The sequence below is a fragment of the Crassostrea angulata genome, chromosome 9 (assembly GCF_025612915.1).
Source record: "Crassostrea angulata isolate pt1a10 chromosome 9, ASM2561291v2, whole genome shotgun sequence".
Lineage (NCBI taxonomy): Eukaryota > Metazoa > Mollusca > Bivalvia > Ostreida > Ostreidae > Magallana > Magallana angulata.
In genome coordinates, this window is record NC_069119.1 from 33,171,562 (window position 1) to 33,297,259 (window position 125,698).

A 125,698-nucleotide genomic window follows, 5' to 3' on the forward strand; every position below is an offset into this window, starting at 1 on the left:
TAAATCCCTTCAAAGTATTTACCACGGTTTGACATACATAATTTCCATCACTTAATCCATTTCTGAAATGCGTCAAGTTACGTTAGACCCCAAAGGCACTGTCTGATGGCTGGGCCAAGGGCTTATCGGGATTTATAACGACGGCCAGATAACTATTTAAATTTTTGAAAAAGGAAAGTCGCATGGAACTAGCTAGGTGTTGAGGGCATGGTGGGTGTGCCAAGACGGTAACCTTCTTCGACTTCAAAAATTGCTTCACATCCTCGAATGTATGTGATGGAGCATTGACATGCAGTAGACGAACATTCTATGCCTAAATCCTGAAACATGGCCATATTGATCATACGTCTTAGCTATTTTAATTGAACTTCTCGGTATTACAACCTATAACATTTTCGACCTTCGGCACCGAAATGTGTACGGCTATACCATCACGTGATAAGAATATGCAATAAAGAACTTTCTTTTTGCTTATTATTCTTTGGGCAACTACATGCTTGCTGTGTTTAGTTGGCCATATTTAATTACCTTTTTTTCTTACTGCTTTGATTTAGTTTGGGAATTAATTTTAGCAGTTGCATAGAGGCTACTACTAGTGTCCGTTTTTGGTCATCTATCAATGAATGCGGTATCCATCTGGCAAAAATCTTTTGTACTTTCAAAATATGCTTCAAAATGAAATGCAATAGCAATATGCAAACAGGTTTTGTAACATCACAAATCGTGTATCTGACATCAGTTTCAATTATTTCTCTGACATCAGTTTCAATTATTTCTCTCACTTTGGAGTCATTTGCATTGCCTGTTACCGTCGCAGGCAGTCATATTTTGCTGCATCTTTGATGGTAAAAATCCTCATTACCCAATGCCGAATTTTTACACTCCTGAGAATGTTATTTTCATTTGAATCTAGATCACGTGGTTTCTTTGACTCTATCAGAATCGCATAAAAAATCGCAAGAAAATTTGCCTCGTGGTTATAGTGATTTGCATAGAATTGAGTATATGTACTTGTAGTCGGATATAAATTAAGACTGTTATTGATTTTAATTAAATCTAATTTACATTTTCCAATGTCTTTGTCTTCGAACATTATGAGGTGATCAAATACTGTCGGTCATGAACAAATCTATCCTAAACCGTTTGAACTTCGGGCTTTACTGTATCGAACTCCCCGACCATATTTTATCACCTCATATTACTCAAAGAATGATTTCTTATTCCTTAATTCAACATTATCTATTTTAAATTGGTAAAAAATGACTACAGGAATGATTGTGACAATAGAAAATGTTTTTTTTCTGCTTCCGCAACAACATGCTTAAAAGCGACCCCCTCTTAACCGCGCATAACGCATTTTATTTGATTTTCATTTATTACTGGTATTTCGCTGCAAAATATTGAAACCCAACGTCCTTTAAAGATATTTAACCCGGGGTTCAAAATACTATGGTGCAAAATATTGAATTCGAACCTCCCTCTGACTTTCGGTGCCATTTGAGAGGGGGTTAGAACTATGACAGCAAAATAATGACCCCACCTAGCGTGATTTTCAATTCCCATTGTTAAAGGGGTTTAAAATATTAAAGGTTATATTGGAATGAAAAGCAATATAACATTTTTTAAAATGAAATTTCAATTAAGCGTTTGATTTTTCGGAGATGCCTATATATAACTTAGTATATAAATAAGCAAAACTAACTAGTCTTCGTAACGAAAAACACAGAGCGCATAGAATATTTTTTTTTTGCGAAGAAAACAGCAACGCTTAAACAGTTTTACACATTTAATCATTAACGTTACTTGATAAAAAAAAATAAACAAATTTAAAATTATAATTTAAAGAAAAATTATATCTATAAATAACTTTATTAATAGTGATGACACACTGTTCAAAGTTAAAAGCAAAGTCAAATTAAATCATCGGTACCATGTCCCAGCATTCCAAATCAATAAGATGGTGTAATAACAATTTCTAAATTTTTCAAAGCAAATTCTTAAACCTTGATGAAAAAAAATAAATAAATGTTAAATGTTTTTACACAAAGAGCATAACATTAAAAATAGACAATACACAGAAACTTAAAACAACTTACCTTTTGCATTATTTATGCGTCCATACCTTTGTTTTTTGGTCAATTTGGTGATGGTCAACCAAACATTTCTCTGGTGTTCTTCATTAAGAACTTTATTGTCAATATTTTGATTATGACGTGAAATATCATTTAAAGAGTCATATTTCCCAATGAAAGGGAAACTACTTTTATGAATACATGTAATAACATTGACTCTCTTTTCTCAAAATAGCAATGTATAAATACAGAAGGCTACACGAAGCATATAAAGTAAGTGGCCGATTTTAAAAGACAAACACTGAAACAGTATTTGACATCAAATATTTATCATGATGCTTCTTAAAGATAAAAAGCATTAAATGCATTATTACCAAGACATTTAGAAACAATATTAATCATATTGTTTTACCTCATCACTTGATTTTGTTTGTTTGATACAATATTTAGCTTAGTGCTTCTGTTTATGATATGCTTTTTTCCAATAAAAATATTATGTATGTATCATTCTTAAAACCAATCGTTACATTAAGTGATAATCTTTTAAATTAATCCCATGTATTGATAAAATAAGCATTGTAGCAGATTCACGTAACACCGTTCATATTTTGATATTAGTATACGTGTTTATTATCATTCATTTTTAAGCAACATGCAGCTGATCTTGAAATGGCAGAATTTCATTTTTGCGTATATTGAATCAGTTTACCCACCTGTATTGCATAATTCACCTTGATAACCAGCATCACAACCAGTCAAACACGTCCCGTTGATATTAAAACACTGGTTTACGTCACGACAGTGTCCACATGTTTCATTCTGTCATCACCATACGTACCTTTGCTACACTCTATCGAGCAATATGATTGAAAACGGATATTTGTAAGGTTTTGCAAATTTTTTAGAGTACTTTAATAAATAACCTTTTTTTCATGTATGCTTTGTGTGTCAGACTGAAAATTACAATAATTGTTAAAAAACTGTTTTTCAAACAAACTAGATATATTTGACTGTTTCACACACAAAGATTTTTCCTCAACAAATATTACTAGATAAACGGACTAGCTGGATATGCAATATCACCTGTTTTACACAAATAACCCCGATAACCGACAGCACAACCAGCCAAACATGTCCCGTTGATAAAAGAACACTGCTTTACGTCACGACAGTGTCCACATGCTTCATTGCAGCCATCATCATACGTACCTTTGTCACACTCTATTGATTAGAATGATTCAAATCAGACATTTGTAGGATTGTTAGGATAACTTTTGAAACGAAATTAAAACGCAAAAAACTGATTATCAATATTCTGTTGTCGTAAACTGTTTTACGTTTAAGAAAAACATATCAATTTAACATTAAAAATGGTATTGTTTACTCTTAAAACATAAAACCAGGGAAACGAGGTCTTGTTTTAAGACATTAATTGAACTCACTGGTACAAAATTCTCCCTGATAACCAGCATCACATCCAGTTAAACATGTTCCGTTGATCGGAGAACATCGGTCTTCATTACAGTGTCCACATGTTTCGTTGCATTCATGACCATACATACCTTTGTCACAATCTAAAAATTAAACGAAAATGTTTTATACCTTTGACGCAAAACAAAAAATATGTGAAATAAATTGAAATTAACGCAAGGGTCAAAACAAAAGAACGTCTGCAAACCAATTGCGAATGTTCATTTAGAACAAATTGGTTTCATTTGACCAAATTTTATTTTTGTTATATTAAATCAGTTAATCCACCTGTATTGCACATTTCCCCTTGAAAACCAGCACTGCATCCAGTTAAGCATGTACCATCGATATTGGAACACTGGTGTACGTCAAGACAGTGTCCACATGTTTCATCGCAGTCGTCACCATACGTACCTTTGTCACACTCTATCGATAAGAATATATGTTCTGTATGACAGACTGATAATTACCAAATTGTTTAAAAATTGCTTTCAAGTAAAGCAGTTTTATTTGACTGTTCCACACACAGCGATTTATCAATATTAGTAGATATTAGTACAAAACCGGACAAGCTGGATATGCAATCTTACCTTTTTTGCACAAGTATCCCCGATAACCAACAGCACAACCAGCCAAACATGTCCCGTTGATATTAGAACACTGCTTTACGTCACGACAGTGTCCACATGTCTCATTGCAGTCATCACCATACGTACCTTTGTCACACTCTATTGATTAGAATGATTCAAATCAGACATTTGTAGGATTGTTAGGATAACTTTTAAACGAAATCAAAAAGCAATTATCTAATTATCAATAATCTGTTGTCGTAAACTGTTTTACGTTTAAGAAAAACATATCAATTTAACATTCAAAATGGTATTGTTTTCTCTTAAAACATAAAACCAGGGAAACGAGGTCTTGTTTTAAGACATTAATTGAACTCACTGGTACAAAATTCTCCCTGATAACCAGCATCACATCCAGTTAAACATGTTCCGTTGATCGGAGAACATCGGTCTTCATTACAGTGTCCACATGTTTCGTTGCATTCATGACCATACATACCTTTGTCACAATCTAAAAATTAAACGAAAATGTTTTATACCTTTGACGCAAAACAAAAAATATGTGAAATAAATTGAAATTAACGCAAGGGTCAAATCAAAAGAACGTCTGCAAACCAATTGCGAATGTTCATTTAGAACAAATAGGTTCCATTTGACCAAATCTTATTTTTGTTATATTAAATCAGGTAATCCACCTGCATTACACATTTCCCCTTGAAAACCAGCACTGCATCCAGTTAAGCATGTACCATCGATATTGGAACACTGGTGTACGTCAAGACAGTGTCCACATGTTTCATCGCAGTCGTCACCATACGTACCTTTGCCACACTCTATCGATAAGAATATATGTTCTGTATGACAGACTGATAATTACCAAATTGTTTAAAAATTGCTTTCAAGTAAAGCAGTTTTATTTGACTGTTCCACACACAACGATTTATCAATATCAGTAGATTTATTACATAAACGGACAAGCTGGATATGCAATCTCACCTGTTTTACACAAGTATCCCCGATAACCAACAGCACATCCAGTTAAACATGTCCCGTTAATATTGGAACACTGGTTAACGTCACGACAGTGTCCACATGCTTCATTGCAGCCATCACCATACGTACCTTTGTCACATGCTATACATGAAAACGTTTTTCAATTGTCTCTCTGAGAAATAACTTGAATGCAGACAATCCATTAAACTTTTTTAATGAAGAAACAAAGAGTTTATGTTAAAAAACCATCATGTATTTGTTGAAGTTTAATTATTTTTCATCGGATGACATTCACATAAACTTTCAATTATACAAATCAGGCTGAATCGAAATTTGAGATTGGACCATGTATAGCTTTATCTAATTTTTCTAATTCTAATTTCGAATATTCGAGAGAGGAATTGATTCAACTTTGTTTTGGTTGACGTAACAACTAACCAAAACTGTTTAATTGAAAACAATAGGAAAACTCGTAATCTGGATTAGGGCGGAGTGGATCGAGATGAGAGACTATCTTTTCCTGTACTTGAGTCAGTACTATTGACGTCAAATACATCACACAGATAGACTCTAAGCTGTTGCTCTTGAATAATTTGTCCAATGCATATTAATTATCATATGCAATTAGTTCGGGTAATTATAAAACTAAAACAGCTTGACCTATACATAACTTATATTTGCATTATATTACCTTGCTCACACCGTAGACCTCGATATCCAGGTTGACATCCTAAACAGGTCCCCGTGTTTAGGTTACAGCGCTGACATTCTTCAGATGGACAGCATTCAGATCCGTTGTAATTTCCGCTTGTTGGGCATCCTTCAAACGCATTATTACTATTACATTTATTAATTTCATTGTTAATATTATATGAATTGTGTACATTTTTTGATATTAATATTCAATATTAACATTTTCCAGTATAAGTCTGTGATAACACTACAAATCGAATCGGTATTGTCCAATACACTTCATCGATGATTTTTTGAATATTGAATCGTACAATCGCCGAAAATTATACAAATATAAGTAATAAGGAAACATTATTCAAATTTTATGAGGTGATCACATACGGTCGGGCGTGATCAAATCTTTCATCAAGACATTCGGGCTTCCTACGATTTGATTACCCCGACCATATTTGATCAGCTTGGAATACTCAGAGAATTATTTCTTAGATCTTAGATATATTTACTGTAGTTTAGAACATAACTCATTTTTTAAATCCAAATCAACAATTGCTATATATTTTACAAACTGATGCCCGTATGGTGCTCTTAATCGTTAAAAATTCATACAAGTTCAAAAGTTCATACAACTGTCGTCAAATAATTTGACTGACAGCTTCGGGAACCGTGAACAAGAGAAACAATATGTGAATGGCGTAGCGGGTTTTGATCAGCCAATGAAAATAGAGTAAGATTCTAAGTAGATTAGATCAGATTAAGTTAAAATTAAGCGATTTAGACTGTGTACGGTCACTTTGCTACCTCTACCCCATCTTGTTCGCTAAATTTTACATAATTTGATTTCAGTTTAACTTGAAATTTGAATTTTAAAGTCATGACACGTCATATCAAAAAGCTTATGCTTGCATCAGACATCATTATCAAGTATGGTTGTGGCATATCACATACAAAGTGCAAATTATGTATGCAGCAATTTGAAACTATTAATCTAAACATTTTTAAAGCTTCAACTGACGTTGTAGTAAACCTTTTTTTAAATAATTGCAATAAGAAAACAAATGAAAAAATAAAACATTACCATACACCAAAACGTTACAAAAAGGAATTACACATGGTGTTTTACATTTATCCCATTGACGTTTTTCGCTGTGTAATATTAGGTATTGCCCATGTCCATGACAAGGCAAACTGATGTTAACAGCCATGTTGCCAAATGTAAAATTGTTGTTCTTGTAACTAAATGTTCCATCTAATCTGTTTGTGGTATTTGAAACGTATACAGATGGTCCTCGAAAAGATGGTGAGTTATAATTATCAGGACCTGTATTAAATAATAAAATTCATATTACAGTCGGTTCAAGCATATCTTTTACAACATACACCATAGCATAGCATAGCATTGAAATCTCATAGCATAGCATTGGAATCTTACACCATAGCATACAATCTCATAGAATCGCATTCGTCATATCATGCCATAGCATACCAGAGCAAAGCATACAACATTCTTTTAACTCGGTTTTAAATGTTTTTATTTGAAAAAATAAATGTTTACATAATAGATTTGTGGTAAACTTTGGCTTCTTATTATTTTACTTCGAAATGTGTGGAACTCTTCTGTGTATGGGGTGTTTTTGTTAAAATCTCGTAGCATACCATAGCATAGGATAGTATACTATATCATTAAGCCCTTCATTTCAATTTTTTCATAACATAGCATACAACTCTCATAGCTTAGCATACAAATCTCATAGAATATCATTAAAATCGCATACCACAACATAGCATAAATTTGTAAAAGATATGCATGAAATGACTGTAATGAGGGAGAAAAATAATGGGCAAACAAGAAGAGTTCTGCCTGGCAGGATGCTTTTCGAACACAAAGTTTTGCAAAAAGGAAACATAATCGACAATCAGTCATTTAATCCCTTCATTATTATCAAAAGTATCTGCGAAAAAATCACTCTCCTGTACAAGGAAAGTAATCGAGATAAAATAGATTAAAACTAACAATCAAAATAAAAAACAAAATAAGCTATAAATGTTAGAAATTTCTAAGGCCAAATGCTAGAAATCTATTACTAGTATCCTTATTTTCTTGTATCAAATTAAAATTCTTGTCATAAAATACATATTCATGCCATTTAACAACTAATAAGGAAATTTGAATTGCATTTGAAATATCTACAAGAACATTTAGTTGGTCGACCCTTGATCATCTTGGGCCAATTTGCAAAAAACACTTAGTGATATATTGTTTGGAACAAAATTCGAGCATCTGTTGATAAATACTGCTTTTATAAAATGATTGAGTTTTTTGTATTTAAAAAATAAATAAGTCCAAAAATGTGCTCACCGGCCACTTAAAACAACTGATTATGTAAAATGAAAAAAACCCATGTTTTCTCGTGTTGCTGATTATAAAAACAATAAAGTAAAGTCTTACAAGATATCGGATCATTTTAGATCTATATCTGAAAATGTTAAGCCCCTTGGTCTCTTACTTGAAGGATCATCTCCTTTTTTTCTTAATACCATAAGAAATCTTCTGTAATTTTGATCCATTCAATTTTCTCAAGACGCATTCAGAAGTTCAAAAAATTGGACTGTGTCGCTAACATTCAAAATTGTAAAGTGTAAAGCAAAAGTGTATAGCGAAAAATATATTAAACATCTACTGTCCTGTAATGGTTGTTGGGTTTTATTGCTTTTGAAATATAAAAGTTTAAAGATTTGTCTCTTGACCACTTCAAATGTTTTAATATGTAATATACAGGGAAACATTTGTCATTAATAGTTGCTAAAATTGAATTAAACATTTTGCCTTTTAGTGTATTACAAAAGACCGATCAAAGCAAGATTAGAAAAAGTTAACAGTCCTTACGGCCGTTTGTTTGAAGGATCATCTGGGTTTGTTTTTTTGAAATCAAACGAAAGCCCCTGCAAATTTGCATTAAATTTTGAGATAAAAGATAAAATCTACTTTGCGACCACCTGAGATATACACTCAAGATAAAGCGCGACTGTATCAAGTGAAAGTTATTAAGAGATCATTTTTTAATTTGTTACACTATTCCAGGGTTTACAAACTTTCCTGATATAATATCAGCAATGAATAGAATTTGATATGAATGAAAATTTATTGTTTTAATTTTTAGGTCTAGAATTGTTAATATAGATTTTTTCAATGCTTTGACAATACTTGAAATTTTTTGTTTTTTAAACAAAGCTCGAGTCCTGTTAATGTTTACATATTTGTTGTATTGGTATAAGTTAATTCAATCTAATGTTGCTGTTTGATGTGATGAAATTATTTATTAACCCACTGAATCAGTCTATCTTGTTTCCACAAGTTATTTTGATAAAGAAATGGCAATTTCTTTTCTTTACAATATTTGTAAACAAATATAAGACTCGAGTTTTGTTTTAATAACAATGCCTTCTTTCATCTGTATCTCGCTTCTAACATGACTTCTAACATTCAAATGTTGGTGAATCATTCAAATACAAAGGTGAACTTATATAGAAATCAAAAACAAAATCGAGTCCATGTCCCTTTAATGATTTTAAAATGTTTTCCTAAAAAATACATTGACAACTTGTGATTTTTAATCCCAATTTATTCAGACTACGTCTAAAATTCCATATTTAATAATGAAAATAATGACAACATGATGTTTATTTAAGTTTGATGCTGTTCGGCTGAATTTTGAAAGTGTCAAGTGCATTGTGATTGCGCAATGTAAAATGTTAATTGCAATGTTTATAGATCCAACTCAATCACACTGAAATATTAATAATAAAATTACTGATTTAAAAAGAAATAATTAAAGTGATTGAATCAATTCAATGTTTTATGTGATGGTTTACCTGCAAAAAAGAAAATAGATTTACATGCTGTTGAACTACAACACCGCACATGCAAACAGCCATTGTCTGTCTTTTGCCTTTGGTAGGGGCTTAAAAAAGAAATTGTGAGTTAAGTCAAAATACGATACCAGTAACAGAAATGTTTGGCAGGGTTTTTGTTTTTGTTTTTTGTTTTGTGTTTTGGCTTTTATTTTTTTACGGGGGGGGGGGGGGGTGGGTGGGATGGATTAGGGTCATTTTATAGGTCAAAACAGATGCGATTTAGCATCATCGTTAAAACTGCAATATGTATGTAGTATGTGTAAATATGTCAGTAAACAATGAATTTTAGGCGTGTTGGTTAGTGATTATAAAGTGTACGTATCACACAATTATGTTTAGGGCACGAAAAAGTAAACAATGAATTTTAGGCTTGTTGGTTAGTGATTATAAGGTGTACGTATCACAAAATTATGTTTAGGGCACGAAAAATAAAAGGTAATTATGTCACAAAATAACTGTAATTTAAACTTTTGTATATAAATAATTGTAGTTTGATGGAGATACAATGAATGTTACCAAATACTTCATCCAAACGTGTCCTGTCATGCCATAAGTTGAACGTAATAAAATGGATACTATAGATGCTGTTCAGATAAACAGTCCAGGTGGTTTCATATAAGGAACATGATACATCACAAGGACCTTCATACAATTTTTGACCCAGTTGGCTGTTGTATACAACTTTATTGGCGTCACCTGGTAAAAAAAGAGCGAATTGATAATGTGCACGACACCAAAAAAAAAATTTAGTTTCAAACAAGTTGTTTCCTTATTTATGTTTCCTCTTATTTATTACAAGTCAAAAAATTTAAGCAGTTTTGTGAACTAATACAGTATTTATTAAAAAACATTGCGCATTGTATTTTTCAATTCATATCAAAATATAAAAAGCGCCGCCAAGCGAAGAGAGCTCTACGAATCAGTGCAAGCGGGAAAAAAGGAGCTAAACCTACAAATTTATAATATATATATATATATGTGTGTGGTAGAGCGAAATTTCATGAATTAAATATGTTTATTATATTATATGTATTATTGCATAATTTTGGTGATTATGTTCAAATCTTTTTCTAACATGAAAATATTTGAATATTGGTACAGTGTATTATTTTTATATTATTATTATTTAGTCAATGCAATATTCAACAAAAATATTTAATACAGTTATCTAACCTTAATGTAAGAGTCCTATCATTTGTTATTTTTAACTCTGGCAATGCAAAATCTCTATTTAGAAGGAATACCCTTTTTCCTGTATTCCTGTATTTCTATTGGATAAAATTGGTCAGCTGTTACTTTATTGGTCATGTGACAATTTTAGTGGGAAATTTCTTTGTTAAACCGGTTCCTATTTGGAAGTCTACTTGTGTCTACTTGAAATTTACATTCTTTATCAGGTCAGTTAATTTGCAATTTTTTTTATACTACCTTATATTTAAATACAGTTTTATTGTGAGATTATTTATAAAGATATCTAAGATATTATATAATTGGCTTAGAAATGAAATGACTAAATATCAGAAAGTTCGTTTAATAGTAAAATTCAGTCTGACCAGTGAGTACAAAGTATTGTAAGTGTATTTTCTTTTCTTAAATTTAGATTATCAACTACAGTGTTATTTGTACATCCTGAATATTGTTCCTAATCAACCTTTACACCTCATGTGAGGTAAGCATTGTTTAAACATGGTTTAAGCTTAGTTCATGTATAGTTATATATAAATATTTATCATAGTATTAGTAGTATTATGAAACTGATTAATATTTCTACAATTTAATTATAAACTCATGTGAAATAAGTTTGACATGATTACGTACAGTTCTATTTATACAGATGTGATTATCATTGTTTATTTATTTAATAAGCAGATAATTTAAATATAGACACAAATATTTTTGAGTCTAGTTTGTAAAGAGGAATATTTTCATATTTTGTCAAAACTACATGCTTGTAAGAGTTATCTTTCCTAACTCGCATTTATTTTATTGCAGGGTTTACTTATACCTATTTTGTAATTGATTACATCAAATAAAGGAGTAAACTGAATTCATCTCAACTTTATATCCACAACGGACTTAAGACCGACCCAAATACCCCGGGTTTCAATGGCGCCCAACGTGTTTTGTGGATCCTCGACAGACTGTGAGTGAATTTTCCGGAACCAACCAGCCGTCAAAGGGTTTGGACTTTAGATTTACAGACACTTTGTTTATTTCTTGTAGTGACAGCACCTGCTCAACGAACATTATTATTCTGACTTTCTAAAGTAATTCTTTAATTAAGGTTTAATTCAATTAGAAATTTAGCTTTAGACACTTATTTTTGAGTGCCATATTCAACATTTACTCTGCATAGTGAACATTTTGTTGAATTATCATTTACATTGGTCTGTTGGTATTTAGAATAGTATTATCATTCTGAGTATTGATAGTGAATTTTAGTGATAATATGTGAAAGGAAATAATAATTTCAAGTGATTTCTCTGGGAATTCTGGAATTCTGAGAGGAAATTCTAGTGCTTGTGTTTTGTGAAATATATCAATATAAGTGAAACAAATTGTGAAATCAGTGTGAATGAAGTAAGTGAATTCCAAGTGCAAATTTATCGTGATTCTGAACTTAATTATCATTTATCATGAGCGACGAGGAAGATAATGTCATCAAAACTCAGCCGACTAGTCCTTTTGAGTCCGAACCAGTTGACAAAGCGGTCTATGAGAGGATGCTGCACACATTTCAATCAATGGGACTAAATCCAAAGGGAAATAACCCAGCAGAACTTGGACAATGGATGAAAGACTATATAGCCCAAACAAAAGATATTCCACCAGGTGCTAGTAAAGTGGAACAAACAGGGGTAAGACAAGATGTAAAACCAAAGATACCTCCACTCAGTTTACCATTCTAGGGATCCAGCATATCAAGGACACGATCTGTGACAACTTTGTCTCCGTATCCCCCGAAAATAAGAACATTCTCCGGTGGAGATAACAAAGGAGATACAACCTATGACATCTGGAGATATGAAGTGAAGATGGTGTTTAAAGACTCAGGCTACACAAGAGAACAAAAAGATTTCGCCATCAGAAGGTCGCTTACAGGATCAGCAGCCAGAGTAGTCATGTACCAAGGCCCGGATAAACCATTAAGCGATATTTTAGAAACATTAGATAGCGTGTACGGCAGTGTAGAAAATAAACAACAGTTATTATCAGAATTTTACGGAGCAAGACAGAGAGGAGATGAAGACATCACAGCATGGAGTGGGAGACTGGAGGAAGTCATCGGAAAGGGATTAGAGAAAGGAATAGTTAGACAAAATGAAGTGAATTCCATGTTACATTCAATGCTTTGGACTGGACTGAGACAGGGACTTAAAGATATAAGTGGATATAAATACGACAATATACAAGACTTTAACAAGTTAAGAATAGCCCTGAGACAAATCGAAAAAGATCATCAGCAAGATCAACAGAAAACATCCAAATCAAATACAGCTACCAGTCTATGCAAATCAACAAACAGTACAGCAAAAAACAGTGACATGGAAGAATTAAAGGGAATGGTGCAACAACTGGTGTCCTCCGTTCAACAGCAAAACGCTCCTCAGCAATACAGAGGAAATCAACATTACAGAGGAACACAATACAGAGGAACATACAATGGACAACAACAGAGAAACTCAAACACGTATCAAACATCAGCTGACAACAACCAGTTCCAACAACAGCAAAGAGGACCAACTGCAGACAGAAACAGAGGAGAGATCATCTGTCGTCGATGCGGACAAGCTGGACACATAGCCATAGGATGTCGTGTGAGACTAGACCATTCACGTCGCAATTTAAACTCCAGGAAGCCTATACAGAGGGGCCGGTATTAGGCTGGAATAACAGGATATCTCGTGGTCCCATTACTACAAACAATTTTGTGAAAACACCAATACCACCAGGGATATTTGGACCTCCTACAGAAACGGAAATTATTATCAACGGAAAAAAGACACCAGCTCTCATAGATACAGGGTCCACTGTATCAACTATAAGTGAATCCTTTTATAACAAAGAACTATCTCAAAGTGTTGACATGAAAACTTTAGACAACATTCTACAGATTGAATGTGCAGGAGGAACTCAATTACCTTACAAAGGTAACATAGTAGTTAACTTGGAAATACCTAAAAACATTTCTCATACATCAGAACATGTAATGTTAGTGGTACCTGACAGTAAATACAGTCAACAAATACCTGCTTTAATTGGAACTAACGTTTTGGAATCCATGATGCAACTACTCAAAGAAGAACATGGAGTTCAATATTTACAGAATTTATCTCTGACTACACCATGGTACTTCAGCTTCAGATGTTTGAAAATACGTGAAAACCTACTCAGAAAAAGGAACTATAGACTTGCAGTTGTAAGAACAGTGAATAGAATTACACTCCCGCCAAACAGTGTTGTTGATGTAGACGGATATTATGACAAAGAAATTCCGTATCATAAAACTTCATCAGTTTTACAGTCGTCTACTTTAACACCGGACTTCAAAGATATTGATATCACGAACACTCTGAGACCGTATAGTTATAAGAAGAACGGAATAATTTCTGTAAAATTGTCTAACGTTACTACAAGAACTATAACGGTACCGCCTAAACAAATCATATGTGAAGTACAGCCTGTTATTGTCGAGAATCTACAACCGTGGAAATCTGAGACAACAGAATTGTTAGATGAAGTCGATATAACAGAAAGTGATTTAACCACAGAACAGTTACAAAGCGGAAAAGATCTCCTATTGACTTATTCAGATATATTTAGTAAGGGAGATAATGATGTCGGCCATACAGACATGGTAAAACACAGGATAGACCTTACAGACGACACTCCTTTCAAACAAAGATACCGAAGGATTCCGTCATCCATGTACGACGAAGTGAGATCACACCTACGACAACTATTAGACACTGGTATCATCAGACCATCACATTCACCATATGCGTCTAATGTAGTGTTAGTGAGAAAGAAAAACGGTACTCTTAGGATGTGTGTCGATTACCGTCAATTAAACAAACTGACAAGAAAAGACAGCTATGCTCTTCCAAGGATTGAGGAATTACTTGACTGTTTATCTGGTAACACATTCTTTTCGCACATCGACATGAAGTCTGGATATCATCAGGTAGAAATATATGAAGATCACAAAGAACGCACCGCATTTTCCGTTGGACCACTTGGATTCTTTGAATATAATCGTATGCCTTTCGGTTTGACCAATTCTCCAGCAACCTACCAAAGACTTATGGAAAATCTACTAACAGATTACAACTTAAACATATGCTGTGTTTTCATAGATGACATTATAATTTTTGGCAAAACATTCGAGGAACATCTTCAAAACATCAAATTAGTATTCAACCGCATCAGAGAAGCTCATCTTAAAATATCTCCAGGAAAATGTGAATTCTTTAAGAGAAAAGTGAAGTTCATTGGACATGTCGTGTCTGAAGAAGGTGTGGAAATGGATCCAGATAAAACAGAAAGAGTTATTAATTGGCCGAAACCGAAAACTCCTGAGGAAGTACGAAAATTTCTCGGATTTGTCGGCTACTATAGGCGATTCATTGAAAACTTCAGTCGAATTAGCAGACCATTGACAGATCTCATGCCAACGCCAATGAAAAAGACAAAGAGGAAGACAAAGACCAAAGAGTGGAAATGGGGAGAAGCACAAGCTTTCGAGACGCTCAAGAAACATCTGACGTCATCACCTATTCTAGGATACGCCAACAGTTCACTTCCCTATGAACTTCATACGGACGCTTCAGGTGATGCACTAGGAGCTGTACTTTATCAACAACAAAACGGACATAAACGTGTAATCACCTATGCCAGCAGAGGATTAAACAAAGCAGAAAAGAATTATCCACCACATAAAAGAGAATTTTTAGCACTTAAATGGGACATCTGTGATAAATTTAAAGACTTTCTTTATGGACAGCAATTTACCGTTTTTACAGACAATAACCCAGTTACCTATGTGTTAACAACAGCGAAACTTGATGCGACGGGTCATCGATGGTTAGCAGCACTGGCAGCATTTAATTTCGATATCAAGTACAGACCAGGAAGAAGTAATGCTGACGCAGATGCTCTTAGTCGTCTTCCTATGAGTATCGAGACAGTCCGAGCTATCTGCAATTCTGCTACTTCATCGTACGTAGAATCATTGACTCTTTCATCCGATGTCATACTTAATGATATAGACCCGAGAGGAATGAGCACTGGAAACATCATAGACTGGGAAAAAGCACAACCCTTAGATCCAGACATCCACCATGTCATAGAGTATGTGAGAAATGAACAGAAACCGTCCAAGAATGAAATAGGATCAAATCCTCTACTCAGACAGTTCAACCACCTGAAACAGATAGACGGAGTACTTCATCGTGTTACACATATAGATGAAGAAACCATACATCAACTTGTGCTACCTATCGAACATGCGTCAACAGTACTTGAAGCGTTACATGACGACATGGGTCACCCTGGCAAGGATAGAACTTTATCTTTGATACGTGACAGATTTTACTGGCCAGGAATGCACAAAGACATAGAAACCTGGATTGAAGAATGTGGACGATGCACAAGAAGAAAGACTCCTACCAATCAACGAGCACCTTTAGTGAACATTACAACCACCTCTCCATTAGAATTGGTTTGCATGGATTTTCTGACCTTAGAACCATGTAAAGGAGGCTATAAACATATACTGGTAATTACTGATCATTTCACCAGATTCGCCATGGCCATTCCAACAAGAAACCAATTAGCTAAGACGACAGCAGAGATGTTCTATAACAACTTCATTGTACATTATGGCATCCCAGAAAGAATACACTCGGACCAAGGAGCCAACTTTGAAAGCAGAGTGATTCAAGAACTTTGTAAAATCATGGGTATGGAAAATCTAGAACTACCAGCTACCACGCCATGGGAAATGGAATGTGTGAACGCTTTAATCGCACACTGTTAAATATGTTAGGTTCACTAGATTCCAGCAAGAAGACCAATTGGAAAGCATACGTCAAACCATTTGTACATGCTTATAACTGCACTTGACATGAAAGCACAGGACAAACTCCATATCTTCTGATGTTCGGAAATAACCCAAGATTACCAGTCGATGCAGCATTTGGTCTTCGAGTGAGCGAAAAAGAACCATCTACTCAATACATCAAGGATCTACGAGAACGAATAATCCAAGCCCATAAACTAGCAACAGCTGCAGCAGAGAAAGCCAGAAACAAGCAGAAAGAGTGTTACAATTCCAAAATCAGAGGAGGTACAGTGAAAATTGGAGACAGAGTTTTAGTGAAGATCGTTGCATTTGAAGGAAAGCATAAACTGGCAGATAGGTGGGAACCAGATCCTTATATAGTTATTGGACAACCTAATGAGAATATACCTGTTTTTGTGGTCAAGAAGGAAAACGGAGAAGGTCGGAGAAGAACATTACACCGCAACCTTCTATTACCCATAGGAATACTAAAGGACACACCTACCCCACAACTCCAAAAACCTATTCCTGTCAAGAGAAAATCGAAAATACTGAAAAAGGAGCCTACAATTAATCCTACAGAACCTTCCAAAACTGATGATTTTCTTGAACATTCTTCAGAAGATGAGTCAGAATGGAGGTACGCTGTGATCAGTCAAGAAGAACAAAGTGACAATAATTCAAATATTATTGGTGAATCTCAAGTTCAGACTGAAGCAGACCAAGATCCAGCAGAGACACAAGGGGACGCCCACTCTTCGAGGGACACAGTGAGTGTTGAAGAAGATATCTCTGTGAGGGACAGTACAGACAGTAGTGCTACACAGAGTGAGACGAATCAGGGAGAAGCACCTGATAACCAAGATGCATCTCATACTGAATCCGAAGACGAGGAAACGCAACCAATGGTTCCACTTCGCAGATCCACACGGGAGAGACGATTACCTCTTCGTTATAGGACTGGCGATTTTCAGATTTCGAAGTCGATGAGAACAGCAACACCAGACTGGAAGGAACGAATCCATTGCCTGACATCATTAGCAGCTAGTTCTCCGTTATTAGAACATTTACGACCAGAGGCAGGAAAGGCGATTCTTGATATTTTGACGTCTAATTCAGTGAAGTGAATTATGTGAATGTCGGGACGACATATTTCAAACAGGGGGGAGAATGTGGTAGAGCGAAATTTCATGAATTAAATATGTTTATTATATTATATGTATTATTGCATAATTTTGGTGATTATGTTCAAATCTTTTTCTAACATGAAAATATTTGAATATTGGTACAGTGTATTATTTTTATATTATTATTATTTAGTCAATGCAATATTCAACAAAAATATTTAATTCAGTTATCTAGCCTTAATGTAAGAGTCCTATCATTTGTTATTTTTAACTCTGGCAATGCAAAATCTCTATTTAGAAGGAATACCCTTTTTCCTGTATTCCTGTATTTCTATTGGATAAAATTGGTCAGCTGTTACTTTATTGGTCATGTGACAATTTTAGTGGGAAATTTCTTTGTTAAACCGGTTCCTATTTGGAAGTCTACTTGTGTCTACTTGAAATTTACATTCTTTATCAGGTCAGTTAATTTACAATTTTTTTTATACTACCTTATATTTAAATACAGTTTTATTGTGAGATTATTTATAAAGATATCTAAGATATTATATAATTGGCTTAGAAATGAAATGACTAAATATCAGAAAGTTTGTTTAATAGTAAAATTCAGTCTGATCAGTGAGTACAAAGTATTGTAAGTGTATTTTCTTTTCTTGAATTTAGATTATCAACTACAGTGTTATTTGTACAACCTGAATATTGTTCCTAATCAACCTTTACAACTCATGTGAGGTAAGCATTGTTTAAACATGGTTTAAGCTTAGTTCATGTATAGTTATATATAAATATATATCATAGTATTAGTAGTATTATGAAACTGATTAATATTTCTACAATTTAATTATAAACTCATGTGAAATAAGTTTGACATGGTTACGTACAGTTCTATTTATACAGATGTGATTATTATTGTTTATTTATTTAATAAGCAGATAATTTAAATATAGACACAAATATTTTTGAGTCTAGTTTGTAAAGAGAAATATTTTCATATTTTGTCAAAACTACATGCTTGTAAGAGTTATCTTTCCTAACTCGCATTTATTTTATTGCAGGGTTTATTTATACCTATTTTGTAATTGATTACATCAAATAAAGGAGTAAACTGAATTCATCTCAACTTTATATCCACAACGGACTTAAGACCGACCCAAATACCCCGGGTTACATATATATATATATATATATATATATATATATATATATATATATATATATATATATATATATATATATATATATATATATATATATATATATATATATATATACACTGTGGAATCCTTATATTTCGTGGGGGCCAATTTTCGTGGATGGCTTAAATGTTACACGTTTCGTGTATTCTTTTATATCTACAAATCCACGACTTTATTACCCTTGTTTATCAATTCGTTGAGGATGTTATTTCGTGGATGAGAGGTACCCACGAATTCCACGACAATTGAGCCACCACGAAATCTAATGATTCCACAGTATGTTTTGACGTTGGTGCATTGTGACGTGCAAACCAGGTTATACAAAGAACAAGTGCACTTAAGCTATAGAGAATGGGCTCTTTTTCAGTGCCATTTTAATGTAGAAAATATCAGCAAATTGCTTTTTTCTCGTAATAGCTCAGGACTGATGGATAAAACTGATTTATAATCACGCTTAAGTTTACCAAATTATCATACATTTTTGAAAATTAAAGATTTTTAAATGCCTATAAATAATCTTAATCCGGACAAATCGAACCGAACCTACTTGAATTGTGTCTATTTAAATCAGAGGAAGGACACATTTAAATCAACATTGTTCTGTTGGTGGATCGATTGGCGCGTTTGCTGATTTATACTTTTTGCATTATTTTACGTCTGAAAAAAATCGAATAAAGCTTTGAAGTTGCATATTACCATAGTGATCAAACAAACATTCCTGACCATGCAAATTTAATGGAAAGCTATTTAAAATGTGTCAATGTTTTACAGTAAGCACATTTGACGAACGTCTACCTGGATAGAACCCACGTGATTGTTTGAAATAATTTATTCAATGCGTGGGTTCAAACATGGGTCACGCAGGTAATAGCTTTTGCTTGATTTTGGAAAAATCTTAAAATTTCCATACTTTTTTCATTTTTTAGGTACCAGCCTAATGTAGTACAAACTTCTTATTTTCACGGGAATTTTCTAAATGTATAATGCGTATTTTGTCTTTTCCACAAGTTTGTACTCGGTTAGGCTGACAGTAAACCAAGGCTTTGAAATGAATGCCCCTCCTCGATTTACTATACAAAATCACAAAATGTCGGCTGACTCCTACTATGTTGTAAAGCTTCGTGCTTTTTATTTAAAATAAATTCAGCGCTAAAACTTGTTATTCTTATGTAATTTTATGTAATAGATATCAATAGGTGATGTTATGGAAAACATGCTTAATTTATATTTTCATTTTTCACTTATTACCGGGGCCCATAAGTGCACCCGTCCTTTAACAAAAAACGTCTATCCAATCAAATGCCGCGTTAAAACTAAAATTAGATTATAAAGGGTAAGGAGAAAGAATTCACAGTTAAAAACCTATTCAGATTTTGCATATTGTCAAACTGTTAAATTGAAAAATGGGGAATTACATACCTACACACAGGGACCGGGGGCACAGATACAATATGATATAATATAACAGATGGAATTAGAATGCAAAAATAATTTTTCTTTTAAAATCTGAACCAGGGGAAAAATATAAGTCAGATAACAACAAGGTACAAAAGAAAAATAACATTGTATTTATCGTTTACACTTTTAACCAAATTAAACACAAATTACATTTTACAGACTAATAAATTTTCTCCAAGAAATGTATAATTCTAAGAAAATTTTAAACTTAAAAATATCATATAACTTAATTTTTCTCTCTCCCTGTCTCTCTCTCCTTTTTAATGTCTGTCTGTCAGTCTCTTCTATCCCCTATAAAATCACTACACAAGAAATGCCAAGATTTACAAAAAAGCTTCTATAGATATATAGTAAAGATTCTAAATTTGAAAAATCGTGAACCCCAGACCAAAACTCGGGCCCCATGGACCTCTTGTTTTTGTTTTTGTTTTTGTTGGGGGGTTGTAGGTAATCAAACATAATAAATAAACATCATATATTTTACAGGTTTTGTTCTGCAAAAGATCAATTATTTTTAGAACTTAATTGTGTTTTTCATTTAGACTTTGTTCTATATCCTCTGTAGATAGTAGATCAAAATTTTAAAATAAACGTTAACCTGATTATACTTGCATTGACTAAGTACATGTATATGTCCCACTATTTCTTACGGAAATTAATAGTTATTCATACATGTATACTAGGCAATCCAAAGCATGACCTGATTCTTCTAACCTGAAACACTATAATTATAAATGCATTTATATATATTTACGATTTAAAATGCCAATTGTAATTTATAAAGCTATAATTCTTTATTTTTTTTTCGTTACATTCGTTACATCTTTATACTTTACTGCTGATTTTGCGTGGATTATTTCTTGATCGATCAAAACTTAAGCTACATTGAGAGCACGGATTATTCAGATTTGCACGGACTGAAGTCAGACTTACCAATGCAACCTTTTAAAATTTGATAATTCGATCAAAATTAATTATAAAATTGACGATTTTCTTATCTTTTTTCGAATGGTAAATATAGAGTGACACGTTGAACAAGGAATGTTTTTGTCATTAATTAGTCTTCGATACATACATCTCTGATGATTTTTTTTGGTTTGTTCAAGCAATGGTTAAAAAAAAGAAACCAAGCTTTTTTTTAAAATCAAACTTTGTGATGTCATATTTAAAACTTGTGGGCATTTAGATCAAAATGAAAACTATGAAAATAAAACTTTACATGTATATCTGTACAAAGAAAAAAAAAGCAAGAATGAAACTAAAATGATGATGTTCATTTTTAGGGGCCTAATCATAAATAGACCAACGCAGTTTTTGTATTATTCTGCAATGTTAGCTACCTTCATACCCGAATGAATAACATTTTATTATAAAAAAATTAATGTCAAATTGTTTAAAAGGGAATATAAATTGTTATTATAGTATTCCAGCATTTGAAAAGTTATCAAATTTAATAGTGACACTTATTGCTCATTTTTGAGCCTAGGTGTCCCTTATATAAAAATTAAATCAAGATTGTTACCACTATTAGTTTGTTAACTCACCATAGGTGATCATCGACAGTCCATAGCATAAAAACAATAAATGCATTATTATATATTTATAACATTTTTCGCATACAGTAGAAAAACAAAATCAATGTTCGATGTTGAAGCATCACACATTTTATAGATTGAAACAAGGAAGTTAAAATATAGTTTCCAGAACGGAGCAAAATATTACGAAATGAAAAAAGAGCTTTGAAAAAGACCCATGCAACCCCCAAAATATAAAATTTACAAAAAATCATTGACCAGACTCCAACACATCATCAGTTTCACGCAATCATAACAATATGTATTGATGTTTCAATATAAAACAGGCCATGCCTGCTGTCCGATCTTTTTGAAAATCGAAATTTTGAAATAAAATATTTTTAAAACTAAACTGATTTTTCAATAAATTTAAATGTTTTTTTATAATGCAGAGAAAGAGCAACAAAAATTTGTTGTCTTAGTGGTACGTAAACTATACGTAGATCAATCAATGTAGTTGAAAAGCTGGCGAACCATAGATTTCCGTATAAGTTCTGGCCCCGAGGTTATAAAACTTTTTCCACACTCGTACTCCAACTCGTACTCCGTACTCCGAGTATGTGTTCCACTGAGTACGGCTCTAAAAACCAAGGTTATCAAAGTTTTGGAGTACGTTCTCCGCTGAGTACTATTTGGAGTATGCTCCAAAAGCCGATCGATGAAATTTTACGTCTCTGGAAAAAGACAGAGAACGGTAATTCATGTAAATAGTCCTGGCATGTAGGCAAACTGTACATGTATTCAGATTAATTATTTATCAACAAAATGTAACACATTATTTACATGTACATATTACCTTCTTCATCTGCAAGTATGGAGGTGTGTCTGCATTTATAACTTATGAATTTTTGAGTAACAAAGACGATAAATCCAGTGTAATTGGTAGAAATATCAACTAATTGTGTTTGTGTCAAATCTCTCTCTAATAAAAATCAAATACTGGTAGATGGTTCGGAATGGATATCCTACCTTCCCGCAGTAAAATTAAGAAGAAGTTGCGGCCTATATTAGACAAAGAACACATCTAGATCTCTGCAGCTGCATGTAGTATGTATGGTCACCTAGGAAGCAAAATATGTACGTCATAATTTTAAAAATATTGCCAATACAAAACTTGAAAATTCGAAATCTTATCTTTATGTTTACATCTAATGCCCTTTAGCCTGCATTTTAATTACTTACTGCTGATTCTTGATTACTTTCTACATTTCCAAGTAAGATTGCTTTTTGTTAACTTTCAAAATAGGTTTTTATTATCTTTCATGGTCTTGATATCTCGAGATGAAAGATAAAAAAACCTTGTTCAAAATTACTCTAAAAACTTTTTGACACTACAGAGTAAAGGCGATTTATAATATTTATAATATTTTCCACATGCAGACAGTAGCTGTTCTATGAAAATTTAACAAAAAACAAAACAATCGTATAGATAAACCATAGGAAGTAGGATTCAACCCTCCGCCCCCCCCCCCTACTCTCACACACACACCAACACCAACTCCTCTTATAAATATTTAGTTCCAGGGGTAGATCCATAATTCGAAGTAAGAGGGGGCGTCAGTATAAGATAGGGAGTCTGGAGGCCGCTTTGAGGCCTCCAGATGGTCCAGGGCAAAGTCCTGTTGGTGACCCAGGGGGCAAAGCCGGTCCCGGAGGTTCCAGGATTCTAGAGATTTTGTAGGGTAAAAAGGAAGTCTTCAAATAGACGTTTGAGATATTTCTTTTCGTCATTACCGGTATACTTAAAGTAATAAAATTATTTACAATTCTTAAAGGTTTGTAGATTTAAGACCTACAGTCATCAAATCCCTCTGTCTTGTAGAAATCCAAGAAACATATCCTTTTAATTTTTTTTCTTTCGAATGACTGTAAATTAATCAGTTTAAAGTCAAGTTCAATTGGACAATGTAAATTAATGAAGTTTTAATAAAAGATAACTATATATACCAGCTTATATTATAATAACATTGGAAGAGTCGTTAAAACACTAGTTAGTATAACCAATTACTTAAAGTGGATATATGGGTGACTGTTCATATTTGAACACAAGGACAGCGAAACCAAAATGTTTTTTCTGGGGGTTTTTAGTTACACCATTGAACACATGCGTTTTCTTCATATTGCACCATTGAAATCAGTCTAATTTAGAAAAATCCCATTAAAATCCTTATTAACCATAGATGTACCTCTGTCCATCATAAGAAAACCGCAGTAGTAAACTGGAATGTTTTAAAAGAGTAATTAATTACATGTTTACCAAAACAAATTGATTTTGTGGAATTACAAATTAATAAATAAACAAAAAACCTATGATTTGTCCCTTAAGTATTCTGCAATGCACATACATATACGTTACTCTGTTCAAGGAATACTTTTGCATAAAAAGAATCTCTCTTCCCTGTCGCATATGTTGATGATGCAACTCGTATATCTTATGAAAGTAAAGAAATATTTTGCAAACAGTATAACTTCACGTTGCTTTTTATTTATACAAACACAAAACGGGAAGAGTGATAAAGTATTTGGGAAAAATAAGATAATGCATTAAAGCTGACACAGATTCATTAAAGTATTTAGCCGCCATATTATTTTTGATCGATCAACACTTGCTACTGGGATGATTATATCGGTCAGGAAAGTTACAGTTGGTTGCTTTTAGATTGCATAAACTGCATGAACTTTATTTTGTTCTAGTATGAAAAAAAATAATAGGAAGAACTGTCAGTGCAAAATTTATGGCATTTTGTCAATGTATTCGATTTATCTTAGATCGTGCTCTGCTGTCTTACTTTGTGCGGACATCAAACACGTGTGTTGTTTATAAAAAGTGCAGTAGTTCTGCATCATGTAGTAGTGACCGACATTATATTCAACATACTAAATACGCGATAATAAAAGAAAGTAATAAAGTTTACATGTACATGTTGTAGTTGTGTTTAGTTTGTAAAAATAAGCATTCTGTTTTCTGAAGTCAATGCATCCTCGATACGGTCAACTACAGTGTCTGGTTTGCGCATGTGCGATTATTTAATATTACAATATGCATACATGCATAAAACGTTTGAGTCTGTTTTGTTTAGTCCTTCTTTGGATATTCCTTACCAGTGCAGTGGCTATAAATGCATTTATACAAATCTTTGCTCTCATCGTAACGTGTTCACATGAATGAAAAAAATGAGCCTTAATGCAGTGAAACATGAATAGTACTCCCGTCCTAATATAGGGTGTCTGAAGCAATAAGCGTAACGATAGAAATCAAAAACTAGTATGGCAGTAGTTGGAGGTTAAAGGCAAATAATGCTTCTTTTAAAGTTGGTTGTACATGTAGTTTTATCATTGTCATTTGTTGTTGCTATGTGCATTTTGTCCTCATGGCAAAGTTTGATGCACTAATATACATCATGCAAAGGTGGTACTAAAGTGGTACATTTTACATGATAAAATTTGATATTATAATTGAAAATTCTACGTTTTTACTTTCAAAATACTGTAAGATAAGGAAATTTGTTATTAATAGACGGAAGGTTCTGAAATTGTTCTTTAGGTAAATGTATGTTAAGACTCTTTTAATAGAACACACCAAGACAGTTGATATGGCTAGATCAGCATACAAGCAGTATCTTTAAATAGAAACAAAAGCATTGGGAAGCATCTTGATATAATTACAAAACTAAAAGTTCGTATTTACAAAATTCAAAGTTGTTTTGATAGGTACGTTTTATTACATTTTCTTAAATCTCCATAGGAAAATAAGGACGCCCAATTTTTACAAAACTAGTGCGTGTTTGTCTATTGTTTTCCATTTAATGGTAGTTGTATATTTTAACATAACCTTATGGTAAAATGAGATCGAATAACAAACAAGCACTCATGGTTTAAAACAGAAAAAAACCTTTTTTTGTGTTTGCCTTTTTCTCTAAATTCATGACAAAGAATAGATAAGATTAGTATAATCAATTTTTTGCTCTCAGATAAAAGTGCAAATAAGCATGCTAACCAGCAGCACATGTCCACTAATAATTCACAAGGGAATGTAAAGACAATTACAGTAAAGTCTGGCGTCCAAATAAAGAGATGTAAGAAGATATTTATATGTGGAATAATTTGTTATGGACAAATAACTTAATCATTGGCTTGTTTGTATAATCATTTTAAAGTAAAATAAAACTCTGTTCAATATACTACATTAGTTAATTTGATATGCAAATTTGAAATTAATTTTAAAAGTTAACGTTTATGCCCTGTTTTGATTTATAACGATTTGCACCCTCTTCAAGGAAACAAAAAAAATTCTTTGGTAGAATCTGATTCTTCAACTTAAATACAAGAGAAATTTCTCTCTTTGTTTGACTTAATACCGGTAATTCATCCGCTATAAATTTCAGGTGTGCATAAAAATAAATATAATTAATTCTAACTAGACAACTCTCAGTCTGCAGAATATTTTTCTGTTTAAATTCTATATCCTTTTTATTGTATTGATTTTTTAAAGATATATTTTCTATCATGACAGAAAATTGCGTGAGTAAAGCAAAAGCAGATTATGAATAATATTTCCTAGCAATGAAGGACAGAAGAATTCTGTGGGTGTCAATGACCTTCACACTATTGAAAATTTATTGTGTCTTAAACTTATATTTCAATAGTATATTATGAAATAAATGTATTATAATTGAAAAAAAAAACCCAGTTTGTTCGATTGTCACTATATATAACAGCGTACGATACTTCATGTACAAAAACTACCAATACAAAATATATTTGTATCACATCGATAAATGAACATTGATGGAAAAAAATTATTGACCATTTCTTTTTATCCTTAACTGGAATCTAATTACAATTACGGATTATATTTTGACCATTGTTGATAAGTATACGATATTTAAAAAAAAATATGTTAATCATAATCGTAAATATAAACCAACATATCCATATATCAAATCATATACAGCTACCCCGATTTTTCTTAACTGTAGCTATTCAAGAAAAAACACCAGTATTTACAAAACTTGACTTGTTATGTTTAAAACTCGTTAAAAGAACATTTTAAAAAACTCATGCATCTTAAAGGGAAATTTATGAAAGTTATAATTTCTTTTTATAAATTTTTTTTATTTATCAATTAAATCTAAAGTCTATGTTCAGTAACATGTATTCTTAAAAAATATCAATAACACATTAGACTAATATCAAATACTGAAAAATCATTTAATTGAGTACTTAACATTGATAATTTAGGCAGGAAAGGACTTAAGTAAGTGTTTTATTTCAATGTCAAAATGTTAACCTTAAACTGGAAAAAAATATTCCCCTTTTCTGCAGCGAAATTTAATTGACACTTAACATAATGAAGTACAGTTTGAACGGAATGTCCGTCGTTTTGATACTTTGTAACAATATATTTCTTTATTAAACTGTTTTATTGTTATTGAAATCCTTACAACGAATTTTTAACGATACAATTATGAATATTTAATCAAACCAATATTAATTAGATAAAACTCTCGCTTGATTAATATGTAGTTGGACGATATATAAATATAGTCTAAAAAGGTACATGTAAGTTGAATATATAAAATAAATACATCTCTGCCTAATTAAGGGTATATTTTTTATTATAAGAAATATACATAACGTCACATGTCTGTGTAAATTAGTTTGACAGTTTTTGTGTAAAAAAGATTGTCCAAGCTTAAAAGGTAGATAAACAGACTTTTTAATGATATATTATATCAATTTGGTCTGAGGTTACTTAAACGTACAAGTAGCCGTATTTGTTGCAGAATTTCCTACGAATCTTATAACTGGGTTTTGTTTCCAATGTTAAAAAACTCATTTGGTCAATAATTTTGACACGAGAATAAATCTTTTAACTATAATAATGTATTTTATTCCTAAGAGATTTAAGGAGACTGGATGGTCAAAAAATCTACACAAAATGACACATCATCCAATTGAGTACTTAACATAATTTATAAGACTGAGAAGGACTTTGGTAAAGTATTTTTATGTGAAACGGGAAATCCAAACCTCAAACCGGAAAGAGCACGCCTCAGTCTCTTTTTTTCAGCGAAATTTATTCGGTACTTATCATATTGATAAAAATTTACACTGAACTGAATTTAATACTTTGTTTGTTAACTATTAATGTAACCCGAAAATGGCAACATTAAAGAAAGATCTAGACTTCAAATCAATATAAATTCTGAAAAAGTATAAGACCTACTCTAAAAAGACTTTCTATGAAAGCTTGGAATGCATACACATTTTGAAGAAAAAAATATAAACACAATTTGTACTTTTAATAACATGTATAGAGCAAAAAAGGTTACAATTTTTTTGCTATGTAAACAAAGTTTGTGTTATTATTTTAAATGGTGATGTAAAAATTCAAGTTTTGATCTAAAATGAATGTGTTAAACGTTGGGAACTGTTTATTTATGCTTAAATTGAATAAGAAGATAAATAAATCAGCTTAAAACGATTTTTACTAGTATTTTGAACCTTTGTAAATAAAAACATGGCACGAGCCTTGTTTACATGACAAAGAATTGTGAGCCCTGTATATTGCTTCTAACTCTACAACTGACTCTCAAATTCCAATTGATCGATCGCTAGAAATGCATTTCTAAAGCATTGTAAATAATAAAAACAGAAATATAGGATTTTACCATAATCGTGACCATGCCCTTTTAAAACCAAAGTCAAACCTTTTTAATAAAAAAAATAAGATGCTGCCATTTTACTTCAAGCAGGTTTTAAAATCACCATTGACCTTTGTTTTGATTGCAAAGTTAAAACTTGCTGGACTTCATGCACGGGTGCTCCGAGACAATAGACAATAGCTAAGAGGTTATATGAACATCAGCCCTATTCAATGTGTGATTTTACAACTAATAACTGGTACAACTAAATTAACTATTTTCCATTGGTAATAAACGGTATTTTGTTAAAAGTTGACTGGTGACGTCAAATTCCGCAAAAAACGAGTTATTGATTAGTAGGGGTATAACAATACAGTAATTGACTGTGTCTTGAGCAACAATTGATCTGCCCAAGGCTGAAGGCCGCGGACAACAGTTTGCAAGCCTGTCCAACAGAAAACTGTTCCCCGAGACACAGTCAACAACTGTGTATTGTTTCCCTGTATATGCCATATGGATCTTAATTCATTGAGGCATCATAAGGGTTATCCATAAATAGTTTTTTCTTGTTCTTTTTTCAACTGTTAAAGCAAAATTAAAAATAACGAGAATTTCCCCAGTTTTCCAACTTTTTAAACTCTCCTATGAGATTGCAGAGGCAGTGTTTATAGTTGATTGCTATGCAAATTCTTATGCAAAAGGATTTTTAAAACAAACAGTCTAAATGCATAAAAATTTCCATGATTAAAAAGGATTTTTTCATATAAAACCCTATGAAAAACATGAGATATTTATTCAATGATTTACCCAAATTGCATATGATTACGAAAGATGAATAACAGACATAAAGTGATTTCTTTTATTTTGAATTTTTTTTTCATAAAATTGTCAGGAGAGATCATGAATATTTAGATAATGATAAAAAAACATTTTATACTACATAATGAGGTGAATAAGTCAGAATATGTTTGATAGTTTCTGTATAAATACTCATTCCAAGCTTAAAACGTCAGTACAAACACTTTGGAGTATATAGGAAAACATTAAAAAAAATACAACAATGAAATATATATAGAAGCATAACAATTCTTTAGAGCCTCTGTGTACTTGACATTCCAGACTAGGCAGGAAGAGTAAATTCTCCAAATTTGACAATCTTGATTTCAATGACGTCACTCTTAGGCTAGCAAAATATAATACATCATTAAATTAGAACAATGGAACAATGGAACTTGCGCTACAAAAAGTACTGGATGTATTCTAATGTGAATAAAAATACATCTCATTTATTATTCACATTGGTATATACATTATTGTATTTTTTTCACATTTTCAAAAATGTTTGAAAAAAAAAATTGATACAGTGAGGAATTGCGCATGAATTTTTCAGTCAATATACTCTATACACTATACAAACCTGTCGCAGGGGAGCGGATATAAAAGTATAATTTTAATTAGATCGTTTTGTTTAGTAAAACATCAATGAAGATGTGTTTCTCAGCACGTTCTGATTATTATATATATGTATATCAACGTACCGTGATAACAGTCTTGTTGACGTCTATTTGACGACAATCCGGGATTTCAACATCATAGCCGTACAACCCCCCATTCAGTGGCAGCCGCACCCTCACGCATCTGAAATTCATTGCCGAAACAAAAATATACTCTTACAGACATTTTATATTGTGGAATCACAAATTAATACATATAGAAGAAACCTGTCCAAGTACATCAATCATACATGATGATATTTTTGGCATAAGTCGTGGAACGAAACCCAAACCTGACATAAACCGTGTGATGTTTGAGTATAAAGATATCAGATAGATATGAGATATCACATGCTTTGTCGCATATGTAGAACATTTAAACGTGTAATGCGTCTGATATATATTTTAAAGGTATCATGTGTAACGATTTCTACAAGTAAGAGGATCTAATAAATACTTTGATAGTTTCCTTTCCGGAAAAAATCAACCCCCTAACTATTATGTGATTCGTGCACTCTGAGTCGGTAGACCATTCATAACATCATACGCCGCGCGGATGAATAACGTGACAACGAAGTGCGTTGTTCACGTCCTTACTCACGTAGACGTGTTCGTGGAGTTCGCTTTGATGGTGCTACTGTGATTTGAAAATTTTTCTCCCTTCAAAGGTCCATCCTGCTGCGATGTCACTTTTGTCTCTCCTCTTCCATCCCTAAAATTTGTATGTTAAGATTTATCAATAAACCTGAAGGTTCCTTTCATTTACTAGATCTGGACTTTAGATACTGTTACCTTTCAGTTCCTTTGATAACTTTGAACGACTTCCATAGTTAAGCGTTAATCCTCGTTAAACTCGTGTATGTTTGGTTTTTATGGGGCCATTACAGTTTTTTGGGGACAAGAGAGGGAGTATTAAGGTTTTACAAAAATATCTCATATCTTTTGTGGTTGTAGTTTTTCTTTCTGGGTTTTGTTTTGGTTTGTTTTGTTTTTTGTTTTTTTGCAAAAAATATATAACCGTATATGTAAAAAAAAACAACTTTGAATAACTTTGGTGTAAAAAAAATATTTATGGGAATGGATAAAGTGTCTCGTGGGCTTCATAAAAAGAAATTGAAGTGAAAACTACAAAAATCTTAAAACATCTGCATTACTAAATATAATTGTATTTAAAGGTGCTAAAAATTAGTATTACATAATTTTTTTTTTTGATTTTTCTTAGATTCTTTTTTACCAATGATAAAGATTGAACACAACATTTGATCTTGAGACATGTTGCTTGAACAAAACAATAGGTATTCAAAATAATTTATTGACCAAAGATTTGTGAAATACTTTTTTATTGTTATTTGAAAATGTTAAGTGCCTATCTAGATTTCAATTCTACGTATACATCTATTTGCAAAATCTAAAAGAATGTACCAAACAATTTTAAATGGTGGTGTATTCAGTCATATGAAGTAAGCATTGTACGATTGTATATTAATCTACACATTATTAGACTGATACAAACAAAGATAAATTTCTGTTAGTTTCAAACTGTTGACAAAATTAAATTTGCAAAATTAATGCTTATTGGATAATTTGAGAAGTATTTCACAATAATTAAATGGTGTTTTATCTCCCAAGTTAATCCGCTTATATTGATAAATAGACTTCGGGGTGTCAAGATATTAAGAAAAAATCAACCAACAATGATGATAACGATGATATCGATATATTGGTCATTCATTGGGTCGAAACACATGCACAAAACCCTGTGTTCTATGGAAGAACTAATACACAATTAAATTGTTAAACTAACTTAAATTTTTGACTTATCAATCAACGTACCGTTCAATTCGCTCATCGCAGCCATTTCATTTACTTCAAAAACAAGACATGCCTGTCTGGCTGACAGGATGATAGTTTGCTATTACCAATCACAGAATTTTCAGTTAATTTAAAATTACCTATTAATTAACGATACTACATGTTATCTTGTACATTCTATAATTTCACTTGTTTGGTTTTGGGAAAAGGTTCATATACTAAGCTTCTCAATCAAATATGCTTTTAAAATTTCACTTTAATTTAATGGCCCTTTATTTCAAAATCATTACTTGCAACACAGATGCAGTATCCTCTGTAAATATATCATCGTCCATTGCTGCCTTATATAGCCGTTGCTGACTAGGTCATCTTTGAAGAATAACACACAGGGGTTTCTTATCTCATTAAAGATCGGCACAACTCGGAGATCACCTGCAGCTGGGATTTTCAACACACTTAATTGAGCTGTGCGCTCTTATCTGAAGCTAGTCAAATGTGAAAATTGTTGTAAACTGATTTATTTGTATCAAATAAAAATGTTTTTCGAAAAAATATGATTTCGTGTCACCTCTCCTTTCACAAAATTACGTTAAATTATTAATTTCAACGTTCACACAAAAACCTTAAACGTTTTGTGAGCAGTAACTTATTTTTATATTAAAATCCACATTTAAAAATTAAAATCTGCATAGTGATTACTTTTTGTAACAAGGAATTACTTACTGATATAGAGAAACTTGCGTTGCAACTATCCAATAGCATCCGAAATCTACATTTGCGGAGTTTTTATAGAAAATGAGGTAAGACCTCCCTCAGGTCAAATGTTAGTATGTGAACTAACCAATCAAAATAAAGATTGCCAAGTATGGTTCAAAGCTCAAAGAAACAACATTGTTTTAATCACAATATTATATATATACAATGTATATATATATATATATATATATATATATATATATATATATATATATATATATATATATATATATATATATATATATATATATATATATATATATAATTTAAAAATGATATATATCCAGAATAAAATCACAAATTGATCCTATTAACCGCAAACTTTGAGGTAAAATCCAGTAACTTTTATGGATTGCCCAAAATTCACAAATCTAAGGAAATCCAAGACGCGGTAAAAAATTGTGCTGATATATATATTAAAATACCTCAACCAACCGATTTGAAAATTCGTCCTATTGTCGCTGGACCAGCATCAAGCACTCAAAGACTAAGTAACTTACTGGACATTATACTGAAACCTCTTTGTGAATTATTACCTAGTTACGTCAGAGATGATATGGATTTTCTGAACTATATTCCTAAAAGTGTTGATCCTAAAACAATTCTCGTCAGCTTCGATGTTATAAGTCTTTATACTAACATCCCACATACATTAGGACTAGAGGCCATAAATTACTGGATAGACAGACATCCAAACACTCTAAATACTCGGTTCTCAAAAGAGTTCATACTTGAAGGACTAAAATTAGTTCTGGAGAATAACCACTTTCACTTTGACGAGGAATTCTTTTTACAAACAAAAGGTACCGCTATGGGGACTAAAGTTGCGCCCACATATGCTACGTTAGTAATGGGGTATTTAGAAAATACACTTTTTGAAAGAACATCAGAAGTGTTTGATGCCGAACTTAGTACCTATATAGGATCCAATTGGAAACGCTATCTTGACGACTGTTTCATTTTCTGGACTAAAGGGGAAGACGACTTAGAGAAATTTCATTCTTTACTAAATACTTTAAATGAATCAATACAATTTACGATGGAGAAGAGTGACAAGGAACTTCTATTTTTAGATCTACGTATTATAAAAAATGGGTCATGTATAACAACGGATTTATACTGTAAGCCCACGGACACACACCAATATCTGCATTTTAGATCATGCCACCCTTCCCACACAAAACGCAATATTCCGTTTAACTTAGCACGGAGAATCTGTACAATTATCACAGACAAAACCTTACGATCTAAACGTCTGGAAGAATTAAAAATATTTCTGCAACGTCAGAGATACCCGAAAAATTTAATCAACGCTGGAGTAAAAAGAGCGACACAAATTCCATTACATGTTCTACGTAATCCTCGCCGGTCTTCTAATAATCGCAACAACGACGGGAAACTTGCTTTTGTTGTGACCCACAATCCAAGGAACAGAAATATTCTAACAGACGCAAAACGACTTTACCCTATATTAGAACAGTCAAAAAATATGAAGAAATTATTACCATCCGAGGACATAATCAGTAGCCAACGACAAGCACCAAATCTTAAACACATATTGACCAAGGCCCGATTTACAATGCAGGAGGAAATTCCATCTGTGAAAAAATGCGGCGACCCGAGATGTGGTACATGTGCCTACATAGAAGAAGGAAATACAATTCTACTAAAATCTGGGATGGAAATTCGCGCCAATTCGTCGATGAACTGTAAATCGGAAAATGTTATTTATTGTGCTATTTGCCCAACATGCAAAGAATTTTATATTGGACAGACGGGGAAACTAAACGCGCGTGTTCGTGTCCACAAGCAACAGATTAAAGACCCGAGTGTTCGTAATACTCCATGCTGTGAACATTTTGCTGAATGCGGCCAGGGAAAATTTACCCTATTCCCATTTTATAAACTTCCAAATGAAAATGAAATACTGCGCTTAGCCAAGGAAGACCACTTTATTAAATTATTTAAACCAAAACTGAATCGCACCCAGTGAAAAATTTATTATATGCATGTGATATAATTGAATCATTTGTTATATTTGCGATTATTATTTTTTTAGCGCCTTTTTGCTCTGTGACTCTAACTTTCCGCTACTTTAACGTTATTATGACGTCACAATGAACTTTTGCTTATTGACGTTACTACGTTACATATTAGTCATTTGTACATAACTGCCTGAAGAGCCAGGAATGGCGAAAACGTTTGCGGTTAATAGGATCAATTTGTGATTTTATTCTGGATATTTATCATTTTTAAATTATTTAAAACTGTGCCGATTTATTTTTTGTTGTATTGGGAAATTATATATATATATATATATATATATATATATATATATATATATATATATATATATATATATATATATATTTATATATATATATATATATATATATAAATGTTTAAAAAATCCAGTAAAATATGTCTTTTCTACATGCATATATACAAAGAAATTAGAAACGCTAGCACATTACAAATCATAAAACAATGCAAGTCTTAGCATGTAAATGCGGTTCGAAATTTGTTTACTTTTCAAATTTTGAGCATAAATCAGATTGATTAATAATAAATAGAAGATTGATTTGTAAATCAAACCCGCCGGTGACATTATATGCACCAAGCAAAAGTCAATTTTGTGTAACAAAAGTATTGCATAGATAGCATTTTACTTAAAGGCTGGATCTGACCTAGTTGAATAATCACACGATAAATAAAAAATCCTGCATAGCACAAACACGTGTTAAAATAAAAGACAGCAGCACATGGTTTCACTATTTATTTTCCCGCTTTGTAAATACTTGTTTTATATAGCGCATCCATATATTATTTCTATAATTAAATGTTTTCTTTCTATAGTTCCTTTTGTCCTTTAAACGTCTAGGGGCTTCCGGGTCAGCCTTGAATAATATTGAAGTACGTCTCTATTCACATTTTCATTCCAATACCAAGTTCCAAGGAAAGTACGCTCTCTATACTGTTCATTTCCAAATGCTAACCTTTTGTCTTGATAGACATTCAAAGTATTATGATGTTTCCGTTCTCTTACATATTTATTAATGGCCATGTTCCTGTCGTGGGTATGCACATTCACAGAAATATTAATGTCCCTGTTGTCAAAAATTTATTGTGATCCAACTGTCTCATGCCTTTGAGAAACAGGTTCCTCTGCCTTAATTACATGAGCACAATTAAGAACTTTATGTCTTACTAGTGTCTTGTGCATATTTTCGCCTTCCATGCCGTGCATCTGTAATTATGTCTATTCCATCCAAGTTTTCATATAATCCAACTTCTTCAAGAATGGCAGTGTTGCACGAATCTTCTAATTTTTCTTGTACAATCGGTTTATACATTTTAAAAAATGCGCCCCTTTTTCCAACGAAGAGAACACCATGTCCTGCAGCATTACAGAATCTTGAATAATGAGAAGTTAACATTCCTCTGCATAGATTTGCATGGTTGATTCTTTCATTAACAAGATACATCCAATTTGGTAGGTATGGAGATGATGCCCAGATGTAGGAATGTTTTCCTCTATTGCTTCGGGTACAAACTAGTTTCAAGGAGCTCAAATTACTTTTTTCTGACTTTTTTTTTAACTTCAAGAGTTCATTAACAGTACTTTCCGTGGGATGCTGAAACATCGATCAATTTTCTTACAACTTGCAATGATGTCACACAAAAATCCTGCTTCACTTGACTCTTATTTACTTTGTTGTAAGTTGCAGGTGATTTAAAATCATCATCATTTGTTTTAAGAAATTGTCTTCAGGTATCCAGCAATGATTTCATGTTGTCCGTGTTATTAACTGCCCTCCCTAACTTGCCTACCAAAACATCCCTCACATTTTGAAGATTTTGCATAATTTCCTGATTTTTCTCCTCGGTAATCCGCATCTCAAACTTGAAATTACCTGGCCGATTTTTCTTGGTTTCCGACATTTTCTTGAAGTCTTGTAATATCTTTACAATGTTTACTTGCTATGTTGTGAAATATAATATTGCTTGCACTTTTATGTTTCATAATACAGACTGGACCATTTTTTTTCATGTGATGTACCAGGATACTTATTTTTATTACCATGAGTATATATATATATATATATATATATATATATATATATATATATATATATATATATATATATATATATATATATGAGTCCAATATGATTCAAAGTTTACTCTTAATGATCAAGTTATTTCATTCACAGGATGAGGCTCTGCCATTTATTCAACTGAATGGGAACTGAATGGTCTGTAAAAGTGGCTGAATGGCATAGCTATTATGGCATAGGTATTAGTTACCTTTCAGTCACATTTCAGTTGACTGAATGGCAAGCATTCATCCTGTGATTATTACTGAGCTAAGTGAAGACCTTAGGGTTTTAATAAATTTGTTGAACAAAACAATCATCAACAATCTCAATTTACCCCTTTGTAGAAATCAAATGGAATAGACCAGTTACAATGAATCGTGTGAAGTTAAAATATTTTCACAGTGGGGAAGTCACTCCCTGCATCCTGCCAAATATCAATAAATCTATTAATCAGCCCATTTCTCGAGGTGAGCCCTCAGTGGGGATCAAAATGTTTGTGGATGCCGGGAAAATCTGAAGATAGTTTTGTGGTAATTGATTTTTGTACTTATATTTAGTAACAACTTTGCTGAACAGAAAATAAGAATCTAATGCTCATTAAAATGACCATATACATGGTGCCATGATAGTGAAATTTCCTTGCCCCATGTACCCCAGTACCCCATGCCTTTAAACTTTCCCTCTTATTCAGGCCATCATTCTTGCAATAAAGTGGAGGAAAGTGAGAACTCAACATTCCTTATAATTTCTTTGAGGGTGAATCATAATCAAAGGGAATCAATCATTCATTATGTATTTTTGAGATGGTTGACAGTTTGTTATTGTCATCTTTTTTCATACACTGGCTAGAACCATGCATTTAAAGTTGCGGCTATGCATGACATCAGGTGGTGACATCAAATCGAAGAAAATATAACCGGACAATTAAATCTGATAATTGTCTTATGTATCTACACGTTTGTTCAAAGCACTATATTTTACGAAATGAATAAACATTCTATGTAAAATGTTTTTTGGTATCCATTTTTTTACATTAACTAAATCTAAGCTTCAGACCCGATACGACGCTCAGAGTGGCGATTTTTGCACGTTTTGGATGCTTTGTTTATGAAATTAAAATCATTTTTTTATGTTGCAGTTTTTTCTTTTGGGAGGGGGGGGGGGGGGGGGCAAAGGACACATAACGTAACTTTAGAACTATATGAAAATTATGAACGTTTTTGCTATAATACAAGTAATTAATAAGAGAACTAATTTAACTGTGTTATATATGATTAACATATTGTACAAAGTTCAACTTTTGGTTACGGAACTTATTCATTTTTTTATAAGTTAATCAATTAATAGCAAAAATATATTCTCAAAATCTTTAAGTTTGAATAAGAATAAATGTTAACTTTGCAATCGTTTAGACGTGATCTTCTGTTTTAAATACACTCAGGAAAAGAGTATGTCGATTTTTTTCTTTTCACTATATATTTAATTGAAAAACAAAATTGTTCAAAAAATTGTTAAACGTAACCCGTTGACTGATTTTAAAAGACTTTGATAACCTGAGAATTTCTACAGATTTTTTGGGCATCATACTGTGGTTTCATCAATATTCGTTGAATACCAATTTTCGTGGATGTTGTTGTTAAGTTGATCCACGAAATTAAATGTTCATTAAAATGCAATTTCTATTAAGATTTTGCATTGAGAGGATCATTGGCCTCGAATTTACGTATCCTTGAAACTGTGATTTTCCATTTATCCACGAAAGTTGATACCCTTTATCATTAATGAAACCACAGTATTTGGATATTTTTTAATTGTTTTGTTTCTGAGATCATATTTAAAAATATCTTAGTGTTGTGTTTGAAATACCAAATTTTACAAATGAATTGTCAAAAAACTATTTCAATGTATGTCAAAAAGGTTGAATTGAATTGAATCTACTGTAATCAATAAAAAGTGCTTCAAAATCTGACAAAAAATAACACCAGAAAACGCTTTAAATTAAGCCCTCTATTCAATGAAATATAGAGAGAAAAAAGAAGAAAAAATTCACATACTTTTGGCACTTGAGTATATTTTGAAAAACGAAGAGAATCCGCAATTTAGGGTGTACAAGGAGTGTGGAAGATTTTTTCAAAGGATCTTGTTTTTAATCAACGTATAAAGAATAGGAAGCTTAAAGATTTTTATAGAACACATAAAGAATAACAAAATATTACGAGGACAGCGCACCAGCAGTGTTTTATTTTAAAGAATATACACTTTAAACATAAAATCCATCTACATATCGCATTGTATTTTTTTGTCTAAACGTTTGCAGCAGCGTACATTGTACATTGTATAGACAAAAATATGGATAGAGTGTTTGAGGGGGGAGGGGAGGGGCCTTGAAGAGTATTCAAAGAAATGAAATAACTTTTGACCTATTGTAGGAAAACATATTTAAGTTGGGAAAAATGTAAATTTTGAATAATAGCGGTTAAAAAGGAGAAAATATTCTGCATTCACACAAAATTTCACCATTTATACAATATGAAAAGAAGATCTGGGGGATGAAGAACATCCAGATAAAAGAGGGGACAAATTCTTTACTAATTTCCGTCTATTTTTTCGAATTGAAACATCTTTTGGAGAGGAAGAGTAATAAAAAAATTAATTGTTTGGGTCGCATGCTGACTGACGTTTTTCATACTAAATGTTAGACCATAGTTAATCACCTAATTATGTACGAACTTTTCCGATTTATTTTTCCCGATTACGAGAAAGAGCACACGGCGGGTGTGACCGGTCAGCAGACGACGCTCACTCCTCCAGGGCACCTGATCCTATCTCTATCTATTTGGAGGTCCGTGTTGCTCTGCTTTGAATTTGTATTTCGTTTGATGGATTTTTGAGATGGTTCACGGTTTGTTATTGTCATTTTTTCATTCAGAAGTATTTTATTTGATTTGATTATTCTATGCGTGTACAGGTTAAAGTATTTATTAAATATTCATTAAGGTGAAAAATTATTAAATAATACGTGAAAAGAGGAAACAGATGGCTTCATTTAGTACATTTTCATAGTATATGTACTAGTGTCATCCTTAGCTATATAGCCCCGTGAATGGTTCTGCCTGTGTCATATTGACACTTTCAAAATGCTGTTTTCACACAGATTGATTACTCATCAAATTAAATCTTATTTAATATCCTCACGGAACTTAGCATAACGGAACCCCTTTTATCCCCCAGATTTCTGATTAAACAATAAGTAATAATTATTGCTCATCACAGTCTCTTGACTCATATATGTCACAGCAAGCTATCTAGTTACATAAACCAGCATAAATATGGGTTATTTTTACTAACAGTAAGCACATACTTATTATAGTGATCATGTTTAACATGCTTCGCACTTTCGAAATGTCAATTGTTTATAATTGTTTTATAATTTCTCACGATCATACCAGAAGTGTTTCCTTTATGTACTTAAATGTATGAAAAGCCACTTTGACAAAGGCTTGAGAGAGAGACAGAGAGAGATAAGAGATTCTTAACTTTAAGCTTAGGCCTCTGTTGTAAAAACTATACGAACAAGCCACAACCAACTGTTTTGGAAACAAAAGTAGGGATAGAAAATATGCTTATATAACAAGGCAATAAATTTTGATTCTAATTCTCTTGATAATTTAATAATTTGCTTAATTTTGTTTAGAACCAAACAGTAGGATCTGAATAAAGTAGTGTGCATTTCAATAATATACTTTATATCTATTTTTAATGCCAATTTCCTTATCATTCATGTCTAAAATTTAACGAAAATACTAGTTCTCTTTTTAAAGTATGCCATAAACACAAACCAAAACAGCATCAACCGCGCATTATCCTAAATAGTTATTAATGACATGGGTCATTTAACCTACCAAATATAGACCAAGAGAAAACTGTACACAAATATTTATTTTCAAATCATGTGGCCACCCGTTGAGACACAGACACCGCCACACCAGGCATTGTATCGGGTTTGAAGATTAGATTACTAAATTAATGATGCTGACCTACTACTTAAAACCAAGTTTTATTCGGGAGCGAGATATTTTTGTGAGGTTCGTGGAAGCCTCGTTGCAATGTGAACAAGGCAAAGTGAAGCAAAAGAAGTAACAACATGTAACAAAGTAAGTACATGTATTACAAAACCATGTATTACAATCATTTAATTTTACGTAAAGAAACATTGTAACAAGAATTCTAGATCAATCAGTTTTTTAAATTTTACATATTTGATAAAACTTTTTTTTTTCAATTTAATAAAGCAACATGTTCAACTTTATGCACATTCAACGAAAACAGAAGACTTTTTTAACAGATATAGAACAAAGCTTGAGTTATAAAGTATGAAACCTCTCCAAAGAGTTAACATTAGAGGAAGGTTGTCCCAGAATATTTTCAACGTTCCGTGATGATTGCCTCGTTTTGAATAACACTCTTTTTCTTTATAACTACTGCAAATAAAGTTTTTTGGCATATAGGAATCAACTTTTCCGTCTGTCCATCTGTCTCTGCAATCGGTCCGGCTCATATCTTTCTTATGGAGAAACAATTTTGACCCATGGTCATTGGGGCCAGTTCAAGGTCATTGAAAGAAGAGGCGCATAATTCGTGGCTGGTCTATATCTTTTTTATGGAGAAACATTTGAAGTTTTTATTTCACACAAACATTGCTTGATCTGAGGACGTGTCATAATTTAATACAAAATAATTTGGGTAAGTTCAAGGACACCGGAAGGAAATGTAAATGATTTGTGTCCGGTCAAAGTCTTCCTTATGGAGAAATATTGGAACTCCCAAAATCACACAAAGATTGTGTTTCATTATTTTGATCCAACGTATTTTGTGCGTAGTTCATGGTCATTGTTAAAAATGCATAATTCCTGTCTATGCCATATTATCTTATGAAATATGATTAGAAGTTAAGACTTGGCGCAGAGATTGCCTGTGACTTGAAAATATGGCCTGAATATAAGCTTTGGTCATTTATTCAAATTTAAGGACACTAAAAGGAAATGTAGGTAATTTGTGAATAGTCTATATCTTTGTTACGGAGTAACATTAAACGTTTTTACTTCACACAAACATTGCTTATGACCTAAAGGTGTGTCATGATTTTGAATCAAGGACATTTTGGCAAGTCCAAGGTCAGCAGAAGGAAGGGGCATAATTTGTAACCGATGGAAGGAATATTGGTCGACGTGAAAATGAAAGTAAAATGTTTGTCAAAATAGTTTTTTATTTCATTATATTTTATTCAATTGATTTATTTTTTATTCAAAAGGTAATTCTCTGTACAACAAAAATTAAATAGGTGTGATGTAATGTTTTAACCATATCCAATCAACAGAGAATCAGCAAAACCGAAAATAAGAATAAGCAATATACGAGTTCCTCTCTAAATGGTTCTCACTCAATGACAAAAGCAAGTTTAATTTTCTAATGACATTTGATAAAAAAAACTATACTTTTTGGTAAATTCAAAAACAGATATATGTATAGACTTCAAAACTTATTGTTTTTTACAGTAAAACAATTTATTTTTGCCAGTAAATATAAGAATGTCCCAAATCTCTCGACGCTCATGTTAAAACGAACTGTCACTGATAGAATACATATTGAGAAACTACTGTTGCATAAGAATTGTTAATTTGCTGAGTTTGAAAAGTATTGGCGAACTATTTGTGATTCGTTATAAAATGTGGTTATAATAGCTGCAAGAAATTGTAAGCAAATTATGGCAAAAGAAAATATAAGTCTACTATTATGTATCCTCTTGCACATGTATGACTTTTTGATAGATAGTGTTCCCCTCTCTTTCTCCACCCTCTTTCACCCCCCCCCCCACCTCTTAACTAAAAATACTCAAACTTCCATGGTTGATAAAAGAAAGTATTCGAGATTGTGTGTGCATATATATGTCTGTTTGTCGATGTATACACTTGTCTGTACATGTGCATGTTTATCTACGGTATGTGACTATGTTTATACTTTTATCTTAAATGAAGTGAATATGTGATGTGTATGCACTGTAAACTAAGTATATGAGAAGATGTGAATAATTTGTACATGAAAGTTTGAATAAAAAAAAGATATGGTTGTATTATCTTTCTTTCCAGTAAGTAAGATGTACATGAAAAAAATCAATGAATAATTTTTTTTTAATCCATTGAGATTATCTTTTACTGATATCAAAGAAGTTGTCTAAAATGATTTATTTTCTTAGGGACTGTATAGGACAAAGAAGGATGTGTGAAATCTCATCACTTTGCTACGTCTAGAACTAACATGATAACTTTATTGATAGTGTTTTGTATCCTCATTTCAACCACAAATTTTCTTGTTTATTGGCCAGTACTGGCTTAAGGCGTGTCCAATACATACTCGCCGTATGAATAGCAGAAATGACGCTGTGGAATTGTCCATTTTAACTTAGATTTTTATTAATATGCTATTGGATTTTTAAAAAAAATATCTCTTCCTCCAAAACATGCAACGGCTCTGTTATTTTATTCATCTGTGACAAATAAAAATATACATAAATAAACAATCATGTACAATAAAATTAACCCAAGCAGAATTCTCAATTATCGACTGTGACAAATTCTCAGCTTAGTAGGAGAGAATATATAGAATTATATTAAAACATTAAACATACAGGTACACGTTACAACTGTTAAACAAGAAAAGTAATTCTGGTACGCGATCTAACTGGTAGATCTAACTTGTAACCTATACGTACAAGTACGCGTACCCGTTGGTCTGCTAAGCCTCTCTAAAAATATTAAAAGAACCTTGCAACCTGCTAAAGTCTTAAAATAAAAAAAAGATTGCATTATTTAACCGACTCGAAACTACGGAAGCGTATAAACTATTATGTCGTTTTAATCATAAAATATTTTGCATTGTATCGAGGTGAGTTAACATAATTTAAATCACTTTTTTGTAATTGATCAGTTTTCTTGCTATCTGCTATATCGATGTAACAAAATACAGATTTGAAAAAAATAATTTAAGAGAGAGTTTTAGTTACATCGAGAAAGAAATGTTGACATAGAACAATGTACATGTATATACATTATAAGTATATTGACATAAATATTTTTTCCCTTTCTTGGAAACATATGGCAAACATTTTTGTTATGGAATAAATTTCACGGGGGGGGGGGGGGGGGTTCCTAATGGTGCGTCATCTCAGTCTGAATCTAGCTGTAGGATACACATGTACACTGGCTTTTGTGGAATCATTGGCATTCGTGTATGCTCAACTTTCATAGATGCGTTAATGCTTATTATTGTCATCTATGAATTAAAATCACAACGATTTATGAGTATTTGTATTAATATATCTTTTATTTAAAATACATGTAATTCCACGAAATGTTAGAATTAACCTATATTTAAAAAAAATAGCAATCCACAAATAATGGCTCCATGAAATTCAATCCACAATAAAGGAATTAAAACTCTAAAATTCAGATATTTCTTTTATTGTTAAATATCCCAATATCTGCATTTGTAATCGTAGTTAGGGGAGGTAGACATTAGCAGTACCCCCCATATTATGATAATGATTCAATAATCACGTCTCCTATCTATGAGGCTAAAATGTTTCACCCATCTGTCTTCGTCTTCAAATTGATATCACACGATGTCGAAGCAATTTTCTTTGATGATCACCCACCCTCTCAACTACAATGTAATCTACATGTTATTACGATACCAAATACTATCATGCATGGACTAAATGCATGAGCGTTGTATTTTCTCATTACCATGATTTGATGTTAGTGTTTTCTTTATTGGCGTGGTAAACAAACTCGCAGCAAATCATGTCAAATGAGAAAAGGCAACATGCATGCTATCAGTTCATGCATAATATTATTTAAAAGCAAATACAATTATTGTATATTTGGTTTCGACGCTTTAGTAAATTTTTTTTGGTGGTGGTGGTGTTGGGTGGGGGGGGGGCGTAATATGAAACGTGTAAGTAAAGGGGTCCATGTAGTTTTAATGTTCAATTACGTATATCTGTCTCAAAACTCATATCCCGTGTTTATTGGAGAGTAACACACACATAGAAAATCATAAAGAACTGCTAAACGAGGCCGGGTCTAATTTGTTCAGCCCTAGATTTTTCAATGAAATTTCTTATATGAATTTCTACTGAAATAATTATTATTTTAAACAAAAAAATCGGACATTTACAACATCGTTTGCTTAGGGGGTAATCTCAAAGTTTGTTAAGTTTTAACATAGGACTCTATTGGATTTTGATTAAAATGTATCAGTTTTGCACATTTTTTATTCAAACTTCTGCCCTAGGGATTTTTTTCATGTTCTACATATCAAGGTTATTGCTATAAGACTTCAAATGATCAAATAAAAAAAACCTTTTACCTCCTGGTATGTTCCAGGGGTCTCATCGAAACTTTATTTGTATGCCAAATTTCTCATTAGTATTTTTATGTGATATAGGCGAAAATTGTGACCTTTATAGTGTTATTTAAACATTCTAAACATATTTCAGTAATAAATAAATAAATATATATATATATATATATATATATATATATATATATATATATATATATATATATATATATATATATGTTTTCACATATGTAGGGTCATAACTATAAATTAAATGGTTACTGTCTTGAAATACATGTATTAAGCTACATTTAGTCGGAAGAAAATGTGACAGAGGGCAAGGCTTGCTGAATCCTCTTCATGTTTTCGACCCAAGCCCAAATATAGCTTATACCTTAAGACATTTATGTTTATTCTACAATATAATATAAATTTTACGCCTCAAACGAGCTATTTTAAACAAATTTCGCTGAATATCTGCAGTTGATATTATCGCGCCATGGCGTCAACCAAGCAAAAAAATATAGACCATACAGCAATCCTCTAACAGCGATAATAAATACTTAAACGGATTGCAATTATTATAAAGTAATTACTGTTCTTTGTTTTTGATTTATTTCAAACTGTCAATGTCAGTCTACATGTGCCGTCTACAGCTATATTCAGAATTCAGTGACGTCACTTTCATCACTCTTGCGCCCGCAAAGTTCATTCGATAGTATTTTCGCAATATGTTCCTTAAAAATGAAATCATATTGATATCGACATGGCTGTAAAGCGTTTATTTCATTGTACTTTGTCTAATTTTCTCTCTCAATATAATAAGTTCATAAATCATCATTGCAAATTTCATATTTTTTTAAAATCGAAAACGCAGATAGCAATAAAACTAGTAAAATTCAACAAAGTGATTTTAATTATGTAGAAATAACAAGATACAATTCAATTTATCTGCATAAATAAAGAGTCACAATACTTTATGTGTTGATAATACAATAAAAAGAAGGACAGTTAATAAGTTGAAACACAACCAGTGTAGGCCCCGACACGCTTCCGTACTATGGAAGCGTATCGGCGCCTACACTTGTTGAGTTTCAACTTATAAGCTGTCCTTCTTTTTTATTGAATTTTGAACATATAAAGTAATGTGACCTCTTATTTATGCAACTGTATTGAATTGTATCTTGTGATTTCTATATAATAAAAGTCACCTTAATGAATTTTACCAGTTTAATTGCCATCTACGTTATCGACTTACCAATATATATTTGAAAATGTTGTTATCGAATGAACTTCGCCGGCGCGGGTATTCTGATGGTACGTTTACGTCACCTCACTCTGAATCTAGCTGTAGACGGAACACGTAGACTGCATTTGACAGTTTGATGTAATTCAAAAACAAAGAACAGTAATTACTTTCTTTTGATTGCAATTCGTATCAGTGTTTGATATCGTAGTTAGAGGGCTGCTACATGATCTATATATTAGCAGTTTGTCATGATCTTCTATGTTTGGGTTACTCTCCATTAAACATGTGATAAGAGTTTTGAGTTGTGCATGAACTGATCGTATGGACGTTGGATTTTTTCATGTTGATGATTTGACGCGAGTCATTTCACCATGCGAATAAAAAAAAGACTCGCATTAAATGAACATTATGAGAAAATGCAACGCTTATGCAATTAGTTTATGCATAATATCATTTGATATCATAGTTAGATAACATTGTAGTTGGGAGGGTTGGTTATCATCCAATAATATTGCTTCAAGATCGTGTAATATCAATTTGAAGACAGATGTCTGAAACAAGCCTTGTCGATGAGAGACCGTTGTAACAAAGTGTTTATTGTATCATGATCACATAATTTTAGGGTAGGACTGCTCAATACTATTGCACAAAATTCGTTGTGGATCTTAATTCATGGATGATAGGATCAACAAAATTCATGAAAATTGAGCATACACGAATTCCAATGATTCCACAAATGTCAGTCTGCATGTGTTTCCTAGAGATAGATTATGGGTGAGGTGACAAACCATCAGAACTCCCGCCTCCGCGAAATTCATTTGATAACAATATTTTCGCAATATTTTTTTCAAGAAATGAAAACATATTTATGTCAATATACCTATAATGTATACATTTTTTTGTCAACATTTCTTTCTCGATATGACTTAAAGGGACTTGGACACGATTTGACTTAAAAATTTCAAAATTTATTTTTCCATTTTCAATGTTTATACTGATACATAACGGTGCGTCTTTTTACCCCAATGAACCCCAATGATACCCCAATGAACCCCAATGAACCCCAATGCTACCCCAATGATACCCCAATGAACCCCAATGATACCCCAATGAACCCCAATGATACCCCAATGAACCCCAATGTTACCCTATTGATACCCAAATACACCTAATGATACCCCTATGATACCAAATGATATCCCAATAATACCCTAATGAACTTTGAAATATTAATACCCCAGTGAAACTAAATGTGTGCATAGTTAAAAGATCTTCCGCGCAAGCATGTGAATAAACACCGTACATGTATATAATTAATATCAAGGTGTTTTTTTCCTTTTTGTTTTTGTTCACTTTTGACCGAAAGTTTTCTTAATTCTTTTTAGCTCACCTGAGCCAAAGGCTCAAGTGAGCTTTTCTGATCACAATTTGTCCGTTGTCTGTCGTCGTTGTCGTCGTCGTCGTTGTAAACTTTTCACATTTTTATCTTCTTCTCAAGAACCACTGGGCAGATTTCAACCAAATTTGGCACAGAGCACCACTAGGTGAGGGGGATTCAAGTTTGTTCAAATGAAGGGCCACGCCCTCTTTAAAGGGGAGATAATTGAGAATTATTGAAAATTTGTTGATATTTTTCAAAAATCTTCTTCTCAAAAACTATTCGGCCTGAAAAGCTTAAAGTTGTGTGGAGGCATCCTCAGATAGTGTAGATTCAAGTTTGTTCAAATGATGGTCCCCGGGAGTAGGGTGGGGCCACAATTTGGGGATCAAGTTTTACATAGGAATATATAGAGAAAATCTTTAAAAATCTTCTTCTCAAAAACTATTAGGCCAGGAAAGCTCAAATTAAAATGGAAACATCCTCAGGCAGTGTAGATTCACTTTTGTTTAAATCATGGTAACTGGGGTGGGGTGGGGCCACAAGAGGGGGACCAAGTTTTACATAGGAATATATAGAGAAATCTTTAAAAATCTTCTTCTCAAAAACTATTAAGCCAGGAAAGATCAAATTTGAGTTGAAGCATTCTCAGGTAGTGTAGATTCAAGTTTGTTCAAATCATGGTCCTCGGGGGTAGGGTGGGGCCACAATTGGGGGATCAAGTTTTACATAGGAGTATATAGAGAAAATCTTTAAAAAAAATTCTTCTAAAACAATTTGGCCAAGAAAGCTCAAATTGGCGTGTAACCATCCTCAGATAATGTAGATTCAAGTTTGTTCCAATCATGGTCCCTGGGGGTAGGGTGGGGCCATAATGGGGGATAAATTTTTATATATAGAGAAAATCTTTAAAAATCTTCTTCTCAAAACTATTAGGCCAGAAAAGCCCAAATTTGAGTGGATGCATCCCCAGATCGTATAGATTCAAGTTTGTTTGAATAATAGTCCAGGGGTTATGGTGAGGCCACAATGGGGGATGACTTTTTACATAGGAATATATAGAGAGAATCTTTAAAAATCTTCTTTTTAAAGACTATCTGGCCAGAAAAAGCTTAAACTTGTGTAGAGGCATCCTCGGGTAGTGTAAATTCAAGTTTGCAAAATCACAGTCCCTAGTGGTAGGCCAGGGCCGTGATGGCGGTTTGAATTTTTACATAGGAATATATAGAGAAAATCTTTAAAAATATTCTGGGAAAGTTTTCGGTCCAAAACTCAGTACTTAGTGTGAAAGCACAGGTTATGCAGATTAAAGTTTGATGAAACCATGATTCCCTAGAGAAAAGTGGGGCCACGAAATGGGGGGGGGGGGTTCTGTGATTTCATCAATATTCGTTGAATACCAATTTTCGTGGATTTCGTTGTTAAGTTGATCCATGAAATTAAATGTTCATTGAAATTCACTTTCAACAAACATTTTGTATTGATAGGATCATTGGCCACGAAATTATGTATCCTTGAAACTGTGGTTTTCAGAAAATCCACGAAAACTGATACCCACGAAAATTAATGAAACAACAGTATATAGGAATAGAGAAAAATCTTCTTACAGGTACAACAAAAAGGGCTTGGTATTTACGAAAAAAAGAGATGGATAAAAATTGGCAGATTTTGAACCTTTTTTTTTTTTAGCAAGATCTATTGTACTTAGTTGCCAAGATATTTTGATACTGTAATGCTAATTTTATCAGAATTAAGGCAATTGTTGTTCAGGTGAGCGATGTGGCCCCTGGGCCTCTTGTTTTGAAAACTATTCTTTAAAATTAAAATAAAAAATCCAAACCATGGCTGAATATTTAGACGAGCTGGCAGGGTTTTAAAAAATCCACACTGAAATGGATGATATATTCAATTTGTTCCAATGTCAAATTTCTCTATAATTTTTTATTACTGTCCCAAATAAGAATTTAAAGCAATTTGGGAGCAAAATTAAAAAGCAATTGGGGAGAGAGGGGGTTATCTCATTCAACTTTCCTTTTTCTGCATACATCATTTATTCTTTAAGACGTAGAAGTAAAAACTGAAGTCTTTCTCTAATGGAAAAGAATCAATATGTCTCTTTTTCTTAAAGTTATGTTGAACTAGCACAAATGACCAAAGCTCCCATCAGGACATAATTACAGGTCACAAACAATCTTTGAGTCAAATTTTAGCTTAAAAAATTATAATAATTTCCCATCACAAGATATGGCCCAATCGGTGTAAAAAAAGGCACGTAGTTGAAATTTCATTTGTTTAACATGTTGTTACATAAAATTCATTAAGTGTATCAATTATGAACATACTTAGTATCATTTGGGTATTTCAAAGTTCATTGGGGTATCATTGGGGTTCATTGGGGTATCATTGGGGTTCATTGTGGTAAAAAGACGCACCCGATACATATAGAAGTTTATAATGCTATGTCAAAATTTGAAAGTCAAATATCAAGTTATAGGCAAGATACAGAGTTCATAATTCTTTGTTTTGTAAACAAACTCGAATATTGTCATTTTTTACAGATGTGTTGTATTGGTGTTAGTTTCAATCAAATGTATCTTTCTTTTGTTGATAATAGTATTTATGAAGATACTGAATTAGTTTAAATTGTTTTTACTTGTTATTTTGTCAAAGAAATGGTAAGTCTCTACATTGCATTTTTTGTAAACAACTATAAGACTCGAGCTTTGTTTACATAACAACCAATTCTTACCTCTGTATCTCACTTGTAGCTTGACTTTAACATTCAGTATTTTGGTCAACCATTTAAAATGCACTAGTGAACCATTTTATACATAAAAAATAAAAACGAAATTTTTGATCTTAAATCGTGTCCAAGTCCCTTTAAACCCGTTTTTTATATTATTATTTTCAATTAAATCTTTAGATGAAAGGTATTTACAGCCTCAAAATGGTTTGTTATGAATAATATGACTTATTTTCAATGCATCTTCATTTATTTTTTTCTTATTAATTATATGTAATAAATCCAGAGGTGCTCGAATAAAAGTTCACGAGAATTCACCGATATTTTTTCATTTCCTGTGAAATTTTGAGCGGAAGTTAAAGTGCTCGGATAATGTTCTCAAAATACGTTAGTACTGGTCGTTTTTCATATCATATCCTAGTTGGATTTATGTTAAAACATGTAAATCTTTTAAGATGTATATCTTATTTCACCATCGAGCAGTTATATTTTATATTAAACGATGATATTCAGTACAGAGCTATCGTTCGTGTTCAACCACGTGTAGAGTGGTTGAAAATATAAACATTGGGCTGCTTAATGAAATCATAGCCATGGTTGATGCTTGTTGTGTGTAATACCACGTTTTTTAGAAAAATAATGGGTGTCTGTTTTGCATAAAAACTTCGTAGATCGAGCCATTTTCAAGGAACATTCTGCATAAAATAGTTAAGTCTGTTTCACTATTAATGCTATCACAAGGTCGGGCGCTGATCGAAAATTAATCCTCAGGGAGGATCTCTACAAGCATTTTAATTGTTGCAACAGGAGACAAAAACTATGTTTGATATTGTCGCATTTATTTCTAGAACACATTTTATCCACAAATTAATTATGAGGTGATAATTTTGGTCGGGGTGTGATCAAATCCAATAAAGCCCGAAGGGCTTTATGATGGATTCCTTATTACTTATCTTTATACAATTTTAAACCATCCTACAATATTTTTAAAATATAAATAAGCAAACCCCGCTGGCGCCTAAATTTGGCTTCATTTGAAGTTGTGGGTTATATAGTATAGTATATAGTATTTAAACGTAAGAAGTGTACTAGGAGCCAACTACCGACGATTTCTTCCAGTATTTTAAAGATGTGTGTAACGATACTAATAGGCATGAACCCAATCTAATCACTGATAGTTTGGTAACAGAAGAGTCGGTATTCCTCGAACTAGATAGTTATATTTCTGATGACGAAGTTGTACGTGTTTTGAATGGTTTAAAATGTGACAAAGCCAGCTGGATAATTTATTTAATGAGTACTTTGTCAAATTTAAGGATTTTTTCATCTGTCTTAAATAATAGATTGGTCCTCTGCTAGTAATGTTATATCTGACGCACAGTTTGGATTTAAACCAGGGTTTGGTACTGTATTCGCACTACACAGAATGATTTCACATCAGATTAATAAGGGGGGAAAAGTTATATTGTTGCTTTATAGAATATAAAAAAGCTTTTGACCGTGTCGATAAAGAAAAATGTTTGTAAAGTTGCCAGAAGCGGAGTCACGGGAAAATGTCTTAGTGTTATTCGTAAACTCTACAGTGATGTTAAATCATGTGTGAAGTTCAAATCAGATCTCTCTGAGTTCTTTTCTTCCACAAGGGGAGTAATGCAGGACGAGGCACTTTCTCCATTCTTATTCTCCTTATTCATTAACGACTTCGAATCTGATCTCCTTAAGAGTGTATGTGAACCTATTCAACTTAACGACATCTCAATGTTTCTTTTGATATATCCGGAACTGGGTCGTTTGCCTTCAATTATTTCAGAAAGTTAAAAATACTGAAATATTGGGTGAAAATATTAAATACGCAAAATTATATATTAAAAAACATATATGAGGATATGTATTCCACCCAATGTGAAAATTCTTAGATTTTTATGGTAAACGATTTCTTGTGCTCTGCTGGTTTTGGCAATGTTTGGTATGCACAAAACGTTCTAAATCAAAGAAAACTGTTTTTAGATATTAAGCAAAGACTATGTGATGTCTTTATCCAGGAAAGAGACGCCTTCTTTGCATGTTCCTCTAAATGTTACGTATACAAATATTTGTAAGACCCTTTTGGTCTCCAGTATTATCTTAAAAAATGTATATCAGAAACTATTGTTCACTATTTGACAAGATATAGATTTTCTGCACATAGACTAGTAATAGAACGAGGTCGGTATAATCAAACTGTACACTCGCGTCGCATTTGTAGATTTTGTACTCTTAATATGATTGAAGATGAACATCGCTTCATTCTAGAATGTCCAAAGTACAGTCATTTACGGTGTTTTAATATAAAAAATTATTACTGCTCACAGCCTTCTTGATTCAAGCTTGTTCAGTTGCTGAGTTCGAAAAATAAGAAACAATTAAACATACTATGTATTTTTTTTAAGAAAGCCACAGAGTATAGAAAGAATTTTGCTTTAAGTAATATATATAATATGTTTTACGGTGCGACCGTTGGGGCGAGCGCAGCATGTGATCAAATAATTAGTTATGATAAATCAATAAAAATAAAAGTATCAACGTAACGTAAATGAATTTAAATGCAAAATAAAATATAAACATGCCTATTTTTTCCAGTAAATTTTCATTATTCATAATTTATAAGATTGTTTATCTATTTAAATAGAATTTATCTCAGATACAATGTTGTTAAATAATAAAGATTTTAACATAATGTTTATTGCAGTTTATTTCCTCTTTTTTTGCAGCAGACATTTTTCTTAAACTTACATATAAAAAATTGACTTATCATAGAGCCCTACCCCCCCTGTTTAAAAAAAATATAATTTACGTATAAAAAAAAATTGCTGATCATATAAGAAAAACGGTTATGGACCCCCCCCCCCCCGGGAGGATGTAATAAATGTGAAAATAAAGATACCATTGAGCAGTTAAAGAGCTAAATGCATACTACACACTCACCATTCCTCACCCAGATTAGAATTTCCCTGATTTTGAGAATTTCTTTTTCATTTTGCTTGTAAATATTTTTTGAATGATGCTGCCGCGCCCCTTTTAAAAACGTTCCTGGAAATTAATTACTGTAAATATATAGTGAATAAAATAAATGTGAGCATTCATCCAAATGAGAGCAAGTTACAACTGTTTCCTATTAAAAAAAAATGTTCCCATTCGTTAGCTTTGCAAGATTTTGAGAAGATTTTGGTACTTATATTTTAAGCAGATTTACAATAACTACTTAGAGTAATTTCCCCTTATTGTGACGTCAAATTTCACGTCGGTCAAGTGTCGTCTCAATCGTAACTACTCGGCCATTTCCGTCACCGCAAATTTTTATCGGTTACGGAAAAGGGCGAGCGTGATCCGAATGGTGTCATCTGTCTCTTTGAAAAAACCCTGAACAAAAAACTAAGTGAAATATACTGTTTTGTTTACTTAAAAAGCATGATATTCTTGAAATTACACAATTGATCTGTTTCTCAAAAGTTTTACTTTGATTCTCGCGAGAAGGAATCAAGTCTAGTGAGATCGTCCGACATTGATAAATTGCATTGTGGGTCAAAATTTACTGACACCGAAAAATTCTGTGGGATCAATGTGCAAGAAATCCATTGTGACGTCACTCGAAGAAACGACAACTCTGTTAGTCTTATGTAATGGAATTATTTTATTTACAATGCATGATGTACATAGTCTTTTATCTTGTTCTCGTGAGAGTGTGAAATGGGAAACCATATTTACAGGGAATTACTGGGACGATTTAAACAAGGCATTACTGGTCCGATTTACTGACGCCAAAAAAATCCGTTGAATGAATGTGCAACTAGTCCGAATTTTCTATTCACACACGCCTTGCCGGTAGAGCTCGCTTCGCGCCGGCGCTGCGCACCGGCGAGCTGCGCTCGCTATAAACGTCCAAATAAATTTAAGTATTATAAAATATATATATGTACATTTTTTCTTTTCTTTTTTTTATTGTAATTACATTGTACATTTGTGGTAATATCTCATAATGGCAGATGTGTCTGTGTACTGCCAAAAAATTTGTTCACATTGATTATGTATTTACATGTATTTATACAATGCCTATAAACCATGTGGTTTTGAGCTAATAAGCTATACGTACTTTTATTCAAAACAACAATTTGATTTACCAAATCAAGAGATCCTGGACACCAATAATTAGCCACTTAAAAATAGGAAGAGATGCATCAACAGAGCGGACAAACGTATGGACCAAAAATGTCGAGAAAAAGCTTTTGACTTAAAATTCATTCAAAGCTAAAAATTGCTGCGTTAATTGAGATAATTGTCATGATTTGACAACTATAAGTTGTCATGTTGTAAATTTTGTATTTTGTAGAACAGAGATGGGCAAATCAGAAAATCTTGCCAAGATGATAAGTCACGTGTTCAGCTCGGAGATGAATATAGCTGCAGAAACAGTTGACAACCTTCAGATCTATAAACTGTTCAGAATGGGGGAGTATGACAGGCAAAGAAAATTCCCAAGACCCATCTGTGTTCAGTTTGCGAATAGAGCACATAAAGAAATCGTTATGAGACATATCAAAGTTCTCAAGGACAAAAAGTCCCCAATCAGAGTTTCTCAACATCAGCCCGAGGAACTTAGAGAAAGGAGAAAACATTTATATGAAGTCCAAAAACAATACGCACAGCGTAATATTGAAACCACGCTAAAAGGTACCAAACTCATCTTTACTAAGAGTAGATCAGTATACAAAGACAAAATTGGATCCCGTCCAACGGCTGAAGAGATCATCAACGGAGAAGAGGTCAATAATGCGATCACTCCGGGTAAGACAACAGAGGACAATGGGAACCGGTTTGCGGCCCACGCGGTACCAGTAGACTCCTATAAACAGGTGAGACGGTCTCTTGTTGAAGTTATGCGTTCAGACAGTATCGCCAGTGCTAGTCATAATATCTTTGCGTTCTGGTTCACGGGTAACGACGGAACAACGCACGACGGATCCGATGATGACGGGGAACACGGGGCCGGGAGACTGTTGCTGAAAGCGCTCATCGACAATGACGTAAAGAATACACTAGTGGTCGTTTCGCGATGGTACGGCAACAAAATCGGACCTAGACGCTTCAAACATATTAATGAAGTCGGGTTAAGTGCCGCAAGAAACATGTCGGGTTCTACCTGAACCCCAGCCAATTTGAGACGGACAACATAGTCAAAGTTTAAAACAAATATATGTGTTGTTCTTGTTATTCAAACTATCGGATCACTGTGTTTATTTAAATTTTACATACATGTACAGGCCTTAGTCGCTGTAGCATCCAATTATAATATACTAATATTTCCACAATATGCGCGATTACTGTTAATTAATATTTTTACTGAAAAGCTGTACTGTAAGATAGTATAGATAGTACATCTATATTTCACAAGCCTAAACTCACCGATTTATTGTTATTGTAAATATTTTACACGTTTTTCATTTCATTTAGACTGTAAATATAGTTTGTTTAACTTTTGCTATATAACTTACCTAGGACGAGTTTTTCCGGAATTGTCCTGACTGTTCATAATTATTTGGATTTTTGTTCATAGTTATCATATCCGGTTTGTTTTTTTTTACTTTACAAACATGTGAACCAGTAATTGTAAGTGTTGTTTATTTTCTTATTCTATAGTTAACGCAACGCAAGGGGGAGTGCATGTGTATAATTGTATTTCATGAACATTAATATATCTCACATAGTTTTGGTATGATTTTTATAATATGCTGTCATATTAACAAGCTCAAATCATCAGAAAATCAAGGTACCTTTTTTTTTTAAACACGTAGTATGCGCAGCATAGGATTAAAGGTTTTTAAAAAAACAGATAATAAGTTATACATATAAAACTCCTCACGACCGATTCTAATTATTTATACTATTGTAAGATTTTTTTTTTTTTAAGTTGACAAAAAAAGGTTGTTTTTGGTCAACTTCATGCAGTCAACTATTTTTTTAGTGTTGGTAAAATTAGCAAGCGTGATGTGCTTTCGCAATTCCAAACCTTTACATTTTAACTGTTTTTTCTCCCTTTTATTTGCCCCCTTTCTATTCTTTTCGGGAACCGTAAACCTTATAAAGCATTTATATAGACATGGATGATAAAGTGCATCAAAGCTATCTAAGCATATTGACATTAAATTGCCAAGGCTTAGGTGATATCAATAAAAGGAGGGACATTTTTAAAGTCTTAAAATCAAAAAATTATAATATATACTTTCTTCAAGACACTCACTTTGTTGAAAAGGAAGAAAGCTTGATAAAGGGATTATGGGGTTATAAAGCCTACTTTAACTCATATAAATCAAATTCTAGAGGAGTAGCTATACTAATCAATAATAACTGTGATATAACAATACTCAATGAACATAAAGATAGTGATGGTAATTTTCTTTTATTAGATGTTACCATAGAAAGTCTTCCATTTTTATTAATAAATATATATGGACCAAATTCGGACTCACCAGGCTTTTACATAAATGTCCTTAATAAGATTCAAGATATTTACTCTAACCAGCATATAGTTATTGGTGGTGATTTTAATTTAGTTTTTGATAAGGACTTAGACTCCATGAACTATAAGAACTTAAATAATACCAAAGCAAGACTCGAAGTCTTAAAAATTATGGAAACACTTACTCTGAAAGATGTATATCGCGAGCATAATCCAACTCTAAAAAAATTCACTTGGAGGAAAAAAAAACCAATTAAACAGGCTAGACTTGATTTCTTTCTTATATCAGAATCTTTACTTAACTTATCTCTCCATGTAAAATATGAAAACAGTTACCGCTCTGACCACTGCCCAGTTGTCTTGTATGTAAGAACAAATGAATTTCTTAAAGGAAAGGGTTTTTGGAAATTTAACAACTCTCTTCTTAAAGACAAAGAATATGTATATCTAATCAAAGAAAAAATAAAAAATGTAAAACAGCAGTACGCCTGCCCAGTTTACAATTTAGAAAATATTGAAACAATAGATGATAATATACAATTTATTATAAGTGACCAATCATTCCTAGACACATTACTAATGGAAATTAGAGGAAAATCAATATCCTATTCAACTTATAAGAAAAAGAAAACAACAGAACGAGAAAAACAATTAGAGCAAAAGATTTTACTTCTTGAACAGAATTTTACAGTAGAAACAAAAGATGAATTATCAAATAAACAAACAGAATTAGAACTTATTAGAAAAAACAGATTGCAAGGTCAATGTATTAGATCAAAAGTAAAGTGGATAGAGGAAGGTGAAAAGCCATCAAAATATTTCATTAGCCTTGAATCGAGAAATTTTTCGAGCAAAATTATACCAAAAGTTGAAAAAGAAGATGGCTCCACTGTTTTTAATCAATTTGAAATACTAAATGAATTAAGAATGTTCTACGATAACCTTTATCAAAAGAGGGAAACTATAGACTCTGAAAACATTTACGAAAAATTAAAGTTGTATAAAGTTAAATAAAGAGCCATAAACAATACTTACGAGTTAGGACACTTTACAGAATCAAATAAACTAGGTGTAATAACATGTTTACCAAAGGCAGGAAAACCAAAACAGTTCTTAAAAAACTGGCGCCCAATTAGTCTTCTTAATGTATTATATAAAATTGCTTCAGGTTGCATTGCTAATAGAATAAAAACTGTATTATATAAATTAATTAATGAAGACCAAACTGGGTTTTTAAAAGGTAGATTTATTGGAGAAAATATTAGAATGATATATGATATAATGCAATATACTGAACAAAATCAGATCCCTGGCCTTCTAATGTTAATCGATTTTGAAAAAGCTTTTGATACTATCTCTTGGAAATTTATATACCAAACACTGGATTTCTTTAATTTTGGGATTTCAATCAAAAACTGGATCCAAACTTTTTATAGTGATATTAAATCTTGTGTTATACAAAATGGAATTGCCTCTGATTATTTTTTTCCTTAGAGAGGATGTAGACAGGGTGACCCAATTTCCCCATATCTTTTTCTGCTATGTGCTGAGGTTCTAGGGATTTTGATTCGAAATAATAAAGAAATTCGTGGAATTGAAATTGATGGTGTAGAATACAAACTTTCGCAATATGCTGACGACACTTCAATAATATTTGATGGATCACCTCAGTCCATGGATGGTATTTTAAGAGAACTTGATTATTTTGCATGCATATCTGGTCTAAAAATTAATTTCTCCAAAACTAAAATGGTATGGATCGGAAGTAAAAAATTTTCAAAAGAAGTTTTTCACCACTCGCGATGGAAGCTTGACTGGAACAATCCCACTTTCGATCTACTCGGTGTTAAATTTTCTGTTAATTTGAATGAAATGGTAGAATTAAATTACCAATCAAAATTTTTGGAAGTAACCCGTTTGATAAAACAATGGAAATTAAGAAATCTTACAACAGTTGGAAGATTGACTGTGATTAAAACTCTGATAATACCAAAACTTAACCTTTTAATCCTAACTATACCAAAACCTAGTGAAGAATACCTTCAACAGTTTGAGAAAGAAATTTACATTTTTTTATAGGGAGGCAAGGTCCATAAGGTAAAGAAAAACATTATAATTCAAGATTACAGATATGGGGGATTAAAAATGATAGACTATATGGAATTTGTTTGTGCATTGAAATCTACATGGATAAGAAGACTTATCCACTCTAATACAAAGTGGGTAAAACTTTTTGAATCAGAATTAGGATTAAAAATAGAAACCCTATGGGAAAAAGGTTCAGACTTTATTACCAATATTAGCAATAAGATAAGTAACAAGTTTTGGAAAGAAGTTTTATTAGATTGGGTAAAAATTGTTATGTCCTATAGCCAAAATGACATAAAAGTACTTAATGAACATATATGGTTTAATCCTAATATTAAAATTAATAACTCATCAATTTTTATTAAGAATTATTTCAACTGTGGTTATAAATTTATTAAAGATTTGATGACAGAAGAAGGCAATTTTGTAAGCCTTGAAACTCTTGAAAACTCAAATGTTAAGACCAATTTTCTAGAATATAGGAGTTTGAAAGGAGCAGTTTTTGAAAGATTAAAAGCCTTAAATAATAATAAGGTAGAATATGGACAATTTATTCCAAATTCTCTCAGTATTTTTTACAAACAAAGCAAAGGATGTAAGGATATGTATTATGTACTCATCGATAACAAAAAAGAATCAATTCGTTCAGTAAAGAAGTGGACAGAAAGTGGATTTGCTTTTACAGAAATAGAATGGAATAATATTTTTGAACTCCCATTTAAAACCTCGAAAGAATCCAAATTTCAATGGTTGCAATTCCAGATTTTACATAAAATTTTGCCAACAAATGAGTACCTTTTCAAACTCAATATAATTGATTCACCAGCCTGCTCTTTCTGTAATCAAGACATAGAAACTATAGAACATTTATTTGTGGACTGTTTTCATGTCAAAGAAATATGGCTCTACTTTGAAGAATGGTTAAGAAGGAAGTTTAATTTTTTAATGACATTTGATAAAAAAAACTATACTTTTTGGTAAATTCAAAAACAGAAATATGTATAGACTTCAAAACATATTGTTTATAATAGCTGCAAGGAAATTGTAAGCAAATATTGACCAAAAAAAAATTTAAGTCTACTTTTATGTATCCTCTTGCATATATATGATTTTTTGATAGATAGTGTTCCCCTCTCTTTCTCCACCCTCTTTCACCCCCCCCCCCACCTCATAACTAAAAATACTCCAACTTTCATGGGTGATAAAAGCAAGTTTTCAAGATTGTTTGTGCATATATATGCCTGTCTGTCGGTGTATACACCTGTCTGTACGTGTGCTTTTTTATGTGACTGTGTTTATATTATACTTATATCCTCAAATGAAGTGAATATGTGATGTGTATGCACTGTAAACTAAACATATAAGAAGATGCAAATAACTTGTACATGAAAGTTTGAATAAAAAAAAAAAAAAAAAAAAAAAAAAAAATAAAATTTGTATTTACTGGTTCCTGGTAAATTCAAAGTTCACAACATGATATAATGATTAAGTTTTCAAAATTTTCTTACTTTGTTACAAATAATTGACTGAGAAAATTCAAGTGGTTGATTGACATGATCGAGCAATAGCCTTGTACTCGAGTACGTGTTGACATCCCTAATCTTCAGACATTTTAAAATGTTTTTTGTCGGTATGAAAGTAGGTAGCATTGGAGGAAAATGCCTAACACGCATTGTTGTTAGACACTGACATTTCATTAAATATGATACAGTTTACATATTAAATCGATTCTTATGCTTAAGACATATGTAAAAAATAAAATTGGCCTTGAAATTATGCTTTGCAACCTACGTTTTGATTAGCTAGTATAGGTATGTTAATTTTTATTTTAATTGGGACAAACCTAATTTTTCCTTTAAATTATGCAAACATACACTCTGCTAGCTGTAAGTAGATAGTTATATAGGTAGTTTGTCTATTTAACCTATTTAATCGGTAATTGCATGAATGGGAAGAGTATTAAAATGAGGATAAAATTATACAATACATTATCACTAATACTTGTTGTTAAATTTCGAGTTTGATATTACTGATTAAAAATGATATTAGAAAATATGCATATTATGCTATTTCATGTGTGTTTTATTCAACGAGTTAAAATTGTATTTATTTTTGAGAGGCTTGCCGAGCGAATATAAACATCATTTCAACAAGTTAAGAAAGATAAACACAACTAGAGCAAGGCTCGTTGCAAAGCAATGAGTGTGTCTTCCGTTAATGTCGAAATTTAAGCTAAAGTTCCTGTAAGAAGCAGAGTTCTGAAACCAATAAACATAAGTAACTAAGACAAACAGAAAAAAATCGAATTATTCTTGGTACAACTTAAAAAAAAACCCGAGTGATTCTTAGTACAAAATAACAAAAACCTTATCAATTTCAAGAACGACTTATCAATTACATATCCGAATGTGTAATAGTACGATTTAACAATTATCGAATAATCTTAAGTACGAATTTATCTCTGAACAAAATAATAGTTTCTTAATCAAGAATGTGGAATCAAAGTTTCCGGAAAAATCAATTTTTAAACCCCTATATCCCCATAATGCATTGTCCGATTTTAAAATATATTTCAGTTTTAAATTATGATTAATAAGCTCTTATTTTTTGCTTTATGATTAATAACAAGTTATCGCTTAAAAATTAGTTATTATAAAAAAAGACTTTGTAGCCCTTCCGGCCTCTAATTTGAGGGGTCGTGTCCCTTTTTCTTGATATCAAATTAAAGTTCTCGAAAATATAAACATTTTTTGTTCAACAAGTATTCAAGAATTGTTAACCGTTTTAAAGATATCCAAACAAATGTGTACCGGGGCCACCAACAAAAAACTTTTAGGTCCCACATTGTTAAAAACATTATTCTGAGGAACTTTTCTTCTACAATGCTTTTCAAAATATTTCTCCCTTTCCAGATATTAATGATTAGAGTTTTGGACCCCTTGAAACCCCTAATTGCGTAATATATGACTAAGGTATGGTACCATATAGATAAACAACTGTACAATGCACATTTTTGCTCCTATAACAAATAACATTTTTGTTTTTCAGTAAAGAGTTATTATAAAAAGATTTTAGAGCCCTCTTGGCCCCTTATTTGAGGGGCCAGCAGTCATTTCTTGATCAAATAAAAGGTCTTGTAAATATAAACACCTTTGGTCAACAAATGTTCAGAAATTGTTGACCGTTCTAAAGATATCTAAACAAATGTCTTTTAGGGGCCAACCCTTTAACTCTTCACTGGGGCCACCAACAACAATTATTTAGGTAGCATGTTGTTAAAAACATTATTTTGAGCATTGTTTGTTCTATAATGTTTATCAAAATATTTATCCTTTTCTAGATATTGAACACCAAAGTTTTGGATTTTTGGCCCCTTGAAACCCCTAATTACGTAAATATGACTTTGGTAGGGTACTGTATAGATAAACAGCTATATAATGAACTTTCTTGCTTCTATGATTGATAACAAGTTATTCTTCAGTGAAAAGTTATTGCAAAAAGATTTTAGACCCATCTTGGCTCGTAATATGAGGGGGCAGCCCCTTTTTCTTGATAACAAAAAAAGCCCGTAGAAATTGAAACAACTTTTGCATTACATGTCTTAACAACATATTTATACATCAAAAGATATTAAAGAAAATGTGCGAAAATTTCGTGAACAAAGTTGGTGCTAATTTTCAGGTTCTGGCTAGCTTCACGGCCTTGTGCAATTTTCATAATTAGAAGCATGAAGGGACATCTACAGATATTCAACTTCAATCCCTAAAAATTTCAAGCTTTTATCTTGATTAGTTACGGAGGACAAAACCACCCTTCAAAATTTACAAAATCGTCAGTATCTGAAACTGAAAGTGACGTCATCATTTAAAATTTTAATGATCTGTAGCAACTATGATGCTCTATTAGTCCTAAAAATTTTGTGTAAATCGGTCGAATAGTTTTTGAAAGATTAAGCTCCAAAAAAGTCAGAAAAAAATGTAACTAGAGCAAAGCTCGTTGCAAAGCAACGGGTGAGTCTTCCGTAAATGTCGAGAGAAAAGCTAGAGTACCTGTAAGAAGCAGAGTTCTTAAGCCAATAACAAGAGAAACTATAACAATAAGAAATAAATTGAATAATAAATCCGAATATGTTCAAGTACGACTTAACATTTTTTTTGGTACGAGTTAATTTTACGTTTAACTTTACGCTCTATTTTAAACCAAGAACGCGGAATCAAACTTTCTGAAAAATAAAAAAAACAACATAAAAATAAAGAAAAAGAAACCGTAGAATAACAAGAGGGACTTCCGTTGGAAACGGAAGACCCTACTAATAAAGAAAAAACAAGAGGGTCTTCTGTTGGAAACGGAAGACCCTAATCATAGATGCTTTATTTATCTCATACGATTCGACTTATCAAAAGCTTTTGGAACAGTCCCTAACAAATGAAACGAACTAGACTTTGTTTCAACCTTATCGATAATGCAAATCTGTATTACGTGGTTATCATGACCTTGCCCAATAAAATAAAGTACAACTGTTTTGACTTGAAGTATCACCCAAATAAACTTAAATTTGAAATACTCTTTTATTCTCTAAATAAATATTTCTCATAGGGTAATTACTTGAAATGAAAATATGAAAGACTTAGATACTAGTAGTGAAATTGTTGACAAACACAAAGTTGCGGAAGCTATATAGTTTGAATTGGCTCGAAAGCGAAACAGTTACCGTAAACCTGGTTTTAATGATGAGTTGAAAATGTAAAAATGTTCACGAAAAGAGAGTTGACGTGTATTAATTTTGACAATATTTCAATTCTGACTGTATAGTATATTGAATATAGAGACAAGATTTATCGCTACATCACACTGTGATCCTGATAAATACGACCTTTCAAATGTCGATTAAAATTGGAGTGGACACAAAATACACTTAAAACTAACAAAGAATCATACATTAAAGTAATCATATTCTAATATTCTATGCTTATAACTTTGAAAAAATTAATATTGAAAACGGACATCGAATATCAATCAGCTTTTGTAAAAGATCATGAGAGTCGATAATAGACTGAGTAAAATCATCAATTCTCTCACAAAATATTTAATTATTAAAAAAATGTTTCTAACTAATGTATAATACTATTTTTGTTGGTATTGCTATGCTTTACATCTACATCATTGGACCTATTAGATAAAATACTGAAATAGAAAATTAATTAGAACATATTTTTAATGTAACTTAAAATATTTGTCACTGTAAATATTACCGGTTAACATCTGATAACCATGCAGGCTTTCATGTTTATCAATGAATATTATCTTAACTATGTTGTTCATTGTGACCTTTAAATGATGCTTTGAAACCTACAATTTGATTGGCTCGTTGAAGTGTCTTATTTGTTACATAAGGTAGGGTATCCCACAGGTTTCTCTTTAAATTTTGCAAAATATACATATCTGAAGCTATAAGTGAAAAGTGCAGAGGTAGTTCGTCTTTTAAGTAAGTAATTTCATAAGCATTTTTTTATAAAAAGGTTAAGTCTTTAAATGTGGATATAATTAGATATTATATTGTAGTTATTTATTGTGGTTTTATTTTCGAAATGTGCTTTTTTAAATATGTGAGCAAATTGAAAATGGTGTCTATATTCCCGAGGCTTGTCAAGCAAAAGTTTTAGTATGATTAAAAATAAATGTAGAATCACACAACCAATGGTGTTTTATTAAACTCACACGGTTTCATTTGAGACAATCCATAAATTGACATGGACTAGTTTTTCTACACCTTTATTGATAACGGAACGGTGTATTATGCAGATATTGTTAACTTGCCCATACAACAAACTTCAATGTGGAATGTTTCTTGTCAGATAAACTTTGATATGCTTTTTTATTCTTGAAAGATATTATTTACGTCTTTTCGGAAATGAAATAGCTGTTCCAATGTTAAGTATTACTACAAAAATACAAAAGGTACTGTGGTTTCATTAATATTCAAGGTTATAAAGTGGATGAAGTGAAAATCACAGTTTCAAGGATACGTAAATTCGTGGCCAATGACCCTACCAATACAAATTAATAGTAGAAAGTTTATGGATAAACTTAACAACGAAATTCACGAAAATTAGCATTCATCAAATATTGATGAAACCACATGTACAGTACCATGTATGTTTGATTTCTAAATATTTGTTTCTTAAAGCTGCTTGGTCCAATTTTATATCAAATTTTATGCACGCTTTTAAACGATGGTTATACTTAGTATATGTATAATAATAGACATTGCAGTAGTTTTTTCTAGTCAATTCAGCCAAATTTCAATGAAGAAAAATACGTACAAAATTTGCTAACAAACAAACGACATAAAAGGGTACCGCATTATTTTGCCTCATGTTAAATTTCACCCCTGACGACGAGACGGGTATTGTTATATTACGACTTTGACATCGCATTAATTGAAGGTCGAAATAATCAGACAAATTAAAAATAAACATGTGTACGTTTTGTTCGCTAATATTTCTGAAGTTTTCTTTTCTTGACAATCGATTTTTAACATGTGGGTTGAATAACCAAAATCATTTGGGGGACGAAACCAAACGGTTTCCTTTTCTAAGAATTCCTGTGATGCACTTTGGTTTGTTTTTTCGTTTGCTTAGAAAGAAATTATTTTTATTTACTTTGAATATTTCTAACTTTGAAAGGAGACTGATTCTGTTCGTGTAAATAGGAGAAAGTCCATAACTTTCTAAAATTTTTATACTGTAATAACAAAAAAATCGGACCAAGCAGCTTTGAAGCTTAAATCTTTTAAATGCAAATAATGAAATGACTCGAGAGAGAAACAGTTGCTACAGTTTAGCACAGTGCTGTACCTATGTCCTCCAGGAAAATTCGGGTAGAAAGACGATAAACAATTGGAGGCCATCGTTGTAATTTAAAAAAAGAACGATTCATCTAATGTTGATAAAAGTGTGTTAAAAGAAATTCCAACGAGTCAAATACAGTAATTTGTTAAATCATGCACACTTTTAAAATATATCAGAATTTATAAACGGTTATATAATCCTACTTATAATGAGACAAAGTTACAACATTAATAGTATACAAGATTCAACATTTTTCTCAGCAAATAGTTGTAGAGAGAACACCAATTATCCTCTCTCATATATTTTTAAATTTATAAAATAAGTATGCAACTGCGGTTTGCTGTTTTAAATGTTTAAAAAAAGGCATTGTTCTGGTCATGTGTGCGTAATTTGCATACAAAATTTAAAAATGTAGAGTCTAATATTTATTGCTTTACACCAATTAATAACAGTTTTGGGAAGAAACAAGCCAGTTAAAAAATTGTTTACATTTTTATCCTCATATGTACAGGATGGTCGCACACCATCCTTGACAAAAAAAAAAAGGACATCAACTTTAACAAAGTCATTGACAAATGTGTCTCTAAATTGTTAAGGTATACGTTTTAATTACTCATTATGACTTTTTTTTAAATTCCACTGGTGAGAATGAAAAACCATCTATTGTGTGTTATCGACTTTTATTGTAGTGTTATTTTTCACTTTTAAAAAAGAAGGTCAATGACCTACTTTTTGAGTTAATGCTCATTGAATATTTTCGGAAAATTAAAGGAAAATCCCTAAAAATGTTACACTATGATTGCGATTTTCTTAATTGTGAAAATAAATAAATCAAACTTGTTTAACACTTTTAAAAATAAAATACAGTTTATGGATGGCAGTGATAGTAATTACATACAAAACATTAAATTTTCGTTCGCAATTTTTATAGATATTCTAGTCTGAATTTCCTCTTTCACTCTTCAAATGCCTACCCATTTTTCCAATTTTACAAAAAAAAACTACTTATATTGATCTTATTCTGTTGGAATATAATTTATATGAGGTCAATGATGAAATTTTTGAGATATGATGTTTTTTGGTTTGTTTTTTAAATATTCTTCAATTTTTTAAAAATTCGTGCCATACGATTATTTTAATGAATTAGAGAAGTAAAACTAATAGAAAATATGCAAAATTGTATAGACTAAAATAGAGATCTTCACTTTTAATATTAGAGTACTGCCAAAAATGTTTTAGCGGAAAACAAAATCTGCAAAATTTAGTCCGATTTTTTTCTGTTTGTCTAAAAGTCTATTTTTGTTTGAGCCTTATTCCATAATATAGTAGAAATATCGAATGTTATGTCAATAATAATTCATTTCACAAATACTTTTAATTTGTGTTTAGAACAAATTTGAACTTATGGCATTGAACTTTATAAATCCTAATTTGAGAACTCAAACCTTAAGTAAACAACATCCTTAAAATGTAAATGCACTTTGATTGGATTTCAATTCAAACATCAATTTCTAAGTTCATCTTTAAATTCATTATGACAGTGATAAAGTGTATAATTTGTTAAATTAATGTTCATGTGGTTGCATCAAATATGTAGGTCATCTTTTAACTATGCTTTAATAAAAGAGAAATACTTAAAACTGCAACTCATTTTGATGTACACAAGTATTCAAATATTTCATATAAATTGTTAATCAAATGGATTTAAATTAGGGATTTCTAAGATTTATTTGGGTTTTTTTTCTAAAAACATTGAACGAAGAACAATCTAACAATCTAGGATCCAGACTTTCATAATGAATTGAAAGATATCTGCAATGTAGTTGCTATATTTGTATAAAATAATGATATTCTGAGGACTTATACTCAGTTAAAGATTGTTCTCGTAATGGAGCAGAATGGAATTAAAGGAACTTAGACACGATTTGGTTTAAAATCTTTAAATTTTATTTTTCCATTTTCACTGTTTATAATGATAGATATAGAAGTTAATAATGCTATGTTAAAATTTGAAAGTCAAATATCAAGTTATAAGCAAGATACAGAGTTCATAATTCTTTGTTTTGTAAACAAAGCTCGATTATTGTCATTGTTTACATATGTGTCATATTGGTGTAAGTTTCAATAAAACATAACTTTCTTTTGTTGATAAAGGTATTTATGAAGATATTGAAATAGTTTAAATTGTTTTTTACAAGTCATTTTCTCTCAGAAATGGTATTCTCTACATTATATTTTTTGTAAAAAACCATAAGCTTCGTTAACATTACAATGATTACTCACCTCTGTATCGCGCTTGTAACTTGATTTTAACATTCAATATTTTGGTCAATCATTTGAAATGCGTCAGTAAACCATTTTATATATAAAAAATAAAAATAACATTTTTGATCTCGAATCGTGTCTAAGTCCCTTTAAATTCAATGAGACCCAAACGTGTGTTATCGTAGTTCCTTGTTATTTGTTTTTTTTAAATTTTGATACCTAAGGTGTAACATCCCTCTGCTACTAATTTTGTCATATACGAGGGTTGTCCCAAAATAATGTAGACAGGACACATAATTTATAATCTGTTCACTGCAATTTCATTAGACTTCTATTTTTTCTTCAATGACCCTTTGGTAAACAATGCTGAAAATTTCAAGTCTGTACTTTATTTTTTTCTCGAGAAAATGAATAATTAGTAACAACAAGTTTTGTCAGGCGGCGCAATGTGCGACGTCGAAAATTTCCAGTTTTACGTTGTTGCTAAACCCTCCACATCCTTTACGATAACATTTACGTTTTATTTCTGAAAATGTCTTAGAAAAAATATTATCTTTGAACATATACCCTGAGTGCACATTCAACATAAATTTCTAGTTTTTGTTTTTTTTAATATTTTTTAAGTACAAACGATCTGTCGGCTCCAAACTTGCCCTGTATTACTTGTTGTCTAACGTCCGTCTTGCCGAAATGTGTCGTTCAACATTTTGACGTCCATTGATATCGTTCGGAGTTTCTTTTTCCCACTTAATGTAATCATACTTGTTCAAATATTTTCAATGTTGATTAACTACCTAATCACAAAACGCATTTCTCATCGATTTTGTTAATTTCATTTCATTTACTTCCAAAGCCGCTTAGGATTTATTTCATGGTCTTTACAAAATTTTATCAGTTACTGCTGCGCCCCTTAAACGTTGACATCGTCATTTTATTACAAGTTAACTTTTCAACTTGTCACAAAACGCGCTATAAAATATTTAAAAGTTTTGTTATAGTCAAAACATTTTCTTTGTAATTAATAGAATTATTATCAAATATCAATGTATGTTTTATATGAATTTTTTCATTCAAAAAGTACTTTTCCTCGCAATTTTCATTTCATTATGTTGATTTTAACTTTTTGTTTTTGACATTGCGCCACATTTCGAATTTCTGATCTAACATGCTTTCATTTCACTAATTTAATCTCAAACAATATTTGATTTTAAAACATTATTTGAAATCTAATGTCTTAAACCCTTTGTGGCACAAATTTCATCTTCTTTTGTCTTCGATTAATTGAATAACGCCACTTGTTTACGCTATTTTGGGACAACCCTCGTATTTTTTAAAAAATCGCATATTGATTATCATCAAAGTCAATATCAATCGATTCATATGAAACAAAGTTTAAGCGATGAAGCGCTGCTAGATTTTTCAAAAATTCATAATATGTTAAATCATGATATGAAGAAAACTAGACATAATGATTATAAATAGCAAAATTTTACCATCGCAGCATAAAATTAAAATCTAAAATGCATATGAAAATGATATATAGTAATATACATTTTCAATTCATATTACAAAACATATTGAAGCGCTGCATTTTAGTTCAGAATAGCACTTTGTTGTATAGGTTTGAAACAAAAATTGCTTGAATCAGCAAGAGTTATCTTTCTTTATCATAGACTATTGAAGGTGTTACATACATGTTTTACATACAGTGCATGATAAATTACCACAGTTTCTAACTTTTCAGACAAGGTTTTCTGTTTTTAAATTTGGATAAGATAATAGTACAATATGGATATATATTAAAAAAATCCTAAAAATGTAAACCAGAGCATTTTGTTATGTAACAAAAAAGGGAATCTTCAAGTAATTGGTGTGATATCAATTTATGGATATATTGTCTTGAATCAAATGAGATATTAGGTGTTGTTTTTTCAATTTGTTTTCCCGTATCTGCTCCCTCAGAATAGTAAAGCCTTATTCATTTTAAAACATTTGAAATGTTATAAGTATTAAACGATTATAACTAAGTCTAAAATTTGTAATTGTCTTGGTCCCATTTTTCTCAATTATAATTCATTCAGCTCTGTGAACGAGCTATAGATAAAGAAATAAAACTATTCCATCAAAATATTTTCTGGCCTAAAACATCAAACATGTACTGTACATGTACTAAACAAGTACATAAAATTTAGTTATATTTAAAAGAAGAATTAATCCATCGGGAGGGGGGAGGGAGAGGTGGAGGACTAGTCATGTAGATATTGCCTCATAATTACTTTATCATTATGATACATTTCATGTCATTTTTTTTGTGTAAAAATTGTCTTTACTTTTTTGCCCTGGGGTTCAGTTCTTTCCATTCAAATTTTCTTTGTCTATATTTGAATTTAAATAAGTGTATCGCCTTCCAACATAAATTGGGACCCAGCACCACCTCCCTTGTTCTTACATGCCTCAAAAAGTAATAATATGCAAATATCTTTCATCTATTCCCATTAGTAGTACATACATGTATACATGTAAATGAGTAAAGTTAATCTTGACATTTGAAATAGTGCATGAAACTTATATGTAATACACATGTGAGACATAAAGATGCATGCATCATCCTTAATATTAGCAAATGCTTTTAATTGGTCACATGTGTTAAACACATGAAAAGAAAAGGTAAAACATATGCAAAACAAGTGTTTGAATACGTACATGTATGTAAAACATACAGGGCGTTTCATTTTAACGTTGCACATTCGTGAAAACACGTGTGTTAAACACATAGTAAGCTGCACATGTTTGTATTGTACATACATGAGCAATTGCATAACTTTAGGCTTAACATAGTATTTAATTGAATACATATTTTAATGATCTATTAGTCCATGTTTAGAAGATAAAGCATTCAACCATATAATAAATAGAAAAAAATGTGCTATGATTTACCATATTTTATTTGAAAATAATTTATTGCTTTCATGTTTGAAGAGGGGATAAGGCACAAATTGTTTAATTTTACATAATTAGTGATTACACAAAGTGATATTTAATATTAAACACAAAAGTATCAAAGGGTAATAAATACATGTAAAAATTATATTACGTAATGTTTAAAATAACGACAGTAGATAAAGAGACAATAAATGAAAATAACGACGTGTATGTAGCTTAAATGAGATTAATATTTAAACTGAAATTTACATTGATATGAAATTTTTTAGCCTGCATTTTCTCTTATTTTTCTCAATTTTGAAGGTATTGTGATATTTTCTCTATGCTTCCTGCAAATATTTCTGATTGTTATTCAAAATGAAGATAAATTGACAGAAAAGTTTATATAATTACCATTTAGAATGAGAGATAATCCAGTTTTTGTGATTTCTTAACACAAATCTATTTATAGAAAGCTCCTAAAAGGCCAAAAAAGGTAATTGTATTGAAAAATCATAATTCAAAAAACACGTTTCAAAACCCAAGTACTTTTTGTTAGCTCAAACTAGTTGAAAAATCCAGAATTAATGTAATTGCTTTAAGAAAAAATGAAAATTAAGCTCAGAAGTCTACATTAATTCTGAATTGCAAATCATCCGACATTTTTCTACGCCAATATTCTGCAAAAAAAGTTCTTGTTAGATTCTAAAATGTGATGAATATCTAAATGCCAAGTTGAAGAGTTGTAGAAAATAAAGAAAAATATGATCACCGTAATGTGTAACAAAAAGCTATGTTTTAGGTAAAATGCTTTACATAAAACCGATTAAAGGGGAATGGTCACGATTTGGGTCAAAAATTATTTCCCCTATATTAATGTTTACAATGCTTCACTAAGGCATTTTTAATAGTCATTTTAAATTGGAGTTTAAGTTCGTTGAGTTATAAGCGAGTTACAAAGCTTACAATTTTTTGCTATGTAAACAAAGCTTTTGTTTACGTTTTGAATGTTGAAGTAAAAATTCCAGTTGTTGACCTAAAATGTATGTGTTAAACGTTAGGAACTGTTTATTCATGCTTAAAATGAATAATATGATAGACAAATCAACTTGAAAAAGATTTTTTACTGGTATACTGAACCTATGTAAACAAAACCAGGGCACGAGCCTTGTTTACATGACAAGAAATTGTGAGCCCTAGCTGTGTCTTGCTCATAACTCTACATGTACGACTGACTCTCAAATTTCACTTTATCACTAGAAATGCATTCATAAAGCATTATAAATAATAAAAGCAGAAAAATAGAATTTGACCAAAATCGTGACCATGCCCCTTTATTCAGTTTTATGTTATATAGGTACCATTTATAGAGCATGTTTTTTTTCTAATTTCAGGGATGACTAACAATGATATAAGCACTTTTAAAGGCACGTATACATGTATATTTTAAAGTCGACCAAAAGATAAAAAAATAAAAAAATAAACAAGTGACCAGAAAAGCATTTAATGAAAATTACCAATCAAGATAGCAAGTTTTTTGAATAAAACAATCTTTATAGCAGGGTACTAGAAAATCGAGTTATATCTGCGATAAACGGTTGTAAAGTAGGTTGAAGAAAAATAACCAATAATTTCATTTATATTCTAGCGCGATTCATTAATGGAAATGAAAGTACACGATCCACATGGGTGAAGTTGTCAAAGACAGAGGCGCAGCAGAATGGACCATTGAAAGGAGTGAAGTTCTCAGATCACAGTAGCGCCATTAAAAGGAACTCGACGATCGAACCTGGGTGATGCACAATGTCACACTATACATAGAGAATAATACATACCATTTCCAAATTACACCCTGCATCAGCCCGAGACAGACATGTCAGCCAGAGGACCGAAGGCCCTAGGGTTGATATTGGTCGAGGACTGATACAGTGTGTACTATGAGATATTGTATGCATTATATTTTTTACAAATTTATAGTAATTAAACAAATCTAAGATATGTTCTACATGTACGCTTAAGTTCAATGAAGACGTAATATAACCTTTAAATTACTTCATACTTTGGGAAGTATAGATCATTGGCTTTAATTTCTTTCTAATTTTAAAGTGGAAAAAATCAGAGGAGTTCAGAGAGGGATGAGATACGGATCCGTATTAGCCCCACAGATCAATATAAGCCCTGCAGAATCCCTTTCAACCTTTGAGGTTGATACGGGTATTTCAAAGTATGCTGTATCAAATATGCAAAAACCCTGTATTTATTACAAAGTATATAATACTAAAGATACTGTGTATGCCGTATCATGTTATACATGAGGTAACATTTTTTTAAGCTAGACCTATGATTTTATCGGTGTATGATTCTATGTCCGCCGTTTGATGTCATGCATGGAATATTGTGCTTTGCACGATGTATAAGGTTATACACGGGATAAGATGCTATAAATAGCTTATTTTTTATGCAAGACGTATAAATGTATGCATGGCTTAGGTACTATATAAAGTGTCAGTTGTTACACTTATGCATAAAATATATGTAATATAAGCTGTAGGATTCTACCTTTGTACCGCGTATGATGCTATGCACGGCATATGATTTTATGCACAACATTTTGTTGGACATGAATAGTTATCATGTTTATACTATGCCATCTATCTCCATATCTTTTTAATTTTTTTTAGGATCTTATACATTTTCTTGTGTACATTGCATGATACTCATAATACATATGCTATAGTCAAGCCAGATATACATGTATATGCAGCGCATTTGGTAATTTTTAATGAGAAGGCACATAACTTTGAAAGAAGAGCAATTGAAATCGATAGGAGGAAAAAATCAAACATACTGCATTCACACATTATTATTTTTCACTCGGAAAAATTCACATGAACAAAAACAGATTTCTTAAGAAAATGTATCATGGGAAATGTTGACATTATTTCTCTATTACTTAGAATACTCAGATTACCTCTAACAATATTTTAACGTTATCATCCGGGTCTGTTCCAATGCGAAATCCTCGTTGACTCCTTCCTTTTTAGCCTTACATCGAAACCCATTAAGCTAGAAAAGGCGTTTCAGGAGAAATCTTTTGAGTAATAAAGCAAAATGTGAATCGAGGAAATCTTGAGACAGAATATAGTTTTCTTACATGTATAGTCATGTAGGTGACAAACATGTGGCACGTAATGTCTGATATTGTTTGATGGTAACCTTACAACAAAACTTTATGAAAAATGCGTTGACTTTTTTCTGTTGTAAACTTTCCTTACTTATGTAGCAATATACCTTCATCACCTGCATATGGTGTTTTGTCTCTAAGTTTATTCGATACGCAAGGGCTTGCTCTTCGTATGAACAGTTTCTAAGGCGAGGTAAGATACTGATAAACAAGTTGAAAAAACAACACGATCAACGGTTTCGTTGAAAGTCATCTTTTCGTAAGTTCTATAGTCGATACAACGACCTTGTCAGCAAATACAATCTTCCACTAGGTCGCATGCTGACTGAAGTTTTTCATACTAATTGTTGGACCATAATTAATCACCTAATTGTCTACGAACTTTTAATTCGTTTTCCCGATTACGACCAAGAGCTCACGTTGGGTGTGACCGGTCAGCACAAGATGCTCACTCCTCCGAGACACTTGATCCAACCTCTATATTTTTAGAGATGCTTGTTGCTCTGCTATCAATTTGTTTTTCGTTTTATGGATTTTTAAGATTGTTGACGGTTTTTAATTGTCATTTTTAATCTTTATAAGCATGCTTTTAGAGAAAAAACCATTTACTAGTTTGTTCAGTTTACTTTGAAAGTGTTACGTTATTAATTTTAATAATGTATGATATAAATTATTCCTCAGATATAGATTATGAAATATGTTAGAAAACTTAACTTTTGTTTTATTTGAAATAATACGTCTAGGTATGTGAGAGTGAATCTGCCTTTGAATGGAAGGTTGTACAGCTACACTGTAAGTTTCGATGGAGATCGTCGTGAAATAGACCCGAACAACACTTTTATCGTGGTAAGCGAAAATGCATTACAAAGTCCCATGACAGTCCCTGTAGTGATCCATGTAAGCCCCATATATTAAATTCACAATAGCCCGTACATTTGATTCACAATAGCTCGTGCAGTTACGTGCATAAACACCTGGGACTGGCTCCCTAACCAGTTTAAATGATGTATATATCTGCTCATAGGGGGTGGTTATTCGATGCACTGGAAGTAGAAGTCTAACGACAATAAAGCTCTGAGCATTGGCTTAGCGCTTTAAACATGGAGAAATAAAGTTATTGCAAATTTTGTTTATAGACCTTACAAATTAGAGTATATTAACAAAATGTCCGTAAACAATAATGACTCATTCGTTAGTTTTATCTTATCTTAGTTTATCATAAGGCACGTTGACATTTAATTTCCACCATTATACAACGATTTCTTTTGACTTTTTCATTAAGCTTTCTTTTGTTTCTTTTGAAGAAAAATCTTATAACCTTCTTTAAAACATGTCGCTTACTCAAGTATTTTTTCTATTTTGTAATGCATAGTGTGTCGCTTATCCAAAAATTATTGATAGTAAATATCTCTCTATTTTGTAATGTATAGCATTTATATATGTGAGCTGCTTTGTTTTACATGTGTTGCATAAATTGCTATTTATCATGAATATTATTTTTTTCCATTTTAGCCCAATAATGACTCAATTGTCGTCAAAATTGAGAGAATGATGGGGTTTAAACAGCCTGCTTAATTAGGACTGACGAGTCTGTACACAGAATCTGGGAAAGAAAACTATTATAAACATCAAATCAAAATTATACAGATTATTTGTTTACTCCAAGTCTCTTAAATGCAAAATCAAATAAAAATTATGACTTTTTTGTTTAATATTTATCTTTTATGTTCAATTTGAGGCCAAAAATTGAGTTACATAAATGGTTTGTTAGACACGTAAACAGTTACATGAACATTAAATCCCTTCAAAGTATTTACCACGGTTTGACATACATAATTTCAAACACTTAATCCATTTCTGAAATGCGTCAAGGTTCGTTAGTTTATGTAGACCCCCAAGGCACTGACTGATGGCTGGGTCAAGGGCTTATCGGGATTTATAACGACGACCAGATAACTTTTTAAATTTTGGAAAAAGGAAAGTCCCATGGAACTAGGTGTTGAGGGCATGGTAGGTGTGGCAAGACGGTAACCTTCTTCGACTTCAAAACTGCTTCACATCCTCGGATGTATGAGATGGAGCATTGTCATAAAGTATGTAGAACATTTTATGCATAAATCCTGAAACATGGCCATATTGATCACACGTCTTAGCCATTTTAATTTAACTTCTCGGTTTTACAACCTATAACACTTTCGACCTTCGGCATGCACCGGAATGTGTACGGCTATACCATCACATGATAAGAATATGCAATAAAGAGCTTTTTAATTGCTTATAATTCTTTTGGCAACTACATGCTTTCTGTGTTTAGTTGGCCATATTTAATTTCCCTTTTTTCTTATTGCTTTGATTTAGTTTGGAATTAATTTTAGCAGTTGCATTGAGGCTAATACTAGTGTCCGTTTTTGGTCATCTATCAATAAATATGGTATCCATCTGGTAAAAATCTTTCTGACTTTTAAAATATGCTTCAAAATGAAATGCACTCGCAATAGCGATTTGCCAACAGTTTTGATAACATCACAAATCGTGTATCTGACATCAGTTTCAACTATTTCTCTTACTTTTGAGTTATTTGCATCGCATGTTACTGTCACAGGTCGGTCATATTTTGCTGCATCTTTGACGGACCCAATTCAGAAAAATCTTCATTACCCAATTCCAAATTTTGTACGAACTTTTACACCCCTGAGAGTGTTATTATCATCTGAATCTAGATTACGTGGTTTCTTTGACTCTATCAGGTTCGCAGTAAAAATCGCAAGAAAATTTGCTTCGTGGTTATAGTCATTTCCATAGAATTGAGTCTTGGGACTTGTAGTCGAATATTACATGTCATTTACACTGTTATTGATTTTAATTAAATTAAATTTACATTTTTCAATGCCTTTGTCTTCGAATATTATGAGGTGATCAAATGCAGTCAGTCATGATCAAATCTATTCTAAACCGTTTGAACTTCGGGCTTTATTGGATTGAACACCCCGACCATATCACCTCATATTACTCAAAGAATGATTCCTTATTCCTTAATTCAACATTATCTATTTTTAATTGGTTAAAAATAACTTCAGGAAATAATTGTGACAATAGAAAATGTTTTTTTCTTCTTCTGCAACATCATGCTTAGAAGCGACCCCCCCCCCCTTCCTAACCGCGCGTAGCGCATTTTATTTGATTTTCATTTATTACGGGTGGCATCTTATATTTTGACAATTTTGCACCCGGATTTGAAATAGTATGCGATATCTTGAACCAGGGTTAAATATTTCGCTGCAAAATATTGAACCCCAACGCCCTTAAAAAATATTAAACCCGTGGTTCAAAATATTATGGCTATTGAATTCGAACCTCCCGCTGATTTTCAGTGCTATCAGAGAGGGGGTTCGAAATATGGCCGCAAAATATTGACCCCACCACCCGTAATTTTCAATTCCCATTGTTTAAGGGGTTTAAAATATTTAAGCTTATATTGGAATGAAAAGCAATATAACATATTTTTGAATGAAATTTCAATTTAGCGTTTGATTTTTCGTAGATGCCTAGATTAACTTAGTATATATTTAAAGAAACTCGTCTTCGTAAATTTTAAAGCAAAACACAGAGCGATAGAATATTTTTTGCGAGGAAAACAGCAACGCAAAAACAGTTTTACACATGTAATCATTTTTTACGTTACTTGATAAAAAAAAATAAACAAATTTCAAAATTATAGTTGAGAGAAAATACTTCTGTAAATAACTTTATGAATATTGATGACACACTGTTCAAAGTCAAACCAAGGTCAAATTAAATCATCGGTACCGTGTCCCAGCATTCCAAATCAATAAGATGGTGTAATAACACTTTCTAATTTCTTAAGCCTTGATGAAAAAAAATATACTTTAAACGTAAAATGTTTTTACACAAAGAGCATTACAATCAAAATAGACAATACTTAGAAACTTAAAACAACTTACCTTTGGAAATATAAATGTGTCCATACCTTTGTTTTTCCTTTAAGTCAGTTTAATGGTGATGGTCCACCAAACATATCTCCGGTGTTTTTCATTATGAACTTTATTGTCAATATTGTGATAGTGACGTGAAAAATCGTTTAAAGAGTGATATTTCCCATTGAAAAAGAATCACCTCTTTGAATACATGTATTAACATTAGCTCTCTTTTCTCAAATTAGCAATGTATAAACACAGAAGGCTACACGAAGCATATAGAGTAATTGACCGATTTTAAAAGACAAATACTCAAACACTGAAATAATGTTGAACATCACATTTCACATCAAGTATTTATCAAGATGCTTCTTAAAGAAAAAATCAATAAACACATTGTTACAAAGACATTGATACAAAATTATTAATTGTTTTACCTGATCATTTTTGTTTCTTTGATATAATATTCAGCTTCGTGCTTCTATTTACGATATGCTTCTTTCCAGTAAACAGATTATGTATGTATCATTCTTAAAACCAATCGTAACATTACGTGAAAATTTAAATTAATCCCATGTATTGATAAAATAAGCATTGTAGCAGATTCACGTAACACTGTTCATATTTTGATATTAATATACGTGTTTATCATGATATTTAAGTAATATGCAACTGATCTTGAGATTGCAGAATTTCTTTTTTGCGTATATCGAATAAGTTTACCCACCTGCATTGCACATTTCCCCTTGATAACCAGCATCACAACCAGTCAAACATATCCCGTTGATATTGGAACATTGATTTACGTCACTACAGTGTCCACATGTTTCATTACAGCCATCACCAAACGTACCTTTGCCACACTCTATTGATTAAAATGATTCAAAACGGATATTTGTGAGGTTTTGCAATTTTTTTAGTGATACTTCAATAAATAACCTATTTCTTTTTTTCAATTTTTAATTACTAAGATTCTTTGCTTATAACTATTCATGTATGTTTTGTATGTCAGACTGAAAATTACCAAATTGTTTAAAAAACTGTTTTTCAAACAAAGCAGATATATTTGACTGTTTCACAACAAAGATTTTTCCTCAACGAATATTAGTAGATAAACGGACTAGCTTGACATGCAATCTCACCTGTTTTACACAAGTATCCCCGATAACCAACACTGCATCCGGTTAAACATGTTCCATTGATATTGGAACACTTGTTTACATCACGACGGTGTCCACATGTTTCATTGCAGCCATCACCATACATTCCTTTGCCAAACTCTATAGATAAGAATGATTCAAATCAGACATTTGTAGGATTGTTAGGATAAATTTTTAAACGAAATCAAAAAGCAATAAACTGATTATCAATAATCTGTTGTTGTAAACTGTTTTACATTTAAGAAAAACATATAATTTTAACATTTAAAATGTTATTGTTTACTCTTCAAACATAAAACCAGGGAAACGATTTCTTGTTTTAAGACATTAATTGAACTCACTGGTGATGCAAAATTCTCCCTGATAACCAGCATCGCATCCAGTTAAGCATGTTCCGTTGATCGGAGAACATCGGTCTACATTACAGTGTCCACATGTTTCATTGCATTCATGACCATACATACCTTTGTCACAGTCTAAAAATTAAACGAAAATGTTTAATACCTTTGACGCAAAACAAAAAATATGTGAAATAAATTGAGGCAAGTGTCAAAAGAAAAGAACGTCCGCAATCCAATTGCGAATGCTCATTTAGAACAATTAGGTTTCATTTGACCGAATTTCATTTTTGTTATATTAAATCAGTTAACCCACCTTCATTGCACAATTCCCCTTGATAACCAACCACTGCATCCAGTTAAACATGTTCCATTGATATTGGAACACTAGTCTACATCACGACAGTGTCCACATGTTTCATTGCAGCCATCACCATGCATTCCTTTGTCACACTCTATTGAATCAAAAGATGATAAACGGACATTTGTAGGATTTTGCAAATTTTCCCTTTTTTAAGAGGGGAAGGGGAGGGACTTTGATAAATAAACCCTTTGAAGTGTAGATTTTAAAACAAAAAAGACCCCTGATAATCAATTATCAATTTTTTTTGGTACTAATATTTACGTTTAAGAAAAAATTATCAATTAAACATTCGAAAAATATTCTTTAAACCTAAACCCAGGTTAAATATGTCTTGTAAAGATATAGGAAAAAATTAGTTTTACATATGACGCGATAAAACACATGAAATAAATTAACACAAGCGTCAATAGAATGACCAATTGTTCATTTTGAACAAAACGTTGAATACAATTCGTACGTGAATGAAAGATGATATCGAACTATTGCATTGAGAGGATATTTTATTCACATGCATATAAAAAAGTGGTGTAAATCTAATTTTTTTTCTATCTACACATGTTATTTTCTGGATGCAGGGTAGTAGCAATTTTAGGTGCGACTAATATTGTTTTAAACAAATGTCTGGAGAAATTCTCTTGACAACGTTTAAAGTAAATAAATACTTCTAATATTGGTGGTGCATCATAATAGCTTCTCAGATTCTCAATACTCTCCCACCGTGTAAATGACCGCGTTCTCGCGGTCGGTATAATAAGTACTTCTACCGAACACTGTAACTGTTCATATATTTTGCGGAACAGGTAATCTGTGTATGATAAAAACAAAGAACTATTTATCAAGGAATATTTGTAGATAAACGGAATAGTTTGATTTGCAAACTCACCTGTTTTACACAAGTATCCCCGATAACCAGCAGAACATCCAGTTAAACATGTACCGTCAATATTGGAACACTGGTGTACGTCACGACAGTGTCCGCATGTTTCATTGCACGCAGGACCATAACCACCTTTGTCACATTCTATACATAAAAACTTTTTTAAAATTGTTTTACACGTTACTTTAAGAACAAACTTGAATGCAGACTTTTTTTTCACGAAGAAACAAAGACGTTATGCATATAAACCATCATGAATCTGTCAAAATTTCCTTAATAATTTCCATCAAATAACATTCACATAATTATATAAATTTTCAAAAACACAAATTGGGCTTAATCGAAATTTGAGATTGGACCACGTAATTCTAAAGTTTGTAGTTTCTGGGCAGGAAATGATTAAATAATGCCTCTTTAAAAAAATCATTGTAGTCGCAACTAACCAAAAAGGTCCACTGCGTGTACTTTGGTGTTTTACATTATTTAGGGACGCATCGGGGTCGCCATGAAGACGCCGCTCCGGTGTGACAGGGGTTTTAATGACGTGTTTTATATACAGATAAACACTTTTTTGTACAATCATTCATTGCATTACGAGGATGACATAAAAATGGGAAGTCTGCAATTGTTACTGATGCAACGTCGTTTTCGAAGATTATTTACAGCTAATCTTAAACTAATCATGATGAAAGAAATACAATGTAATGTCTACATCGATTAGGAAATATTCTGTACGTTATTGCACAATCATAGATTTTTTTTTGTAATTGCTTTGAAAACTTCATAAGTTCACAGTTCAGTAGTTGTGTCCAGGTAAAGGCATTGGTTCTTTGAGTACAAGAAGGATTCCTAAATGAAAGCTAAAAGTAAAAACGTAAATTAAAACCCCAAAAAAGGAAGAGCATAAAATACTAAAGAACTTCGGTCGTAAAAATATATTTTACATGCAAATGATTGGGGTGCATCTGTCGGCGGTTAATACATTTAACAGTCAGGTCTTTATTCCAGTTGAATTTCGAGAATGACACCCGGTTATTATTTGATACAATCATGTGTTAAGTTCTATTTGATTTTAGAGAACAAAAACTAAACAAATAAAAAACAAAAGAAAACAAAACAAAAAAGAACCACTTATATGTCATCAGTAGCAGACAAATTTAAATTAATGAAAGAAATAGTGTGTTAATCATGATATTCATACAATACAAAACCATAAACACTCGTTGTTGTTCAAAAAGAACAAGCTGCCTCACTCCTTTTGTAAGGTTTTGTTTTTCGTTAACGTCCAATTTTGTCTACTCCAAGTCTTCGAACTTTACTTCTTTCTTGCATTCCTTTAAATTTAAAAAAGATACACAGGGCGAAATTCTATAACATATAAGTTACCTACAAGACTTATAAGTTGTCCTTAAAGGTGGCTTAAAGATAGTCTTAAGCTGCCTTTAAGCCATCTTTACGCTCTCTTTAAGCCACATTTAAGCTATCTTTAAGGAGAATTTAAAGATGGTTATTCATCCTGTAATAGGGTTAAATGCTGAAAATACAAGATACACTTAAGACACAGCGCTCTTACTCACTCATTTGCCCTCTCCATGCCCCGGTCAATGCATTTGGCCTTGCAACAGAAGACGCCCCTTATGATGATCAATGGCAACGACAATGTCAATTCAATTCTTTCCAGTCATCTTTCTTTCTCCAGATTGTATCTGATATTATCTGACCTCCATTGCCTTGTTTTATTCATAGACAAAAGACAGTGAAAGCTAAAAAAAAAAGGTCAACAAGAAGATATCTATACTTCAGTAAGCATTTCTCTGTATTTTGGGGAACACCTGTCTCTGAATCTTCTTACGGGATGTTTATAATAGTCACGTTACGGTATTCTTTCAAAAACATAAATCACCTAAAATGTTTTCTGACTGCTGGAGCTCCATATTTTCCGTCTTAAACATTTCAATAACTTAGTTCAACACTTTCACACATTTTATTTAAAAAAAAAATACTACACAAAGTTTACAAGTCGTACAATATGTAGCAAATCGGATAAATTCACTCTTCACACCATTTTCTGTCTTCTTCACGACATTAGACCCTATTAGCCGTTCTCTCCTCTCATGTCATATTCCTGTTCTGACAAGTAGTTGACATATCCCCTTTCCGATCCTATTCCTGTTTTGACAAATAGTTTAATTGTAATATATCTAACGTTAGAGAAGAAAAAACCCATGATAAACAAATAGAATTAAAAATACAATACATTTACAAAGTTTCAAAACGTATTTACATTTAGGTTATAACTAATAAACATTGGATGACTTTCAAACATTTTTATTTCATTTATATTAAAGAAACAACTTCAAAGTATCAACACACTTATACGTTTTGCTTTATTTGACATGCATTAGAACAGTCGTATTTGTGAAAATTCCATAAAATTACAATTTCAATAAATGGCAATACTATATGATATAGATTCGATAAGCAAAGTGACTACTTACCCTGGTACACCGAGTGCATTATTCCACGTTGTTTTACAATAGCCGAATTTCGTTAAACACCAACGCGATGACAGGGTTGTATTTCACATATATACAAATTTTATATAACAATCATATTCAATACTTACTTTTAGAGAAAAAAATATTACCTATACATTAAAATAATAGGTGTGTAATTTTAAGAAACAACTGCAAAACATCACATATTCATACTTACTTGCGTTGCCATTTCTTCTCTCTTCAGAAATTGACTTAGCCGATTGTATATCTATTTTTACGCGAATTAAGTTTGTGATTTTCTTAAAAATAAATATATGTTTGACTGTTATCTTGGCTGTGTTTGTTGTGTTAAATAATTCTTTACTTATTTTACAAGATAAATGCAAACACTAACCTATGAACAATTTGTTGGCGTCCGATGTACCCACATTAATACAACTTGGTACACATTAAATGATCAACGTAGTCATACCTTGGCACATTTTATAATTTATATGGCTTATTGTTGCTTTGAGGTAAATATACGATTTATGAGCCAAGCGTCATATTTCAAAACAAAAGTGTTATGTAATGCTTTGAATACTATTTCTATAATTAATAATCAATTATTAAATCTTTGATTACCATACCACGGACAAAAATAACAAATAGAATATGTACTTTTTTGACAGAAGTATCCTATCCAGCCAGGACAGCAGCCATAATCACACGAACCACTGACATCGTTACAGCCATCACACGTGTAACTGTTGATACAAGTCTCAGAACAGTCTTGTCCAAATATCCAACAAGGCAAACTGACATGCAGAAATATGAAAATAATTAGACTAAGTACAAATCACAACATACTAAGTCAGTCCATTTACATATGACATGAATGTACCATATATCTATTTTTATGCAATATATTTTATATAGATCTATCTATGAACACACGAGTTTTACACAAGTCCTCTTGAAAATCAGCACCACACCCTGTCAAACACGTACCATCGATATTGGAACACTGGCTTAAGACACGACAATGTCCACAGGTTTCATTGCATTCAGAACCATACGACCCTCTATTTTATGCTATGTATAAAATGTTCACGCTCATTAAGTTAATGTGTTAAATGTTATTCAATGACATTCGTTTGAACTCAACCATGGATAATCACATTTGAATTGTATATTTCATATCAACAGTACATGTAAGGTGATCTTAATAGTCTGCAATTTTTATCAGAAGGACAATGGAAAATGAGAAAATGTTGGATCAACAAAGTACCAAAGTGGTCCATAATTTTGGATTAAGTTAAGTATATACATTTACATATAATGCTATACTTATTTGTAAATAACTACATGTTTATTGGAGAAAGTTAACAGACAATGTTGATTCAGCAAGAACAACGATATTTCAAATATTTTTTCCTTCCCAAACACAATTTAAGAAACCCATACAAACTCTTCATTAGCTTAAAACGTCATCAGTAATATGCATTTAGAACACCTCTAAATGTTGATATAGATATCAAATTAAACTGCGATCAGTATTATAATTTAAACATTAAAATGCTTTCTTTGGTCATTCATTCGGGATATGAAGGTAGCGACATTGCAGGAAAAATACATAACCCGCGTTAGTGGGTTATGTAAATTTTTCCTGTAATGATCGCTTCCTTCATAACCTGCATGAATCATCAAAGAAAGCATTTTATTGTTTATATTAACATCTTTCTTTAACTAATTAATAAACTTATTATGAAAAGTTAGTAAAATTCACTAATTACTGTTAATGTACAAAAGTACGTTAGCTAAAAGAAACAGCCAACTTGTCTCCGGCGAGACTTTGAGTCTGGCATCGTCATGATTATTTTGTACAGTCCCGTATTTTACTAAGGTCGCTGTAGGTTCAGACCAATCGATAAATAGGGCGTATCAATTTCAGTCCTGTCACTTTCAGCCGCTGTAGATTTCGACCAATCGATAAAAAGGGCGTGTATATTTCAGTCTGGCTGTTTCTATAGAGCTATGAATTAACTATAAGTTTCCGTAAGAAATAGAGGAAATTATGCTTGGTAGAAGTAAATATAAAATGATGATCACAACATACGTATATTTTTGTATTTAAATGTATATAATAAAACAAAACACGTACTTGTTTTACACAAGTCCCCTAGATAACCAGCATCGCACCCATTCAAACATGTCCCATTTATATTTGAACACTGGTTTACGTCACGACAGTATCCACATATTTCTTTGCAGTCGTCAACTTACGACCCTCTGTCACATGCTACATATATAATTTAGATATTTAAAAAAAATAGTGTATCAATGAATTATGTTTTCTTTAAATATTAAATATTTTTAAAAACTTATAAACGGATCATGGGGTAAAGAATTGCGTATTTAATTTTTTATATAATTTATAAATTGCGGAGTTTCTTAATAAAAACGTTCATCTGAGAAAGCAAAAAAAAAAAATAAATGCACACTAAGCTGCTTTTCTTCTGGTCAGTATATAAGTTGCATTGAATGGAAACAGACAAAACCAAAAACTATAATTACAACTCAAACAACAGCTAGTACACCATGTGCCGTTTTGTACCTAAATGTTTTAAAGGGCCTAGGACACGCACGTTGTGACGAGTTGTCTTTAACAAATGTGGAATAAATACATTGATGCTAAATCCTGGTCGATGGGGGGGGGGGGGGGTGGATGATAATGGTGCGAGTTTTGTGTAGTTCCTGCTAAACACAACAGTTTCAATGTATTGTTTAAACACGAATGAATATAATTTTATTTTCTATTCACTCACCAGTTTTACACAAGTCTCCTATAAAACCAGCATCACATCCAGTTAAGCAAGTCCCATTTTTGATGGAGCACTGGTTCACGTCACGGCAGTGTCCACGTTTCTTTACAACCAAAACCATATGTTTCCCCTTCACAAGCTATGGGTACATATAATGTTTTATGCAAAATGATTAGTTAATTTTTTTATTGATTTTGTAACACAATATATAAGAAAGGTATTGATTATCATTTCTGAAATGAGACTTGATATTTAAGGCGCACAAATATTGCACAAATATAACATTTCTTTTGATTATACTTTGTAAAAAAAAACAAGATCTTTGTTAAATATCATTTTAAAACCATTGCATGTAGATTAGTTCAAATTCAAATTTATTCAAGACTAACTTCAGGATTTTTAGGACTTATTTTAATCAATTATTATATAATAAATGCTTAAATGCCCGTAAAAAACAATGAGTACCGTATTGCAGAATAATTATACTAGAATGTTAATAATTGCTAAAAGAATTGATACAGATGGACAAACGACGTACAGGAGGCGATCTGAGAAGCTCTTCTGCACAGTCAGTCGGGGTGTTAGCAAAAACAAGATAATAATAAGTGAAAATGCGCAAAACTACTCGATGTTTTCAGTATTTAGAATTACATTTTTTACGTGCATATGTTAGAATTGAATGACAGTGGTTTAGGATAATTTACATCGAGCGTTAAGGTGTTATAAGAAGCTGCGTAATTGTCCTAACATCAGACCGAGCTGTGATGGAGTTTTGGTTTGAATAGGAAACATCACCATTAGAGACATGCAGTGCAATAAAAGTAAACAAAATACTTGTTTACAGGTAGTTCAAATTGTTTGAGAGGGAAATGTGTCACCTTTAAACCACAGACATGTTACTACATGTATAATATCTATGTGTGAAACATTTATTTTATTTAATTGATTCTGTTTAAATCATAATTTTAATTCATTAATTGCCTCATTAATATTATTTTAATAGAGAACCTAAATATGAAACGATTATGTACAGGGTTGGTTTGCACAATCTTTAAAAAAAGGTTGGTGCATGTTCGCAAACATGAGAGAATAAGAAAAAGATGAGAAAAAGGGAGATGAAGAGCGTCTTTTAGCGCCATGTAACTGATGAAACGAAGAACATGTATGTTGATCCCAAGTAAAACAATGTAATGGCGTCATTGGAACACCCGTATCAATAAATTCCAAGACCATTTATAATGATTTATGTTTAGTGCTATTAAATAACCAGACGCTGAGTTCACTCCTTCATACAACATGTCACGTTTATTGAAGCTTGACTAGCATGTTCTTTATTTCATTGCAGATTCTCTCAAGGCATCTAATGTTTAAACCAAGGAAGAAGAGATAACACTTTTTTTAAAAAACCTTAGTAGCTGCATTCTCAATTCCGACAATGACTGACCACACAATACCATTGATCTCTTTAAACAGGGAAAATCGCCCCTATGATCCCCTTTTCATAGCCGACATATCGCCCCCTCTCCTCGTAATTTTTCCGCCGTTCCCGCATCTCAAACGTCAGCTATTAGGATTTAATAGCGAGCACAATTTGAAAAATGCTTTTTTTTCTCTCGAGGCAATGCATGCAACAGTCATTTCAACATCTTATTTAGTTAACTTTGGGACCTAAAGGTATAGTGCCGTAAGTGTGTCGATTTTGTTATTACCAAATATATGTATGATTTCACGATTGTTTTTTTAAAAGTACATATCAAATTGCTTATGTAAGACTGAATATTTCCTTTAATTTTTACAATAAAAATAAATTCAAAACGTGTTGTGACGGTTAATATTTTTACTCATACGCAGTAAAAAGGCTAAGTGACTGTGTTTACAAGAAATTGAACGTCGCAGATATTCATTATAATATTTATAATATATAGTTATTTACAATATAATATTAAAATTATTGTTATGTTATAGCTTACTGTTGTTTAATGAATTCAAAAAAAATAATACCTTTTTTATTCAAATAAGATTATTGTTTATTTCTCACCTTTTGCAGACTTAGAATGCAAAATTAGTGAGAGAGAGAGAGAGAGAGATAGAGAGAGAGAGAGAGAGAGAGAGAGAGAGATCTCAAAGGTACTGTGTGGGTAAAATATGAACCAGGTTGGAGCAAAGAGAGAGATAATATCCTCCGGACAAATGTTTTTTTATATAACTCTACTATGAATTTCACATTCGATCTTAACAATTGGTTCAAGGTTACTAAACACCCGTTATTCATAAGCGTTATTTGCATATAAAACAAGATGAAAACATCATATTTATTATTGTTTTAATCATGATCAAATGACAATAGCAAACTGTCAACCATCTGAAATCATTTAGCATCACATTTGGTCTTGTTTGACAGAAACAGGCCATTCGAGAAATATTTACATTCTGATCCTCAAATGTACAAGATGTTGGTACTGTAATGTGGTTTGTGGGTTCTAACCACGAATGATATAAATTTCTCTTCACGTTACTTTACGTTTAGTTTGATTATCATAATTAAATAAAGATCACTTCACTTTGATCACAAATATGATTAAATGAGATAATATATCTTCCTTTTAACCCTCTGTGCTTGAAACCTTTATTTGTCTGAAACTCTACGTTCCAGCAAGTGAGGTGAACCAAAGCATCTCAGACCGCAGTCTGAAACCTAGTGCCTAAAATCACCCTCTCGGCTTTATATTATTTACTAGTATAGTACCGAAGAATATATAAATCTCAAATGGTCCGTCTGCATTAATTTGAGACACCGCAAATGAGACCTATAATTCTTACCCGAAGAGTTCCTTTCGCTTCTGCAGCTATCCGCCAACTGAACTCCGTTCAATAGCGCGCCGGCATTTTATAGCCTCTAAAAAAATCCCTATCCGTCACGTGACTCGGTATCATCGTAACGTTTTATCTAATAACCAAACACAGAGGAAATTATCTGATTCAATGATGCTTTAATTAGAATATTTACTACAGTACATTCTTTAAAAGATAACTGATAGTTCTCGTTCACATCTGATACTCATCTTGATATCATTCTGTGAAAAAGCTAAAAAATTTCATCGTTAACGACCTGGTCAAACCAAGTCATACGAACTCTAAAGGCAGATAATTCACCTTAAAGTAAAGACACATTCATAATTCACATTCAGAAAAAGCTAAGACTAACCTTATAAACGGTTGTAGAATTACAGTCGTTTTTATTGCATTGTTTACATCAGTAAATCTGAGTGTCATATTAATAATCCACAAATATCAGGAACGATAAGCTGGGAACAGAGGTTCCGAGTGTTCGTGGTTATTCTCAACACGCAAAAGTGAATATTTAAAGTACACGTAGTTTAACATTCTTTCATACAAGTCTTTTTATTAATGAAAGAAAACCATAGTGTTAAAGATCGTTTCATATACTATATACACGCATACATGTTTCATGCATTAATATACGATAGCATGAAAAATGCTTGCAATACAAAATTCCCGTAGACATCTTATTAATAAACATGGATTGAAAGGAGACAAGGTAGAATGGATATCTCAAAGAAGAAAGCTTTGGATTTTTTTATACTATTGAATGAGCAGCATAAAAGCTTTGTGGTATTTATTTAACATTTAATAATTAAAAAATTAAATTGTTGCATGTGCTGCATGTCATGTGCTGCATTGATATCCTTCGACATTATATAATGTTTAAACTTTTCAAAGCATTGATGATTAGGACTACTTAACCTTAAACTATTGTTTTTATAGACGATAATGCTTGGCATCCCGTGCTGTGCACTAACTAGAATATTCAGATATAAAATTTAAACTAAATATTATATTTACAAAGTGACGAGAAAATGTGTCAGTGAAAGTAGAAAATGTACATTTCTTTACATCGACTTAACCGTTAAAATTTCTTTGAAGGGAAGTTTTTAGTTGTGCGCGTGTTAGAATAAAACGTCTTTGGAATATGATGAAGTTGTCAATGATAGGTGAAAACAACATCATATTATATGTTGTTCTTCAACGTGTTGAAGTAATATATGAAGCATACCTATATATTCATTTTCAGTATTGCTGTTAAAACTGTTAAATATTATATGGGATAGTTTATACTTATATGTTCTAGCTTTCTTAACTGTAGTATATGAATCATATATTATTCGATTATGTCACTATAGTGCAAATATCACATAAGCCTTCTAGCTCAAATGACGATAGGACATTGTTTTTGTCATTTAAAATAAACTCATAAAGTCTACTGTATATTATTGATTGGAATTTAACCAAAGACATCCACGCAACACACTGTAAGTAAATGTTACATGTTTATATATGTATGTATAGCTTAGTTGCGGGCAGGTTAGGAAACCATGCACACAATCATATAAACATATCAAAAGTCTTTTCAAGTTTAAAAATATCAACTTTCAAAAAGCAGAACACAACATACATGTTATAACATGTTTATCTCCGTCGAACAGTCGAAAACAACTGTGGGAGAAGACATTCCTGCTAAGACTAAATTAAGCCTATGTTAAACAGGTGTTTGCTGTCATCAAAGTAACAGATAGTTCATTGTCTACTCACCAGGGTTCATTTAAAATGATATCTTCTTCCGACGCCTTTCATAATTTCTAGTACATTCTTTAAAGAGCATCAATACACTTAAGAGGAATAATTCACAATTATACATCAAAGCCTTATGTTAAGAACGTTTGACAAATGATTGAGACGGTGTATATTTAGTATACTAAGAAAAGTGTGCGAACCGAATAGATTTCTCACAAATATTTTTAATGGGAAATATTGACGTTTTTTCTTATTCTGTACTAACTCCAAATACTTCGCACAATTTTTCAACCTTTATATCCAGATATTTCCATCCCGCTTGCAATTCAAAATTCCCGTAGACATTTTATTAATACACATAGATTGAAACAATACGAGGTAGAATGAATATCTAAAAGAAGAAAGCTTTGGATATGTTTATACTATTAAATGAGCAGCATAAAAGCTTCGTTGTATTTTTTTTTACACATTTAATAATTAAAGAATTAATTTAATGGGCTGCATTGATATCTTGGGACATTATATAATGTTTAAACTTTTCAAGACACTGATGATTAGGATAACTTAAACGTAAACCATTGTTTATAGACGATAATGCTTGGCATCCCGTGCTGTGCACTAACTAGAATATTCAGATATAAAATTTAAACTAAATATTATATTTACAATGTGACGAGAAAATATGTCAATGAAAGTACATTTCTTTACATCGTTTTAACAGTTAAATATTTCTTTGAAGGGAAGTTTTTAGTTGTGCGCGTGTTAAAATAAAACGTCTTTGAAAAATGATGAAGTTGCCAAGTGATAGGTGAAAACAACATCATATATGTTGTTCTTAAACGTGTTGAAGTAATATATGAAGCATACATACATGTTAATTTTCAATATTGCTGTTAAACTGTTAAAGCTGTTTGGTCCGATTTTATATCAAATTTTATGCACGCTTTTAAACGATGGTTATGCTACGTATATGAATAATAATAGACATTGCAGTAGTTTTCCCAGTCAATTAAGCCAAATTTTAATGAAGAAAAATACGTACAAAATTTTGATAACAAAGGGCGAATTTATTGATCAAAAACTAGTTTAGGTTTTAATTTGGTTTTGCAAACTTTTCATTTATTTGCAAAACTGGTTTTGAACTAGTTTGAAACTAAAACTAGTTTTTGTATTTATTGGCTTTAAACTGAAACAACTTTCCAGGAAACCTAAAACCACCTCCGAGTGCGGTTTCAGGGGTTTTAAATCCTTTCAAGATGGCGGAAAGAGGGGTGTTCGAAAGAGAGTTGTTGATACTTAAGTGTGGCACATGTGTCAACGTTTGAACTCAGCAAAGCATATGGGTATCGTCCTATTGTTAAACATATGTGTCTCAAAGGATCTATGATAGTACATATAGTACTGACCAAAATAATGATGTGGAAGAGATGGAGCGATTCCATTAATACTAACACTGAGAAATACCCTTTGCAATTTACAACAGTCAAAGGAAACTTTTTCAAAGTGGTTGATAAAAAAAAAATTCATTGAAAAATCTGCTCGTAACATTTTGTTTTAGTACACATTGTAATGCATGTAATAAGATCGCCTGTCTATTTCATTGCTGGCCACTCAACCACGGCTCTTTGAAATCAACAAGATTTGTCTGGCTTTTGAGCTAAGACCACGTAATTGGTGCATATTTCAATTGAAACCAGTGTCATTTTTAACTTCTTTCAAACGCCTTGAGTGAACCAAATGATATCTATTGATATACGTGTAGAAAAATGAATATTAATAGTTTTTCATAGCAGCATTCACTTTTCAATAATATTTATGTGGTGTTAAAAGCCAATTTGCCATGAGTTCGCAAATACCCTAATATGTGAGATTTGCTAGAAGAAAAAAATGTCTGCACTGTTTACTAGAATTTAAAGACTTTCATGCAAATGCAGATGAGTCTTAAGATTATCTTCTTCGAATTCCAAGAACAAATCCAGTAGGTATGCGAGTGCAATGATAGCCATTTTTCTAAACTTACTTTCCATTTAGTTCTAAACATTCAAACCATCGAACTGGTTTCAAACAGATATGAAACTATTATCTAGCCATAAACCTAAACTCGAACTAGTTTTTGATAAATAAATTCGATTAATAAGGGCGAATTTATTTATCAAAAACTAGTTCGAGTTTAGGTTTATAGTGTTTATACATGTGTGCGCTTTGTTTGCTTATATGTCTGAAGTTTGCTTTCTTTACAATCAATGCAAAGCATGTGGGTTGAATAACCCCAATCATTCCGGGGACGAAACTAAACAGTTTCTTTTTCTAAACATTCCCGGGATGCATTTTTGGTTTTTTTTGGGGTTTTTTTGCCCAAAAAGAAATTATTTTTATTTACTTTGAATATATCTAACTTTGAAAGGAGACTGATTCTGCTTGTGTAAATAGGAGAAAGTCCATAACTTTCTAAGATAAATGGTTTTATGGACACAAATTTGATACGGTAATAACAAATAAATCGGACCAAGCAGCTTTAAATATTATATGTGATATATTATACTTATATGTTCTACCTTTCTTAACTGTAGTATATGAATCATATATTTTTCGATTGTGTCACTATAGTGCAACTATCACATAAAACTTTTAGTTTAAATGACGATAAGACATTGGTCTTCTTCATTTAAAATAAACTCATAAAGACTACTGTAAATTATGGATTGGAACTTTACCAAAGACAACTACGCATCACACTGTTAGTAAATGTTACATGTTTACATATGTATGTATAGCTTAGTTGCGGGCAGATTAGGAAACCATGCACACAATCATATAAACATATTAAGAGTCTTTTCAAGTTTAAAAATATCAACCTTCAAAAGGCAAAACACAAAATACATGTTATAACATGTTTATCTCCGTCGAACAGTCGAAAACAACTGTGGGAGAAGACATTCCTGCTAAGACTAAATTAAGCCTATGTTAAACAGGTGTTTGCTGTCATCAAAGTAACAGATAGTTCATTGTCTACTTACCAGGGTTCATTAAAAATTATATCTTCTTCCGACGCCATTCATAATTTCTTAAAAAGCACCAATACACTTAAAAGGGATAATTCACAATTGTACTTCAAAGCCTTATGTTAAGAACGTTTGACAAAAGATTGAACCGGTGTATATTTAGTATACTAAGAAAAGTGTGCGTTTGTTCTTAGTGAGGTCATTCGCACCGAAATGATGTGACTTTTTTAAAGTTATGGATAGAAGTTTTTTTGTTTTTTTTTTCAGCGGCTATTTTTCATTATTTAATCATTTTTTTACTATTAAACATTCTTAAGGCGATATAACATTCTATTAATAGGATAATAAGCGATTTTGTTCATATTTTTCTTATGTGTATTATAAGTAGGAGTCAACTCAAGCATGTAATTATCAAACTCCACAAGAAACATTGGTTTATAAAACAGCAAAAAATCGGACGTACCTGTGAGAAAACACATTTCCTCTAAGACTGATGCAAGCATATATTAAACAACATAAACAACAGATATTTACTATTATCTTCTGTTCTTCCCTTCCTACGAAACATCACTGTTCATTGTTATTCCCGAGGCTTCTCTCAATCTTCTCAGTGAAGTCTCTAAAATTGAGATAATGTAAATTTTAATATTAAAAAACTGCTAACTTTTGTGTGATGATAGAACATTAAGAACATTTAATTATTATGATTTAAAATCACAACATCTTTGTAACAGTTACATGTTATAATTATTTTTCAGTTGTAATATCCCTCTCTAAATAATATTGCCATATATATATATTTTTAAATCGTATTTATTTTCATCAAAATCAATACCTGGAGAATTTTCTGCTGTTGTTTCAGAAAAAATGCATTCTACATAGCGTGCCATTTTAGCGTTTCAACGAATAGCTTGATCTTCAAAAACATCTTAAAGAACTTTCTTTTTGTAAAACGAGACATAAAATTTATAACTAGAGGATTTAAGTAAGACAAAATGATTTTCACTAAAAATGTGTTCCCGTGGAATGAAATATTTATATCAAGAAGTGCATGTATTTATAAATGAAACGTGCTTGGGTATGTCGCTAAGTTTGAATGTATCTAATAACACTGGATATTTTCATAGTAAACCACTAAATGTGGTGTTTGGTTTAATTGGTTTTTTTTTAAAATGGCATATTCTGTGTTCTGTCTGCTCACTAGCCCAAACATTCAGTAAGTTAAGCATAAATTACCCAAACGCCTTTAACTCATAATCAGTCAGCACTCGCTAAACGTGGATCAAATCGTAGAAATTTTTTGATCTCGTGAATAATTCATGTTCTTATCTGATTGGCTCCTTCACATTTTCGTGACAGAAATCGCATCAATAATGTAAATGTATATCCATTCATTTATCAACAAGAAGATATTTCATAAAGCGATTGTCATTTTAAAATCTTACCAAAAAACGTTTTAGCTTTTTAAATGGAAAATTGAGAATAACAATTTTTTTTCTTCAAATATATAAATACATTAGAGAAAACTAATAGTAGTTTGCCATAGGTACTTGGGGAAATATATTTTTCTCATAATAAAAGACTGCCGTCACGAGAAAAGGGCCCTAAAGGTCAAAATTTCACAAATTTACTTTTTTGTCAATTCCGATTAGTTAACTCTTTCTGAATACAAATATGCAAAGATATCCAAGATCCTGTGTGTTTTAAGCATTTTATGACAATTTTAGTAAGACATGTTAATACGACTTTGACGTAGCTGGTCGAAAACGTCACGACGTCACGAACGTCAAATTTTGTTTTGCATTAATTTTTTTTTTCTTCTATACTTCCTTTCACATCGTCTTAATTTTAAGGTAAAACTAATTAATAATTTTCTACAATTCTAGATTTCTTACAATTTTAACAAAAGAAAGGTAACATTTTGAAATCCAGATATAGTTAAAGTTCTGCAGCTAATCCAGATACACTTCCGATAAATCCAAAATGCAACCCCCAACCCCCCCCCCCCCCCGAAAATAAGATAGATATATAGATAAAGGATAAATATATAGATAAAGGATATTTAAATAAAACAAATATCAACTTCTCCCCAACCTTTAAATGCATCAAAGTTATTTAAGCTGCAGAGTAAGGCAAATTAGCAAACATGTATCAAACAAAGATAAAGATTGTCAAATTCGATGCCTATGTTTCCACAATTTTGGGGCATACACAAGTTTTCTCTTCAAAAAGAGAAATATTTATTCTTTTTTATCAACCTTTTACACGGAAATTTTATCGCATATTTACTTATATTATTTTTTAAGTATCTTGATAGTTCTGAAGCAAGTTTAAAATTAATAGCTGGTTTTTTTTTAACTCGGAAGTTATATGGTGTTAAATTATTTTCCCGATTTCTTTTCTCTTTAATAGGTTATCAATACTTAATTCTTATGAAAATATCGGTGAAAAAAAATCGGCTTTGACTGTCTCACTGAAAAGTTCCAACTACAAAAAAATGTGGAGAAAAGATTTTTTAAAAAATGGCAACATATATTTATATATTTAAATTTACATCCACTTAGTACTATTCCCTCTATTTCTTATGAAAATTGACGTAATTCACAGCTGTATAGAAACTGAGAGGACTGAAATCTCCTCGGTCCAGTTCTAACCATGCAGTTTATCGATCTTCAGCAACCTAAGAAATATCACAGATTGCACGAAGTAATCATGATGATGCCAAACTCAAATTCCCATATAAGACACTTTGGCTACAACTTTTATCTAACGTACTGCATGGTGTACATTAACAATTTTAGTGACTTTTACTTACCTATTACGATCAATTCAATTCATTAATTAATTAAGAGAAAGATGTAAATATAAACAATAAAATGCCTTCTTCGGTGATACATGCGGGCTATAAAGATAGCAACATTACAGAACGTTAGTTACGTTAATTTTTTCGGTATTGATCCCTCCTTTACACGGGTCTTTGTTTATGTTTATAGTTTAAACATACTAGTACATACATTAAAAAAAAATAAGTGTATCATATACGGCAGACCCCCCCCCCCCCCCGTACTGAATCTACAATTCTATTCAATCGCTTTGTAAGTTCATGCGTACCGTTGTATTTTTGTGATGCTATTTTTATAAACCATAATCGTTGAAATAATTAATTATACATAAGCATTATTTACATTTTTTTCATAATGCAAGATTGCATGTAACTTTCAATAAGACTTCTGCATTTATTATGTCCATTCTTTTTACACTAATCGATAGTTCAGTGTCGATAGACGTAGCTTATATTCAGCGAGTAGTAACATTTTACATGTTGACTTCATTTAATTTTCTGGAATATATGTATCTCTGCATTAATTTATTCCTCTCTCTCTCTCTCTCTCTCTCTCTCTCTCTCTCTCAAATACAAATATCGGCCGAGTGATTATCAATTTAAAAAAAAAGATAAAAATTAAATGCATACAGTTGCATACGGTATTCCGAAATTTTAAGAAATGTCGCGATTATCGGATTTTTTTATTGCTGTACATTGTAACATACATGCACACATAAACATTGACTTCAGTATCATCGAAATTTGTTTCTTGTATAAACAAGAAAAGATGAGAAACCATCATCTATGAGATGAATTTTACGTCCATGCATGTTATTAATTGTAAGTGTCGCACATCTAGTGTTTTAATTATACTTATCGATAAACATGAATTGTTTATTTATAAAACGGCAATTTTATCGACTTGATAAAAGTACATGTATAGTAGTATAATGACTGCATTTACAAACCTGTTTAGTTTATGGAATTTTGAATCATGTACGTAACTGATTTGAGATGTATATGAATAATCATATAAAAGTTCTATAAATTCATGAAAATGTGGTGAGTTTTCAGGCATGTTATGATCGATTTGTTTTTTAATTTTTCGTAAAATAGCTCAAAAAGGACACACAACACATGAATTTAGGTTGTTCAATTGCACAACAAAATAAAATTTGTTGCACTCAAATAATACACGAGTTTTTCATTCGTACAGGCAGATATAATTTTATGTTGTTTCATTAAACGCACTTTAAATGAAAATGTCACCATTTATCAGGTATTCCCATGAAATCAAATGCGATATATCAGTGATTTTTACGCTATGAAAAAAATTCTCAAACTTTTCGAATCCGTTAGTTACATGCGTTTTAATTCGTGAAATAATTTCAAAATTTGATCGCAAATTCTTAAGTAATAGACTTATGCGAGAATTTATTTTTTATATTGGTCGTAGCACTATAATTGAGATATAGCCGATTCTCTCGTGTTCCATCTGACTTGTTTAAGAAGTGATGAGAATCGTCTCCCGTGAGGTGAACTATTTAAATCAGTCTTTTGAAAAATTTGACTTCTATTTTTTCACAGTAATTACTGCGCAAATAACTGTTTGATTTGAAAAATACTGCTCTGCATCGATTCGGTACGTCTTAGCCTTCAACCCCTCTTATCAACAACGAATATGCATTGTAGTTTTTGTATTTTCACTTTAATAAATCACACATGTATTGCTAATGCAAACTAAAGTTATACAATTTTACTCAGAATACTACGAAAGCCGAGAAAGATCATTCGAGATTCGAGCTTCGAAATACGAGATTCGAAATACGAGATTCGAGATTCGAAATTCGAGATTCAATATCTAAATTAACCAATCAAATCAAGGATCTGAAAATATGTATCCTAGCGACATCAAACTGTTCTAAATAAAAATCATACGTACATGCTCTTATATACAAATAAATGCTATGTTCACTTCTCCCTACCTAACTAAATAATTATTTGTATTTACTTTTACACAGAATATCTAAGTAGACTAGTAATAATGCAGTGTGCTTCGCGGATCTAAAGTGATTTTGTTTGCCCTGGTGCATTTCCACCTGATGCGTTTGAACCATAAGGTATTTCACCACCAGTAAAAGTTTAAAACCCGTGTTTATTCACCTCTTTTGTGTAAAAAAGCGGTTATGGTAGAGAACTTCATAAGCGTAGCTAATTTTTTCTGTAGGGGGTCCTTGGCCAATTTTAAAAAATTTTACTATGTAAATTTAATAAGCTCCAATTTTCCCGAGGAGGGGGTCCAGATTCCCTGACCCCCTCCTTTCTAGATCCCCGCATGAAGATTAGTACATGTTTATAAATAATCTAAATATAAATAATCTGTCCTGTTTCACTAATAAATATAAGTATACTTATCGTTTTTATGTATGCATACAGTGATACACTAGTACTATGATTATGAACAAATCATTGAGATATTATCACTTCATACGGAATTATTAATAAATACATTTTTTTTTTCCTTTTCCTCAGTAAACAACTTATTATGAGTCTTACTTTTGGAATTGTTTTCAATATAGAAGGATACCTACTCTCTACAATTAAAGGTAGGGATGATAGGGTGCCAGTTTGTTCACATTGCCGATTTCTTGTGCAGAGAACAGTAAAACCTTTTATTTGATTGTGCATGAATATTTCAAAATTAATTGTTGTACATATATTTTGTTATAATTCATTCATTGATATATCAACAAGAAAGAATAAAAGCATATGTTTCACAGCCAAGTTAAGTTTCTCTGTAGTTTCCTACCCCCTACCCCCCACCGCACCAAAATTGACAATAATTACATATAAGTCATACAAATGTTTACTTTTTTGTAAGTAAATCTCTAAAGATGTAAATAAGCACTGCAAACAAAGATGTGTGTATTTAATATACTACTACATTACACTTAGCCAGATAAAATGTAATCAGGATGAAGCTACAAGGGGTGAGTGGTGCAAATTTACCAATTTGTCGCCATACACACAGAACACCAAATAAAGAAACTGTGAGTGGTGTGTGGAATGCATAAAAGATGGCGGCAAATCATCTCAAATAATCAGTGCAAAAACCCACAAAAAGGCTGTTATTTGTTACATATCCTGCAAAAACATTGATAAAAAATGTTATCGTCCCATAACATAGCCGATTAATTTAATGTGTACATATGGTCAACGTACATGTAATTCTAATATGCAAGAAGGCGGACGTATCAGGCGGGGATCCAGAAAATTAAATTTCAAAAATGATCGGTTGAATTACATTAAATGCTTTGAAAATTGTTTTAAACTATCGCACGGGTCAAAATGCGTGATAGAAGCTATGTACAGTGTAATTGGAAACTTTCATTTTATATCAATATGTAGTATTACCTATTATAACAAATGAGAGTATAGCACAACTGCCACAAGCAATGCATGTCCTTTACCGGCACCACCTCCCTCCCCTTAAAAAATGAAACAATTGCCGTTTTATTTGCTAAAATGTGTGGTTCAAGATTTTTCTAAAGAACATACCCGATTAGAATTGAAAAAGAGTCGTACGTTTAAAACTAATTTTGTCAAAATTTTTAGATTCATTTGGTTATATTTTGGTCCATTTGGGTAATATATGCACCAGCGCAGCTCTAATTTATATATAATCAGGCCATAAATTCAAAATATTTTCAAAAATTAATAGCTCTTAATCCAGTGGATGAAAGAAAAGGAAAGTAAGTCGAACTCGATGAGTGCTAATACCTGTGTTGAATGAATGGTACAGTAGGATATGCGCAAAAAAGTCCCGTCTACTCTTTCCTACCCTATAATTATTGGAATATTAAATCCGATTATAAGAGTCAAATTAAAATTCAAGTACGAATATGTACCTGTTTATCAAAAGTAAAACTACTCATAATTCGTTATGGAGCTACACAGAAAGTTTTATATTAATTTGCCGAGCCAAATAAAAAAAAACCTGGAAAACGAAGAGAAAACAAAGTGGGGACAGAATAACTGACAAATTAATTAGGACTATATAGCCTCCCCCCCCCCCCCCTCTTGAAATGCATATACTGAAAACAGATTATTGGCGTAGAACATCCGCACACAATTTAAAGAAAATTTCATGTTTTTTTTTATCATTTTCGCTAGGTAATGTAAGACATCACAAATACCCCAAACCCCCTCACGGAAAAGGAAATGCTAGGTGATGAGAGAGAGAGAGAGAGAGAGAGAGAGAGAGAGAGAGAGAGAGAGAGAGAGAGAGAGAGAGAGAGAGAGAGAGAGAGTCGATGTAAATCACAGGTGCGCTAACACCGTTAAAATTAAAGCTTGCTAGTTGGTCTGCCCTACCCTAGCTACCTCCTCTCTTTTCTCGTTTTAGAGGCTTAATTATTGTCTATATATGCTTGTAACAAATCAAATCAATTTCAAATTCTAAATTAAACTGAATTTGACACTACAAAACTCTCTCTGTGTCTGTCTGTCTGTTTCTCTCTCTCTCTCTCTCTCTTTGAGGTTTTAAATCATTATATCTTCTATGGTTTAAAACTTTATCATAACCTATATTTTGACATGTCGATTATTTCATTGAGTTTCGTTTCATAGCTAAAACATTAAGATTAAACAGATCTTTTTTCGCGAGCCGATTTTTACACAGTTGGGGCGAATACACTTCGACTTAGATTCGCAAAGCCAACAATGTTATTTCTAATTTAATTGTTTATACTGTGTGGGGTTAATTCATCAATGTTAATTTAAACATTTTATAACCACTATATAAGAGCTATTAAGACATTTATTTGTAGGAAAGAGCATGTACGAATTATCTTTATTTAGAACAGTTTGATGTTGCTAGGATACAGGTTTCAGATCCATGATTTGATTGGTTAATTTAGATATTGAATCTCGAATTTCGAATCTCGAATCTCGTATTTCGAATCTCGTATTTCGAATCTCGAATCTCGAATGATCCTTTTCGGCTTTCGTAGAATACTTTATAAATCATCATCGTAAATCAACGATCAGTCGCATTCAATCATACCCACAAGCATATGCGAGACCGACCTTTGGTTTCCAAAGATGATTTATAAAAACAGTGATATCCCAATTAGAACATATATATTTTCATCACACACTAGAATGGAAATGTAGTGTTTAAGTTTCATGGCTGATGCAAAAGCAGCATTTTTATGATATTTCAGAATCAACTTGTGTGCAATTTTACGCGTTCGAAATGTGTAGATATTGACGTTACATGTTTATATTTCATTCATTAAATGTTTATTTTTTAAATCAACATGTAATATTTGATTGAAAAAATATTAATCGCGGTATTAAAACAAGACCAGACTCTAGTCATTCAAAAAGCACAACAAAGACGCGGGAAAAAAAACTGCGTTTTTAATGCCGCTATTTTGACGTCGTTTTCTGAGCATTGTGACGTCAAAAGATAAGGGCCCTTTTCTCATGACGGCAGTCAAAAAGTAATAATGCCATCTACCTAATCATAAACATGGTAAATTTTAGTGACATCTTCGATTTATTTAAAACATTAATTTCATCTAAAAGTTTATTTAAAACTCATCGGCACGTTTTTTTTTGCGATCCCCCCTCACTCCCGATCGGTCATTCAACATCTAAGCTTACAAATCCATTTAACCAAACTGGCGCATTTCACCTCTCATTGAAAATTATCACCCTCAGTTTGCTTCTACTGCCTTAGATATGCGACAAAGGGCTCTAGGGAGGATAGAAGTTGACACGACTGCAGCATACTTTTGATAATCCCTTTCAAACATTGCGCTGATTCACATATTGGTTAGAATTACCAAAAAAGGTGATAAATTAAGGCTGTCAATGGTATTTTCTATCTCACACAATTTATTAAAACGTGCTAAAAATGAATACTTTTTAAAATATTTACATTAACACTCGGTGCAGGGAAATCCAATCTATATATAGGTTAAACCTTTTGTCCTCCATATAGACATTACCTAGATGTATAATTCAGTAGATACAGATTGAATGTTGGGTGGTGTTTTAATGTCAGATGTAATGCGCCGTTTGGCTGAATAGGTGGTAAGCTAAAGGAGTTGCAACATAAATTTAACCGAGCAAAAACTATCTGTTATTACAGTATGAAACAAATTCAAGATAGCGGCTATGTGAACGTCTTTTCTTATTTTGTAGAGGGTAAATAATGTATTTATTGTGACAAAACTTTAAATGTCAAGTGGGTGTGGACTTCGTCTACGGTTTGTAAGCATATTCGAGAGTGACCGCGCGTTTCTATGACCATATTTTTAATTCTAAAATCAATTATGTTAACTTTATATATGCATCAAATTACACCAATAAAGCACATACACAGCCGTTTTTTTTAAGTGAGTGCGGGTGTTTTGTGGTTTTTTAAACATTGAAACATTGTGGTGGTTAGGGCTAATAAATAAGGTCAAAATCTAGTAAATGAAAGGTGCCTACAGGTTTATGAAATTCAAGATATGAATTATTGCAATGATGCTTCATAACAATATCTTTGTTTCATATGGTGTACAAGAAAAATAATGTTTTAAACAACTATTTTCTATAAAATATGAAGGATAAAAGTAACAAATCTCGGAGTTTTGTCAATTTTTTGACTAATCAAATATATCTAGATTGCCTACAGTCTCTCCAAAAACGGCGTTAAACAATCTCTTGACCCCCTCTTTAAAATGATGTCAAATAGAACCTAGGTACCGGGATTACTTTTTTCCGTGATTAAATATAGAATGTCAAAATATTGTTTTATTTTCTACATAATTCCTATAAAGCCGTAAAATATGGAAAAGATTCTTCAAATCAATTATGACGTCATAATGGTTCTGGCACCAAAAAGACTCTCTGGAATCATTTCCTAGATCTTGACCTTATATATATTTAAGATGAACCCCTAATCATTACTGTAATAGCTAAGCTTTTAAAGTTATAGTTCACAATTTAATACTGTGAGACAGTTTGTTCATAGCTTTTCTAACAAGTACACATTTTTAAGGAGTAAATGTCTGCCGTTTTGCAAAGGTTATTTTTATGTGAAAAGAAAACACTTGTTTAAGAAACAGCCCAATACCCAATATATATTCAGCTGAGATCCACGTCAAATTCTATATTTTTGTACATTGAATATTCTAAAATATGTTTTCAATATGTACCTGAATATATTTTTTCTCTTGTTGATTTTCTCCATATCATGGACACCACAAAAACGCTCGCGCTATAAAAATATTGATACCACAAAAAACAAAACGGCAAGTATTGTGTTTAAAGGGGGTCAGAGGTCATCAGATAATTAAGAGGGCGGAGTACAGTTTGAGTACATGTAAGCACGCTTTCGAGCAATGTTTCATTTGCATTGTATTATCTTTCTGTTGGATGACGCTATGACCTGTTGGTTTTAACTACAAACATTAGCAACATTTGTCAAAAAAAGCTCGTTTGAGGAAAAAAAATGTTAAATTATGAAATAAACATTAATGTTCTTAAGTATAAGCTATATCTGGGCCTTTGGGAAAAGGAGAATTGATTTAAGCAAGCCCAGCCTTTAATCACGTCCTTACCCGCCTAATCATAACTTAATAAACGCATTTTAGAACAGTTACCAAGTATTATATATTTATGGACCTTAAATGTGATGTTATATCTATTTCTATTACTTAACTGTGTCTGGATGTTTTGATAATATACTATAAAAATCACAATATCAGCCTCTGTTAAATAAAAAAGAATGTCCATTATCTGACATATATGGGAAATAAGGAAAATTAAAAAAAGAAAAGATCCCTGGACAGACCCAGGAGGTAAAATGTATTTTTTTAATTTGATGCTTTTTATCTATTGCTTTCATATGTGGAACTTAAAAATGACGTAAAAATGAGCAAAATTGATTTACATGTATCTGAATCAAAATCCTTAGGGATCTTGTGTAAAACCCCTGTCACACCGGAGCTGCGTTCTCACGGCGATCCCGTCCTTAAATATTGGAAAACGCCAAGGTAAACGCAGTAGAGTCTCCTACAGTGCCGTAACAACGCAACGGCATCTTCGTCCGTCGCGGTGGGATCGCCTTGAACATTTAAGAACGCCATGCGACGGCACGCACTTTGAACATGCACAAAGTACGCGCCGTGGCTTGGCGTTCTGATAAACACGCCGTAGAAGCGTAGTGAGGTCGCTGTGACAGCGCCGTAAGATCTCCAACAGCGCCACGAGAGCTCCGTCGGCGCGCTCAAGGAACGCAGCTAATCGCAGTGTAGACGCAGTGATAAATCAATTGGACTTGCACGGAGACCTCACGGACTCCTTTGGGAGCACACTGCGTCTCTATCGCGCTCTCACTGCGCTCTCACTGCGCTCTCACTGCGCTCTCACTGCGCATCCACAGCGTTTGAACAATTTTTTTGTTTTCCATTTGGCTTTCACACAGCGACGCCAAAGAGCTGTTGCTGTGTTCATCGCGCTCTCGTGACGTTTCTTCTGCGTTTATACCGCGCTCCAACGGCGTTTCTAGTGCGTTGTTATCAAGACCACGAAAACTCGAAAAATGGCTGTTGTACAATAGCAAGCGATGTAATAATATTATCAAACTGGATGTAGATGACTATGTAAAAAGTAGCATTTGCTAATATTCCAAGACCAATCAATGGACGTAGATGGAATTCATGCCATTTGGTTCTGATGTATTCACATCTTTTCTATGTTTTCTAACAACTAATAACGGATCTTTTTTGTAGACCTGAATACTAATAGTTTAATCCTAGTCCTTCACAAATTGTTTAGAAGTAACTATGTTTCAATTACAATGTACCTTTTCATAACATCAACACAATTTTTTAATCATTTATTTACTAGTTGTAAATTCTTGTTTGTTTCCCATACAATTGTATAAATTAATATTAAACTACCAAGAAGTAAAGAAAGTCTTGTGAGCGCAGTCAGCGCGCAGAGCACGCCGTGGACGCGCGGTAAAAACTCCTAGCACGTCATGAGCGCTCGGCGGAGACTCAGTGAGAGTGCAGTTAATCGCCAAGTAGAACTCCGTGGAAACGCAGTTACACGTCGTGGGAGCTCCGTAAGAACGCCTTGGTCGCCGTCAGGACGCCGTGACATCTCCACTTGTAAAATTTTCAAATAAAACTGTATATTTTTTCGGAATTTTCCTTGCGATCCTACGGCGATTCCATAACTTTTACAACGCCGTGAACACGCCGTGGTGATGCAGCTTGGTGTGACAGGGCCTTTAAAAACAAACGACGTGGTAAATGTCTGGGCTTTTTTTTTGAAATATGAATTATAGCAGCATGAATTATGTAAATGAATTCCTTTTAAGAATATATGGCGGACGATATTAGACCCGGTCCTGTTAACTTATCAAAAACAGTGTATCAAATCATCAGGAAAAGACCCACTCTTTGTGGTTTTACTGCTAAAAGGACAGCAGATAATTGACGTGTCAGATGCACTATGTCAAATTATCACGACAGGAATCAATTATTAGTGGTAAACAAATAAATCGTAATATGTGTGTAACACATTAGAGATCACATTATCCCCTCTCCTTTTTACGAAAAAAAGACGTATACATCCCGTGTCAACTTCAACAGCAAAACCACTTAAGGAGAATGGCCATATTTTTCGCATTCAGATTTTAATATCAAAACAAAAACAAATTTATTGTTGATTCAGTTTTAAGTAATTTTATCGAAGTTCTCAGTTTATCTAATAAAACTGATATGTTCAGGGAGTTTTATTTTCCGTAAAAATTCAAATAATCACAGCAAGTTATTCTGCTGGCATAAAGTTTTTTAATACCTTGTTTTCACATATGTATTTAATGACACTTTCATTTCAGAAAACTGGACGAGTAAGTAAAAAAAAAAGAAATAACTGTAGTTGAAAATAACATTGCGTGTGAATACTGGTTTTATCGACCTTGAAGGAAATCGATGATATTGAAAAGCATTGCCCTGGAATAATTGTAAATACGCTATATGACTTAAAATCCATCATATCAACAAATATTTTAAGAAATATAATTAAGCATATACATGATTCCGTCTGAATTCAAATTAGAAATTTTAAATCTTGATTATCTCTTTATGTGTAAACGCTTCGATGATGCCCTTATTTAAAAAATAAGGTATCATTTTTGGATGTATATCGGGATATTAATACGGGTTGGTCACGTGATCAAATCCCATAAAGCCCGAAGGCAAATAATGACAATTACAATGCTCCATACTTTCTTTTTGGAGATGACCTAGGGAGCTGCTTCGATTAAGATGACGTAAAAAAAATTGTACAACAATGTTGCAAGTATTTGATTATCATGAAAGAAAAATATGACAATACTTTTGACAAGACAATCCTTTCTTATTATAATAACGTGAAACAGAAAAGAAAATCCACTTGCACGACTGAAAATACGATTGAAGCTTGGTGAAATAGTACCACTTTTGTTGAAGTCGCAGAGCGGTTGAAAATTTGAAAACCAAGCGATCGAAAGTTGAGTTAGAGTCTACTTAGGCATTTTCAGGGGAAACTCTGTCGCAGAATCAGATTGAAAAGCAATATGATTTTCCTCCGACATTATATAGAAAAGCTATTTTAACTTCAACGTTCTTTTTACGGAATAAAACGGACAGAGAAGGACGAAGAGTTAAATTTGACCGTGATCCGTGAATGGACTAAACACGAAAGGTTCTGATATTGCGTTTGCGATCTTGGTCAAGGCTTGTAAAAACATCAGAAATAAATTTTACTGAATTAACTCCTTTCAAATTGTGATTGTAATTATCAAGAACACCTCGTTTCGATGTCAAAACATAAAACATTATTCTGTCTACAGGCCTATCTTCCCTAAATCATCTATCCCCCGTAATTAATGTTATATTTTTTTAGAAATAAATGAATAAAACTTCGGATAACAAAGTACAAATACATTTATTTTTTAATACCAAAATTATGTTTTCATTACGATATATTATTTGATAGGTGTGTTTCAGCACAAGTTGGTTAGTTTGAGCATATAGAAAAAGAAGTAACCTAGATAATTCATGCGCTACTTTGACCTCTTGACCCATAATGATGTTATGCAGAAATAACATCGGATTGCGCAAACAGTGTTATATAAGGAAACACACTTGCAAGTGTAAATATTAGTATGTAAAATTACTATGTGATATATGTAATTAGCCACCAGAAAACCATGTTTATTGAGTTTTTCCAACAAAATGTGCTATTCTTTAAAAAAAGAAGCAACATGATTGACATTGTGTTTCGGTGCCTTTTTCCTTGATTATGACGTACACTCAACAAGCCTGGTTTTGTCGTGGCGACTCACATATGTTAACAAAATTATTAGTTAAAAACGGCTCTATACTGGAGTGTTTGACATCATTTCATGAATGGCTAAATAATACACCGAATATACATAAACCAACACTATTTGCTCATAACTGCAGAAAATTCGATAGTGTTGTTCTAGGCAGATCAATGAGAAAATGCTCTGATATAACATTGCAAGACTGCATTGTTGGATTCTGTGATACCCTGTCTATGTTGAAGAATCATGCGTCTTGTAATACCACAAATTCAACTCTAGCGACCCTTGTGCTGGAAATTCTAGGCTGTACATTCGAGGCACATGATGTTCTTGAAGACAGACTGTACATATCTACAGAAACTTGTTGAACATCACAGTACATATTCCTATTATTTAAACTATACTTTCAGTATGGATTATAAGATGCAAGTTGTACTCCAAATGGAAGACTCTAAATCTAACTTGCAAACTTTTATGCCCTTGTTGACAAAAAACAGTGCCTGAGAGCATGGTGAAATGGATGTCTCTCTCTGGGCTTTCAATGCATCATCTACAGTTAGCGTACCAACGAGGAGGCTTTGAAAAACAGAGGTAACCAAACGCAGGGACATTAACATTTCTGTTGTTGACTTATTGAAAGAAAGATAACAATTTCTCATACATAATGTAAAGATATTTTCTTTTATTTCAATAATTTTAATACTTGATACAGCACATTTTAATTTATCTATTTTATATATATATATATATATATATATATATATATATATATATATATATATATATATATATATATATATATATATATATATATCTATTGAATGTTTTCATGTGCAGGAATCAAGTGAAATCATACTCTACTGAATACAAATTAGCAAAACCTTGAAGTTTTATATATATATATCTATTGAATGTTTTCATATTCAGGAATCAAGTGTTATCATACTCTACTGAATACAAATTAGCAAAACCTTGAAGTCACTTCTCTTTCCTTATATAAGTCTTTATGGGTGATAATGCATTATCTTTGAAAGACGCATGGAAACATTGCATAAAAATGTTTGATTTATCATAATAATCATTAGTATGAGACAGTAAAATGTCATTTGCTTTAAAATTTACACTTTCAATTTTGGTACCTGAGGATCGGAGAACCTTAAGGGCTTTGGTACTCGGTTGAATGGCAGACCCTTAAGCGCATTGTTTATTTTTAAAAACAAACTCAATATATTATTTGAAATAGTTGCACACTTCATTAGAAGTTTTACCTAAATTTATTTACAAGTATAAAAGATATAAAACAAACAAAAGCGTGATTTCTTTTATTTTGAAATCAAACATATTATTGATAGAGTAAATAGCAATAAGAATAAGGAAGCCGTTTGAAAAATCCGCGAGACTGTTCTTGAAGTCGAAGAAAACACTTTTTAGTCATAGCAAGGCAGTAAAAAAAAAACAACGATATTTAAAGCACAGAAGGCTGGATTTTCTTAGGGTGTCTGCATATGAACTTGATTCAAACTATCCATTAAGGGTAAATTCACCAATTTTGACAATCCTGATTCCAATCTCGTCTATCCTGGGCTAGCAAAATATAAAACATCTTTGAGTTAGAATAATTTAACACCGGAGTAACAAACTAAGTACATGTTTACTGCTTTTATTACAGAAGGTGCATGTATCTGGTATGTGATATATACTTATACAAATAAAAATATCTTACTGAAATTGTATTTTTAGAAAATTTATCTAATATGTTAAACAAGCGTATCAAAAAGGAGCAAATATAAAAGTCAAAATCGAATTTGAATGTTTTTCAGTAAAACAATAAAAAGATTGGGTTGTACAGTACCGACCAGACCTAGTTTAACAGAAGGTAAACCCAACAAAACCCCGAGTTTACTTTCGGGGTTCACTGGAGGAGAACGCGAGTAAACCCCGAGTAAACCCCGAGTAAACCTTAAGTAAACCCATACTGGATCCTGAGAGTAAACTCCGATCATAAGTATACCCCTGAAAGCAGACGCTACATGTGTATTTGGAATATACATGGGGCAGGAATTACAGGCAGTGAGAAGGTAAAATTAAAAGACGGAGTTGTTTCACACTTAAGTGCGTAAAGTGGACCCAAAACGCAAATCCAAAATAAACCCTGAATGGACTCAAAGTAAACCCCGAGTGAACCAAAATTGTTCAAATAGCAGACTCAGAGTAAACCCCAGGTAAACCCTAAAAGTAAACCCGGGTTTTAGCTGGGGTCTGCTCTGGTGTTACGTTCGGTCTGATCGGTACTGTATCTACACTTTTGATTATATACACTCACCGTGATAACAGTCCCGTTGACGTCTATCTGATGACCATCCGGAATTTCTACGTCAAAGCCGTACAACTCTCCATTAAATGGCAGCCGCACACTTACACATCTAAAATTTCATTACAGAGGGAATAAAGTTGAATTACTCCTACAATTATTTCATATTATGGCATCAAAGAAAAAAAATTTAAAATACCAATAGTTCAAACTTATCTGAGCATATTTTAATAAATAACGATGTTTTTTGACATGTATCGGGTATCGATAGCTTAACACCACTTGGACCGTGTGTTGTGTGCGTACAAAAGTTGTTCGATAATGACGTCGTTTATGAGAATATCACTTGAACAGTTAGTATAACATCTTGGAAATACCAACCTGTAACACTTGCTTTTCGGCATCAAAATTTGTGAGGCCATACTATCACATGAAATAATCTTTCGTGATCATGGTTCTCTTGGCAACTACACACCTTCTACCGTGATTAAGTAGCCATATTTTGTTTCCATTTTCGAAATAGTGAACCCATGGTTCTTCACGAATAATTAACAATGTAAGCAAATTGTCCTTGATTGAATTTTGGACATATTTCTATGGAACTTCTAACTTCTAGAAAAAAAAACTTTTGACATCTTTTTAAACAACGCTTCATTTACAATTTCCTAGCAAAATACACACGTGCATCCAGCAAGGCGTGATACTTTGTTTACTTCAAAGTTACACATGTGCTTGAAAATCAAGCCCAGACCTTTTCACCGATCTCCGGAAACAACACGCATCAAAAATTCAAATGGCCTCGCATTATTACAAAACTGGGATAGTAAGACCTCTTACACATTGTTTTTCATCTCATAAAAAAGTCAGGTCCTGTCGCGTGCGGAAACGCCCCAAATTCAATGGAAAATTCAGGATTATTTTGCCTCAGCCATGTTCGACGTGAACCTTCAGTGAAATACTGTTATGACTCTGCAAAGCGTGTGCTTCTTTGATTAATATTTCATGTGAAATAAAGTGTACAAGAGAGAAGATTCGGTGCTCCTCTAGATACACTATCAAGAAGTTGTAGAACTATTTCGTTTAGAGAGGAAAGGCAATTGAATGATATGTTGACATGAGCACAATGAGTCGGATGTTGTGCACAGTGCATATGTATAAAGTGAGAAAGAGGGCATTGCTCACGGGGCTACTCACGTAGCAGTGATCGTAGAGTTCATTCTAATAGTTCCATCGTGGTGTGTGAAATTCACTCCCCCCAAAGGTCCGTCCTGTTGCTTTCTTGTTTTTGACAACGTCACGTTTGTCTCTCTCTTTCCATCGCTAAAATCCGCTAAAAAGAATTTCAGTAGTATAGTCATAATCTTTATAACGTTTTAAGATGTAAGCTTGAATACTACGTAATATGCATTATTTGAATGTACGGTATTTATTTTTGGAATATCAAATTGGGTTTAACATTTATTACACCGCTCTTCAAATTTGTATTACCACATACGTTGAAAAAAAAAATTTTTAAACTTTGATAATACATTATTTGATATATTCATTATTTAATTGTATATTACTTAATCATCTAATGTTTTAATAATATAATAAGATAGGCCATGCAGTTAAAATGAATACCGGGCGTTAGCGCAATATGATAGGTCATTTGCACGGCCTGGGATGTTCAAAAATAAGTATTCAATGCTTAGATTTATTTTTATTGAACTTCTTGCCTTGTCTGCAAATCTGATGCATGCAGATGATATGTAGAATGTAAATAATTCAACATCATGCAGGTACATTGATACGAGAAAGGCTGAATTACTCTTGAGTTTCAAACGGTTGTCAGAATTACATTGCAAAGTAAATGCTTATCGGACTTGTTCGGAATCTGTTCAAAAAATGTTTTAAATAGTTTTTAACGTACCATTGAATTCACTCATCGCAGCCATTTCTGAAATATAAAACGTTGATAGCTCTATTATATGACTTTTTTAAATTTTTCATTTGCCATTGCCAATGTTAATTTTTGTTTAATTTCACCATTCTGCAAAACATTTAATTTGTTAGTAAGAATATATTTTTAATATAAAGTGGGCACATTTATATAATAAATCATTTTGAATACGAATGTTCATTAATTATACCATGATATAAAAATGAACGACATACCCCTTTTATAAAATAATAACCATTGACTTAAAAAAGAAGATATTATTTGACGAATTCGGTGAATATACATGTACGCTAAACAGTATTTTTTCATTACATAAATAGATGTGATGTTGAATTTAAATGGATATATAAACTACGTATTTATCTTTTGAAATATTGCTGTTTGTTTAACGTTATAATTTAAATTATGTTTGAGCAGGTGTGTGTATTTAATGGTAATAACTTTTTAAAGCATATGAGTGTGCACATATATATCTAAATAGACAAAAATCAACAAAAATTAACGTTTAATGATCAATTTCAACGTTTACACAAATACACACAAATGTACACATGTTTATTAAAAAATAGACAAATTTTAACAAAATTACTTTTAACTATCAACTTCAGAGTTCACACATAAACCTACTTAAAAGTTTTATGAAAAGTGCCTCATTTTTAAAATATAATCCATATTTAAAAAATTAAAATCTGCACAATTTTTTATTGCAAAAAAAATATACTTACTTATGTAAAGAAACTTGCGTTGCAACGATCCAATTACACCCCAAATCTACATTTGCGGAGTTTATATAGAAAAAGGGGTAAGACCTCCCTCAGGTCAAGTGTCAATATGTGAACCAACCAATCAAAATAAAGATTGCCAAGTATGGTTCAAATGCCATAGAAACATCATTGTTTTAATCGTGATAATATATACATTAAAAAAATTCCAGTAAAATATAATTCTTTTCTACACACAATACATACAAAAGACATTAGAAGCGCTAGCACATTACAATATCATTAAACAATGCAAGATTTAGAATGTAAATCTGCTTTGAAATTTATGTAGCTTTTCCAATTTTGAGCATAAATCAGATTGAATATCTAAGCGAGGATAAATTTGTAAATTAAACCCGCCGGTGACTATGTGCCAAGCAAAGGTTCATTGTGTGTAAAAAAAAAAATAATGTAAAGCATAGATAGCATTCTACTTAAGCGGAATACAGAACAAATCTACAAGAGATATTGCTGAGGTTTTGGTAAGCTTGATGAGTTTGTCAAAAATATCATAAAGCATAATTGTTTTATGATGATGTATAACAAGCAATGAGTAACATAATTTGAGTCCGTTCACGTGCATCTAAAACTTTACCATTCATCTCAGTTCAACGAGGATATGGCCATCCGGCATTGTTGTCTTATCCCACCATCGATTACTTTTGAGGTGAAATGTTTCAGACAGGCAAATGATTTGAGGTCATTAGGGCAAAACGGTGGTTGCTACTAGGAGGACTGAATTTTAGACTTTTTGTGATCGGCTTCGGCCGATCACTGTTGTGTCCATATGAGGCATCCGGCAAATGCTTCAACGTGCGCACACATTCCGCTTGCATAAGTAGTTCTTATAATCAAAGTACTGAAGAACTGACGGGAGTTGATTTTGTCGATGTCTATTTATTTCAAAATCAATGATATGTTATTTTGCATGAAAGGTACATGTAGTGTCTAATTTGCAATTGAATTACGCTCATTTTTATAAAATGAATTTTTTGACTTTTTCGACAAGAATGTTGAGAAACCCCTCATATGAATCATGTTAAATAATATTTAAAGATAAAATTAATTCAATCAAACTATGTATCAGTAATAGAACTATTTCTCGAAAATTGTATGGATCCAAGCAATATTTAACTCTAGTCTCGTTCAACCAAACGCTCGGCTGACACCGTAAATCTCCGACAAGGATTTACGGAGACAGCCGAGCGTCGAGTCGAACGAGACTATATTGAACTCTGGCGTAGGGATACATACGACTACAAAAAATATTTAAATTGTTCGTACCATTTAAAATCTGACTATTTTCAAGGTATCTATAAATAAGTAATTTCCTTGAAAAACAATGCTTTAGCATACATTACATCAAATTTATCAATTATTTTCAAGAACTAAGTCTTGTCAGCAGCAATGATTTGTGCTGAGGTCCAAACACTGTTTCACTTTCGGTTTGTCTGAGTAACTGCATAGGAGAGTTGATTAAAATCAACTCCCAAAAACTCGAAGCTCTGATTTAGTATTTATATAACATTTTACTAAGTGTTATTTCAATTAATTTAGCTTAAGAGATGCAAACATACATTAAATACAGTTCGACCTGTTAATTCAAGAATGCACATTTTGTCTCACGCGTAAGAATTTCGATCGAAAGATTCATTCAGTAATGCAGTTGACTTCGATGAACTGACCTCGATCATAAGAAGATTCTCCATGAACTGACCTCGATCTACTGATGTTGCATGATAATAGCTAGGAAGACGGCTTGATTTATAAACAAGGTTACGTTATAATGCGACCTCAATAGCAAGTTATGATGGCACCAATGTTTTTCAGTCGCATCAAATTATTTTAATACAACTATTTCTTTGTATACGTGTTAAGTGAAGAGCCCTACTCAGTATTCTGTAGAAGAAGATACATTTACATTTAATAATTACGTTAAAATATAAAACTAGACAAGGAGCTTACGAACGGCTTTCTGCAAATTTATTTCAAAATTAAATTTGTTGACGGTTTATAATATGATGAAATTACGGTGTACAGATTCAAAATATTCTATATCTTGTAAAAATACAGTACTTTTTTCACCATTTTACATCAAACTGAGCATGTTGATTGCTTCTAGCTATCTATATATCTTTATTGCTGATCATTCCTTTAAAAGGAATACTTGTTTAATCTCCTTGAGAAGGAGGGCTGTGTATTAAAAGTTAAAAAAAACTTTTTGAAATTAAGATTAAAATATTTGGGTTTTTTACCTGATGTAAACTTACGGCTAAACATATCGCACTTGAAATCTTAGGGCATGTCTGATGACCATCCAACCCTCTTAAGCGTCCAATTTACAATGTTCTTTGAAATTACCCGTTCAGATGCTCAAGCCAATCTGGTGAGGAATGCAAGTCATTGTTATTTTCTCAGAATACCTCGATTTCAAAAATGCCTCTTTCACCGGCTAGAACCATGCATTTAAAGTAGCGTGGCATAGGGTGGTGACATCAAATCGGGGAAAACACAACCAGAGCGATTAAAACTGATAATTGTCTAAATATGTGTCTACATGTTTGCTCCAAAATAATATATTCTATAAAACGAACAAACATTTGGGGTTAAATGATTTTATGGAAACTTTTTTTTTAATTAAGTAAATTTATGCTTCAGACCAGATACGACGCTCGGAGTGGCGGTTTTTGCTCGGAGTGTGTGCTTTGTTTATGAAACTGGACTCGTTTTTACATGAAGTTTTTTTAGGGGGGTGGACAAAAGAACACATTACGTAACGTTTCATATATGATAAACATTGTACGTAGTTTAATTTTTGATTTCGGAACTATTTTTTTGTTACTGTAATAATTTATCAATCATTGGCAAAAATAAATCCTCAAAATCCTGAATAAGAATAAATTTTAATTTTGCAATCGTTAAGACTTGAGATTCTGCTTTACATACACTCAGGAAGAAAGTATGTCAATTTTTTTTCTTTTCACTATATATTAATTTGAAAACAACATTTTTTTTTTAAATTGTTAAATGGAAACCCCTTGACTGATTTTAAAAAGACTTTCATAATCTGTAGCTTTTTTGCACCATTTTTACGTATTTTCCAAACCTTTTGTTCCAGAGATTTGGTATTAACAATCCAAAGTAAGATTTTTTTGGCTCGCACATTGCACATAATATATAGTAGAGCTCTTAAAATTATCTTAGAGTTGTGTTTTAAATATAAAATTTTACAAATGAGTTGTAAAAAAAAGTTTTCAATGTATGTCAAAAAGTGACAATTGAATCTACTGTAATCAATATGAATTTCTTCCAAAATCTGGCAAAAATTAACACCAGGAAACCTTTTAAAATTAAGTCTTGTTTTTCTATGAAATATACAGAGAAAAAAGCAATAAGAATTGACATACTTAAGCTTTTGGCGCGTGAGTGTATTTCAAAACATGAAGAGATCCGCTATCTACGTTTTTAAAAAGTGTGGAAGTGTATCAAAGGATCTTGTTTAGAGTGTTTTAACAAATATACATTTTAAACATAAAACCAATCTGTGCATATCACAGTCTTCCTTTCAATGGTTGCAGAGGCGTACTTTGTATAAACAATAATGTCAATAGATTGTTTGAAAGGGGGATGAAAGTTTATTCAAAGAAATGAAACTACTTTTGATAAATTGTAGGAAAAAATATTTAAGTTTGGAAAGTGTAAACTTTGAATAAAATCGGTTTAAGAGGGAAAAAATATTCCACATCCACACAAAACTTCACCACTTATACAACATGAAAAAAATCGTGGAGGTGTACAGGGGGCACTATCTTACATGGTTTCCGTCTATTTTTTCAAATGTAAAACATCTTTTGGAGAGGAAGAGTGGTAGAAACGGAATTTGTCAGTAGTATTTCATCTCACTCGATCATTTCATGCATGAAGAGGTCTTGTAGAACTTATTAAAAATTTGAAAATATTACATTCTACATGAAAAGAGCAAAGGTTTGGTTTCATTTGATACATTTTCACAGTATATGTACTAGTGTAATCTTTAGCTATATAGCCCCGCGTATGGTTCCGCCTGGGTCATATTTACACTATCTAAGTGCTGTTTTAACACATATTGATTACTCATCAAAATCTTATTTATTATTCTCACGTGACTTAGCACAACTGAACCACTTTCAGTCACCCAATTTCTGATTTAACTATTATTAGTCAACATTATTCTTCATCACAGTCTCTTGACTCATACACGTTACAGCAAGCTATCTGGTAACAGTTACCAGTATAACAGAACAGAAGGATAAACTCAAAACAACTGAGCACATACTTGATATACTGATCATATTAAACATGCTCTGAACGAAATGTCAATTGTTTATAATTATTGTGTAAGAATTGTTTGTTTTCACTGTGAGAGATAGAGAGAGGAAAAAAGAGAGTAAGTAGAGAGAGTCTAACAGACATCTTATTTTATCCTCCGAAAAAAATTAATGTAAAAAGGTTTGATTAAAATTTAAAACTATCAATCATTCAAAAAGTTAGACATATGTTACGATGTACATAAAAAAAACAATGAATAAAATTATTCCTTTTTCTATTTATCCATATAGATTATTTTTTACAAATATTATATAGATTGTCTAAAATTATTTCTATGGGACTGGATAGGATCAAGAAGGATATGTGAAGTCTTATCACCTCGATACTTCTAGAACTAACATGATTATATGCTTTATTCATAGTGTTTTGTATCCTCATTTCAACCACAAGTGTGCCTGTCTATTGGCCAGTACTAGCTGTAGGCGTGTCCAGTACATACTCGCCGTATAGATAGCAGAAATGACGCTATGGGATTATCCATTTTGATCAGTAATATCTTTCATTTTTACTGCAAAAAATGCGATATATTACCAATAGCATACTGTACGTGCATTTTTAATATCTCTTAATACAATTTATTTCCTTTTTTCATTAAATACTGGTCTGTACAAAAAAATGCTAAGCATTCGAAATGAATTTTTTTGAAAGAACTTGTAATCATTCTTACATGAATTAACCAGATATAGTTCACCTTAAGACTATGTAACAAGTGAAATAAATCAGGTCTTTGTCTGGATTGTGACTAAGAGGCATATTTAGTAATATATATTTAGTGCATTTGAAATATCATGATCAAATTTTTAATTCTTAAATGTTTCTCTGTTAAAACTGATTTTTCCTTATTTTCTTTTCATTAAAAAAAAATCATTACTATAAATTATGATATAAGATAGCCGAAATGATTGGAGATAGGTTTATACCAATACATAATTGGAATCGGAAAATGTGAACGAAGAAATATCTTATTAACATTGTTTGATGCATTTTTATAAAATTGCCTTCACTTAACTGATAAACTTTTCTTACCAGTTTGAATGGAATTGCGTTTATAATTATGAACAGGATATCAAATAGTATGCCATATGATAAATGTACTTTAAGCTTAGCCGAAATGCGATAAATGATACAATTATACATACTTTTCTTGTTTATCATGAATGCCAATTAAGGATTATTTTATGTTTAGACAATTGATCTTTTTGTACAAGGTTTCCACAACCAAATGCCCGCTTATCTTAGTGTGTTTCGATATACAAGAGATGTTAATTGTCGCCAAACCAGATCAAATGATTTTATGTCAAATATTTCATATTTACCACGTCCCAACAGAAAACTACAGACGTTCCTATTGTTACTCGTCGGCATTTCTTTGCAACAAACTTTCCCAAAATGTCCGAAACTCTACTTCGGTAAATAATTTTAAATCTGTGTATCTTCAGGAGTATTTTCAACAGAGCTAATATTTAGCTATTATAGTCCTTTTATAACTCACTTTTAATACATGTATATTGTAACAGTAACATGTATATTACCATGTACTAAGACAGTAATGTGCTTGTATTTCTTATATATGTGTGTGTTTATATTGAGATGCTAGTTGTATCATTATAATATGTATGATTGTAAATATGTTTTAATGCAGGACCACGATGAAAACTAGCTACAGCTAATCGTAATTAATGATAATGATGTAGTAGGACATCATATGACATTTCAAAATATAACCCTTTGACCCTTACCATGAAACAATTATAGAGTTATTGCCCCCATTGTACAAAATGCTTGTTATCGCTACTCCTCATTAACCGTTAAAGATAGAGACTTTAAACTTTCACTAATGTATTCAGTACACTTAGACGTTCCTTCAATCTATTCATACCGAAAGGATTGAAGGTACCTTTTTAGCAGTTATTGCCCCTGAAAGTTTAGAACATTCAATAAAAACACAAATAACTTTTGAATCAATTATCATAGTTACATCGGACCACTTGGTATTGAAGCGTCTACCTTGTTGGTCAAATGACAATATTTTGACACTTTTTAATGAAATAATGCAGGTTAAAAAATACTTTATTCTATTGAAACAATCTTATTTCAAACATAAAACACAATGAGGTGGAAAGACCTCTAATTGTTCGAGAACAATTAGTCTACTAGTTATTATTTACAATGATTAAGGAATGCATATCTAATGAGCAAATGAAAATTGAGAGTAGGTCGTTGAGTTAACCACAAGATATAGGGCTCACAGTTTTTTTAATAATTTTTTAATGTTAAACACATTCATTTTAGGTCTAAAACTGGAATTTTAACTTCATTATTCAAACTGTAAAGAAAAGCTTTGTTTAAATAGCAAAGAATTGTGAGCTCTGTAACTTGCTTACAACTCAACAAATGGCACTTAAATTTTCATTGCCTACTTAAAGGGGCATGGTCACGATTTTGTTCAAATTTTATTTTTCTGTTTTTATTATTTACAATGCTTTAGGAATACATTTCTACTGATCAACTGAAATTTGGGTGCCAGTCGATGAGTTTTAAGCAAGATACAGGGCTCACAATTCTTCGTCATGTAAACAAGGCTCGTGCCCTGTTTTTGTTTACATAGGTTCAATATACCAGTAAAAAATCTTTTTCAGGCTGATTTGTGTATCTTTTTATTTATTTTAGGCATAAATAAACAGTTTTTAACGATTAACACATTCATTTGAGGTCTAAAACGGGACTTTTCACTTCAACATTCAAAATGTAAACAAACGCTTTGTTTACATAGCGAAGAATTGTAAGCTCTGTAACTCGCTTTTAACTCAACAAATGACACTCAAATTTTGGCTGCCTATTAAAAATGCCTTAATGAAGCATTGTAAATATTAAAATCGAAAAAATAATGTTTGACCAAAATCGTGACCATGCCCCTTTAAAATGCCTTACTGAAGCATTGTAAACATTTAAATCGAAAAAATATTTTTTGACCAAAATCGTGACTGGAGGGTAATCGTGTTCAAAAATCCAGACATGTAAATTTGTATATCCGAATATGCAATCGTGTTGGTGGATATACCCGAGTATGAATGAGTGCAATTTTGATCGTATAACCTATAAAAATCAGGCATAAACACTTTAGAGTTGACCCCGCAGACCTTCAATCTAATTTTTCCCACAGATGCACAATTGCAGCTGTGAAAGGCTGTTTGCTATCTACATATAACTTGCTACTATAATACAAACTTTTCATCTGTAGTCCATGTATTTGTATCTCCGTTTTCTGCGACAAATGTAAAGTCTACAAGTATGTCGAATTTTGATATGACCATATATGGAAACAGTGACGTCACCGATAGAAAAGCCTATCTGCAGGTAAAGGCATGTCGTACTCGCCGGAATGGGGACGGAATAAATAAAGAAAAAATACTAGGTAGGCCTTTAATCATAATACATGTATCTTTGGATAACAACCTTTTTTAGGATGTATGATTTTTCGGGAAAAAAAATTATGAGGTCTGTGTATAGTTTATAAAGGGAATGTATAAATGATGCAAGTGCAAAATTCGATTGGTTTCAGGTATCGTCTTAGAACTGGGGAAAAATACATTTAAAGACATGTTTGAATATACATAGATATACACGCATTTTTATAAGAGTACATGAAACAAATTGTTAAAGTATAGAGCTTGGCTAGATAAAGAAAATATCTCCAGACGTATCCTTATCGCTACCACAAAGTTGGGACAAGACCCCTCTCCAATCCTCCGGGTAAAAAATTACACGGGGCACGTGGCCAGCTGGTCAATTAAAAAACCGAGTTGCAAAGTTATACACAAGAAACGACCCCCCCCCCTTAAAAAAATAAATAAAAATTCCAATGATTAAAGGTTAACCGTCGTAAAATTAAAATGTGTGTAAAGTATTTTTAAAACGTTTCATTTTTGCATTGTCAGCAATATACAGGAAAAAAGCCTATCATGAAGGTGAAAATCGGCAATTCTTTTATTTCAAGCAATGATTACGGGATATGAGTATGTCGCTTCAATTAATGAAGTTGGTTGATAGAAATTTTCCGGAGTGCTATTATAATACACCTCTACATCCACTTGTAATGTGAACATTGTAATATTATCGTCAATAGTAGAGTGTAAATTTTCAAATATTTTATGATTAAAACTCTACCAGTTCAAAAACGATCAAATTATTCTTACCTACACCGTTCCTTAATTTCAGAAATCCAATTTCTGAAGAAAAAATATAATTACAAAATTATTAACATACTAGTATTTCAATTGAAAAAAAACCCTTTGTGCTTATTAATAATAATAAAACTTCTATTTATAACAGTTTTAGAGAGTGTTTTATTTTTTATCTTGCATTTGCACAACAAAATCATTTCGATATTTTAAAGAAGTCTTCATACATGTGTAGTTACTCACATTTTTCCGCGAAAAATTACCAAATCTTTGAAAGTCCTCTAGTTCTAACTAATACAGAAAAAATAACAAAGAGAAAAGCTGTCAATGTGACAACAAACCGGGTTTTCTTTTGAGTGAACATGATCAATTATCCATTTGCCAACCCTGAATTGATGTACACTACTTATCGCAAGACATGGGGTACTCTATATGCAATATTTTTGCCAAAAATGACTTAGTTTTGCAACTGATGTTTTTTATAAATTATCAGAAATCAAAATCCTAGCAAATTATATACCTTTGATTTGAGGAATAATTTGAATACGCCCCGACCGAAATGATCACCTCATAATATTCGAAGAATGATTCCTTAATTATTACATATATTCATATAATTTTAAGCCAACGTACGATTAAATACTTAAATATGAGCAAACCCTGTCTGCGCCTCAGTTTCGCGTCTTTTGAAAGTACAAAATCGATCCCTAGTGTTATCACAGGCAAAGACACTGGAAAATGTAAAAATATAAGTATGTTTGATCTGCAAAAGGACAACTACCTATCTTGAAAACTGTACGATGGGTTATCGGTACAATAAGGGTACCCTTTTGGCAGCCACCCGCCCGCGCTTGTCCGCCATTTTCACTATTTCAATAACCGGATTTTTCATTTAAAAAACCCGGTTAAAAGTTCTTCCAAAATTCTTCGAACTCAAAAGCAATGGTGCTACATACATGGGAACTCACATCGGTCTCCGAACCCCATGTCACCCATGCAATATATTCACCCGGGCCCCCCTCAGGAAATTTCTTGATCCGTCTCATTTCTAGAAAAGAGTACAAATTATATTCCAGTTAAAGTTACATGTCAGATTATTTTAGAGAAATAAGATATTGGGCATTTTTTTAAAACCCTTATTGTATAATACCATGAGAATTTAGCGCATTCATCACATCGGCAACGATTTTTATATACATAGGCATGAATCTCTTCCTGGTTGGTTCCGTTTCAATTAATCTCAACAATAATACGGGTATTTTTGATAGAAAAAGTGTCGTTCATTAAAAAATTTTAATGCAACAGTTTAGCTGAATTTTATGTTTATTTTCGTCAATTCCGGCGATTGCGGCATGCCTTTTCGCGCAGCAAGGCAGTTGCCATATAAGGTCATGTCAAAGTTTGACAAACTTGTAGACTTTACATTTGTCAATATGTATCATGTCAGATGTGCTATTGCCGATTCTGAAGATACAAAATACAGAAACTACGGATTAAGAGTGTGCAAAGTTGAAGGTTTAATTAACTAATGAAAACAATAAAGCTGCAAAATTTGCATCATACGAAGGAACTGAGTCAAATCTTCCATGTATTTATACCCGAGTTTTATAGGTTACACGATCAGAACACTTTTATACTCAGGCTCACACACAAACACGATTGTATATTCAGATTTACAAGTTAACATTTCTTGATATTTGAACACGATTACCCTCCATATTAAAGATGGCTTAAAGGTGGCTTAAAAAAGTTAGGACATTAAGGACCAATAAGTTGTCCTTAAAGGTAGCTAAAAGGTTGCTTCAATATAGTCTTGAAGCTGCCTTTTAGCACCTTTAAGCCATCTTTACGCTTTCTTTAAGCCCTCTTTAAGACACCTTTGAGCATCATATATTGTTTAAAAGTGGCTTAAAAATCGCCTTGCCTTTGAGCTACCTTTAAGCTATCTTTAAGGAGAACTTAAAGATTGTCATACATCCTGTGTTAGAAATATTTAAAAAAAAAACTTGGGGTTTTTTACATTTCAAGGGTAAGTTAATAAACAGTCAGATGTTCCGCAACGATATTAACTAGTCGACTTAAACTTTATTTTATTGACAAAATAGACATTTATACATAAAGATACATGTCAATAACGATTTAATAATTGATTTCAAAAGGATTCAAAAATAAAGTTTGAACTTATATTTAATTGTTTTTTTCAGTGTCACTCTCTTGCTTTTTTGACTGTTTATGTAAATCAGAAATATCAACCAAAGATTTTGAAATTAGTTTCTATCAAATTCTTACCAACATGTTTTCTAAACAAAGTATTGGACCTGCCCTTAAAGAGTCTGACTTTTTAGCTGTGGGCTTTAAAGGTTGCACAGATATACTCCTTTACATCAAATATTTGATCATATGAAACTAAACATTGAACGCAGCACTGTTAAGGTGTACTTTTATGGCACGCCAAATTCACAAAAATAAGCTTAACATAGTTTCACAGTCGATAAACTAGGTTTATCAACTGTTAGCTATAGTTTACGGATCGTAAACTATAGTTACCGACGTTAATCTTTATTTCACATCTGTAAACTATAGTTAACACTGAAAACAATCATTTGCGGTTGTTAAACATAGTTTATCTGATAAATAGGGTTTTATGGTCAGTAAACTACGGTTATAACTAAACTAGAGCACGCCAAATTCACATAAATTAGCAAAACATAGTTTCACAGTCGATAAACTAGGTTTATCGGCTGTTAACTATAGTTTACGGATCCTAAACCATAGTTACCGACGTTAATCTATATTTCACATCTGTAAACTAAAGTTAACGAAAGCAAATATATGTTTTATGTCTGGAAATACACGTTAACAATAGATTTTGCTGATAAATATAGATTCACATCTGTAAACTATAGTTTACATTCGTAAACTATAGTTCAAAGTTGATAAATATTGTTTCACGATTGTGATTAATACAATTTGCATTCGTGAACTACAGTTTAGAGTTGTTAATCATAGTTTCACTATGGTGAAACTATATTTATCAGATAAACTATGTTTAACAATCGCGAATGATTGTTTTCAGTGTTAGCTATAGTTAACAGATGTGAATCATAGATTATCGCGTTAACTATAGTTTACAGACGTGAAATATAGAATAGCGTCGTTAACTATAGTTTTCGATCCGAAAACTATAGTTAACAGTCGATTAACCTAGTTTATCGACTGTGAAACTATGTTTAGCTCATTTTTGTGAATTTGTCTGATAAATGTAGTTTCACGATTTGTGAAACTATATTTAACAACTCTTAAATACAGTCTACGATTGTAAATAATAATAAACAAATGTAAATCTATATTTATCAGCAAAATCTAATGTTAACGTTTTTACAGATAGATAAACTATGATTACCATTCGTAAACTATAGTTTACATTCGAGAAATATAGTTTCACAGATGTAAACCATAGTTAACGAATCGTAAACTATAGTTTAGGATCCGTAAACCATAGTTAACAGCTGATAAACCTAGTTTATCGACTATGAAACTATGTTTAGCTCATTTTGGTGAATTTGGCGTGCCATATACTTTGTGGTCGCGCCGACAAGAAAGTACGGGAAATGTTAACTATGACATCATACAAAATAACAAGTCGTCAAAAATGCAAGTAAATAAAGTAATTTCCGATTGTAATGCGGACGAAAAAATTAAACTACAATAAAAGTAACCTATGCGTGCAATTTTGTAGTCAAATAAGTCCAACAACGATAAATATAAACAACCGACTGATCGCGGTGCACTTGTCGATGTGACGTCATCTTGTGTATAGAGAGGCGAATTAATCAATTTTAAAAATGG

At 32.1% G+C, this 125,698-nt stretch overlaps 4 protein-coding genes across 5 annotated transcripts; 1 reads left to right on the plus strand and 3 right to left on the minus strand.

Annotated features, from left to right (window-relative positions):
- Window positions 1-3,500: 3,500 nt before the first annotated feature.
- LOC128162294 (multiple epidermal growth factor-like domains protein 10) lies at window positions 3,501-80,071 on the minus strand. The gene is made up of 9 exons (XM_052825449.1): window positions 79,945-80,071; window positions 79,586-79,723; window positions 79,171-79,308; window positions 5,108-5,245; window positions 4,807-4,944; window positions 4,491-4,622; window positions 4,133-4,270; window positions 3,831-3,968; window positions 3,501-3,646 (listed from the first exon to the last, which is right to left on the minus strand). The coding sequence occupies exons 1-9, from the start codon at window positions 80,063-80,065 to the stop codon at window positions 3,501-3,503; spliced, it is 1,227 nt and encodes a 408-aa protein (XP_052681409.1). The 5' UTR covers window positions 80,066-80,071.
- LOC128162443 (uncharacterized) lies at window positions 29,726-32,834 on the minus strand. Its single transcript, XM_052825657.1, has 5 exons — window positions 32,803-32,834; window positions 32,370-32,564; window positions 30,869-30,979; window positions 30,313-30,412; window positions 29,726-29,957 (listed from the first exon to the last, which is right to left on the minus strand). The coding sequence occupies exons 2-5, from the start codon at window positions 32,405-32,407 to the stop codon at window positions 29,895-29,897; spliced, it is 312 nt and encodes a 103-aa protein (XP_052681617.1). The 5' UTR covers window positions 32,408-32,564; window positions 32,803-32,834; the 3' UTR covers window positions 29,726-29,894.
- LOC128162436 (uncharacterized) lies at window positions 55,925-76,220 on the plus strand. 2 transcript variants are annotated; one of them, XM_052825650.1, is made up of 5 exons: window positions 55,925-56,348; window positions 72,719-72,751; window positions 72,973-73,117; window positions 75,252-75,354; window positions 76,021-76,220. In XM_052825650.1, the coding sequence occupies exons 2-5, from the start codon at window positions 72,721-72,723 to the stop codon at window positions 76,081-76,083; spliced, it is 342 nt and encodes a 113-aa protein (XP_052681610.1). In that variant the 5' UTR covers window positions 55,925-56,348; window positions 72,719-72,720; the 3' UTR covers window positions 76,084-76,220. The 2 variants fall into 2 exon arrangements, with proteins under 2 accessions (XP_052681610.1, XP_052681611.1); XM_052825651.1 differs by lacking the exon at window positions 55,925-56,348 and adding an exon at window positions 64,678-64,771.
- A 29,521-nt stretch (window positions 80,072-109,592) lies between the features above and the next one.
- Window positions 109,593-112,534, minus strand: LOC128162441 (uncharacterized). The gene is made up of 4 exons (XM_052825655.1): window positions 112,510-112,534; window positions 111,792-111,927; window positions 110,610-110,709; window positions 109,593-109,870 (listed from the first exon to the last, which is right to left on the minus strand). Exons 1-4 carry the CDS (start codon window positions 112,532-112,534, stop codon window positions 109,808-109,810), a joined length of 324 nt encoding a protein of 107 aa, XP_052681615.1. The 3' UTR covers window positions 109,593-109,807.
- Window positions 112,535-125,698: the final 13,164 nt, after the last annotated feature.

Coding starts and splice junctions, on each gene's coding strand:
- LOC128162443 (XM_052825657.1), bottom strand. CDS start 32,407: ATGATATATTTACAGAGGATACTGCATCTGTGTTGCAA. Junction 30,980..32,369: donor ATACTGCATCTGTGTTGCAA/GTAATGATTTTG, acceptor TACAAATTTTAG/GGATGGAAGAGGAGAGACAA. Junction 29,958..30,312: donor TCAACAAGACTGTTATCACG/GTACGTTGATAT, acceptor ATATTTTGCTAG/CCTAAGAGTGACGTCATTGA.
- LOC128162436 (XM_052825650.1), top strand. CDS start 72,721: ATGACTAACAATGATATAAGCACTTTTAAAG. Junction 72,752..72,972: donor TGATATAAGCACTTTTAAAG/GCACGTATACAT, acceptor TTTATATTCTAG/CGCGATTCATTAATGGAAAT. Junction 73,118..75,251: donor AACTCGACGATCGAACCTGG/GTGATGCACAAT, acceptor TAATACGTCTAG/GTATGTGAGAGTGAATCTGC.
- LOC128162294 (XM_052825449.1), bottom strand. CDS start 80,065: ATGTATGGTCATGAATGCAATGAAACATGTGGACACTGTAATGTAGAC. Junction 4,945..5,107: donor GGGATACTTGTGTAAAACAG/GTGAGATTGCAT, acceptor TCTTATCGATAG/AGTGTGGCAAAGGTACGTAT. Junction 3,647..3,830: donor AGGGGAAATGTGCAATACAG/GTGGATTAACTG, acceptor TTTAATTTTTAG/ATTGTGACAAAGGTATGTAT.
- LOC128162441 (XM_052825655.1), bottom strand. CDS start 112,534: ATGGCTGCGATGAGTGAATTCAATG. Junction 111,928..112,509: donor TGCGATGAGTGAATTCAATG/GTACGTTAAAAA, acceptor AATTCTTTTTAG/CGGATTTTAGCGATGGAAAG. Junction 109,871..110,609: donor TCAACGGGACTGTTATCACG/GTGAGTGTATAT, acceptor ATATTTTGCTAG/CCCAGGATAGACGAGATTGG.